This window comes from Dipteris shenzhenensis, chromosome 7 (genome assembly GCF_047967505.1).
Source record: "Dipteris shenzhenensis isolate YYH24624 ecotype China chromosome 7, Dip_SZ_1.0, whole genome shotgun sequence".
In the NCBI taxonomy this organism is placed as follows: domain Eukaryota; kingdom Viridiplantae; phylum Streptophyta; class Polypodiopsida; order Gleicheniales; family Dipteridaceae; genus Dipteris; species Dipteris shenzhenensis.
This window is the reverse complement of record NC_141602.1, coordinates 56,266,669-56,410,847: the sequence shown is the minus strand read 5'-3', so window position 1 is coordinate 56,410,847 and position 144,179 is coordinate 56,266,669. Positions and strand designations below refer to the sequence as shown.

General features: G+C 43.7%; 1 protein-coding gene across 3 annotated transcripts; it reads left to right on the top strand.

The window, feature by feature from the left end:
- The first annotated feature begins 28,888 nt into the window (after nucleotides 1-28,888).
- On the top strand, nucleotides 28,889-100,603 carry LOC147900542 (CLEC16A-like protein). Of its 3 annotated transcripts, none has more exons than XM_087376900.1 (24): nucleotides 28,889-29,053; nucleotides 29,175-29,303; nucleotides 54,193-54,354; nucleotides 54,469-54,520; nucleotides 54,615-54,691; nucleotides 54,870-55,003; nucleotides 55,124-55,220; nucleotides 55,354-55,411; nucleotides 55,545-55,653; nucleotides 56,193-56,316; nucleotides 56,565-56,754; nucleotides 56,970-57,166; nucleotides 57,263-57,351; nucleotides 57,547-57,617; nucleotides 84,932-85,042; nucleotides 89,756-89,863; nucleotides 90,774-90,842; nucleotides 90,945-91,085; nucleotides 92,205-92,310; nucleotides 92,416-92,490; nucleotides 92,607-92,656; nucleotides 92,842-93,001; nucleotides 99,578-99,750; nucleotides 99,850-100,603. In XM_087376900.1, exons 3-24 carry the CDS (start codon nucleotides 54,305-54,307, stop codon nucleotides 100,189-100,191), a joined length of 2,583 nt encoding a protein of 860 aa, XP_087233026.1. In that variant the 5' UTR covers nucleotides 28,889-29,053; nucleotides 29,175-29,303; nucleotides 54,193-54,304; the 3' UTR covers nucleotides 100,192-100,603. The 3 variants fall into 3 exon arrangements, with proteins under 3 accessions (XP_087233026.1, XP_087233025.1, XP_087233024.1); XM_087376899.1 differs by having other exon boundaries at nucleotides 28,890-29,053; nucleotides 54,197-54,354; nucleotides 56,961-57,166; XM_087376898.1 differs by having other exon boundaries at nucleotides 28,890-29,053; nucleotides 56,961-57,166.
- The last annotated feature ends 43,576 nt before the right edge of the window (nucleotides 100,604-144,179 follow it).

Sequence of the window (144,179 nt, the reverse complement as noted above, 5' to 3'; positions counted from 1 at the left end):
AAACCAGCCATTTATACTTTGAATCTTGCACAAGATATTATGTCCTTGCAGTACAACAGCCCATTATGAAGCTTAAATTCAGCATGCCCTTGGTTGGAAGGCTCTTGTAACTCCAGAAATATGGGAGCTGCCTTCAAATTCTGCATATGCTCTTCCTGAATCCCATGAATCTGGAAACGGCAGACAAACTGCAAGCCCAGATTCTAGACAAAGCATCGGCAACCACATTTCCTTTCCCTTTCCTATACTCAATGTCAAAATCATAGGACTGGACTGCAGCCAACCACCTCTTCTGCTTCATGGACAAATTGCACTGCGTAAGGAAGTACTTGAGTGTCCTATGATCCGTCTTAACCTTAATCCTCCTACCGTACAGGTAGTGGCACCATTCCTCGAAAGCATGTAGTATGGCCAGCATTTCATGATCATAAATATGAGAGTCCAATTCCTTGGCTGTAAATTTCTGTTCTCGAAAGCTATAGCTCTGTCTTGCTGTCTCAGAACAGCCCCCAAGCCTTTGCCACTTGTATCCACCTCTACAATGAAAGGGTGTGAAAAATCAGGGCACACTAATACAGGTGCATTACTCAAGGCACGTTGGAGGTCCTCAAAACTGAGTTGTGCTCCTCCTAACCATTTGAAAGCATCCTTTTTCAACAAGTCAGTGAGAGGGGCTGCCCTCTTGGCAAAATGTTTAATAAATCTCCTGTAGAAAGATGCAAGACCCAAAAAGCCTCTGAGTAGGGTGGGATTTTGCAGCTGTGTCCAGTCCCTTATGCATTTTACCTTGGCTGGATCCACCCGAATTCCATCCTTGCTCACAACGTGGCCAAGATATTATTCCTCTTCCGCCATGAAAGTGCATTTGCTGGCTTTAGCATAGAGCTGATGCAATCTCAAGATTTCCAGGACTTGTTTGACCTGTCTGATATGTTCCTGCCTGTCCTTGCTATAAATGAACGGAGGTTGGGGCTAAGCTGAGTAAGGAGGACATAACCCAGCTTTTCAGTACGTCTGCAGTTGGGGTGTTTTGTTAGTTCACTTCAAAGCCAAGGGAGAATCACTGAAAGACTAGTTTACCAGTGCTCACGTGTCTGAAAGGTACACATAATTATGGGATCACTTAGCACACAAGTAGTGAGCTTGGCAAGTTTTGTGGTTCAGATGGGACCAGAGTTTCAGAGACTTTGCCTTGTACTTCAGGGTATTGCTTTATGCTAGCATAAAGTCTCATTTCGTGGCTAAGTAAGAGTTGCAAGGGGAGTGGACAGGTACATGAGTCCTCAGATCCGGGCCATGTTGAATCACCTAAGGCTGCTAGACAGCAGCCAAATTTGGGCTAGCAAGAGAGGCCTTATAAAGGCCATGAGCAAGGGCTGAAGAGCACTACTCACCGCCTCTCTGGCTGTTTATCCACACCCGCCTGATCCCTCCGTGAGAGAGAGCTTTTTGTTTCCACTTAGGGCTGCGTCCGATTTGTGAACGCAGCCCCGTCAGCTGCAAAACTGACTTTTATGTATCTTGTTTTTTCGAAGTAATATAATCAGCACTGTTTTTTCGGGAAAAAAAAAAAAGGGCTGAAGAGCACTGACCTGGTCGGCAGGCTCCCCTTCTTACAGACCGAGGTTGGACCCTTCTAGGTCGGACATGTCCATTCAGGTTGACCCTGCCTAGGTCAGCCCTACATGCAGGCTGATCGCCCTGCTTTAGGCTCTCCCTGGCCTATATAAAGGCAGACATTTGCTCCTCACTCTTACCCCACAAAAGCCCTTTCTCAAGGCACTGCAGGAAGAGTGTTGAGCAGTCCTCTGGCTCTCATACAAGTTTTCATCCTTCATCTTTTGGCTGTTGTGTTCGCAACCTCTGCTGGATGTCTGTAGCGCAAAGTTCCCGCCCACTCTGGGGACGTATATTGTGAAAAGCGATCGCTTTCATATAAAGGATACGTTTCGTTGGCGATTCTACAATTTTTGTATCTGGTTTCGAGATTCTCCTAACAGGGACTCGGGCCAGATCCGCAGTACAGGTTCAGGTGTCTTCTGCCTCCACCTTATTCCCGTTCTAATATTTCCTGTTTTCGTTCCTAAGTGGTGTGAACAATTCACGGTTATGATTCTAAAGTAAATGAACGGTTAGCCTGACTTTTAATACCGGTCGGATGCAATGGAGCAAATAAGCAACCAAAACCCAAAAAGTTGAGTTAAAGGAAACCTCGCGTTCCATGCATTCGTTGAGAGCATCCCGCTGCTTAGAGCACAAATCTGCGTTGTAATTGTTACGAGGTAGGCAACTCAAGAACAGGTACATTTCTTGCATACATGTGGTTGTACGCCCCCACTTTTTTGGATTCACGCGGGTAAACACGTACTTCCTCTTACCCATCACTGTTCCTTCGAAGCGTACAGCTGCGGCAACACGCTCCTCCCCTCACTCCTTCGACCTCAACAAGATATGCAAAAATGCACAAGGGAGGGATCTTCCTACATGCATTGCCTAAGTCAAACTAACAGTTGACTTGACTTGAGTTGAAACTTGACCCACCCATGCATCACACAAGTCACGCTACAAGGTTGACTTTGACTCGAGGGGTGTGCACTGTGTCCGTGTCACTGCTGCAAACCATAACCATGCATCGTTTCTGACACGGCACGATCGAAAAGTCAAGACAGGGCTGCTAATGGCTACAGGGTCACCATCCTTAGAGATATTGCTACCGTCGCTATTGGTCTCTCAATAGATGAGCCCAACAACCTGAAGCCTAATACTGGCACCCTTCAAAACGAAAGAGTACATTTACAAAGATATAGTCAAGTTAGGTTAGACTATTACACACTCGTTAGAGAGTCTATTGTGAATTATCCTCTGTCTTAAGCTTCAACTCTCCCATCCTAGCATTAAAGAAGCTTAAAGTGTGAAGCTTAAAGTGTGTCGCTTAGTGCCCATTGCATTAATCATCATTAGTGTAATTAACTAATGTTGAAATAGCCTTCACAAAGCAATTCAATTTAGTGCAAACTTTTGATCTTTACCGTACAAGCAAGATTTCTACTTTTAGCTTTCCAATAAGCTTTCATATTGTATGGTTTTGAGTTAGCTAGAGAGAGGAGAGCTCACGGATAGGGATCTTAATATATTGGTGCTTTTGATAGTCCTTGTGTTAATGGTACATTTTTTTCTAGGATTTTCAACAACTTTCAATGGAGTAAAGGAGGTTAACATGCTCATATGATGCCATTTTTGGCCTGCCCTGCTGTGGGTAGGCCTTAGTGAAGGCTTCAAGGCGGAGATGGGAAAAAATAAGGATTTTTCGTTTTTCCTTTGAGAGAAAATGTTATTGTTCCATGTGTCTGTCATGCAACTTGTCGTTCTTTGGATTGGTCCACGTTTCATGCAACGTGGTCATCTTATGTTTAGAGATGGGTGCATGGCTGTTTGGCGTGGAGTCGTCAAGGTGGATACATTGCGCATGGGTCATTCTTGGTGTGGAATGTGCGTTTGCGAAGTTGGCGTCTGCAGACAGATCGAGCCAAGATGGATTTGTTGTGCATGGATCCGAGGCTCCTTGCGAGACTTCACGGACGAGCATATTGGGCTTTTTTGTGATCGGGATTTTTTGCTGTCATCGATCGTTTGTGTGCAGGGGAGTGCATTGCATGCTATCTATAAAGTCGACAGTGCCCTTTGTGAAGATGTGCTTGTTATATGTGTATGCTGTTCTGTAGTCTCATACATGGCAGATCGTGAGCTTGTTGATGAGTCCTGCCCCGATCGCGATACCACAAACAAAGCTCCAAAGAACGAGGCTCTCCTACATCGATGGACACTGAGAATACCTTCCATAGGGGTTCGAATAACGTTGTTTCTTAGTTTTGCTTTCTATTCTATTCATTATTCACTTCTTTATTCACATTCTGTGCATGAGTTCGATATGTTGCTTTAGACGATTCTATATTTGGATACATGATCTGACAACGCTTATTGGTGTATTTGATTGCAGAAATGGTAAAACGTGTTAGTGGAAAACTCCCGGTAGAAGCAGATGACGATGCGATGTCAGTGATGAAAGATTAGTGGAACTTGTTTTTTGGGTGAAATCTTTTCTTCGTTTCTTTCATATTTTTGACAAACGTTATGCTTGTGTAGAGACAGAAGAAAAGAAAAAATCCGAACCGCCACGGTCGCCCTCATTTGCTAATTCTCCTGTCATGGTGAAGTAAACCTCCGAAGCACTCAGAATTGTTGAAGAGTTCTGGGATTAAAAAAGACAGCAAGCGTTCTCTTCATCAAGCATTCGAGGCCGTCGCTCGCGAGGCTTATCCTGAAGGTAAGATCATCTTTACAATGATTTAAATTCACTTGCGTGGAAGAAATTGGCTCATCACATTTCTTTCCTGAACTACAGCGAAGTCTTTGCTGCGTTCTTAACAAGAACAAGCTCCACTTGTACCTCGTTTAAAATCTCGTAGGTGCTGTTGTGCAAAACATGACGAAAGAAATTATTGTCAATGTGCGTAGATAATCATCTAGATGACACTTAGACAGGACTTTAATTTTCTTCGACTCTCGAGAGCCAACGCCATCCCTTCTTACCTTCAACACTTGAGCGGCATCGCTTCTCATTTCCAGCTCACCTTTCATTTCAACATTTGGCCCATCCAGATCTCAACACGTTAATCTAAGAACCAGCATCTCTTTCGGTGTGAGAGGATTCAGGTTGAATCAACTGAGGTTTGGTGCTTCAGATTGTACTATGTTACAGACACGATTTGCTACGTGAGTTTCGTTGAGTTTTTTTTGGTAGGAATGTGGAACTGTTCAGTTTTCTCTTTTGTTTTTTTTCGTGATTTGCAAACGTTCTTTTTCTCACTTGTGTTGTCAAAACACTTGCAGGAATGTTGTGCGCTGTTGCAGTTGCAAGCAACTACAGAAATATTTTTATTTGTCTTCATAAACTTTTCTACAATTATCGGCTTCATGAACCCTTCTATAGTTCGTTATTTATATACTTTTTATGGTGGTTTAGTTGTGCTATGGGAACAAGTAGTTCTGCACAAACAACAAGCAATAAACACTAACAAAGACAAGTTTAAAATATCATTCCACAAAGCTGGCTCAACAATCAAACAATGCTAGGTACATCATCAAGCACCCCAGGTACTCAACAAACTACAATAATTTTGACCTACGTGTTGAAATTGATGGTCTCCGTAACACAAACCATCACAACAAGGCAACCAATTCCACATTTTTTCAGCATGCTCAAGACTACAACGACCTAGGGAGGCTAAACACCAAGCAATGTTTGCTTCTCAATGACATACTACTAAAAAAATGATTGCGAAACACATCACCTATTCATCTTTTTTTATCGGGCGACGCTGGCACAAGCAAAACATTCACGCTGTTACTCTTAGTACAAGCTTTGGTTCACAACCATTACTCGCATGAACAAGTGACTGCTATTGAGTTACCAAAAGTTTTGCTCTTAGCATACACTGGTAAAGCTGCATACAACATAGGCAAAACCACCATCCACTCTGCGCTCCACTTGCCACTGCTTGCATCCACTTACAAAAGTCTAGCTACAGAGAAACTAGAAACACTTTCACAATTATACAAAGACGTCCAACTAATTGTGATTGACGAGATTTCATTAGTCGGTCAAAACACTTTCATTGCAGCAAACATGCGCATGCGAGAAATTAAGCATAACCACCTTCAACCTTTTGGGAGAGTAGACCTAATACTATGTGGAGACCTGTGCCAAGCAAGTCTGACAAAGGACAATTGGATATTCTCATCCATCAATGCTAGCAATATGACCATCTATTTAGAAAGACAACATATTATACTACGAGCTCAACATGCCCATGCGTGAAAACAATACTCAATTTCTCGGCCAATTAAACCAAATAAGAACTGCTTCGCACAGCTTGGATGATATTAGCAATCTCAACTCTCTATACTATCGATGACCAGCTGACGCAACAAAGACGCCACTATTTTTTACACAAACGTTGCCAAAGATACAACCACGCCATCTTCGCACAACTACCAATGTCTCCTTTGTGCATCAAAGCGAAGGACATCAGACACAAAACATGTAGTAAAACAATAAAACTACCTCCAAATGAAAAATCAACCAGAGGCCTGCATAAAGAAGTACTCTTAAAGCTTGACATGATAGTCGAGATATGCGATGGAAACCTTGACATATCTGATGGATTGGTAAATGGCGATGATACCATCTTTAAGGGCGCAACCATAAATAAAACACCTTTAATCATGTGGATAGAATTTGCAAGCCCACAAGCAGGAGCACGAGCAAGAGCTTCTTATTCCCATTTGTACAAAGAAGAAATTCCAAAAACATGGATGCCAATCTTTCAAATATCGTGCGAATTTCAAATCAGCAAAAACCAACTCAACACTGTGTGCAAATACCAATTTCCAGCACATGATCGCACTAGCTTCTCATGCACCAAAGACAGGGAAAAATAGTTGACTATTGTAAACCAACAACAGACAACTTCAACCAACCTCGGCAGGCCATATGAATAATATTCATCTTGTTTGTATATTTTAAAAATTAAGCTCTCCATGAGGGCAACTTGTCTATTTAATAGGCAAGTAAAAATTTCGGCTAGTTATATGGCACTACTGCATCAACTTGGGTTGTGAAAACCCTAATTTTGGTCCAAATTTGTTAGACCTATTTTTTGCAAGTGTATTTTTCACATGCCCTTGTACCTATTGTCCCTCTTTGATCATGACACTTCAAGCCACATGGTCTTCCCCTCATTCTAGAGCTCAGAGTCTCAAAAAAAGGTCAAATTTAGCCTAACAAATCCATATCTTAAACTTGCCTCTTGCTCACTAATAGTTCACTACTACCATGAGCTACAAATTGATAAATTTGCAACATTTCGCATAAATGTCTAGAAAGGTTGGAGAAATGCAAATCATTCCTCATTAAGCTCTTCTAAATCAGGCTATATTTTCGCAATAGGACACTTGGCCTATCCCACAAGAACTTATAATATTACTTTTCTAAGCCATGTTTGTCCAAGGACTATGGTATCGCCCAAAAACTCATAGTATCACTTTTATAAGCCATGGTTGGCCAATGATTATGGGGATACGTTTTTAAAGGTATACAAAAAGCATAATACTGTGGGGTAACTTATATGTTACTCAATTGAATTGTAAGAGGTTTGGCAAACTCCAAGTTGATTTTTGGAGTATGAGAACTTGTCAAAAGCTCAATGGCTTTGTAAAGAGTGTTTGTAACTTGCTCATGTGAGGGGTAGTAAATCAAATCATGTTCTCCAAGGAATATATTCTTTGAAATGAAGTGATGATGCACCTTTAGATGTATCATGTGGATCCCTAGCTACCATAATTGTTGTCATCCAGTTTACCCTTGATATCTAAAAAGATGATGTCATTGTGAGTTTTTGCCAATGAGGCTAAAATGAACAAGTAAAGGTCAAAAACTATGGAATTCAACGAGGTCAAAATGATCAAATGAGGGCTTAAGAATGTCCAAAACTATGGATTTCAATCTACAAAGGATACTTGTGCAGATAGAACAAAATTTCATTAACTTTGTGTCAAAAGTATGGTTGAAATTTTGTAAAATAATGACCTAGATACTATTGTTAAAAAAATGCTAAAGCATCATTTATGTTTTTAGACAATTTTGAGTTTGTCATGTGTGAAGTCTAGGTTTAGAGTATGTGTAATCTAGGTATAAAATGGAGATTTGGGGAAGAGCATAGGCTTCAACTTATGTAGCATAATCGAACAACCACTTAACCATATTTGCCCATGTTTAGACCAGTGAATCCTTCCAAAGAAAAGTTGCCCTCTAGTTCAATAGTTGAGTGTAGTTGAGTAGTGTTCACTTCTTTAAATAATAAGACCCTTAAAATTCCATTCATGTTTGACATACTAGGCCTCAACTCAACAATTATAATGAATGCCATGAAGGCAATGAGCTCCTTGGATACACATCTTAGGTTAACCTCAAATTTTTCAATATAAAGAATGCCCATGGAGGATGGAATCCAAGCCTCCTCTCCAAAGGTAGTATTGGACTTCTCACTTATTGCATCAAAAGTACCTCATTTGTCCTTAGGCACATGAGTTTAATTGGTTGATCCAAAAACTCTAAGATGTGTACATTGGGATAGTGTCTAGTCCATGCTACCTTTGGTGTGATATCCCACATTAGTGGGAAAGATATCATTCTGCACTAATTCCAAAGACTTCTTTGCCCATGTGGCTTAGATATTTGGAAAGGGCTCCCTATGTTGATTCTCATAAAGGTGTTGCTCGCATAGCTTCCATTCCCTAAAAAGTAGGAGGCAAATAACCATGTTCTTCTTCTTCACCCAATGATTGTGTAGCTCTAAAATGAAGATGTATGAACCTTTGGTGTTATAAATTTGGATCACTATGCACCATCATGCATGAGTACTCTCTAATCCACTGTGCCGTTATAAGTTCTGTGAACATTGATCCCTTCAAGACCATCATCTTGTCATTATAGTGCACCCTATATCCTTTTTATTAACCAGATAGGGAAGGTAGGTGGACCTTCAAGAGGTTTAGTTATGAGACTTCTTGTGTTGTTGCATCGCCATAGTCATATTAGTTTTGCATGTGCCTTTATGACTTTTCTTAGTGATGGTAGTGATCGTTGGATTCTAGAGCAACATGAGCAACATAGTTAAGCTCCTTTACCTTTGCTTAAAATTGCATGGTGTATGTTGCTCTCCTTGTGTATAATAAAGATAATGAGTTACCACCGCATGAAGCTTTAAAATAACACGGATATTGTATACCCCTTGAACATATACACATATGGTAGCAGCCCACCAATACATAATTTGTAACAATAGTGCATGATATCTAATAAAAATCATGGAAATACTCATGTCCAACCATGCAAATGATATCTAACCGAGGAGGTAGAATGGGTAGGCGGAGGAGACAGGAGAAGGAGGTGGAGGAGGAGACTAAAGGAAGATGCAGAATGGTGTAGTAGAGGAGGTAGAGAGGAGGGGGGAGGAGGTAGAATGGGGAGGCGGAGAGGCAAGGTGAGGGGCAAAGGGGGAGGAGGCAATAGGACTAGGGGGGACAGCAAGGTAGGGGACGCAGAAGGTGGAGGGAGAGGAACCACAGCAGGGGGAGGCAGCAAGGCAAGAGCGGTAGGATGGCAAGGGGGGAGATACGGGATGATGGGGAGCCGAGTGACCCTCCCCATTCTACCTCACCCCCTTAGAACCTCTCCTCCCTCCCTTTTTGCCACATTTTGCCTCCTCCCCCTAGCCTTTCTCCTCTTTTAGCCCCTCAAAATCTCCTCTGCCAAAAGAGGGGGGGGGCAGCAAGAGAAAAAAAGGGGAAAATGGAAGGGGAGGAAAGAAGAGAAAGAGAAAAAAGAAGGAGAAAGTAGATCCACCACAAACTAAGGCAAAGAGAAAGAGCTCTTAAACTTAGGGACTGGTGAAGGCTAAGGAGTTCCACTGCATTGCCAAAAAGACTGCAACACCAATCGTAGGCACCTTCCACACCACCTAAAAATAGTTCCAAAATTCCAAGGATAGGTACCACATCACAAAGTAAGGCACAAGAGGTTGCTAAAAGCCACCAAAAGGCCACATGCTACTCTAGAAATATCGAAACAAAAGGTAGCTTTCAAGCCTACCTAAGAAAGGAAGCCCAAGAAAGACCTCGAGAAGTTTGGCACTCTCGGACTGAAACCAATCCCAAGAGCTACCTCCAAGGCCCTTGTAGGCAAGGGTAGAGAAGCCTTGAAAGGCTTGGGACATGACCTCAGGCGATAGAGCCACCTAGGCTGAAAGTTAAAACTTCTAAGGGGGGCTGTCGCATGACTGAAGGGCAGCCTTTTATTGCGTATTCAAGTGCACCTACTAGAGGCAAACCAACAGCTCCTTGAACAGTGCCCATGCAAGTGCAAGGTAGTACCTAAGCAAGGTGCAAAGGCAACACCTGCATCCCATAGGCCGCTCCACAATGGCAGGATCGAGAAATGGCTCCACACAAGATAATGGTGCATAATTCCAAGGGTCATGGCAAGGCAGAAGTAGTGTGGGAGCACACACTGCAAGTTGAGGATGGGGAGAATGGGGAGGAGCAAGGAGCTAGCTCGATCTTATTCTATCTATGGAGCTCCTTTTAGGCATGAAAACTATCAAATGAGCACCATTCAAGTATGCTCAAAGGGAGAATCAAACTAGCCTCAAGCAATTTAGCAAATCTCTTGGAAAAGACATTTATGAACATAATGCATACATCAATAAATTGGCCTTTACATAGAGGCTCAAATCGGATGTTCTTGGGACTCCCATCAATCTTGAGATTTATCTATTCAACATCAACATCTTGCACCTTTGGATCTTTGTCATCTGACATATTGAAAACCATATCTTGCATCTCGTCTTGGAAAATTAGTCCCATATCTTTGTCGTCTGATATATTGCATCTCATCTTGGAAAACTTAGTCCCACCAAGACCTAAGTTAGTGGAGGAGGCCTTAGCACCTTCATCTCCATCATTAGTTGAATTAGAATCAAATATCTCATCCCTTTTAGATTCCATCGTGTTAACTTAGGCATTTCGAATAATGGAATCCTTGCCTCTCCCTAAAATGAGATTTCTTATGCATACATTAAATCTTACAATGTACTTGACTAATCCATGTGGCATGGATTCTTGAGGAGAATTGAGTACTATTCTCATCCTCCTACATGCTTTGAATCGAGATTTCAAATCTCCTTCACCTTGATCAATAATTAAACATTCAAATAATGTGATCTTTGCCTCACCCTAGAATTAGATTTCTAGTGCTTGTGTTATCCAACAATCTACTTAACAATCCATGGAGCCTTGAGGAGATTTGAGTACTATGCTCATCAGATCTTACATGCTTTGAATTAACGGTTTGAATCCCCTTGATCCCAATGAGATCTCAATAGGTAGCCAATATAGCGTACCTTTGTGCACATAACACTAATTTTTTTCTTCTCATAGTTTAGAAGGCTTAATGAAATAGCTTTAGTCTATGCATCTCAAGGGTCTCAAGATTCATGACATTGATTAACAAACTAGCCATGTAGACTAGCATTTTAATAACTTGAACTTCATTCACGATGTCAATCTAAGGACATTTTGGTGTGGACTTGAGGTGAAATCAAAGGATTTATTGCCTTCTTACCCCTTTTAAACATTCTTTGAATATCAAAAGACATCATCATAGCCTAAAGCATCATTATAGACACTAGGATCTGAGCTAGATCTTCCACAACATCATGAGGTTAAAATGTGGCTACCTCAATTTTGAGTTAAAGGTCAATTTCCCTTGATTGCTTTGCCATTTGATTCAACTCTTAAGGAGCCACATTGAAGAGCTTATTGAGATTGAGGGGTCTACCACTAGTAGACTTTGCATCCAAGTGTACCTTGTGTAGATTGAGTATGGCCATAGACATCGTTGAAAGCAAACCAAAAGAGCCCAATTAGAGTCATTCCTCTCATAAAAGATCTGAGGCCTTCAAAGCCAGAGCCAAGCCACCAAGCTCTAGGCCATGAAGAAGGGGAAGGGAACAAAAGTACTCAAAGGTATAGCAATCCCCTTTCAAACTAGTCTAGACTAACCTTTCTTATCTACAATCACATAAAAAATGTTGAATGGACTCCTTAATACAAAGGTAACGAGGACAAGTAGGGGTTGATCCAAACTTGGACCTCCATAGGTTATCTGCTATCACTCCATGAGTAGAAAGCTAGAAGAAAATAATGAATTTTCTATTCATGAAGATTTAAGAACTTCTAGAGTCTTCTCCAAAAATATTTTTACAAGACTATAGAACCTTAAAGTTCTCCCAATGAGGAGCGTTGGTGGGCTTTCGGCCCCAAAGACTGAGCTGAAACCTCCTCATATTACTAACCTCCTTGCATAGCTGAAATAAGGGGAGGCTCTTTTCATGGATCCCTACATCAATCCACTCTGACTCCCTAGGGTCCCACTACAAATACTTTATGGGTACATTCATAAATCCAAATCATGCATGGACCCAATGGAATGTGATCTGAGTTTGGGTCCACCAATGTGAAATCAAGAAACATTACTCCACGTGACCCAAAACATTTATAAGCTCAAAAACCATGTCCACAAGGTTATCCTCATCCTTAGATCTAGATAACTTGCCCTTAGAGTGAGCATCAAAAACCAAGGCATCCCTGTTTGAACCCCATTAAAGCTCTATCACTTGGAGCTGGATAATCTTGTAAAATACCCAAGCCATGTAGAGTGATGATAAGGCCTACCATCTTTGAAAACCCAATCAAAGAGTAGGGATGCATCTATCTACACGATTCTTCTTTCACTTTCTCTGAGGTGACGCAACAATTGAAGTTTATGATCGTCTAAAAGGTTTGGAAATCTTTCCAAGAACCCACAAAGGAAGCAATTTTCTATCTCCCATCTGGACCACTAGATGTAACTAGAATTACCAATGGGTCTGGCATGATCATCAAGTTGTCATTCCATATGATAGTTTTGTTAGGACTAGCACAATAATAGAGCAACAATGTGAGAATCAGAATGCGTAAAAGACATAATATAGAAAGCACACGAAATGGAAGAGAAACAGAAGCACCGATATACGTGGTTCACCCAATGTGGGCTACATCCATGGAGAAATAGCATGTCCCCTATTTTTCTTATCTAGCAAGTGAGAAGATACAAGATATAAGTAATATATCCACCACTTCTCTCTTGCTATGTGAGCCACACCCTTATTTTACAATTTTTGACCACACGAATCATGCACCAATTTTCATGTACTTTTGGCTTCGGGGGTGCTAGGAAACAACAGTAGGGGGGGCATTTCCCCCCTACACCCTACCTTTCTAGAGTGGGTATAAACACTCCTATGTCCAAAGCATGACCAAAACAACCTTTGAAAAAGGATCAGGCTCCACATACAACTTAATCTCCCAATAGAAGAGGGAGAGATTCTCCAAAGATTAATCTTGAAGCTGTCACAAGCTTTCAGGCTAGTAGCCATAAGGGGATGAAGGGACCTTAACATGGGCTGAGGTAAAGATCCACCTGGTATTGTTTATCCAATCAATGCCCAAGGAGGGAGAGCACAACTATATGCAACGATTGAAGATATCTTTCCAAGGCCCCTATCTTAACAAAAGCCTCTTAACCATCGCTTTGCAAAAGAATGCCCTACACTTCAAATTTGGATCAATAACATTGAGGCCCCCTTTTTGTGTGGGGAGAATCAAGGTCTCCCAAGCCACTCTAGCTCTAGTATTATGGAACCATCAAGCCCACTCCCCAAGAAATTCCTTAACGACCTTTTGAGCTAAATGATGGATTCCCCAGAGTGGCACCAACACGAGAGACAAAGTAGGCCCTAGTCAACAACACCTGGTTACTAACTACTTGAGGTCAAGTCTATATGAACACCAAAACAAGAGTTTTCTCATGATCTCTCCAATGCAAAAACAAACTACTATGAATGAGAGATAGGTATGCTAACCTAGTCAGTGAAAATTTTGATAGAGACACCCTCTGAATCAAAGAGAAACCAAAATGAGCCCCCCAATTAGGGATGTCCACATCACTAATCCAAAAACCATTGGGTTTATTATAGTTGACATGTGCACCTACTGCATAACAAAATAAATCCAAGGCCATCCTAAAAGATATGAGAGTTTAGGGAGTGCCATCCACAAAAGTAGTAGATCCATAATGTAGCTCATTGTCCAAGAGCTCCTCATCCTACCTAAGGGAAGTCTAAGCCCTATAATGTCAGCTTGCGATCTCAAAAAGATGCACATGGGTTAAACCATGAATAAGTATAAGAAAGGGGCAAGAGAGCATCCTTGTTGGACTGATCTAGAAATTTGAAATATATCTCCTCTATCTCATCAATCAACACCTAGTAAAGCTAATCTATACAATGAAAAGATTCATCTGATCCAAGCATCTAAAAAGCCAAAGTGTAAAAGAAATCATGATCTACTCTATTATAGGCTTTCTCAAAATCCAAGAGTAGAATGGCTAAAACCTTGGCCACTCTACATGGTGACTCTAAAGCCTCCTGAGAGGAAAAAGATTATAAAAAATGGTATAGCCATGCACAAAGCCCATTTTTGTATCATGAATAAGATTTGGAAGCAAGATTACAGTCATTGCAAGCAGATAGCTTTTATCAAGTTCTTATAGAACCAAAAGTGATTGGCCTTCATTAAGAAACCAAATTTTTGCACCCCATCTTTGGGATAAGATGAATGAGGCCCTTTGTAAGTGTATCAAGCATAGCCCAAATGCCCCTTAGGATTCAGGTAGCATGGTCCCCAATCTTGTCCCAAAAAGACCAACAACAAAGGAGGATATCAACCCATCTGAGCTTGGACACTTGCCCTTGTGTAAGGGCAAAAGGTGTAGTCCTAGATTCCATATTGGTAAGGGCAAAAGGTGTAGTCCTAAATTCCATATTGGTAAAAGGTGCTTCAAGTAAACTCTCATTATCTAGTTTTGGGCAAAAAAAGTAATTTTATATTAACTTGAGTAAACTTTGTACATCATCAGAGCTCATCCAAAACAAGTAAGCTGACTTGACATAGGCTTACTATCTTACAAAAAGAGTGACAACAACAAAAAAATAATGAAGTCCCAAGTTCATTTGAATGGAACCAGAAGAGAAGATTGCTTTTGTAGTCTCAAAAGCATAGCATCATACATAAGATGCTCTAACAAAGTAGGCATGAGGGAATGTTTTCCAAAGGTTTGTCTCTTTTTCTAAGATTCCTCTTATGGTTTAGTTTCAAGACTCGAGCTATGGAGGTCATTTTTGGGGCCAAATGAAGATCAAACAATAGTCATGGAAATGTTGATATATGTGATATCTTCCAAAAAGTGGGTCTAGGGGAGAATCAACCTGACCCTTAACTCCTATTGTAAGTTCTACCTCTTCTCCCTTTTGAGAAGTGGGGAATTGACTTCATTGGCCCGATCTCCCCTCCCTCTTCACAAAGGGAGAAATATTATTATGGCTACTAATTATTTTACTAAGTGGTATGAGGGCATGCTTAGATGAGGAAAGATAACAAGCCTATTTGATCTAAATTCTCTTGCACAAAAGAAGGCAATAGATGAAGTATCATGACGAGGGGGCTATGAATTTTCAATTCAAAAATGAAATTTAGTCATCTTCTTCGATCATTAATATGAGCTTGCCTACATGGACTAATTGGACATGATGAAGCCAAATCCATCTAGACTTAGGCATCCTTAGGAGCGTAGATTATACTTGATTTGATCAACCCTATATATTGTTTGTGTCCAATGTCTTGTTTTTGAGCGTTTGATTTTGTAATCATTTTGTATTGTTGTGTATTGCAAATTGCAATATTTTAAAAATGCATGGTGTGATATGACTATATGGGAGGGTACAAATTTTAATAGGAAGTCCCATTTTCATATTAATGTAATGCCTTTGAGATAGTGCATGAGTCTATCCTATCATTTTATGGTCATGCTCTCAAAGAAGGAAACATCACAATTGGATCCCATCTAGATTGAGGCTATATAAAATAACATGGCTGAATCTAATAGGATTGTGCTTGGCATCCCATATTCAAGTGTTAAGCCTAAAAATATGTGGATACTCCATGCTGGTCTTCTAAAAAATCATAAATGAATTATCACCTTCAAGCTTCCAAGCTTGAATGTCAAGTCCTAAATCTAGTTAGGAGTTATTTTCATCTTCAAGCTTCTAAGCTCATCAATATATTTTGATATGTTGAAGTTGTGCATGTCAATCAAGATAGGAATTCCATGCCTAATCATTTGTCTTTGAAATCTTAGTTTGGCCTCATTATGCAAGACAATTATGCCCATAATATTGTATGATTTTAAGAGGCTTAGCCTTAGACCATGTTTTTTCTATTTTGAAGAGCAGTCATCTTCGGATTGAAGCACATATCTGATATTTTGATCCAACTAGTAAAGCCAAATGAGGAGATGCATTTAGGAGTTCAAAGCAAACTTAGAACAATTACATCTTTAAATACATCACTCAAATCACTCCTTTGCTCATCAACTACTTTTGGCTATATGAACAATCATCATCCACGACGAGCTTCAAGAAGAAAAACAATATCAAATTCTATACATTGAGAGATGCACCTACAAAGTCAAAATTTTTATTAGAGCTATAATTTTTCCCTTAATCACACTAGGATTCTCACTCATAGAGGGATTCAAACTAGGTTGCATATTACTTTATGAAAAACATTCATAGTATTCATTCATTGTGAATTGGTTGTAGGCTGCATGATCTTCTTTTATGTACTAATTTTGCTATATAGGTACTAAATATCAAAGCAAAGAGCGAGTCAACCTATGACAAACGATCAACCAACAATTTTAAGCTCAATTTTGAGATTGGCATAAGGTGCCATAACAAGGGCAACCACAAACTAGAGATTTGTGGCAATTCAATAACAAGGTATCTATTACACCACAAATTGAGAAAAGGCAAGATCAAAGGAAGTCTAGCAATGTGCCAACCCATGAAGGAAAGGGAGCTTTTAGGGACCTAGAATTGATGATCTAAAATTGGTTTCCAAATCTTGAGGTCTAGATTTAATGATCATTTGCAAGATCAAATTCGATGGTCATTGGCAAAGACCCATATTTGGCACTCATTTTCAAAAGCTTGGAGCCAATAGTCTCTCTTCAAAAGTGTGGATTTGGAATCGCTCCTCATATGATTGAACCGAAAATTATAATCGTCAATGCCGCAACTAGATTTTTATGTGGGTTAGCATTTTGCCATGGAATCCACAACCATAGGAATCCCACTGATGATAAGATGAGAGTGGCAAGAGGATTATCCAAGATGTGTGGCCCATAGAAGAGCTAAGCATGGTAAGAATCCCAAAATTCATCTCGCTTCATAAACACGGAGGAACATATCCATACCTCAAGGGGAGACATCCAGTGTTCTTGAGGAGTACAATATGATGCCAGGAGGGCCCAAGTGAAAACTCTATTAGAGAGAAGCATTGTGATGGGAAGTTAAAAGTGAAAAAGAAGCAATCGGTCAAGTCCATCTCTAGAATCAATGCTCCCTTGAGAAATCAAGTATATCATGACACTAGGATGACTCACATAAAGACTCCATTTGAAGCATAGAAAAATGTAGTGTAGCAAAACACAAAACGAAGTGGAAAGTGACACATGTCAAGTTATTCAATGCCATAACTCTAGTGACTAGCCATGACATCAAGATTGCTCAAGTAGAAATTGAATCAAAGGGAGCGATAGTAGCTTTGACCAATCTATCCATCAATGGTAATTGTTTTTTGTTTTTAATACCCACAGTAGCACCATGGTTCATTCTCTTGTTCGATAATCTAAGGTTGGTTTCACCATCCTCCAATAATAAAAGCTACATTGCTATTAATTTTAGTGCAAATCTCAATGCCTATAGCTCACCATTTTGTTGTACTTCATCTACCTATATATGTAATTCATATTGCATGAAACTTTATATATTTCATGTTTCCCAGTCACAATTATATAACAATCTTAAAAAAGAATTGGAAGGCAATGATCTCCTAGGATTCTTCAGTTGACTCTCGAATTGGATTATATGAAGCTCATGGATTCAAGATTTAGAATTTGTAAGGAGCAAGCATAATTTTAGCACAACATTGGAGGCCCATTACACCATACCAAATGTTCTCAATCAAGTGTGTCCTTTGGTTGAGGGGAAGCAAGAATTGTTTGGTTGTGCATGTGTATGTCGAATGTTATGAGCTCTTGGTTTTCATCATCTTTAAATGATATTATAATAGTAAATGATTTATAAAGAAAAACATCAAGAGGTACTAATTTGAGGGTAGCCATAATTATCATTCTATATGGTCTTATGGTGGGGCTCACTTCTTTGGACTAACTAACTGAGCATGCCTCTACCTATAGGAGAGGGTTGCCTAACCTCTCTCCCTAAGATCTAGGCTGATTGGCCCTCTTAACTACTTGACAAAGCTTGACTTGTGAATGCCTCTAGGATGACCTACCAATGCCCCTAGGATGACCCCACATAGAGTGCAATCCCAAACCCTTGATCTAGGTTAGGCCCCAATTGACTTGTACTTAGGGTGATCTAGCCTCTAATTAGCCTAATCTTTTGGAGAAAAATATGTCTTAAGTCAAAGGGCATTTCGAATGCCCTTATTCCCTCCATAAGGTCCTTTCAGGTTTTGACTCATGTCCCCTTGTTGGGCCACTTAGCCCATATAATCAAGCCTTGTTTGCTATGCATGTGGCAATAAATTATGTTGCCCACATGGTATAGTCCATATTTTATCAGCCTCCAATATCTACCCATGTTGTTGTAGGCACACTCTTCCCACCTAGCATGGTCCCTTTGCCCATGTGTCATTACACATATGCCCTACAATCAGCCACCAATGTGACAACTAATAACTTATCCTCTTGCATGCATCAATCAACCTAGCCCTCCTTTTATGGGTGCTCATAGTGGGTACAATGGATCCTCAAGACCATAACACATCATTGCAAGTGTTCTCATCTCTTGAGTTTGCCTTCCTTATTAACAAACATCATGTGAAGCGTCTCTCTATCTCCATCTCTTTCGAGCAATTATATCCTCTCTCTCTCTCTCTCTCTCTCTCTCTCTCTCTCTCTCACACACACACACACACACACACACACGCACGCACGCACACGCACACACACATGCACGAATGCACATACACACACATGCGTGTGCACATGCACACACACACACAAATGATAGCTAAGTATACAATCATATGTATAGCTCTCCAACTTCATTGAATTTATTATTACCATGACTGTATTAGCCTTTTCCATTTGCAAAATGTCTTGATTCAAAATCTTTTGTGTAATAGTCACTGTGTCATTGTCTTATTGGTGAAATTTACTAAAACCGTGAGTCTATTAGACTTTTTCAATTATAAAATATCATCATTTTATCTTTTCGCTAGTTGTCCCAATGTCATGTGTATAGCTTTCCAGCTTTAGCAAATTTGATGAATACCATAAGTGTATTGACCTTTGCCATTTTTAAAATGTCTTCATCCAAATATCTTTTGAACAATTGTCCCTATTCTTGTCTTGTTAGACCCATTTTTCTACAAAATACAATGGTATTTAAAACTCCTCTTTATGAATGAAGCACAAGTCCATGATTCAAGAAAACTTGATATCCTACATCCATAATAAACTCCCAAGGTTTCTATTACCCAAATTAACAAATTTTCCTTGGCCACATCTCCAAATGATTAAGGTTTATGAGAAAGCGTACCCATTTGGCAACCATAAAGGCTAGTTGACTCACAAAATTGACAAGGGAATATGCAGAGGTGAAAACTAAAAAGAAAAACAAAAATAATGGGATGATGGTGGAGCCATGAAGGGTTACCAAAAAAGTAAGGTTAATAGAGTTGCATCTGTATATATGTTTCACCTAGATAAAGAGCACATGTAGTATGCATACTAAATATATATATGAATATGAAAACACGCAAGCGCACATGTGCACATGTGTGCACAACACACACACGGATGCACACATGCATGCACACACGCGTGTGCACACACACACACATACACAAACTAGCATCCCCTCTTAAGCAAGTACTTCTAGGTCCTCTAAAGCTAAAGGATAGATCCATAAACAATGGCCTATCATTTGCAAGTCACCTATCATGCAATAGTGGCAAGTACGACCCTTCCTAATCTATTCTAGCCAAGGTTCGATCTCAGTTCGATAATGGAGAGGCCACCATGTACAACCAACCAAAAGAAGTAGGAGATCTTCCCATGGCTAGAGGCTAGTCCACAAAACCTAGTATATACCGTCCAATATCTTTGGCTCCAATCAGTATCTCTCCCATGAGGGGTCCATGGGAGGTAAGCTAATTTCAGACATTTACCAATGCAAGTGGTTGATGACAAAAAGGCATCTACACAGATCTTGTGGAATGCCCTACATGGGCATGCTTGAACCACTCTTGAGTCAGCCAACACTTCCCCACTTTTTCCCACCACTTTCATTCTTTAACCCTCCTCAGTTTATATCTCCTCACATCACCTCATGCCTCAATTATAGCCCTAAGCACCACATTCTCTTCCATAAGCCTTTGGATAGTCTTTGTTGCTGAGACGTGGATACCATAACTCTCCATAAAATTCAATTGGCTCAGCTCCACCATACTCATTGGTTGGCTAGTTCTTAGTTCCATTGCCTCTTCTCCAACAAAAGTGACATTACCAAATTCTCTCTTCTTCTTCTTTAAAATTCACTCAATCAGCCCTTTTATCTCTCCTATCTAGCTCAATAAACCCATTCTTAAACCAAAGTGCAATGTAGTTTCTTATTACACAATCATTTAATGTCTCAACTCACTATCCTTGGTGAATACAGCTTAGCCACAAAGTTCTCTCGTGTTTTTGAAAGATTTGGCAATGCCATTCTTTATTCGAGTAATTCTAAAAGTCAATACATATGTATACAATGAGGGCCATGTCCTATTTTAGGCTAAAGGAACAATCCCATATAGACAATACATGAGTTTGACTACAACATTGCAATAGCTCTTCATACTCATCATTCATATCGTAAACATGCCTTGATACTTTGCTACGGATTAGCCACCATTAACAACCACTCTAGTCACAAATGAAGTGTAGAATTGTCTTCTCGCAAAGACACTGAAACTCCACAAATGTGGAATGATGAAATCATAATTTTGACAAGCACATGCTCAAATTTACAACATAAAAGTAAGTTACTTACGCCTAGACCTATGCTTCCTCATCAACAACAACTTGAAGATCAGTTTTAGAACCAATTTTTAGCATCCCTTCTTACTTTTTAGATTCTTCACACAGAAGATACAACTTAGGTATACTTGCATGTGGAATGGGGACAATAAATAAATAAAAACATCCCATAACCTAACAAATGGGACTTGCATACATGTAAAACATTATCCACATGTGATGAGATTGTTTATATAGTTATAATTACAAAGCCTTAGATGAAATATTTAAAGATTCTGTAGGGATGAGTATGAGGTCGATGACTTTTTGCATGGTTGGGCATGAGTATTTCCTTTTTTTAATGATCATGCATGTGTTAAGAATTATGCACTGGTGGACTTCTACCATATGTCTATGTATCCGATAGGTATGATACTTTAGAAAGAATCTCCTTTGCTTGGTACAAGGCATCATGCATGTGTTAAAAACTATGCATTGGTGGGCTCCTATCGTATGTGTATGTGTATGTGTTTGATGGGTTTGATACATTATAGAGGACTTGAAATAGTAAGATCCATGTGACTGCAAAGTTTAATTTGGATCAGATGTCATTTGCATGAGTATTCCCTTGTTTTTACCATGCAACATGCATAAATGTTTAAAATTATACATCAATGGGCTTCCACCATGTGTGTATGTCTTCAATGGGTATAATACATTGCAAAGGCCGTAATGTGAATAAAAATATTCATGAAAATGCTCAAGAAGCCATAAATGTTGATATTTGTAACTCTTACAGCAACACTTTTTATCAATGCTATTATATTTTGTAGACATTCTTTTAATGCTTATATCAAATCTTTTCTAGAAACCTATGTTTTAAGGCATTTTAGGCTCAACTGTATATGTTCTTATAAATCCTACATAATCCATGGGTGTTTTTGGTACAAATTCTAGTAATTGTTTGATGATCGATTTGCCTATGTATCTTTTCCACAATCATGTATCTTATATTGAATCTGTTGATGCTTATATAGAATCTTTTCTAGAAACCTTTATTTTGATGTTTAAGGTATTTTAGGCTCAACTGTCTATGTTCTTTTAAATTCTAACATAATCCATGGGCGTTTTTGGTTACAAATTCTAGTAATTGCTTGATGATTGATTTGCCTATGTATCTTTTCTCACCACCATCTTTTGAGTTTGAGTTGCATGCATAAAGTCAATGTTGTATTTGAGTCACTAACTTTTTTTCATGTGTTTTTGTAGATGACCTCAAGTTCATCAGATTATGAAGAGTGATAATGCATGGGATTCCTATATCTTCATGAAAGGATATCTTGTGATTATGCATGATGCAAAGGTGAGAGAATTAAACTATGCACTATAAACATGACACATATTCAAGATTATGATTGCTTCCAACCTCCACATCTCATTTCTTTGAATGAAGAGGTATGAAAGGTTTTTCCATTCTTCTTTCACTTCAATAATTTTTGAAAAGTAGGTGATCCCTTTGCATGGATGCAATGAAGAGGAGCATGCATTGAGTGAAGAAGATATTGATGATGTGCTCATGCAAGATTTAATTCATGCTTACTTTGACTCACCTTTTGCAAAGACACGTCAAGAAGATCTACATGAGGATGAGCTAGAGTCCCTTCATACCATGAATTGCAACAATGAGATATTACAAACAAAGGAAACCACGATGCTTTTTTAAAGGGTAGATCGTCAAACACAAGCACAAAAACCCTTACAAGTATATGTTGATCAGATCCACTTTGCTTGTGCATTTGGTTTCCCTCTTCATTCAAATATTCTTATCAAATTTGCTTTACAAGCTACTTTAAGCATTACGTTAAACGGCAATACCATTGCATCATTGAGAAATGAGGCAAAAAAAATTTTAAGTGCACTGGAAGTGGAGTAAAACTCAACATGTCCTAATGAGTGCATTCTTTTTCAAGGCACACACATGAGCGCACTAGAGTTTGTCCAAACTATGGTGGATCAGGCTTCAGGCTGTAGGGAAGACATGCAATGTTTCAAGGTACCTAACAAGGTTTTATGAAACACAACTATCCTCACATGCATAAGACATATGTTTTGATGTGCATCATGCTCACCTTATGGATTGACATGCCCACAACTGTTCAATGGATGGAACATTGAGCATGCCAACTAATGAAAAGGCATGGAGATATGGAGAAGCAGTGTCTAGAATTCAAGGATGAACCTCATCATCTATGGATTGGATTGGCAATCGATGGTGTGAATCCATTTGGTCATAGATCCATATCTTGTTCTGCATGGCCAGTGGTAGTGGTAAACTACAATATTCCTCCATGGCTCACTAGAAAGAAGGGACATGTGATGTTAGCATTTATTGTCCTAGGGAAGCATACGATGAAGAACATGGATGTCTATCCCACTCCATTGGTGGAGGACTTGCAAACTTTGTGGAATGGCTTTTAACTCTATGATGTCTCAATGCCAATTAATCAATGAAATATTTAGTTAAGAGGAATCTAAAGTATGCACGACTCTCTTGGCTTGCATGATTGCTTAGGTACATATTAGAATGTAGGTTGGAAGATTTGGAGATGCCTCTACCTTCGAACACACCCCCCTAGCCCGCCGCTCGTGCTCTTGTGCTATCTACCCTACCTACTAGGAGACTAAGAGCACGCAAGATCTTCATGAGGGGTTGCATTGATCCTGCAACCCCCTCTTCACACATTTCCATTACCACAGCCCACCGTATAGGCTATGGCTGTCATACAATTTCTCGTTGTCATTAGTAGCAGCAAGGCTGCTGCTGCAACTCATGGTCACACCTGCAGCGTGAGCCCTTCATGTTCAGAACACACTAGCCCATGCCCTTCAGCTCTACATGGAGCTGCTCTTGAGCAAGAAAATAACCCTCAGCCCAATGTGGGTCATCCAGCCCCTTCTTTGGCACATTTTGATTTTAGGTTGCATCTTCATCGACCAAAAGAGGCTACAAGCAGCTCGTGTAGGCAGCTCACGCTTTAAGGACAGGCATTGTACGAGCAACCTTCAAGCTTTTCTTTCAAAAGTATGGGTAGCGCCCTAAAGAAGAAGAAGAGTTGAAGATAATCCCGAGTTTGTGGAGAGCTTCAAAGCTTTTTGGTTGGCTTACTCTTTCTCTTGGCAGCTTCACTTTGTGCATTTCACTATCCTCTCCAAGATTGAGGGCTTGCTTGTGGAAGGACTCCAAGGTTTTTTTACTACATGGCTAGGACAAGTTTCTTGGTGGTCTTTACTCTTGCGGGTGCCTTTTTTGCTTCTTTCTTCTTCTCCTTCTAATTTCCCACCTTTAGCGGGTGGTGTAGTTTATTGCTCATTGGCTAGTGATAGGGACTTTGGTGGCAACCTTAGGTCTAGCTAGAGGGGCTCTATGGCAACACCCTTGACTCCCCTAGCTGTTAAAGTTAACATTTCACCAATGAATAAGCAACATGTATAGCAAGCAATGAATCTCTTATAGGAAAGGGTAGTCGTAGGCAGGATAGTCAACCTCCTCTCTCAAGGAGACAGATTCAGGATTGGATTTAGGCCAGCTTGGCACTAGATGGTGACCACATTTAGGAGGTCACTATCGATGGATGCGGTGATTTCCTCCTCTAGCTTGGCTTCCTAGATACTGCTCTGGCTCTCCTGGAGAGAAGCCTCATTCTCCCAGGCCCTCATTCAATGTATCTTATGCCTTGGTATCATAGAATCATGGTGGAGAACATGGAATCGGCTCACCATGTTCCACGATTTCCAATGACACTCTACTTCTTGGGGATTCTGAGGGAATACCGGTTTATCCTCCCTTCCATATTGAGCGAGACTTTAGCACAGTTGTAGAGTACCCCTTAGAGTCGGAGGTGGCGGTGGTGACAGATGATGGGGTTCAAAGTATCAGGTTGGTGGTAGAGAGCCTGATACCCCTGGAGGTGATTCTCTTGGAGACCTTGGAGGGAGATACTCTTCACCAGTGTTTGGATGTTTTCGGCTTACTAGGTTAGTGTTTGAGGTGTAGGCGGAAGGGCCACCTAGCTAGAGATTGTGTGAGAGGCCTGTATAGGGTGCATCCCTCCTCACAAGAGATGGAAGGACAACATAGTGACATGAGAGAGGAGGGGACCCACGTAGACACAATAGCAGTTTCAGTGAGACAGCAGCAGCCAAAGTTGCAGACCCCCTAGGTTGAGCCTTCGAAGAGGGAAGGTGGACCAAGGTGGGAGGGTCTTTGCACAAGGTGAGCTCATTCTAGGCCATGTAGTTTGGATGGGCCTTCAGGAGGGAGAGGCCCGAATCAATATCTTGAATGTGTACGCACCCGCTTGTAGACAACACCGATCGGCGTTCTGACAGTGGCTCATGGATTGCCTCCCAGCTCATGGATTGTCAACAACCTAGAGTTCATGGAGGATAAGCAAGGAGAAGCCTCTTTCACATATATGCTATCTAGGGAGAGTACCTGGGAGCACTTCATTTTTGACGATCAACGGTAGGGATCCATGGCGTGAGCCTAAGTTTACCAGGCTTCCGAGAAGCCTGCGTTTCTCCTTTAATGAGTGGTGGCATGATGGGCTGCTGGAGCACCTGGTGGATAGATTTTATACCATTGATTGGGCTCTACTCTGTGGTGGCTCCATTGGCATTTTAGCAGGTACTACGATAGTGGACCACTTTCCAACGGTTCTTCACTTAGAGCAGGCCCGTCTCACGGACTTCCCCAAAGGGGGTCCATATATCAAATGATCTCTTCCAAGAGGGGGACATCCAATAGTTTGATAGTAGAGCTTTATAGATAGCCCAAGGTTAGACCGATGAGTGGGGGGTAGCATGGGTGGCTGAGAGGATTCAGGGGAGCAGTCAAAAACTCCAGTGCTAGGCCCTTAGATGCAAAGCTGCTCCTCAATAGCATGAGAGAGCCCTCCGTTGAGATCTTGCATCTATCGAGAGACTCAGGGAGTAGAATTCAGGGTCACAGTGGCTTAGGGACCGTTTGGAGTGTGCACGCCTAGAGCTACAGCATTTAGAGGTCCGTAGAGCAGAGTTCTCATACCACTCTTCCCAAGCCAGAGGGTCCAACAAGGTGATAGGATGACTAGGCAGTTCTTCTAGACCATAGGACCACAGTCTACAAGGATCGAGCTATATCGGCTCAAGGACTCATAGGGGCATGTGCACATAGGCCCTCAGGAGATCCTTGAGATGACTACGACCTTCTACCGCTAACTCTTTCAGTCAGAGGAGGCTGTGCCCACCACTCTTCTGGCTAGAGAAGTAGTTGGGAGCAGGTCCCCTCACTTGTTTCGCAAGTCCTTAGTAGATGTCTGGAGGCACCCTTCACTAGTGAGTTGTGGGAGGCCTTACAATTCCTTCCAGCCCAGAAGTGCCCAGGAGAGGATGGCCTAACATTGACCTTCTTTCGATGCTTCTAGGAGTATATCTCCACCTCACTCAGGTTAGCCTGCCAGGAGATCTTCAACTCTGGATCCCTTCCACATCCCTTGAGCAGGGGCTAGATATGCCTATCTCCGAAGTGGGGAGATAAATAAGATATTCGTCAATCGAGGCCGTCATCCTTCTAAACACATCTTACAAGATCTTGGCTAAGGTCTTGAGTCTACATCTGAGACCCCACCTTCCAGATATGTTTCATGAGACGCAAACCAATTTTATCTATGAGCATAGCATCCTGGATAACATCTTCACTTTTTGGGAGGCAGTGGACTGGGCCAAGAAGGAGGCCAGCCACTCGTCATTCTTCTTCTCAATTTCGAGAAGACATATGATAGACTGGAGTGGTCCTGCTTGGAGGGGACTATGCAGAGACTCGACTTCTTGGATAGATGGATCAGAGGAGTTTCAGTTCCTTATGCAGGCAGCTCCAACCAGATGATTATTGGGGCCACACAGGCGAGGCCTTCCCTCTTTCCCATTCAGTGAGGCAGGGCTTCCCGTTGGCCCCTTTTCTCTTTATGGCAGAGGCCTTGGGATATTTTCTGCATTCTTAAGGCACTTGGCCTTATAGGGATGCAGCTTCAATCAAACAAGAGGAGGAGCTCCTAGACTATGAATTTGCAGATGATACAATGCTCTATGTGGACGGCTCTGCATCTATTTTGAAGAGCGTCAAAGGGGCCCTATCCATTTATTTGCTAGGCTTTCAGAGCTCACATAAATTGGGCTAAATCTGTTGTTATTCACAAGCACAGAGGGCAAGATTAGCGAGCTAATTTTGGCTTTTGGTGGATCGCGACAAGGGAGATGGCAAGATATCTGGGCTGCCATGTAAGCATCAACATCTCGGTGGAGCAACAGTTCAACCTAGTCCTAGAGTGTGTTAGGCAAAAGCTCTTATACTAGAGCTCCACCAAACTCTGGCTTGCGGGTCGAGAACTAGTGGTTAACTAGGTACTCCTAGCCACAGTGTGGTACATTGCCTCGTGCTGGTGTTTCCACTGGGGCTGCATGGGGTAGCTACGGCACTTGGTGTGGCATTTCCTTTGGTTGGGGTCAAACGGCACATGCAACACCATAGCTAGGGTGGCTAGGGTGGATGGACTAGGCACTATTGATCCAAAGATGCAGAGCAGAGCCCATTTGGGCAAGTTGGTAGTGAGAGGCCTCACCCCAAGATCGGAACCCTAGAAGCTCGTACTCTAGCAGAGGCTTCCTGGGAACACTCCTTGCATAGGCAGTCAATGCCATCAGTCCTACGGGTGGATCTTCCTTGAGGCTCCTTTGACAAGGAAGGGTTCTCCATTGATGAGAAGCCTCTATCGAGTGTGGTTAAGATTGGCAGGAGGACTCATACGAGCTAGACTGTCTTGTAGAGAGGAGTTTGAGAGACATTCGCTCATTTGGCACCTAGAGATCAGAGATTTGGAGGGGCGCATGCTTGGGCAACGGACTCACATTGGATGGGCATAGTGGGACAGTGGACCAGCTAGATCCTTTGGGCCATGGAGGCAGCTTCCTCAAGAGACAGAGGCCCGTAGACAAGCCCTCTCTCACCTTCGAGGTACCAGAATGTTGGAGATCGAGGCATCGAGCCTGGATTCATGGTGGGAGGGATTACAGAGTCCTCGGACCCTCCACTGCTAGTCATGATAGTTCTTGTGAACCCTCGTACCGCTGGAGATACACATCTTTCGTGAGTCCCTTGGATTCCACTAGCCTTGTTTTTATAGGGTACGACTGGGAGGATCACTGCTGCTATAGGCAGAGTCTGAGTTGGAGGATGAGACAGCGGTGGACCTAGAGGATGAGACAAAGGTGCACCTGGAGGACCTAGAGTGGCAGAGAGTCAGGGCAATGGGCCGTTTGGGCAGGACTTGGTACATTGACCCCTTTATAGTCTTATAGACCCTGGAGGTAGCGCCTATGGATTTGGGAGGGCAGACCCTTATGCGACATTTAGTGGGATCCGGGCATTCGGACTATGTGGAGCAGCAGGCCTCCTTATTTTTTACACTACTTGCATTGGACACCATTTATAGCTCGAGGCAGTAGCATGGTCCCCCTCAAGGGAACGCCATTGGTTAGAGAAGGATGTCCCAAGAGAGGTCATAGCCCATTTCGTCTTTGGATGAGCTTGCGCCTATGCAAGATTTTCTACTTTTTCTGGCTGATGGCTCACAGGGGTCTGCACATCGGCCCTTGGCTGGACCAGATGCGGGTAGACGGCAGAGCTGCATTGGCCGTTCGGATGGAGTCCATCCCCACGCTTGAACGTCTCCATTAGTTGTGCTTGACGGAAAATGATTCTCAAGTCACTGTTGTTCGTGGAAGATGGCATTGGATTTCAGGACGCTGAGCTATCTATTGGAAGAAGCGCCTCCCATTACATTTGGTGTTAAGCTCCTTGGGGACCTCAACGTCCTGGAAATGCCTGAGGTTGACAATAAACTGTATTAGACATTAAATTTGCAATGTCCTCGAAATAGCAGCTCCTCCCTCTGTGTGCGCTTGGTCTAGCTTAACCCTGGCTTCACAAACCAATGGTGGGTATTCTGGGGTTGGAATGAATGCCCTCTTCCCTGCTGTCATAGCCAAGCCGTGAGCTTCGTCTTCGTCACCGGACCACTCACAGCGTTGGAACCAAAACCGGAACAAATTCTCGCAAGATCGTCCAAGAACCACAGCGTCCAGGTTCGTCGATCATCTCCTTAGCGTTTACGACATTTGTAAAGAATGCTTTTTCGCCATTGCTTAAGCTCCAAACCTCATCCCCACTCCGATGCCTCTGCTGATCTCTAATTTCCTTACGTAGTGGACACCTCTGTGCACTTTTTAAGCACCCATAACTTCTCCGAGTCTGGCGAGTTTGCATGATTCTTCAATCGAGTATCAATCGCTACAATCACCGCCTGCAACTTCAGCCGATGCTTCTTCTTTCGAGGTAATCTCTCAAAGATCCTCCTTGGTTTAAAGTTTGAAAACACGATCCCAGTGAGAGTAGTTCTCGTTTGAAATCGATTGCCTGGGACCTGTGAAAACCATTCAATCTCTTGACAACAACTTTCAGCCGCTCTCTGTATACGCCTTCGTAAACCATGGCCGAGGATCCTATACTCATATTTATATCTGTAATGTTTGAAATCGATTGCCTGGGACCTGTGAAAACCATTCAATCTCTTGACAACAACTTTCAGCCGCTCTCTGTATACGCCTTCGTAAACCATGGCCGAGGATCCTATACTCATATTTATATCTGTAATGTTTATCCACCACTTCTTCAGTGCCTCACTTAGAGGAACATCATCTCCAAAACTCTGCAGCTTCCAACCTTCTGCAGCCTCATCTGAGTTGTATTGTATACGGACATGCCCAACGCCAAGCACTGTCTGATTCTTCGAACGATATGAATAGCCAGTAATTCAACATCGGCTAACTCTAGAGCTTTGATTGCAACAAAATAGGACAAAATAGGATGGGTAAGCGAAGTGAAATTCCAAAAGGAGGTCACTTGGCAAAGTTTTGCTACAAGACGATCTACGATGCACAGTTTAAAGAAATGAAGGCATGCTTCATAGAAGAAGCACCGACAAGTAAAGATCTTGCAGGTTTAGGGGATGCAGACGATTCATGAATGATGTAGATTACCCTTCTTAAAATCTCAAATGATATAACCACAGTTTTCTGAGTCGGTCTTCCTTGTGTGGCTGCAAATCTACACACTGTAGGAAAGCATAAGCTGGTGCAACAGATGGAGCTTCGTCTGCAGAGAACTTGTGAGCAGATTTTTCAGGAGTACTCAACCTAGAGCAGCAAGTGAAGTCTGATAGGAAACACACGGTAATCTAGCAGGAGTCTACAACAGAGGGATCAACGAACAGAGGCTGGTGCAACGGATGGAGCTTCGTCTGCAGAGAACTTGTGAGCAGATTTTTCAGGAGTGCTCAACCTAGAGCAGCAACTGAAGTCTGATAGGGGACACGGTAATCTAGCAGGAGTCTACAACAGAGGGATCAGCAAACAGAGCCTGTTCTTGGTGGCTTACCTCAGCATATGTTTGCTGATGGTGATGTCACAGTTTTGGCAATATTTTGTACTTGGATATCACCTCTATTTATGAGATTTTTTGGGAATTTACCATATAGTTGCAGAGCCTAGAATGATGGAGATCGCGCTTCTTAAATTTTCAAATGATAACCACAGTTTTCTGAGCCGGTCTTCCTTGTGTGGCTGGTTGAGTCTTTCTTCCTGGTCTTGTGTAGCTCTTTAGATTTCAGGTTTTTAACCTTTGTCCCGTGTGGATAGCTTGAAATATTTCTTTTTTGTTATCTGGCCCTGTGTGGTGGTGTCTTTTCCACTGTTGGTGATGCTTCACTCTATGTGAGTAGCTCAGCAACAAAATGTTCCGTTCCCCTACTCAGCTTTGGGGGAGAATGTTTGGGAGTAACCCTCGTATGGGAACCTTAGCAGATAAGAGTTGGGCATGCAGCCAATACATGGCAACACATTTGTATGCAGGGATGTCGAACACCAATTAAATCTAGGAGGTTTCACATTTTTCGTGTGATGGTGGTGAGGCAGTGCTTTCGGCTCTGTGTATGTGTGTGTGTTTATGTTATATGTAGTGTTGTTTAATGCGTCTTTGGGATGCTCTCTATTTTGGATTAAATATTATAGTGTGTTTTTGCATTCTACTTGATCGAATCTATACTCTGTGGTTACTCGTGGTGCTGTTATAGTTTGAGAGAGGGAATGATTGGTCTGTGTGTTAGAATTTCAGTTACAATTATCTAACAAGAAGTCCCAGACATCTAAAGCAGGCCTTGGTGCCAACCGACATACTGTAGGAAAAGCATAAGCTGGTGCAGCGAATGGAGCTTCGTCTGCAGAGAACTTGTGAATAGATTTTTCAGGAGTACTCAACCTAGAGCAGCAATTGAAGTCTGATAGGAGACACATGGTAATCTTGCAGGAGTCTACAGCAGAGGGATCAGCAAAAACAGCCTGTTCTTGGTGGCTTACCTCAGCATATGTTTGCTGATGGTGATGTCACAGTTTTGGCAATATTTTGTACTTGGACATCACCTTTATTTATGAGATTTTTTGGGGGATTTACAAAATAGTTGCAGAGCCTAAAATGATGGAGATTGTGCTTCTTAAATTTTCAAATGATAACCACAGTTTTCTGAGTCGGTCTTCCCTATGTGGCTGGTTAAGTCTTTCTTCCTGGCCTTGTGTAGCTGGTTAGATTTCAGGTTTTAAGCTTTGTCCTGTGTGGATAGCTTGGTATCTTTTTCACTGTTGGTGATGCTTTACTGGATGTGAGTAGTTCAGCAACAAAATGTTCTGTTCCCCTACTCGGATTTGGGGGAGATTGTTCGGGAGTAACCCTTGTACGGGAACCTTAGCAGATAAGAGTTGGGCATGCAGCCAATACATGGCAACACATTTGTATGCAGGGATGTGGAACACCAATTAAATTTAGGAGGTTTCACATTTTTTGTGTGATGTTGGTGAGGCAGTGCTTTCGGCTCTGTGTATGTGTTTTGTGTGTGTGTGTTTGTGTTATATGTAGTGGTCTTTAGAGTCTTTGGGATGCTCTCTATTTTGGATTAAATATTATAGCGTGTTTTTGCATTCTACTTGATCGAATCTATACTCTGTGGTTACTCGTGGTGCTGATATAGTTTGAGAGAGGGAATGATTGGTCTGTGTGTTAGAATTTCAGCTACAATTATCCAACAAGAAGTCCCAGACATCTAAAGCACGCCTTGGTGCAAACCTACACACTGTAAGAAAAGCATAAGCTGGTGCAACAGATGGAGCTTCGTCTGCAGAGAACTTGTGAGCAGATTTTTCAGGAGTGCTCAACCTAGAGCAGCAATTGAAGTCTGATAGGAGACACACGGTAATCTTGCAGTAGTCTACAGCAGAGGGATCAGCAAAAAGACCCTGTTCTTGGTGGCTTACCTCAGCATATGTGCTGATGGTGATGCCACAGTTTTGGCAATATTTTGTACTTGAACATCACCTCTATTTATGAGATTGTTTTGGGAATTTACAAAATAGTTGCAGAGCCTAGAATGATGGAGTTTGCGCTTCTTAAAGTTTCAAATGATAACCACAGTTTTCTGAGTCGGTCTTCCCTATGTGGCTGGTTGAGTCTTTCTTCCTGGCCTTGTGTAGCTGGTTAGATTTCAGGTTTTTAACCTTTGTCCCGTGTGGATAGCTAAATATTTCTTTTTTGTTATCTGGCCTTGTATGGCAGTATCTTTTACACTGTTGGTGATGCTTTACTCTATGTGAGTATCTCAGCAACAAAATGTTCCGTTCTTCTACTCAGCTTTGGGGGAGATTGTTCGGGAGTAACTCTCGTATGGGAACCTTAGCAGATAAGAGCTGGGCATGCAGCCAATACATGGCAACACATCTGTATGCAGGGATGTGGAACACCAATTAAATCTAGGAGGTTTCACATTTTTTGTGTGATGTTGGTGAGGCAGTGCTTTCAGCTCTGTGTATGTGTGTGTTTGTGTTATATGCAGTGGTCTTTAATGATTCTTTGGAAATATTATAGCGTGTTTTTGCATTCTACTTGATCGAATCTATACTCTGTGGTTACTGGTGGTGCTGATACAGTTTGAGAGAGGGAATGATTGGTCTGTGTGTTAGAATTTCAGTTACAATTATCCAACAAGAAGTCCCAGACATCTAAAGCACACCTTGGTGCAAACCTACACACTGTAGGAAAAGCATAAGCTGGTGCAATGGATGGAGCTTTGTCTGCAGAGAACTTGTGAACATATTTTTCAAGAGTGCTCAACCTAGAGCAGCAACGGAAGTCTGATAGGAGACACGGTAATTTAGCAGGAGTCTACAGCAGAGGCATCAGCAAACAGAGCCTGTTCTTGGTGGCTTACCTCAGCATATGTTTGCTGATGGTGATGTCACAGTTTTGGCAATATTTTGTACTTGGGACATCACCTCTATTTATGAGATTTTATAGTTGCAGAGCCTAGAATGATGGAGATTGCGCTTCTTAAATTTTCAAATGATAACCACGGTTTTCTGAGTCGGTCTTCCCTGTGTGGCTGGTTGAGTCTTTCTTCCTGGCCTTGTGTAGCTGGTTAGATTTCAGGTTTTTAACCATTGTCCCGTGTGGATAGCTGGAAATATTTCTTTTTGGTTATCTGGCCCTGTGTGGCGGTATCTTTTCCACTGTTGGTGATGCTTTACTCTATGTGAATATCTTTGTATATTCTCTTCATATCTGAAGTTATCTGAAGTGTGCTCTCTATAAGCACATGGAGTGAGTTGGCATTCAAAGTCTTTTGTTGTGAGATTTCCAATGCTTAAGGGTTGGCTGTAGCAAGCGTGATCCTTCTTCAGACCCTCATGCTCGACGCTTATAACTACAAGCTGCTTGCAAAGCCTACAGTAATCCAGGGCCTTTATCATGTGTACGTGTAACCTCTGCAACAAAAATTGCTTGTGATATACACAAAGGTCCAAGCTGGCAACACAAATGTAGGCGGTAGATGCGGGACGGTTGCCAAAGATGGCCAATAATCACTGTGAAGGGACATACTAGCCTTTCTTTGTATCTGCTGCTCTTTGTCCCTCAATAGTTCCTTCTTCAAGAATGTGCCTTCATTGTCCATTCATGAATTATACATAGCATTAGAAGGGCTCCTGTCAATGGGCTGGATCTTGAAGGGGGATGTGTTGTGAGCTGTGGAGGATGTTTGGACTCTGAGTCGGTTGCTCACCAAAAAATTCATTCTTTTGGGAAATTTGCATTCGATTTTTTACTTTATTTTGTAACTGCTCGAAGACTTATAGGTAACGCATCTTCTTAATAGTTACTTCAATAGAGAGTAAATTGGAATTCGTAGTTGGTAACGGTCTTTCAGAGGAAACCTTTGGATCATCTTAATCATCAATAATGATTATGTCTGTTGGTTGCTGTCTGGTCTTGTATCTGACAGCCATGATGGGAGTGTTTGGCTTTTGCTGAAATGGAGTGCTTTAGATTTGAATTAGCTGACAATAGGCCATATCATTGACTGCCATCAGTCTCATTGTCCTGTTGCACAGCCCATGAATATCCCTTTCACCTTGGACTGTTACAAGGACTGGAATTGGAGACAGGATACCCACACTGAGAACAAATGCTTGAGCCAGTTACGAAATATGACTGCCCCTTCAGTTTATCATGTCGCCAGGTCAGGTATTTGGTACCAAAAGATGAAGATGAACTCATGTTCACCAATGAAGAAAGAAAGAAAGAAAGAAAGAAAGAAAGTTTATTAAAGTCTTTGGAAGACCGATGGGTCTATGAGACTGTGAAATCCTGATACAACAAGCTGTGGTAGTGGAGCTACTAAACGAGCATACATACCAATGCAAAATGCAAAAATGCAGAATGGCAGTACTAAGTCCTAAGTACAACATAGTCATGTCGAAGGTCTACTATATATCAATCTCAGCATCGTCGTCAATATCAACATCATCATCAGTAGCAGCAGCAAGATATCAGGATGGATGAGGCAGTGGAGGCATGAAGTCGGCAATAGAGTGCTGTCGGCCACTCAGAGGTGCGGTCCTGGCACACCTCTTGGTCGTAGCTCTGCGTCTGACCAGGGCTATTGTGACCCCCGTCGGTCAAGCTTCAACTCTAAACAAGGAGGGGATGTCTCCAAGTGTGATCTGTGTGTCGACCCTCTCCGAGCTGTCGGGTCACAGGCTCTACAGAGGTCACGGTCATGTCGAGGCCTCGTCTTGTGGGGGTCCATGTGATCTAGCTGAAAGAACTCCATGATAGAGCCCTGAGAGGGATTAGCCGAGGAACAAGTCTGCTCCTGTCTCCGTGCTCAGAGTATCCTCTCGCGGTGTCTAAGTGCCTCATGAATGAAACTTGCCAAACACCGCTGGTCTGGGTAGGAGAGGAAATGGGCCAAAATCCCATAACTATTCCTGAAGAGGCAGTGGAAACGCCCTCGGATCTCAGAGTACACAGGACACCTAAAGATGAAATGCTCCTCTGTCTCAACCTCCTGCATGTCACACAGTGTGCATATGCGCCTCTCCCTGGGTAGTCGCTCTGCTTTGCCGCTCTCGATGCAAAGTCTGTATGAAGAGACCCGAAACTGCCCAAGAGAGATCCTCAACGAGTGGGGTAGGTGAATCTGCGTGTATCCTGGTGGGTCAATGAAACCCTCCGCTGTGATATGTAAGAAGTGATCTCTGTAGAAGCTAAGCTTCATTGGGAGTTCACTCGGTCCGCTCAAACCATCTCTCTGTACGTGCATACCAGCACCTCTGGTCTCCTCTTGTTGCTTGCAAGTGCCATAGAAGAGGATAGAGCTATCCATGGTAGCCTGCTACGCCCCGAGGTATAATCCCCATATTCCCTAACTCGGTACAGATACGTGATGACTTGAAATGCAGCATCTAGCTGTAAAGGGGGTGAGCCAAACTCAGCCTGAATGATCTGGTGAGGAACGGATGACTTACCACGAATCATCCGTGATAACATGAGAACCTGTAGCCGCTCCACACGGACCGACTCTATATCCGGCATGCTGGCCCCCAATAAGGGCTGCTGTCCATCCCTGTCAAAAAGCAACCCCTTGGTGTGTGGATCCTGAAAGTGCGAGCGGAAGCACTGCCTCTCTAGTTTGGCCAATGAAGCATACCCTCTACTCAAGCATGCTTGCATCGCGGGTCTCATAGTGAAGCTGGGTCCGGAGAAGATAATCCTAAGATAAGTGTATGGTGAGTCTGCCCTTCACCTTTGGAGTGCCGACAGAAACTCAGTACGAAGACTTTGTATAAATGGATGCTCAAGTATGTGTGGGTGTGTGGATTTGTATGTGTGAGAGCATATTTTTATACTATGTAGTATGGTCTACACCCACTGTTGGGCGCTGATGATGTCAGTGGGGATGTCATAGTAGCTAGTCCCTGCTATGCATGATGGAGTTTATGGTTTTAAACCTTGTGACTATCATGAGATTGAAACTGCACTATGTTGTGTTTTTAGAGGATGAGTTTCGGAATGTTCCTGGATTCATCTAGGTATATAAACTATCTCAACAAATGACCCCTCAAATTCGAACTGCTGCTGACGCATGATGGCTCGAGATGTATTGAAGATCATGACCTTGGTTTTACCCAGGTTGACCTTAAAAAAATGAGACTGACAAAAGGACTGTAGTGTGTCTAGGTGTCTCTAAAGCCTCTCTGCTGAGGAAGACAAGAGAGCCACATCATCTGCGTAGAGTAATATTTGGATCAACGTGCCCGCAAGAGAGTAACCTACATCCCCCTGTGTCTGCATCACTGTCTCAAGCTCATCAATGTAGAGGCCAAACAAGGTAGGCGACAAAGGACACCCTTGTTTGACCCCGATGGTGCTCATGATCTCGTCTGTCCACCTGGATCCTGCCCGAACTCTGCCTGAAACTCTCGTAAAGTGCCATGACATCCCATATGATTTCCTGGTCATAACCCAAGTCCTGTAGGCGTCGTATGAGGCGGGCTTTCGAAACCGTGTCAAATGCCTTGCGGAAATCCACAAAGCAATAATAAACCCTCTGCTTCCGTGATCTTGCCTCCTCGATGATACATCTGAGCGTGAGAATATGGTCCATGGTTCCATGATCATGCTAGAATCCGGCCCGTCCTGCTGCTTTAAGTCCTCGACACTCTGCAAGTCTACTAACCTCGGAGGCAAGTACTGATGCATAAATCTTGGATATGACATGTCCAATCATAATGGTCTTGTAGTTCTCCGGGCTCATGGGATCCCTTGCCTTGTGGATGGGTGAGATAGTGTTAATGGTCCAAGTGTGTGGAAACCCCAAACAAACAGCTTCATCAAAAAGCTTTGCTAAGATCGGGCCTAGGCGGTTAATCTCATATGCAATGAACTCAGTGCATAGTCTCTCATGATCCTTTGTGACACATCCCAGCACTCTTGAAACCCCTGATCTGCAAAACAACCACACACCACGTGAGATCTGAGCAGGTTGCTCACCACCCAACCATGACATCTACGGGATGTGATCCCGAATCAAGAGATGTCCCCTCCGAGCCACGAGTTGAGCTACTGGCACGAACTCCCAATCAGATCCAAACCAGCCTAGTGTCCCATACCACCAGGTGGCGCAGTGAAGCCCTGGATGTGCCACTAGGCCTTGGGCTATGCTAAGATGCAGGCGCGCGTCCGCGACTCAATCCAGGATCAGACCTGGCACCTGGGAACGAAACTTGCTCCCAACTGCACACTGAGAACTGAACCCCCTGGGCCCCTTATATAGACTCGGGCCCCGAGCGCCAAAAATAGCGAAGACCTATAACTAGTTCGTACCCTTGCCACTCAACCCGAGAATCAAGCCTGCCTAGCTCTAAGCCTCCCCAGGCTAACCTGAGCTAGTTCTGTGTACCTAGTACACGTCAGATACCAATCTGTGCACATGACATACTCCCCCGCCTCTAAGAACTCACTCCTGAGTTCGCTAAAAAACCCGGAAATGTTCTTTGGAGGTTTTGTAATGTCTCCCATGTTGCATCCTCCTCAACACGATCCTTCCACTTGATCTTGTATTCCGTGATAGATCGATTACGAATCTGTCTGTCACGAAATTCAAGAATACACTCAGGTTCGTGGGGAATAAAAGTCAAATCTGTAACTTCTATTATCTCGTGAGGAGAAACAAGTTGATCATCGACACCCAAAACTTCTTTCAGTCTACTGACATGAAAGACTGGATGTACCTTAACATCAGGAGGCAATTCTAGTCGATATGCAACTGGTCCAATTCTTTTAATGACCTTGAACGGACCACAGTATTTGGGGGATAATTTCGGAACCAAACCAGTACTTAGGCTCTTGGATTCCTTAGGAATTCGCAAATATACCATCGTTCCTTCACAGAACTCTCTAGGTGAACGATGTCTATTAGCATAAAATCTGTCCCGATCTTGGGCACTTCTAATAGACTCCTTGGCAAACTGCAACATTTCTTGCATATCTAGCAAGAAGTTCTTAGCAGCATCATTTTGAATTCCTTTTAACCCAACCATAACTGGTGACTTAGGTTGAAACCCGTACATAAGCATAAAAGGACTGTAACCAGTACTAGAATGCTTTGCACTGTTGTAAGCAAATTCTATCATAAGTAGATAATCTTCCCATGAAGACTGTCGCTTAGATACATATGCCCGAAGCATGTCTTCAACCAACTGGTTGACCTTCTCTGTACTGCCATCGGATTGTGCATGATCCGAGGAACTCATACTTAGAGTAGTTTCCAACTTCTCAAATACAAGTGTCCAAAAGTTACTTGTAAACTTTGAGTCCCTGTCACTAACTATGTCAGATGGCAAATCATACAGCTTAAACAAGTGGTCCACAAACTCGTGAGCCAACTGAACAGCTGAAATAGTTGTTCTAGTAGGTAAGAACTTAGCCATTTTTGTCAAATGGTCAACTATGACCCAAATGGAGTCATGACCCTTGCGCGTACGAGGCAAACCAGTAATAAAATCCATGGAAATGCTTTCCCATTTATTGCCTGGAATCTGTAATGGCTGTAATAAGCCCGCGCTTCTAAGGCGTTCTGCCTTAGTAACCTGACAAACCCGGCAACCTACTACATAGTTCTCAATAAATGCACGCATCTTAGGCCAATAAAAGGTATGCTTCACAAGAGACAGAGTCCTATGTATACCTGGATGTCCAGCACTAGGAGCATCATGACACTCCCAGAGAATCTTGGATTTAAGGTCCAGAACATCCGGCACACAAATCTTTTCATTCCGGAACAACAAGCTGTTCCTAGTCATCCACTGACCTCCCGCCACCTATACCATAGGTGGCACAATCCCTGAGTCCTGGTCAACCATGGAGCTCCCATCCTGGACTCTCTGCCAATAAGAACTGAAATGACTATCAGTTGCGCATAGCCCTCTCAAGGATTGAAATAGGTCTGAGGATATTTCCGTAAATGACAGAGCATTTACAAACTTAACTCGACTTAAGGCATCCGCCACACTATTCAACGAACCCTTACGATAAGGTATTTCGAAATCAAAATCTTGCATTAATTCTGCCCATCTAGCTTTCCTTCCCCTCAATTCTGATCCATCACACACATACTTAATTGACTGATGATCAGTCAATACAAGGAACTTTGAACCATACAAGTAGTGTCTCCAAACCTTAAGAGCATACACGACAGTATAAAGTTCCTTCTTGAGTGTGGGCCAACGATATTGAGTGTCGTCTAGCTTCTTACTCTCGAAAGCTACAGGTCTGCCCTCTTGGAATAGAGCTGCCCCAATCGCATAATCACTCGCATCGGCCTCTAAAACATAAGGCCGGGTAGGATCGGGTAATGCAAGAACGGGTGCTTCCTTGATAGAAAACTTCAAGGTTTCAAAAGCCTGGTTCATTGCATCATTCCAAGGGATCGGCTGAGTAGACCTGCTTGCACGACCTTTCAATATGTTTGTCAAGGGTGCCGTGATATGTGAATAATCACGCACAGATTTCCGAAGAAATACCGTAAATCCTAGGAAAGAACGAAGTTGTTTCACAGTCTGAGGGATAGACCATTCTAAAACCTTCTGGATACGATCCAGATCAATGCTAATACCTTCAGAAGAAATCTTGTGTCCTCTAAGTAAATGATCTCCTTCATAAAGAAGTCACATTTACTCATCTTGGCATAGAGCTTATGCTGTCTTAGAACAACTAAGACAGCGCGGAGGTGTCCTATGTGATCCTCAAGCGTTCGACTATATACCAAGATGTCATCTAAGAACACTACAACAAATTTGCCCAGAAAATCTCTGAACAAATCGTTCATCATCTGCTGAAAAGTAGCAGGAGCATTGGTTAAACCAAAAGGTAATACGAGAAACTCGTAATGACCATACCTAGTTCGGAATGCGGTCCTATCTATGTGTTTAGCATAGATACGGATTTGATGATAACCCGTACGCAAATCTATCTTAGTGAAATACTTCGCTCCGGCCAAACGGTCTATCAAATCATCGGAACGAGGGAGAGGGTATCGATTCTTAATTGTCACTTTATTTAATCGTATATAATCTATACACATTCTCCAGGAAGAATCTTTCTTCTTTCTTAGGAGGACAGGTGCACCCCAAGGTGATTTACTTGGGCGGATATAGCCCATATTCAGGTAATCCTGAAGCTGTAAAGCTAACTCATCCTCCTCTACCTGGCTCATCCTATAAGGTGGTACACTGATAGGTTGGGCCCCTGGGATTAAGTCTATGCGATGATCTACTGCCCGTTCTGGAGGTAAACCTTCCGGCAGTTGAGCAGGGAATACATGCTTAAAACTATCTAGCAACATTCTCAATTCACGGTGTTCAAACACACTTAATTCATTCTTGTGAATTACAGAAACAACAAATGAAGAAAGCGGAATCAAAACACACTGATAGACATCATAATGAGAAATGTTTAATATATTTCGAAGCTGCATCGCAGATACAATAGGTCCCTGAGAAGAGGGAATTTTATCACACTGAATACAAAATTGGGTGTCCTTATCTACAAAAGAAAGCGTATGCTCCGTCCATCCGATCTGAATATTGTGGGTTTTAAACCACTCTATTCCGATCAACAAGTCTACATGCTCCAGATGCATAACATAACATGTAAGATTCCCTGTGTAGGCTTGAATCCGGATAGGAAGCGCTTCAACCTTGCGATCCCAAAACTGCTTCCCCACTGGAAGCTGCACCTCATAGGTGTGGTCGCTAGGTACTGTTGACAGCCCCATCTTCTGCACAAATTTGTAATTAACAAAATTGTGAGAGCTGCCCGGATCAAAGAGAATGTGAACCTGTTGGTCCATAACTTCTCCATAAACTCGGAAAAGATCATGGGAACCAAACAACGAAGTATTGAAAGTGCAATTACAAGAAAGTGGGCAGGTAATGACATTTACAGAAATACCTATCATCGAGACTTGGTTCGCTCCCTTGGCTGCGGTACGTGGATCCGCCTGGAGCTTCGGTCCAAGCACCAACTTTTGGTTCTTGCGCTTGGGACACTCATTCTTGGTGTGGCCCCGCTCCTCGCAATAGAAGCATCGTCCTTCTTTCTTGAGCCTCAAAGTACGAAGGAAATGGGCTTTACCATTCTTAGCTGGAGTCAAGTTTTTCTTGGAGGCGTTGTCCGTAGACTTCGTCTCCCTAGTACCAGTCGTATGCTGAAAGAACTTGCGTTTCTTCTTTTCACTCGTGTCGGAAACTGTAGTTGCTTTGGCACCGGCCATGGTATCATCGTATATGCGTGCATAATTCATGGCCTCCTGCAACGTTGTGCATTTGTTGTTCTTTATCTGCAACTTGTATGAATCTGGCAAACCATCCACGAAGAAACCTAACAAGGTCATTGGATCCATCTTAGTGGCCCTGGTTTGCAGATCCGAAATCTTTGAAGATAAACTTCAAAGGTCAAGTTTAACTTTGACATGTCGAGGGCTTTGAGCTTGCCAACGATATCGTAATCATCCTCCTTCTTCAGGAACTCCTTCCTGAAGACCCCTTCAAAATCTGTCCATGTATCGGGCTTAGGCTGGAGTTCCTTCCACCATAGCAACGCTTTACCTGACATGAAACCCGCTGCAAGCTGGATCTTCTTCTCATCTGGGTATGGGTGGAACTGAAAGTGTACCTGCCACTTGTGTAACCAAGTGTCAACTACCTCCTTCGTTCTAGACTTTTGATCTCCTGGAAAAGGGTCTGGAGTTATATTCGGGCCTAGCACTGAAGCCATGGCATCCACATGCATGAGTGCCTGCACAGTGCTAGCCAGAAGGGTGAGAGTTGCTTGAATCCCCTGGAGTTGCTGTGTCAACCCCGTTTGATTTGCATTAACCTGCTCGAATTTTCCATCTAGAGCAGTCGTAAATTCACTGAAGGCCTTTTTTGTTATCAGGTCTTCATAGAGACCCTGATTCTCCTCTCCCACAGGAGTGTAATCCAAATCCTGCTCTCCCATGGTGAACTCGGGATTTGCAGAATTAGACATAACTGAAATCTGATTTGAACAGAAACTGAGAGAAATAACTGACTGAACCGAACCGAAAAGGAGAATGGAGCAGAGGAAAACCGTCCCAAAAGATGCTGACGGAAGGAGATGTTGGGAAACTGGCGAACCGGGAGCACACGAATCCCGAAATCTCACTGAACCCGCTACCGGATGCAACGTATGAGATTTTGCAGCGTACTAACTGCTGACGTGGCTGTACGGCTGCTGACGCAGTCCGTACGGTCTGTTGACGTGGCTGTACGGCTGCTGACGCAGGCCGTACAGTTGCTGACGGAGGCCGTACAGCAGCTGACGTGGCTGTATGGCGACCGTACGGATTGCAGGTACAGTTGCGATGCAGGTACAGCTGACGCAGGCACCGTACGGAAGGCTGACGCAGCTGTACGGATGTACGGACAGATGGCGATGCAGGTACGGCTGACGCAGGCACCGTACGGAAGGCTGATGCAGCTGTACGGATGTACGGACAGATGGTGATGCAGGTACGGCTGATGCAGGCAGAGTACGGTGGCTGGCGCAGGTGCGAAACAGACTGATGCAGGGCTGGCACGCGACTCAATGGCGCAGCTAAGCTCTTTGCGAAGCTATGGGTGGGCTGGTACCCTGCCCCATCTATATAGGGAGCAGGGCAGCCTAATTAGGAAGCCCTGCTTCCAAAAAAGGCCGACCCTCCCAGCTTTGGAGGGGGTGCTTTTTTTTCGAAAAAAGCACCCTCCACGCAGGCTGGCCGCACCCTGCTCGCTGCTCCGTGCGCCTCTCCCTGCACAGGACGGATTCCGTACTGCCTTGGCGTCCCATCTCCGCCTCCCTCGCAGCCCTTGTCCAGTGCTTCGCCTCTCTGCTTTCTCCGTTCTACCTTTCCCTCTCTTTACTACATCTCTGCTCTCTCTCCTGCTTCCTACAGTCTTCTCTCTCAGGCCCCTTCAGGAATTTCGAAAACTCTCCCTCCTTTCTTCTACCTTTTCCCTACATCTTTCCACCCCTGTTAACCCAGGAACCCAGCAGAAAACGCAGCAACAAATTTCGAATTTTAGGGCATACCTGGAGGAAAAATTCGTCAAAAATTCCCGCATCAGAGGTTCCTACCTCAGGAGTTGGCTCTGATACCAACTGACACATCCCAGCACTCCTGAAACCCCTGATCTGCAAAACAACCACACACCACGTGAGATCTGAGCAGGCTGCTCACCACCCAACCATGAAATCTACGGGATGTGATCCCGAATCAAGAGATGTCCCCTCCGAGCCACAAGTTGAGCTAGTGGCACGAACTCCCAATCAGATCCAAACCAGCCTGGTGTCCCATACCACCAGGTGGCGCTGTGAAGCCCTGGATCTGCCACTAGGCCTTGGGCTACGCTAAGATGCAGGCGCGCGTCCGCGACTCAATCCAGACCTGGCACCTGGGAACGAAACTTGCTCCCAACTGCACACTGAGAACTGAACCCCCTGGGCCCCTTTTATAGACTCGGGCCCCGAGCGCCAAAAATAGCGAAGACCTATAAATAGTTCGTACCCTTGCCACTCAACCCGAGAATCAAGCCTGCCTAGCTCTAAGCCTCCCCAGGCTAACCTGAGCTAGTTCTGTGTACCTACTACACGTCAGATACCAATCCGTGCACATGACACTTTACGCGGCCATTATGAAGTTTCATTACGGCGTCCTTTACCCCTTCTCTAGTGAAGAGGGTGCAAGATGTGGGGCGAGGCATGTGTGAGAGATTAGGGACTGGCTGATTTGGGATGTCATAAAGTGTGCGTGCATAATCAAACTAGATCTAAGTGTCAGTGAGTGGTGGGGGGACCGTCCTTCTAGAAATCTCCGCCAGAAGTCCTTAAGAGTTGTTACTAAACAAAATGTTCAGTAGCTCCTTCTCGTTCCGATGAACGAAGTCTAGTTTCTTCCTTCGTACCAGTCTACGGTATTCGCGTAGCGTACCTGGTGCGATTGGAAGATTGTTTTTGGTTTCGAATCTGAGTTGACGGCGTAAAGCCTTACACTCATCATCGTACCAACTATTACAGGGTACGATTCCAGGGGCGGGTGGAGCGGGTGGTGTGGGGGAAAGCGTGAATGGCAGCCTCGTGTAGTGAGCGGGTGACAAGGGCAGCACGATCCTCTAAAAGGGGTATGAAGTTAATATAAGTGAGAAGTATGTACAGACGGTCATAGTAAGAAGGTGAGTGATCCCGATCAAAGCGTATATCGTGGTAGGTGGAGTAAACACTAAGTGGGGTGGAAGGTGCTATGCGAAGGGAGGTGGAGATGCTAAAGAAAAGGTATGTATGATCAGCCCCTGGGGGGAGAGAAGTCAGTAGTGCGAGATGTGAAGACAGGGGATCCCATGATGTAATGAACAACACTGGAGCCCCCCCCATGTGGAAAGCATGTGAAACCATCTGAAGCGGGCCATCTGTCAAGACCATTATAGATAATGAGGTATCTTGCCGAGGTCTAATAGGGCCTGCCCATAAGATGAGAATGGACCTCGCCTGTGAGTCGAAACCCGTAGCATACCTCCCTCCTCAAGGTCAATATTTGGCAGTAGAGTGGAATCATCTTTGAAGTCAAGAGTTCCGCAGTCGAATTGTGTCTGATTGCAATAAGGGGTTGCAGTTTTGAGTTGCATGCACCATAGGACGTGAGAAACTTGAGTAGCTTGTTGATTTCATTGCCAACAACCTGAACTTGCATGTGATCAAATCTAGGTGTAGGAACCATAGTTTTGTCCATCAGTTGCAAAACAGGTTTCCCAACACTGTTAAATATAGGCTAAAGAAAAGGTATGTATGATCAGCCCCTGGGGGGAGAGAAGTCAGTAGTGCGAGATGTGAAGACAGGGGATCCCATGATGTAATCAACAACACTGGAGCCCCCCCCATGTGGAAAGCATGTGAAACCATCTGAAGCGGGCCATGTATCAAGACCATTATAGATAATGAGATCATGTATCCTGCCGAGGTCTAATAGGGCCTGCAAAATAAGATGAGATCATGTATCCTGCCGAGGTCTAATAGGGCCTGCAAAATAAGATGAGAATGGACCTCGCCTGTCAGCCGAAACCCGTAGCATACCTCCCTCCTCAATATCTGACAGTAGAGTGGAATCATCTCTGAAGTCAAGAGTTCCGCAGTCGAATTGTGTTTGATTGCAATAACGGGTTGCAGTTTTGAGTTGCATGCACCATAGGACGTGAGAAACTTGAGTAGCTTGTTGATTTCATTGCCAAGTGGATGTCGTTGTTAATAACTTAGACTCATCTACACTGTGCCATAGCATTCCCATTGGTGCTAGGAAGATCTTTTATCGCTGCTTGCATCCACCCTGGTAATCTTGGAGGAAAAACTACAGGCTGCATTCAACATATATGGATCTTATATATAAGTCCTTGTAGGAAGGTAAGCTTTTAAGTACAGTAACATCAGCTAAAAGAATTACGCAGCTTCAAAAAAACAGTCGAGTACCACTAACAACCCCTAACCCTGATGATGTTGTGAATGAAAGACCTTTAATGCAGGAGAATCAGGCGAGCTTATATGGAGTCAATGAATGTCAAGAAGAAGAGGCTTTTAAGTTTTCAGGACCATTAACAGACTACAGTCGTGTGTTTGGGCATCAGCAAGGGGGGTTTGCTCTTTGTGGAAGACAGTGATCAATCAGTGTCCAGGGAAACCTCAGCAAAGGACCTTGCCAAATGCTGGTATGGGGAACTTAAGGCCTCTTATCCCAATTCACAAGCGCTCCAATGCATGCGATATAACAAGACAATTCCCAATTGTGGAGTTGAACCGCTCATTTCCTAATCCCATAGCAACTGGTGGTAGCAACCAGGGAAAAGCTCTCACAATTTGCAAAGGAGTTACAAGCCACAGCACAGACAGCACGTGCTAAGTTTGATGACATTGATGCAAGAATACATGATAAGCGTCTCTTTGCAATTTCTAATCCAGTTTCGCATCAGCTAGCTCAGCAGAGTCATCCAGTGTCCATGTCTGGTTCTAAAGAGCCTAATTCCTTAAAGATGCCAGTCCATGATATACGAGATTCAGGACAGGCTTTTGAGACAAATCTTGAATTGAGATAAAAGTCTGGAGCCCAAACAAGTGATGTCAATACTTAGAAAATATATTACAGAAGGCATTGCAATTCATACATTTGGCAAGGTCCTTTGCTAGAGATTTCCCTGGCCACTGATTGACCCGTCTTCCACAAAGAGAGAGGAAACCCCCCTTGCTGATGCCCAAACAAACCACTGTAGTCTGTTAATGATCCTGTAAACTTAAAAGCCTCTTCTTCTTGACTTGCATTGACTCTATATAAGTTGGCCTGATTCTCCTGTATTAAAGGTCTTTCATTCACAACAACATCAGGGTTAGGAGTTGTCAGTGATACTTGATTGGTTTATTGAACCTCTGGACTTCTTTTAGCTGATGTTATTGGATTCTCTCCCCTGATAGGTGAAACAACATGATTAAAGGACCTAGACTGCAAGCTACAGTCCAAAGAATGTAAAGGAGAATTTAGTAATGAATTCAAAGGCCATTGTGGCGAATTTGAATCAAAACTAACATTCCCAACTATATTTTTCCCTTTTTTATTAGGATCGTCCCTACAATTCAGGGAAACTGCATTTATTGGGATTAAGGTCCCTTCTTTCAGTCTGTTTCGATCTTTGATTGGAGATTTTACAGTTTCTCCAGAAACAGGCTCCACTGTGGAATCACAAGCTTGTTTGTCAGACTTCTACGATGATCTGCCATCCAAGTCTTTACCAACTTGATAGCTAATAATGAATTCTAAAGTAGTCTCCTTTGCATAGATCTTATCAACAATCTTATCTTTCTGGTTGACTCCATATGTAAAAGAGGGTTACTTTTTACTTAGGTTAAAAGTTAGTAGAAAGGTCTTTATTGGCTTGCAAGTTTTTTTTTTCTTTTTTTAGGGGATACCATAAGTTGCCACGTGGCATCCTAGGAGGTAATCCCATAAGCAATACTGCTTTGTACTGCCCTGGGCCATACCTATATAAGGGCTCTAGTTGTACTTGGCAATTCATTCATGACTTGGACTTCATTACTATAATAGAAATTACAGTAAGAGTTCAATACTCAGCTGAATTCTAAAAAGGATTGACTTCCTCCTGTCCTTGTGCAGCCCCTCACAAGTCTCTGTTGCAGGTCCAGCCCATGACCTTCCACTCCTACCTTTTTCCTAAAACATAAGGTACTTCACCACTCTAACTTTCTTGCACATTCTACCAAATTTAGGGGTGTTTACTGTCAGTTAGGAGCAGTCCTGTTGCATTGGTATCAGAGCACTTTTCATGGGATTTTGTGGGAAATTCTTTGTCCAATTACTTTGAAATTTGGAGCATCTACTCTTGAGCCCCCAAACAAGTGGGAAATTTCAAGTTTTCTCTTAGAATTTTGACCTGTGAAATTAGGGCAAAACTAGCATTTGGGGCTTTTGGTACTGGTTTTTGATCAGGGCTTAAGATAGTGCATTTACTCTAGATTCAAGTCATTAAAGATGCCTGTAAAGAGGTCTACTGGTCAAGCTAGTAAGCAGCCAATGAGTATCCTTGATTCCATCTCAGAGAAGGAAGCAATTGATAATCAGGCTGAGTTTTTGGGCCCAATGATCTTCCTGGTGGCAATATTAAAGGGGATTTGGCAGCAACTCCTCAAGTACAAACATCCCTTAACCAGGAGCACATTATAAGGAGTTGTATGGACCCAATGCTACAGGTATTCAAGGAGTTAACCAGTGAGATCAAGACGAATAATCAGAAGATTGACCAAAGGATGCAAAACATGTCTGTCAGTTTTAGTAAAAGGTTTGACCAGTTCAAGAGAAGCCAAATTTATGATGGGAAGAGACCTGTGGATCCCCAATTGATGGAGACTTAGGTTCATATGGATAAGGATTCAGCACATGGTAAGACTTCTAATAACAGCAGCTCAGCAGTTGAAGAGTTGTGTGAAAAATTCCATGAATATAAGTTGCTACCAGCAGACCTTAGGGCAGCAATGACATTCCAGCAATATATACAAACAGTTAAATCTATTGAACCAAAAGGACATGTTCATCAAGACAAAGATATGAAAGACAAGATTATACTTCCTAAGTTCAAAGGTGATTCTACCCTCTATATCCAAAGGGTGATCAAGGTAAAATCAGATTTGCTGTTCTTCATCTGGAAGATTATGCCCACTCTTGGTGGAGGCATCTACATCAAGAAGGGTGAACTTTTAATGCTTGGGATGAATTCAAGGCTGAAATGCTTAAAACTTTTATATCTCCTTTTACTAAGGATCAATATATTTGTAAGTGGTATGATCTTACTCAGCAAGGATTAGTGAAAATTTATATCAAACAGTTTTGGAAATTGGCTCTATTTGTTCATGGTATTGATGACAGAGTGAGAGTGCTCAAGTTCATCCATGGTCTGCACCCTAGCTCAAAAGCCCAATTCTCTTAAAGAGGCCATGCAGTTGGCAGTGCTTTATGAACCCAAATACAATGGGAAGGAGAAGACTTTGGGTATTGGTCACTTTGGAACTAAGCCTATGATCAAAGGGGTTTCCAATGATGAAAGAAAACTTCCTGCACCTGTTACAACTTCTATTTCTAGGTTCCCCACAGTGTATGGCAGTGGCATGGGACAACCTAAGGCTTACAAGGTTACAGATGTAAAGTCATTCTTTAAACCCACTCCAAAGGATAATCTGGGTGATAAAAGAAACAAGTTGGTTAAGCAATTATCTCAAGCAATTATTGATGACAGGAGAAAGAAGAATTTGTGCTACCTTTGTGGTGAGAAGTGGACCCTTGAACATAGGAATGTGTGTAAAGCAAAAACAGGAGCGAAGTTGAGCTTGATTCTAGAGATTGATGAGGATTTATCTCCTAATACTTCTGCAGCAGAATCTGAATTTCATGAATATGAGGACTGTGTGAATGAAGGCCTTGATGATGATGAGGATCATAGTTCCAAAAAGGGGACCACCTTTCCCTTTGATCTAGGTGGGTTATCCATGTTTGACACCATGCTTATGGATGATAGTTTGCCAAGGTGCTCAAATAGATCTAGACAATGAAACATTGAAGTTGTTGAAGGTTATGAGGATGAGATCAGAAATTCTGATGGAAATGATGCTATTGATGATAATGAAGTGTATTGGGATACACAATCAGTTGTGTACAGCATATCTCCTGATGTTTTTATGGGCTGCAAGGGCTCTCAAACCCTTAGGTTAAAAGGAACAATCAATAACAGACCAGTCCACATTTTGGTTGATAGTGGGAACACTCATAACTTCATTAATGCAAAGACACTTCAAACAGTGAGGTTATGCCCATCCACTTTGGATCATGGGATCAAAGTTGAGGTGGCTAATGGTTAGCATTCCCACAGTAAGCAATATTGTCAGGTTGCTCAAGTGCAACTTTCTCAAGACTATACTTTTCATGGAGATCTATTTGTCTTGGAAATGGGACCTATTGACATTGTTTTTAGTTGTGAATGGTTGAGAACCTTGGGAGAATTCTCTATGGACCTTAACAGGCTGTATATGAAGTTTATGCATGAAGGTAAGCACATCACTTTGATGGGTTACCAATCTCCTAAATTGTCCTTAATTTCTGCAAGAAGAATGGCCAGAGACCTCAAAAGTGTTTGTGGAGTCTATGCTATTCAGTTGACCAAGTCTCAAGAGGGTAATGGGTTGTTGGTGGAGGATAAAGACATTTAGTCCCTATTATAGCAATACTCTGATGTATTTGCTGATCTTCCCAACCATCTCCCTCCCATGAGAGATGTGGATCATGCAATTGTGTTGGAGCCAGGATCTAAGCCAATCAACAAAGCTCCATACAGACTCTCTAGAGCTGAAAGGGAAGAGGTGGCAAGGCAAATAAAGGAACTTCTTGATAAGGAATTTATTACAGATAGTTAGTCACCCTTTGCCTCTCCTATGTTATTGGTTAAGAATAGGTTTCCTATCCCTAGAATTGATGATCTACTGGATGAGCTTAGAGGGGCAAAGTACTTCACAAAGATTGACTTAAGGATGAACAAAATGATAGTTAAGAATAGGTTTCCTATCCCTAGAATTGATGATCTACTGGATGAGCTTAGAGGGGCAAAGTACTTCACAAAGATTGACTTAAGGTCAGGCTATCATCAAATAAGGATGAAGGAGGGAGATACAACTGCCTTCAGGATAGAATGTGGGCTTTATCAATTCAAAGTGATGGCATTTGGTCTAACCAATGCACCTGCAACTTTCCAGGCGGTAATGAATAAGGCATTGCAGCCTTTCCTCTATAAATTTGTGTTGGTATTCTTTGATGATATATTGATCTACAGCAAAACAAAGATTGACTTAAGGATGAACAAAATGATAGTTAAGAATAGGTTTCCTATCCCTAGAATTGATGATCTACTGGATGAGCTTAGAGGGGCAAAGTACTTCACAAAGATTGACTTAAGGTCAGGCTATCATCAAATAAGGATGAAGGAGGGAGATACAACTGCCTTCAGGATAGAATGTGGGCTTTATCAATTCAAAGTGATGGCATTTGGTCTAACCAATGCACCTGCAACTTTCCAGGCGGTAATGAATAAGGCATTGCAGCCTTTCCTCTATAAATTTGTGTTGGTATTCTTTGATGATATATTGATCTACAGCAAAACGAAAGAAGAGCATTTATTGCATGTCCAGCAAGTATTGGAAGTATTGAGGACACACCAGTTGTATGCCAAATCAAGTAAATGCACTTTCATGGCTGAAGAAGTGGAATATTTGGGCCATATCATCAGCAGTAGTGGCATTAAGGTGGATCGCAGCAAGGTAAAGTGTGTAAAGGATTGGCCTATACCTCAGAATATCACCCAGCTGAGAGGGTTCCTTGGTCTGGCATCATTTTATAGAAGGTTTATAAGGCATTTTGCCAAATTGGCAGCTCCTCTCACTGATCTTCTAAAAAAGAATGCTTTCCAATGGTCTGACTGTCACATGCACCCCTGCACTTGGGTGCAAGGTGACACACTGGCTACATCAACAAGTGCATTATAGTTCCCAGATAGGAGATTTTGTCGTATGCTGTGACCCCTTTGTGAGCCCTTGTCCAGGGACAGTTAGGCACAAGCTACGTAGGTCAGTCTCTCAGCCTTAGGTCAAGTCAGTAGTCAGTTCTTGTTCACTAGTACCCACTGGAGAACAGTAGGTTAAGTGTTTCCATCTTATAGTTTAGGTCTTAGCCTAGGTTAGGAGTCCCTTTAGGGTCCCCAAAGGCTGGACAGGTAAGCAGGGAAGGCAGCCTGCAAAGGCTTCCCAAAAACTCCCCTGGCAAATGAGCCAGGGAGGGCTTTTTATAGGCTGTCTGTAGGCCAGCCAGTCTGTAAAACAGACTGAGTCGGTCTGTTTACAGACTGGGTTGGCTCAGTCCAGCCCTATAAAAGGGTCCCTTGGCTGCCAGGAGGCATTAACTTCAGCGCCTATCTTGGTATGTCCTGATTTCTCTCAACCTTTTATAATTGAGGCTGATGCTAGTGGAAGGGGCATTGGTGCTGTCCTAAAGCAGAGTCATGGAGTTATTGCCTTTGAAAGTTGGAAAAATTGGATGACAAGGAGTCAAGTTTCCACATTTATGACCAAGAGATGTTGGCAGTACTTCATGCAATCAAAAAGTGGCACCACTACATTTATGGCAGCCATTTCAAGGTCAAGACTGATCATAAGACTCAAATATTTTCTGTCTCAGTCTTCTCTATCACCCAAGCAAAGGAGATGGCTATCCATTGTGCAAATCTATGACTTTGACATAGATTACAAGATGGGCAAAGAAAATATTATGGTAGATTCTCTTTCCAGGATATGGGCTTGTACTTTATCATCTATTACTGAGGTTTATAAAGATTGGATCTATGGCATTCAAGAAGAGTATCTCAATGATCCTCAAGCCGCTGCTATCATGATAGCTCTGGTCTTACGTCGAGCCTCCTCCAAGAGACCAAGACGCACGGGACCCCTTGACAGATGCTAGCGTCCTATCTCCGGCTATGCACCACCTAGGGGGACATGACATACGGAGGATTCTGCTCCGCTCCAGTCTTTTGTCTTTTCATTGTCATACCCAGATGTATTTGATTATGTATGATCAGACTTAGGATTCAGCACAGGTGATGATGCTCATTTTAGTAGCTCCACCCTTAATGTGATTTGTATTAGATTTTCTTTCAGTCTTATAGACCGATCAGTCTTCTGAAGACTCTAATAAAATTTCTTTCTTTTCTCTCTCTCTCTCTCTCTTTCTCTCTCTCTCTCTCCCTCCTATCACAACAATCTCACGACGACCCTCCCCGTACATTTAGCAAGCTAGCCGCTGAAGATCTATTGCAAGAATTTCCATTGCCTCCGTTACTTTGATACTAGTGGGAAACCCGTGGCAAGCTCGTGGGGCGTATCTCGGGTCTAAACAATGACGGGAGGTCCCCTAGAGTGATTTGTGTGTCCCCTCTATGTCTCGTGTGTCATGTTGTGGTCATCGGGTGTGGTTCTCTGTCACGTCTGCGGCTAGACACTGGACGGTCAATGTCACTCGATGGGAAGAACTCTGTGATCCTTCTCTGAGAGGTGTCTGATGGTGTGGCCAAGCCCCGTCGCCTGAGTAAGTACTCTCTGTGTCGGACCCCCTTGTGAATGAATGCCGCGAGACATCTCTGATCTGGGTAGGCGAGGAATCTGGAGAGGAGCCCGGAGCCGTCTATGAAGAGACAGTGGTAGCGACCTCGGATCTCGTAGTACACTGGGCACTTGAAATTAAAATGCTCCTCCAACTCAACCTCCTGATAGTTGCACAATATGCATATGAGAGAGAGAGAGAGGGGGGGGGGATCCAAGCTTAGGACAGTCCGAATTCAATTCCCAGACATCGTGCTGCGATTGAGAGATTGTAGGGTAAGGAACCCTCCACATTGCTCCTTGAAAAAAAAGGAGATGAATGAGCTCATTTTACACATTGTACGTTAGGAACATCCTATGTGCAAGCAGTCACGGGTGATTTGGTCTCATCGAACAAGGAGGCAAATTGATAGGAACCTTGCACCGTCATGAAGCTCATTGATGTCTTAAGCGAGGGGCCATTAGTAAGGATAGCCTAATATTTATGTGAGCTTCCTTGTTCTCTCAGTGCTCTCTTCAGATCGGAACCTGTTTCATTTACTGTTATGCAGATTGGAAGCTCTTTCATCCAATTTTGAGCGTACTTCTGCTAATGGCCACTGATGCGTGCGATGAAGAGAATGATAATTGGCTAACCTTTCTCAATCTCTTAGCTGTGTGGCAAGCTGCTGTCGTCAAATGGTGTGTGCATCTCCATCTTGATATAAATGTTAGTGAAGCCTCTACATTAAGATGAATACTTTATGATGGTGCGCTTGTACCCTCTAGTAGATCCTTACGGAGGAGAAAAACACCTCCGTGGTAATTTTCACATGCTTACCCCCGATGAATATGAATATAGGACTTTATACTATTTGGGTGAGAGTTGGTTGTAACATGCACATATAAAAATAAAAATTACATTCTGTTTTATACTTGAGGCAAAAAGTCTATTTCTTACATTGTCTGTGTAGAAATGCATGCATACATAGACTTTTTTTTTGACTGCTATGTCTTTGATACTTTTTATCAAGAAAGAACTTGTTTGATAACTTGCCATCAGGAAGACTAGACATGCTGGCAGACCATTTGGGGCTTCATGCGTTCCAGAGAGCGCTTTTCCTTGGACAAGTAATTGGTTTTTCTACTCTACTTGTTAGAGACTCTGGCAGGCCATGTGGAGCTTCTGGCGCTCCAGAGAGCGGTTCTCCTTAGATGAACTTAAGTATGTTTTTTTGCGTAATTCTTTTGTAAATGCGGGTTATTGTAATCATAACTTCAGATCCCACCATTCAGTCTGGTTCCAATCTGCCTGATTTGCTTTCTTCATTTAATGTAGATACCTCAATGAACAGCTGCAAAGAGCCACTGTAATAAACGATTCCAATAAGGTAGAAAGTTGTCCTTTGTCTAGACAAGTAAATTGCCATTTCCGTCACTCACTATGATGTACTGGGTGGTCTAATTTATTTCAATCCATTCCAGGACTTTGTCATTGAAACTCTCAGGTCAATGGCAGAACTTCTGATTTGGGGAGACCAGCATGATCCTTCATTTTTTGAGTGAGTTCGTTTTGCTTATGACTTGGCAATTGTCTTGTGTTAGAACATCCAGCAAACCCACCCCTTTTTTGTAAAAAAGGAAAAAGGAAAAAGCATGGAATAAATTTAACCTCTCCCAGTGGTAACCTAAACAGTAGTTGAGCCAATGCTTCAGTATGATATATTGAATCTCCTGCAGGTATTTCATGGAGAAACAGGTGATGGCCCACTTTATTTCCATCTTAAAACAGAGCAGAACTGCAAGCATTGCTGTGCAATTGCTGCAAACGTTAAACATAATGCTGCAGACTATGCGCAGTGAGCAAGCAATATGTACGTGTGCAAATATAATCAAAGTTTACTTTTTAGGGGAAAATTGGTGGAGCTGTGCAATTTTTTCCATGTGGAAGTTTGTGGCTGCAAGAGAAGCTAATTGATGACTTTGTGCTGCAGACTACTTATTTAGCAATGAGTACATAAATAACCTGATCACGTATCCATTTGACTTTCAAAATGAAGAGCTAGTTGCATACTACATATCATTTTTAAGGTTGGCTAGCAGACAATATTTTACCTCCTTATAGGATTTTATTCCATTATCTTCTTGGGCATAACAAAGATCGAGGTCTGAGTAAGAATACTCCAGAGATTGATGATGTTATTTCTTGCCTGTTTGGTTGTAGAACAATAAGTACAAAGCTCGACAAGAACACGGTCTCATTTTTTGTGAAGACTGAAAATGTGATATACCCCTTCCCGCACATTGCAGTCTTTCATGCTTGAAGATTCTAGTAAGGTTCCTTGTAAGTTCATGTTGCATACGAAACTAATGAAGAAAGTTACTGAGTGTTTTTCCATTATGGGTCTTATGCAGGATGTAGTAGTGTCTTTTCCTCTATATACCGAGGCAATCAAATTTGCTCATCATGAAGAGAGCATGGTGCGAATAGCTGTTCGAACACTTACTCTAAACATATACAACAGTATGTAACCTCATTCAAGTTTGATTTGCTTATCTAATAAACAAGGGAAGCCAGGACGGTAGGGGATTAGTTGGCAAGCAGAGTCTTCTTTGATGAGTTGTGCCTGCTACCACCATCAGGCACATGTGGTGACTGAGGATGGGGCAGTGAGCTGTAGTGACACTGAGTCTTAATGAAATAAAATCATGTAACTTTACATTGTTAAGATTGCTGTGGAGGTAATTGAGACAAGGCAATCTAACACATAGCTAGCATGTGCAATCTGTTATGACATGGCTTGCCTTTGCCATCAATCCGCCTGTCACAAGTGTGCTTGCCATCACCCCTGTAAAATCATGTGCGTGCCATAACCACAAGTCAACCATGCTCAATGTGTTATGACACAAAGCTTGATTTTGCCATCAGTCCGCCTGTAATGACATGTTCTTGCCGTCACCACAACTTGTAACGCAGTCTCAAGAATGTTTTGAAGAACAGCTCTAAATATCTGGACACTGTTTTTTATATTTCTTAACTATTTGCATTTCATTGATCTGCAGTTGATGATACTGCAATCCGAGTGTTTATTGTTAGTCCTGCTGTAGTTGGATACTTTTTCGAACTGATGACCTCTCTGAGACAACAGACCTTTACTCTAGTTGATCTGGTCACAGAAGCAGCCAAGTGAGTATTTCCTTCACCTTTGAAAAAGGACCTTCTCTTGATTCAGGTATTTCATGCTATGGAGATGGGATGAAATTTGTAGTTTGATGACAAGATCTAAACTTCACGAAGCTTTATCATTTGTCTTCTTTTTTTCCTTTGTTTTTTTTTGGGTACAGGAATTCGAATCATTGCATATCAGGGGCAGGTTGGAAGAAGAGCTTAATCCCTTTTTTTTTGTTTTTTTGGGCTTGGTCCTTTTGGTACAGGAATCCTGACTCATTACAGATTAGGGGAAGGTTGGAAGAGGCCATTGCGGAAATAGGAGACCTTCTGTATTATTTCAATGACATCATAAGTTCAGGCATTCCTGAACTGAGCAGGTTGATGACACAACATATGATGGACTTGGTGGTGGTTCCAGTGCTGCTTCCATCACTTCGGCCTTTCCAGGGGACGGTAAATTTCATTTTGGTTTTTTGATTGATGCAAAGATCATGGTAGCTGAATTTCATCATATATTTCAAGGAAAAGTTATCATAGAGATTTCTGTTTTCATGTTGTGCCCTGATTCTCGGGAACCTACTTGACTTGGATATACACCGTCCTTGTGCTCTAAAACCTTTTGATGAGACCTTCAATTCCTGATAGGCCCTAACTTGCAGGAGATGCAGATCAACGAGTTATCTTCTCTGTACTTGCTGTCGTGCCTATTGCAAATAGTGAAGCATAGGGACTTGGTTAATGGTATTGGGCTTGAGCTGCTTAAGAAGAGCTCATGCAGAGAGGAAAGGGTAGCTCCTGAGCTACAAGCGGCTGAAAACAATTTGTTGCATAAGAAAAAGGATAGGAATTTCAACCAAAGCTCAAGGTGATGGTTTTCAAAAGAGTCTCTTTTTTTGTTAAGGGAAGGTATTTTAGTTGAACTCGAAAGAAAATGCTGATGCCTCATTTCAGAATTGTGCAGGGAGCTTCTACTCTCTTACCTTTTTTGTGAGAATGACAAGCTTGTATTGGCTTCATTGAATGTGCTTGTTGCTTTGCTACAAAACAAAGGTGAGATTTGCAATTGCCAATTACGTGCTTTCTCTTACTGGTTTTTCATGGCTGCTTTGAGTTTCTGTATGTTTGTTTTGTTGCCTCATCATATCAAGCAGTTTATTATTGAAGTGTCAAATACATTTATCAGCAAATTCCCCTGACATCGGTTTCAAAATCGTTTAACTTTGACTTAATTTAATGACTAAGCAGTCTTGAATGAAACACTGCTGGAAGCTCTAGGGATCCTTCCCCAGCGGAAGCGTTACAAGAAATTGCTACTGGTATGGAAGACATCATATTTGTAGGCATCTTGAGTTTTGCTATTGGCTGTAAAGAGTTTCAAATCAATTAAATTGAGATCTTATTGTATTCATTTGCGGCCAAACACAAATTTGCTTCTAAGATAATGGTCTGGAAGGGTCAAAGCGTCATTTATTAAGTCAAACCTGAATTTAGACAAGGATGTTTGTTTCAATGGAGCCTCCATCTTCATTCATGAATCGTAGCCTTCAAAATGGAAGGTTTGTGCTACTAGGTATTGCTTGGAACACTTTTGTATTTGAGAAGTTTTGTATCAGCCCATGTACATTTTCTTTCTTCATATCTAGTACAGGCAGGATGAAGCCAGACACACAGGAATTGTTGCATACATCATGCCATAATCTAAGGGGAGAACTTAGGGTTACAGATTTAGAGATGCAGAGTTGTTACTAGCTGACCTCTCGAAGGGGACGGTCAGTTTTAGAATCAGATTTTATTTTACAGATTTTTGTGTCCTTCTAATTCTGTTAGTCATCTCGCAGCTTACCAAGATGGTTCATGTTTTATTCAAACATTACCTTAGGTTCAGCTCGGGTGTAAAAGCCTTAGATTCAGTGGCTGCGTGAGTGGCAGGGCATTGGCTTCTCTTTTGGGGCAGGAGATAAACTCGCATGATTCTTGAATATCACTTATTGTTTTTTTTTTTTTTTCGCAAAAAGTAGTGCTAGTTATATTACTTGAAAGCGAGAGTACAAGAAGGCCTGAAGGCCAGCGGGCTGTAATCACAAAACGGATTCAGCCCGAGAAGTCAAAAAGCTAAAAACAAGCCTCCTAGGGCATAATCATCGGAGAGTGGACAAACAGCCACGGTGGAGGGGCGTAATGCCACTGAAGACTCTGAGTGGAGTGCTGGAAGAATAGCTCCCGGTGGTCCCAGTCGCGAAGGAAACGTCGTCTCTTTTCCTTCCCTGCCCGGGATTCTCCCTGAATCTGATCCCACTGACCCTTGAGCGTGTGAATGATCATGCTTCAGATATCTGCGAGGGTCTGGGTGGTAGAAGAAGTCTGAGCTCCTAGAGTCTGCGCGCATCTGGAAGTCCAGATATGCCAGCCTGTGATGCTCCCTATGATCTCCCAAACTGGGTGCCGAGGTGTTGCTCCTGCATCTGTCTCTGTCAAATGCACGGGAAGCTGTCCATGTATGCCCAAGTGGCCTGCGTGATGAAAAAGATGGGATCCTGTCTAGAGAACTCATAGGCCAAGTGATGTCCCGGCTTAGTGCTGCACCAACAAACGGCTCCCCAAGTGATCGGTCCTAGCTCGGGTGTAGCCCTAGCTAAGATCCCCATGATTCCCTTCCAAACCGTCTGCGCGTGTGAGCAGCTCCAAAGGCAATGCTTTAGGGACTCCTCCTCCTGAAGACACATCTGACAATGCCCCTCCTGCCCCATCTCTCTCAGCCAGCTACCAATTGGAAGCCCCTTGTGTGCGACCATCCAAAGGAAGTAGGAGATCTTCCTCGGACGCCAACTGGCCCAAAGAGTCTTCTAGAAGGTGCGAAGAAAGACCAAGGATATCCCCTGGGCATACCACCTATGTGCCTGTGTGGGTAGCCCACGCTGGAGAGCCCCAAGAGCACGCCGGCCCGTGCGTGTACTGTAAGAAAAGAAGGGGGTAGGGTTCTCTGAGGTCTCCGACGGTGGCCAAAGCCACTCCCCTGGGTCCCACTCCACCTCTGACCAGGAACGGCCCTCCCATATCCAGAGTCTCCAATCCTGGTCCTGCATAATCAGGGGGTCTATATGCCAAGTCTTCCCTTGCAGCCCTACAATGCGAAGGTGCTGCCAGGGAAGCTGGGGGTCGATCACGGCCTCTCTGCTCTGTAGGCGACTGTCATCAGTGATGGAGAAGAAATGTACCGAAGAATTCGAGAAGAGGCCTGCCACCACCAAAGGAATGCCTCGTGGAGTGAACTGTCCTAGCCACCTCTCATCTCCCGGGAAAAGCTGTCCGGTGCCTACGGGAATCCTCCAACATGCAGGGATGGCAGCATCAATCTCCGCTCGCCGAGCCTGGATCCCACGTGCCGTACCTACTGCTACTGCTAGCTCGCCTGGGCTCATCCTACTTAGACGTCCCTCCAAACCCTGAACGAGCGTGCGGGCCCATGCGCCCAGAGTGCCCAAGGGATATGGGATCTCTCTCCAAGCTGACGACCTGTATCATCTGTCACCTGGCTGCTCTAGATCAAGGGCTGTCCGTCTGTCTCCTCTCGGCAGTTAGGGGGAACCTGAGAGCCGCGAATTACTAGCTTGCCAAGAAGTGCCTGACTCTGCAGCTCTGGATCTATAATGCCAAGGCCGCCCTCTGCCTGGGGAAGAATGACCGTCTGCCAGGCGACCCTAGCTCTGGTGGTGGCGGAACCGTCTGAACCTGACCATTGGAAGTTCCGCACCAATCTCCTCAGCTGGGCTACACAAGACCTCGAAAAACACCAGCAAGAGGCCACATACCAAGCAGTGGCAAGAAGGACCTGGTTGACCACAAGGGCCCTGCCTGCCAAGGAAAGCCGAGCCGTGCTCCAGAAAGCAAGCTTCCGTCGTATGGAGGCTAGGACCGGCAAGAACTGCTGAGCCGGTGTGATGTTCAGGCCTACCTGGAATCCCAGGTAACGTGTCGTCTGTCCTCTAGGGATCCAGCGAAACCCCAAGAAAATACCCCACTGTGAGCTGGCTCCCGGATCTGTAAGAAAACCAACTGACTTATGCCAATTGATTTTCGCCCCAGCCGCAAGGCAAAAAATCTCTAGGGATAGTCTCACTCGCTCCAGTGACTCGACATCATCCTGCACATATAGAGCTGTGTCGTCTGCATACTCGGAGTCCAACAACTCGGCATCCTCTAACCCCGAAGACCAGTGGTACGAGCTCGAAGGAAGTGTGTCATGGCCTTCGCAAAAAATAGGAAAAGGTAAGGCGCTAATGGACAGCCCTGTCGCACCGAGCGCTCGAGTGTGAATCTCTCCCCCATCCTGCCGCTAATGATAACCCGACTGAAGGCCGATCTATAAAGGCTAGCAATACCTCTGATCCACTCGTCCAGGAAACCGAACCGAGCGAGTGTACCTTCCAAGAAGGACCAGTCTACCCTGTCGTACGCCTTCTCAAAGTCGAGAAGGAGTATGGCAAGGTGCTGGCCACTGTGCTAGGCCCATTCCGCCGCCTCTGAGAAAGTGAAGATGTTGTCGAAGATGTTGCAATCTTGGACAAAACCAGTCTGGGTGTCATGAATCAAGTCGTGTAGCAGGGGGCGGATGTGACTGCTGATCATCTTGGCGAGGATTTTGTAGGCGGTCGGAAGGAGGGTGATTGGGCGCCACTGTCGGATCTCCTGGCGGTCCCCCCCTTTGGGGATGAGGCAAATCAGGCCTGTCGCAAGGCTCTCTGGCATCTGCCCACTGGAGAAGATGTGCTGGAAGGCTGCGAGCAAGGGTCGGTGGATCTGCTCCCAAAAGGTGGTGAAGAAAGCTCTAGAGAGGCCATCCTCACCTGCATCCTGCAACTCCGCAACAGTGAAAGGAGCGAGAAGGGTGTTGCTCATGCTGGGCTGCACGAGTCTCGGTATAGACCTCCACACCTCCTCTCTGCAAATGCGGCCACGAGGGTCTGGGGGCTCCTGCTGGAATAATGATCTGTAAAAGTCTGTCGCCAAGTCCTGGACCTCACCTGGATCTGTCTTGACACTACCATCCTGCGTCCTAAGGGAACGGAGCTGCTCCCCTGCTGACCTCTGTCCATGAGTCCTAAAGAACTCGCTGCACATCCTGTCGCCTTTCCTAGCCCAGAAGGACTTGGAAGCATGAAATGAAAACTCTGATCGACGCTGGGTAATCTCCTCTAGCATGGCTCGGGCCCGAACCTCCTGCTGTCTGAGCTCCTCAGAGCCAGGAGAGGACTGCTGCATCCTCTGAATCGAGGCGAGATCACGTCTGAGACCCCTCTCCCGTGCCCAACACCGCTGTCTGACCTGAATCGCCTCCTGCTGGCAAATGCGGCTAGACTCAGCAAGCGCCTGAGCTACCTGTGCTGCCAAATCCCTGGTGGGGTCCCACTTCTGCTCCCAAAGGTCCACTATCCTGCTGTGAACCGCTGCTCTGGTGTAGATGGAATCTGGGATCCGGCATGAGCGTGGAGGTGAGGACTGAGAGGCCGAGTCCAGGACTAGGATGACTAGGGCATGGTCTGAAAGTGTCGTCCCTGGAACCACTCCTGACTCTCCTCCTCTGCCAAGTGCCCAATCACTAACATAAAAACGGTCCAGCCGCTCCAGGAGTCTGCCTCCCTCCCTCCTGTAGCCCCAAGAGTAGTCCAGACTCCCAGGCCATCTGCGAAAGGATGGCTCCCTCCAGCTGTCCCGACCTCCCACTGCAAAGAGGAAGGAGTCCCAATCTGCCTGCTCTGCGTGAGCTATACCGAGGAACTCTGGGCCCCTTCCTTGCTGATCCTCTAAGGTCTCAAGGTTGTTGAAGTCCCCTCCTACAATCCAAGAGTCCATCTCTGGCAACAGGTTTGTCAAGGATCTCCAAAAAACGGATCTACGTCGGAGATCAGTCGGTGCGTAGATATTGAGGATACCGATGCGGGATCCCTCAATATGCAGGCCTACCCAAAGCGCACGTCCTGAGATCAAAGTGCCAAAACCAAACACATGCTGAACTAGAGAAGCGTCGATGGAGGTGCAGACACCCCCGCTTCTCCCCTGCTCGCCAATCGATGGTTCCCAGTAAGTGTGGGAGTGTCCTGTGAGGACCTTCCCACAAATACTGGTCTGTGATGCCGAAAGCTTGTGTTCCTGTAGTAGGAGCACATCTACCTTTCCCACCAAGGCTGGCTGGAGTTCCTGTCTGAGCACCATCTTCCTGGGGCCACGGGTGCCTGATGGGTGGAACCCGTTAACGTTCCAAGAGATAATGCGTAAACTCATGAGGAGGGAAGGTGGGCCACAAACAGCTGTCTGCTTGCGGTCGAGGTCGAAGTGGTCGGGGGATGTCCTGTGTGGAGGCGGAGGCGCTTCTGTGAAGGTTTCAAAGGGGATGTCGGATCATCGGACCCATCCTCTAAAACCTTCAGCAGAGGGGAAAGGCCCTTCGTCCCGTGGTGGTAGGCTCTCTCTAACCAGCTCGACGCCTGTGCAAGGGAGATGCCGTAGAAGCCCGCAACCTCTGAAGTCCTCCAGGGACGAAGCCCATCCGCGTAGGCCCACTCCAGCGGTGGCCTAATAATGACCAGGAGTCGGAAACGTTTGGCGCTGTGGCGCCAACGCAGACGAATATCACCCTCCTGCCACTGCTGCTGAAGAAGCTCCGCTGCTCTGCTACCAATCCAGTCCTGCACCTGCTCTTGGGTCTGGTCTCGTATCGTCTCCCAAACATTTTCATTCGTCCATTGCTCACTCCCTTCACTGGAGATAGTGAAGGAATAGCTAGGACCATCGTGCGGAGCCAGAATGGACACCTTACCCTCCGCCCCCTTGCGGAGGAAGAAGATGCTAATGTCTAGGCATGCGGGAAAGGAGCCAATACTCGCTGCATCCAAGTAGTCCCAAGGACATGCTCGGTAGAACTCCAATGGAAGAGCTCTAGGAGCATCCCTTGGGCTTGGGGATGAAGATGAGGAGTTTGAACCGGAGGGAGGGGAGTTGGCCACCTGTGGGGAAGAGCCTCTCCCCGTCGTCGGGCTCGGAGGGATGGACGAGGATGAGGTCTGTGCTGGCTTCGAGGCTGCAGGTGGTGCAGGTGGAGGAGGGGGGGGGGATTCCTTCTGTATCATGCTCGAGGAAGAGAGAGGTGCGGAAGCCACTGGTGCGGGAGGGGAACCTGGAGGGGGTGGGGGTCGGAGAATCGAGGAGGAGGGGGGAGGGCGGGATGAGGGCTGAGGGGGAGGCTGGCTGACCTTCTCCTTACCCTTCTCCTTCCCCTTACCGGGTTGCTGATGGGTAGGGATCATTTGAGGGGGCTCTTACTGTGGCTGGGAAGGTTTTTTGGAGCCTGCTTTGTTGCCCTTCCGTTTTCGTTTGACTTCCGTCCAGCCTTCCCCTTCGGGAGGGGATGTCGCTGACTGGAGTGGAGTATCCTGAACTGCCTGATTGGGGGTCTTCTGAGGTTCTGTACCCGTGAAGCGAGGACATGAGCGAGCCTGGTGCCCGAAGCCGTGGCATCTCAGACACTGGTTTGGGCGACCAGTGATCAGAATGCGTTGCGTCACCACACCTGTGTCTGTCTCTATCTCGAACTCCGAGGGGATGCTCTGCGGATCAAGGACTGCCACTTTGACACGTGGCACCCCTTGGGCTGCCACCGCATCAATGTAGGTGTCCTGCATAGGCCAACCAAAGTGCGCCCCCAGGTCCTTGATGATCGGGCGAAGCTCGGTTGCGAGACTTGGGAAGACAAGGGTAACTGGGTGTCGAGGAATACGAAAGCGGGCGTCGAAGTCCGCTACACTGAAGCCCCTGTACCAAGAGACCATGAGAATGATCTTCCCACCCACAGAGGTAGGGGATTGTCTGACCATGTTGCTCGCAGCTTGTGCTGAGGAGAGCTTAAGCCAGAAAATGCCACGTCCCATGAGTGCAACCTCCTCAATGTGACTGTCCTCGAGGTAGAGGGTGGACTGCAACCAGTCCCTGATGTCTGCTCGTGAAGGGGAGTAGCCAATGATCCTCCCATAAACTGATGTCTGGGAGAAGTCCGTGGCGGCGTGCTTCACCAAGGAGACCTGGTGCTCTGTCAAAGTGATGCGATAGGCTGATGGAGGGGGGAGGTCCGTCTGGGCCACCGGTTCCGGGCACGTAGCCGCCATATCGCTTGACTAACTGTGAACTCCCAAGGTGGGGAAGGAAAGGAAGATGAAGGGGGAGGAATGGGAAGCGAAGCGCGAGCGGAGAGGGTAGGTGAAGTGAGGTGAGGTGAGGTGAGGTGAGGTGAGGTGAGGTGAGGCGAGGGTAGGGTGAGGTGAGTGGAAAGGGAGGTGAGGTGAAGTGAGGTGAGGTGAGTGAAAAAAAAAAAAAGGGTGAGGTGAGGCGAGGGTAGGGTGAGGTGAGTGGAAAGGACGTCGGGTGAGGTGAGTGGAGAGGGAGTGAGTTGGGCTGAGCGGCGAGGGTGGGGGCGAGGAGCGGGCGGGTGAGGCGGGTGGGTGGGGAAGCGAGGAGCGGAAGGGGGTGGGGAGCGTGGAGCAAGCGGGTGAGGCGGGTGGGTGGGGAGAGTGGAGCGGAAAGGGGGTGGGTAGTGTGGAGCAGAGCGGGTGAGCGGGAGGGTGGGGGCGTGGAGCGGAGAGGGTGGGGAGCGACGAGCGGAGGGGGGGTTGTGAGGAGCGGGGGAGGGGAGCGTGGCAGAGAGAAGGAGGAGTGTGGAGGGGAGGGGGTGGCTGGCTGCGCGGCAGCAGCTAGCGGAAGGAGGGGGAGGGGCCGCTCAGACGGCGAGGGGGAGGTAGACGGGGAGCGACGGGGAGGGAGGGAGCTCGCAATATCACTTATTGTGCGGCTGTTTGTGTAATGAAGGGGAAAAAGAGGCCAAGTTAGAGGCCCTTTAGGTGGGAAATGTAGAGAGGGGGGGAGGGCAGATTTGGAGATGGGGAGAGAATAGCAGAAGGAAGGGAGGAGAAGAGAGGAGAAAGGGAAGGAGAGAGGAAGAGAGAGAAGGATGAGGGGATAGAGAGAGAGAGAGGGAGGAGAGAGAGAGTGTGAGCGTAGGCAGCAGGAACCAAGGAGGAGGGAGACTAGATACGATTAGATGTCACAAAAAAAAGGTACATAGTGGGGGGTGGATGGAGACTTATATAGTCCCTCCACATTTCCCACCTAAAGGGCCTCTAACTTGGCCTCTTTTTCCCCTTCATTACAGCCATTCCTTCCCATGGAATTTTGCCCTCAAAATTTCATATGCGGGCTGTTAAATAGGTGCAGCTAACAGCAAATAATAATCATCCCGGTAGGAGATAGGGGTTGTCCTGGACAATGCTCTCTGGCTGCCATGAACTTGCGTACCATGTCTGGTGTGTTCGGGAGGTGACATTTGGTTTCAAATCGGAGTTGTTGGCGACAAGCATTGTACTCCGCATCGTACCAATTGTTGCAGGGTACAGAACCAAGAGGTGGTGGTCTAGTGGACCGTGTGGTGTGGGGAAAGATTTGGAGGGCAGCCTCGTGGAGTGTGCGACTAATCAGGGCAGCACGGTCCTCTATGAGTGGTATGTGATCGATGTAGGTTAGGAGTCTGTTTAGGCGTCTAGAGTAGGCCGGTGAGAGGCTGTGATCAAAGTGTATGTCGTGGTAGGTGTCGTGCTTCCTATGTGGTGTGTGTGGTGTGGCTAAGCGTGGGGTGGCGATAGTGAAGAATATGTAGGCCATCCTTTGGTGGTTCTAGTGATGCCCTATAGGCCATGGTATGTGCCTTGTAGGCATAAGTGTAGGCACTTATTGTGTTAGTGCCTTCTATGCCACATAGGACACTTAGTCCTATGTGACACCTAGGACACTTAGTCCTAGGACACTTAGTCCTAGGCCTAGATACAAGTACTTTGTACTTGTGTTTAGTAACCTTATCCATCTATCTAAGTTTACGTGACTATCATCTTCGACTCATCCTGTACTGCATACACACACACACTCTCTCTCTCAAACGCTACTACAGTGGTATCAGAGCGCTCCTGGACCTGTTCTCTTGCCTCCGGATCTGCATCACGCACAGATTTCAAGAGTTTGCGCTCCATCCGTACAATCCGTACGATTGTACGGACTTTCGTACAGATTCCTTTTTTCCCGTCGCACCTGTTCCGTACAATTGTACCTTCAGTGCCCATCGCACGTGTTCTGTACAACCGTACCTTTAGTGTACCTGCGTCTTTGCGTCGTCACTTGTACTTGTACCGTACGTTGAATATAGTCACGTGCATCCGTACACCGTACCTGCAATCATACCTTCAGTGGTGCTGCGTGTCTTGTACTTCCTACACCGTATATCCGTACAGGTCGTACATTGGATGCCGTACAGCCATACATTGTCTGCCGTACAATCGTACATTGGGTGTTGTACAGCCGTACATTGGCTGTCGTACAACCGTACATTGGGTGCCACCTTCTTATGTGTGAGATCTACAGAGATTGCAGAACATTGAGTCATTCTTGCAGGATATTGAGTCAGATTTGCAGGACATTGGGTCAGATTATCATCCATTGGGTCACATTTGCAAAATTTCAGCAAAATTTGGGGCTTTTCTACATTTGCCCTCTTTTTGGCCTATTTGCCCTCAATAAATTTGGGGCTTTTGCCAAATATGCTGTTTTTGCAGTGAACATTGCCTGTCACAGTCACATTTGGGTCAGATCTGCATTTGCCCTTTGATTTGGGTCAGAAATTTGCAGATATTTGCTGTCATTTTTGGGACAACCAGCTTATTGCAGTGATAGCCTTGAGGCTTTTGGGTTTTCAGGTCTTTTACAAGTTATCACATTTGCTATGGCTTGGAACAATCAAGATTTATTTGGAGTCCTTCGTGAAGATGATAAGTTGGATGGCACCAACTATCCGATGTGGTCTTATCTCATGAAACATATTCTTGTTGCAAAGCATTTGTGGAATATTGTTTCTGGGGCTGATCTGAGGCCAGCCAATCCTTGAGTTATTGTTTCTACTGTTGCACCTTCTGCAGGTGGTACTTCTCCTGATGCCTCTTCCTCTAGCACTCCTGCTGTTGCTCTTCCAACTCAAGAACAGTCTAGATGGGATGCAAGAGATGCAAACGCACATTCATGCATTGCTTTATCATGCAAGAGAATCATTATTCCACACATCCGTTCTTGCAGGACAGCAAAGGATGCTTGGGATAAATTGGCTTCTCTATATCAGATTCGCAATGAAGCTCGTGTTGCATATTTGAGAAGGCAATTACAGGAAGTGAATATGAATGAAGGTGAGTCAATGGATGCATATTTGACAAAGGTCAAGGACCTCATGGAACAGCTTGCCAACATTGATGAAGTGGTGCCAAATTCATAGCTTGTCAGTACTACATTGAATGGACTACCAGATACATATCAAGGGTTTGCTACAACCCTTTGATTAGTGGCCATGGGTAATCCAGACCACTATTCTTTTGATCAGCTTGTTACTTTGCTTTTGCTTGAAGAGCAAAGTAGAGCTAACAGACAAGCAATTATTCCTGATCATGCATTTGCTTCACAGCAAAACAGCAAACAGGAAGAGGCAAGGCTCCCAAGCCTATGGGCAAGCCAAAATCTGCACACAGCAGCTGCAATTCCTCTATGCATAGCAGCTGCAATTCCTCTCATGCATCTAAAAATACAGCAAATAAGGGAAAGAAGAAAAGATGCAACTATTGTCGCAAGCCTGGACATGACATTTCAGAATGCAGGAAGCGCATTGCTTCGGAGAAAAAGAAAGCAAGATTGACAGCTAATGCCTCACATGCCATTGAATCCCATGAGCCAGCAGATGCTTCACATGCACATGCTCTTCAGGATGATTGGGCATGGGCTGTCCATTGCTCATTTGATCCCTCCAAAGCTGATGCACTTTTTACTTCTAATGATGCTCAGTCCTGGTACTTTGATAGTGGTGCTTCCAAGCATGTCACATCTTGCAGACAGTTGTTTCATTCTTTAGCTGATGCACCTCGAGGGGGGACTGTTACATGTGCCAACAATGCTTCATAGGCTGTAAAAGGAGTTGGAGATGTGCAGCTCACATCCATTTCCAGCCATCCTGTCACTTTGACAAATGTTCTTTTTGTGCCTGGAATTGAAGTCAACTTGATTTCAATTTCAGCAATTGCTACTTCAGGTTTCAGAGTAATTTTTGATGGCTACAGATGCCTAGTATATGATCTTCGTAATGACAATGCCATAGTTCTCACTGGCACTTTGCGAAAAGGACTTTATCACCTTGATCATCATGCAGCTGCACTTTATACTGAAGCATTGGCTATTTCAGATTCACAGCTTGCTGAAACTCATCTGTGGCATGAGAGAATGGGCCATCTCAATTATAGAGCTCTTGCAAAGCTGCATTCACACCAGATGGCTAATGATGTACCTCAGACTCACACAGTTTCTAAACATGTGTGTGAGGGTTGTCTTTTGGGTAAGATGCATCGATTTCCTTTTCAAAAGAATTGTCCAAAACTCTCGCAAAGGAAATTGCAGCTAGTACACAGTGATGTCTGTGGCCCAATGAGGACAAATGCCATTGGAGGATACAAGTATTTCATGACTCTCATTGATGATTTCACAAGGTATTGCTGGGTATATCCTTCAAAGGCCAAATCTGAAGTTTTCTTATACTTTCAGAGATGGCTGAATATGGTTGAGAATGAATCAGGATTCAGGCTGCAAGCTTGTCACCCTCAACACAGATAGGGGGGGTGAGTATATGTCAAAGGAGTTTGATGCATTTCTTTCCTCACGGGGCATTATTCACTCATGCACTACTCCTTACACTCCTCAGCAGAATCCTGTTTCTGAAAGGAAAAACAGGTCCACAATGGAGATGGCCAGATGCATGCTCAAGGCCAAGTCTTTGCCCAATAAATTTTGGCTTGATGCAGTAATGTGTGCCAACTATGTGCTGAATAGATCACCTACACGGGCATTATAGACTATGACACCTTATGAAGCATGGAAAGGCAGGAAGCCTTCACTTTCACACATGAAAGTTTTTGGGTCTCTTGCGTATGTTCATGTACCATCTCAGCTGAGACATAAGCTTGATGACAAGGCAATCAAATGCATATTCATTGGTTACAGCCAGGAGAGCAGAGGGTATCGGTTATATCAACCAAATACTGGGAAGATTATTGTCAGTAGAGATGTGATCTTTGCTGAACATTCAGCTTCTCCTCTTGTGGACTGCAAAGCAAAGCCAGATATTGACATGTTTGATGCCTTTGAGTCTTGGTTACCTCTACCATCATCAGAAGAGGATTTTGAGCAGCAACATGCGCCTCCTGCAGGCCCTCCACAAAGCAATAATCAGCCTCAACCTCATGCTGATTTGCAGGCTTCTCTTCCGGCACAAAATGATCCCATTACTCATGATGCAGTCATTGAAGAAAGAGCTGTTAATAGACAGCAAAGGCAAGTTCCCAGATGGCTTCTTGATACATTGAGGGACAGCAAACAAGATCAGCCTTTTGCTGCCCGGACAAGATCAGGGAATAGACAGCATGGTCACTTTCTTGAGTTTGCACTCCTTGCTACAGCTTGCAATGAAGAGCCTTTGTGCCATAAAGATGCTTTTGACAGCAAAGAGTGGATGGATGCAATGAAAGCTGAGTTACAATCTATTGCCAAAAATGACATTTGGGAATTAGTAGATCTTCCACCTGGCAAGCATGCCATTGGAATGCGTTGGGTCTACAAATTAAAAAGAAAATCTGATGGCAGCATAGATCGATACAAAGCCCGTCTTGTTGCAAAAGGGTATGCCCAACAACAAGGCATTGACTTTGAGGAGACATTTGCTCCCACATCCAGGATTACTACCATTCGATGTGTCATTGCCATTGCAGCCCATCATCATTGGCAAGTGCACCAACTTGACATCAAGACTGCCTTTCTTCATGGGGATCTGCAGGAAGAAGTCTATGTCACTCAACCTCCTGGTTTTGAGGTTGTTAATTCTGAAAATAAGGTTTGAAGCAGGCACCCAGGGCATGGTATGTCAAAATTCATGCACACTTACTATCCCTTAGTTTTCAGAATAGTCCCACAGAACCCACTCTTTATTTCCGTGGGAGTGGATCTGATTTTTTAGTGCTGATTTTATATGTGGATGATATGCTTATCACGGGCCCAGATACTCAGCAAATTGCAGCTTTCAAGGCTGATTTGCAGCAGATTTTTGACATGTCAGACATGGGACAGCTCCATTATTATTTGGGCATTCAGTTTGCTCATGTTGAGGGGGGTATCATGATGTCTCAGTCCAAGTATATCGGACAGCTCCTTGATCGTTTTCAGTTTGAGGATTGCAAGCCAATCTCTACTCCAGTGGACCCTGGCTTCAAATTCTCAGCTCATGATGGGAGCCCACCATGTGATATCACTCTTTATCAGCAGGCTGTTGGATGCCTTATTTATTTATGTCACACCAGACCTGACTTGCAGTATGCAGTATCTCAGCTCAGCAGATTCATGCACATGCCCAGTTCACAGCATTGGCAGGCAGTGAAGAGAGTCTTCAGATATCTCAGAGGCACTCAGGATTTAGCCCTCTTCTATGGTGATCAGGGTTCACTTACCATGCATGCTTACACGGATAGTGACTGGGCAGGATGTTCCGACACCAGAGTGTCACATACTGGCAATTGTTTTTTGCTTGGCAATTCATGTATTTCTTGGCTCAGCAAGAAGCAACCGACAGTTGCCACGTCTAGTTGTGAGGCTGAGTACAGGGCAGCCTTCACCGCTACAGTAGAGTGTGTTTGGCTTCGACAGTTACTTACAGATCTTGGTATTTGCCAGACATCCTCCACTATTGTCTACACTGACAGCCAGAGTGCTTTGGCCATTGCGCCTAACCCAGTGTTTAATGCGCGTACCAAGCATATTGAAGTTCACTATCATTATGTTCGGGAGCGGTTGTCAGCAGGCGATATAGAGTTGTCCTATCTTCCCACAGAGGACAACATCGCAGATATGTTTACAAAGGCACTTCCTCGTCCCAAGTTCGAAGTCTTCCGACAGGCTTTACACTTGGTTCCCTTTGTTACATGATCTGACATTCCTTGTACATTCATAGGTGGCTATATCCTTTTGGATGAACATGTGCCACCATGACCAGAAACTACCAGGTATTCTGAGACGTTTCCAGAATACTTCAGCCCATCCCATGGAGGGGGGTTTGTAGGCCATCCTTTGGTGGTTCTAGTGATGCCCTATAGGCCATGGTATGTGCCTTGTAGGCATAAGTGTAGGCACTTATTGTGTTAGTGCCTTCTATGCCACATAGGACACTTAGTCCTATGTGACACCTAGGACACTTAGTCCTAGGCCTAGATACAAGTACTTTGTACTTGTGTTTAGTAACCTTATCCATCTATCTAAGTTTATGTGACTATCATCTTCGACTCATCCTGTACTGCATACACACACACACTCTCTCTCTCTCTCTCAAACGCTACTACAGAATAGGTATGTGTGATCAGCTCCTGGAGGGAGTGGTGCTACAGTGAAGTCGGTGATACATGAAGTGAAGGTAGGGGATCCCATGATGTAATCTACTACACTAGTGCCCCCCCCGTGGTGTGTGTGGTGTGGCTAAGCGTGGGGTGGCGATAGTGAACAATAGGTATGTGTGATTAGCTCCTGGAGGGAGTGGTGCTACGGTGAAGTCGGTGATACATGAAGTGAAGGTAGGGGATCCCATGATGTAATCTACTACACTAGTGCCCCCCCCCCCCTGTGTGGGAAGCAAGTAAAACCACCTGAGGAGGGCCATTCGTCGAGCCCGTTGTAGATGATCAGATCATGCATCCTGCCCAGATCAAGGAGCGCATGTCCATATGGTGTAATAGGCCCATGTCGGTCCGATGAGGTCTTGGTCATACGTGCTCCATCTAGGTCCATGTCTGGTAGCATGATAGAGTCGTCTGGGAAGTTTAGGAGTGGTGTCTGGCGCGTGCTTGTCCTGGCGTTGAAGTCCTCAACGAGGAGAACTTCCCCACGGGCTGAAAGGTCTGGGATATCCTGATGTAAGGGTGCATATGGCGATGTCTCACCCTCCTCTCGTGCCACTCTGGCGAAGTGGGATGTGTTTGGCAGGAAGTAGCATATTGCTATGAAAAGGTCACGGGTGTCTATGCGTCGGATCCGGATCCAGATGAATCGGGAGTGTGCGTCCTTCCTCTCAATGGAGATGGCTCCAACGAGGGAAGACCTGTACAATACTGCGACTCCGCCCGATCCTCGGACTCCTCCTGTATCCCTCGTCTCATCCCTGAAGGCTGACTTCCATGTGTAGCCACTGAGTATCAGTAGTGGACGCTCTGGGCTCTGGTGTGTCTCCGTGTAAAAGACTATGTCTCGTCTTGTATAAGACTCCGAGAAGTTCCCTGGGTCTGACCATAAGGTACCATTACAGTTCCAAATGGTGCAATCTAGGGTCTCGGAAACCTGAGTCTCATAGGCGTCGTCTCCCTAGGAGGTATGGGTGGGAGCGCGACGGGTGGCGATCAACAACCTACCATCTCGGACCACGGTCCATTTTTCCTCCTTGCGGGCAACATCCCGCTGCTACAGAAGAACTCGTCGCTCCTCAATGTGTAGTGGTGTCAAATCCTCGTCCATGGACAGGGTGGGATGCTCTCGTATTGTGATAATTCTTTCTATCTTAAATGGTGCGTTGTCCTATCAGCTAGATTTAGATTTAGATGCTCGTTGGAGAGACTAAAATGAAAACGTTTAGACTTCACAAGCAGTTGTAGCTTGATTGAAGAGATTTTGAACTATCTTTTGATTAGCCTTCTCCTTTAGTGCTAGCCTTCGTCATGGCTGAGTCTGCCCTTCACCTCCGGAGTGCTGGCAGAAATTCAGTATGAAGACTTTGTATAAATGGATGCTCAAGTATGTGTGGGTGTGTGGATTTGTATGTGTGAGAGCATATTTTTATACTATGGTCTACACCCACTGTTGGGCGCTGATGACATCAGTGGGGATGTCATAGTAGCTAGTCCCTGCTATGCGTGATGGAGTTTATGGTTTTCAACCTTGTGAGGGACTATCATGAGATTGAAACTGCACTATGTTGTGTTTTTAAAGGATGAGTTTGGGAATGTTCATGGATTCATCTAGGTATATGCTCTCGTAGAGAGGCTCGGCGTCGGAGTGTCGCTAGTTGAGCATGTGAATCTTTGAAGCGAATGACTAGGGGCTGCTGCCCTCGGTTGGGATCTCTCCCAACACACCATGCTCCCTCTATGCCATGGTAGAGGACTCCCATGGTGGTGGTCACCAAGGTGATCGCCTCCTCCATGGGCGTCGTAGTGGTGTTGGTACTGTCTCGCGTAATCCCTCGTACCCAGATGTTGAGGGCTTCGAAGCCCTCTGCTGCTGCTCCTGTATGGCGGCTGAAACGGTTGCCTTTGCGGGCTCCCGTTTTGCCACGTCCACCCATCTAGTTGTCTCTGCTATAGCCGACTGTATCGTGGCTATCTGTGCCTCCGTCTCTGTGACTGGGGTCCCTCCAGGCGCTGTTCTGAGGGTCTCGAGCGCCATATGAGGAGGTAGATGGTAGAAATTTAGGGGATGGGTAGGCTAGGCAGGAATGGTTATCAATAGAAATAGGCCACGGACTTAGGTAGGTGCAAACAGATCAGGGTTGCTATTTGCAATTCGACTTGACATGCTGGTTGGGTCAACCGTCACACGTTGACTATGTTGGCGGGAGTTGCAATTGACCCGGTCAGCGTGATATGGTCGGCTGAATCTAGTCGGCCATTTTTATGGCTGGACTGCCCTATATGAAGGAGGTTCATTGTATACATCCAGTAGGAGCCCCCTTGATGTGGATCCATTATTGGGTCCATGATTTCATGTCACTAGAAAGGCAACATTGCAATTCAATTTCACCCCTTGGATTGTGTAACTAAGGTGGATGCTTTGTAAGATCTATGGTCATAGGGTCTTAGACTTAGTCATTAACTATGTTGTGGAATGGTTGGACCATTAGTGGGTCATTGGGACCATAATAACTAGTCCACTAGATGGCTTGGTTAAGGTTCTTCCATGGACCACCTTGTAATGGAGGCCTTGCCACAAATTTCCTACTGTGAAAGATGAAGATTTGGGGCCACCTTGTGGTAAGGATGATGTGGGAGATCACGACATTAATAGAGTTGAGGCCCTAGGACATATGTTGCCGGCAGGTGGTGACACCAGTAGATCTTGCAATAGTTAGAGATTGGGTATTGCGTGATGTAGAGGCCCTAACCAGAATCATTAGAACGATTGTAGATATAGCCCCACCGATATTGAGCTTGTAGATGCAGTGTTTCAAGCATGGACCGTTTTGAAGGACATGTACAAGGTTAGCAATATAATAAGGATCCTCAACGTCGAGACGGCACTACACAACATGAGGATGGATGAGGGTGCAAAATCACATCACAAAGACTAAAGATAGTCAGGGACAATTCTCGGCAAGTGGTCAACAAATAGATTTGTCCTGAATTGCCAGGCTTGTGCTTAGCATGCTCCAGATGAGCTATAGCATATGAGCTATAGAGTTTTTGTAACCACAGTGATGGCAGGGTATTGGTTGGCACCAATGACATTCGAAGAGCTAGTGCCCCTAGTCTTGTAGGAAGAAGAAGAAGAAGTTTGGTTGGCACCAATGACATTCGAAGAGCTAGTGCCCCTAGTCTTGTAGGTTCATGGATCTAGTGATAAGGCCTTTCTTGCAAGGGGGAAAGGCAAGGCTAAGCGTGCTTAGGGTAAGAACAGTGATGGCAGGGTATTGGTTGGCACCAATGACATTCGAAGAGCTAGTGCCCCTAGTCTTGTAGGAAGAAGAAGAAGAAGTTTGGTTGGCACCAATGACATTCGAAGAGCTAGTGCCCCTAGTCTTGTAGGTTCATGGATCTAGTGATAAGGCCTTTCTTGCAAGGGGGAAAGGCAAGGCTAAGCGTGCTTAGGGTAAGAACCCGAACTATACAACTTGAAGATGGATGAGGGGGATTCAGTGCAAAATCACATTACAAAGATTGACGATAGGCAGGGACAGCTCTTGGCAACTGGTTTTGTAACCAATTGCCAAGAACTGTAGAGGTTTTGTAACCACAGTGATGGCAGGGCATTGGTTGGCACCAATGACATTCGAAGAGCTAGTGCCCCTAGTCTTGTAGGAAGAAGCTCGAGAGAAGAAGTTTCATGGATCTAGTGATAGGGCCTTTCTTGCAAGGGGGAAAGGTAAGGCGAAGCGTGCTTAGGGTAAGAAACCGAACTATACAACTTGAAGATGGATGAGGGGGATTCGGTGCAAAATCACATTACAAAGACTGACAATAGTCAGGGATAGTTCTTGGCAACTGGTCAACAAATGATTTTGTCTTGAATTGCCAGGCTTGTGCTTGGCATGCTCCCCATGAGCTATGGAGGTTTTGTAACTACAATGATTGTAGGCCATTGGTTGGCGCCAGTCACATTCGAAGAGCTAGAGCCCCTAGTCCTGTAGGAAGAAGCTCGGGAGAAGAAGTTTAGCGGATCTAGTGATAAGGCCTTTCTTGGAAGGGGGAAAGGCAAGGCTGCTTGATGGTGACTCCAATGACAACAAGTCAGCATATTCTAAGAAGAAAAAGAATTGTGTCTACTGCAAGAAAGTATGACACTGCGCAAAGGATCGCCAAAAAAGAAGGCAGACCAGAAAAAGGAGGATTGTAAGAAGTCAAAAGGAGAGTCCAATTAGAAGCCACCTACTTGGTTATGATCACAAAGAGGTATTCATCACTTGCAGTGAGAGATGGAGAAAGTGATTGGTATGCCGACAATGGAGCCTTAAGCACACATCAAATATAAAACTATGGTTCAAGAATCTTGCTAGTGCTAGTGCTGGATCAATCCATTATAGTTGGTGACAATTGAAGCTAACCAAGGGTATTGGCAGTGTTCCATTCACATCAAGTATGGGTGAGAATAAGGCATTGGCAAATGTCTTGTATGTACTTGATCTATGTAAAAATTTTCTTGATGTTTGTCAATTGGCTAAAAGCAAGATGTCGTCAATTGGCAGACGCAAGATTTCATGATTGTGGATGAGAGGTTCAGGCACATTGGATACTCAGCTGTGGAAGGCAAGCATAGAGGGCCTTCCACAATTTTTTAAGCAAGTAGGAAGTTTGAAGAGCTTGCAGCAAGCGGCAATGGCCATCATTCCTGACGGAGGCCACGAATTGGGCTTCTGAGCCATTTGAGTTGGTTCCTGTTGATATCATGGACTCATGTCTACAAGATCACTTTTCGGATCAGGATACTTTTATTGATGATTTCTGTGGAAGACTTGGGTTGACTGTTTGTTTAAGACGTCTCAAGCTCTTGAAAAATTTAAAGAATGAAGAGCTAAAGCAGAAAAGGAGAGAGGAAAGAAAGTTAATACTTTTAGAATAGACTGAGGGGGAGAATTCACATCAATGAGTCTGGACATTCCAGGGATAATCATATGCAGTGGGTGTAAAATATTCCTTGTTTTTCAAGTTGTCAAAGAACACTTTGCTGGGATTATCCTGGTCACCCTCCCACCTGTGAGCATCCATATGAGGAGGACATGGGGGAGGTATGAGAGAAAGGGAGGGCTGCCACATGAGCAGCATGCAGGCTGCCATGTGGCGGGAAGAACTGGCTGCTGCTAGAGGGCAAGATAAAAAACAGCAGGTCCATAGCCAGCAGAAAAGGCTGCATAAGGGCGGCCTTAAAGTCCCTGCAGATAGGTCTGCAGCAGAGCAGACAGCTGAGTGCAGTAGACTATCGCGGCAGTAGAGCAGGTCGGGACATAACCAGAACAGGCTGGGGCAGTAAGCGACTGCCACATGGCAGTCAGACAGCACCAAACTGGGTCAGCAGACTGGTTGGGCCAGTCTGCATATCTGGTCGGTTATTTTAGGGGGGCTCCAGCTGTTGGGGTAAAGGCACATTGCCAAGCCTTCATTAAAAGATAGGACACCTATGACTGTCTTAAGACAGTCATAGGGTAAACCTAATCCTAATAAAACATAAGTGAGTTTGTGGTGTGGCTCATCATTCTTCACACCCGCACTAGAGTGTCACTCTCTCTCACTCTCTTCCACTACTCTCTCCCCCTTTCAACTGGTATGAGAGCCTCCTTTCCCTTGCCTCCTCTCCCTAGCCTCCTCTCCCTAGCTTCCTCTCCCTAGCCTATCCTTTCCGTACGGACGTACGGACAGAGCCGTACGGCCGTACGTCGTCCGTACGGTTGTACGGACGGACCTGGCGCGGCCATACCTGCGCAGGACGACCAACAGTACGGGCGCGACAGCGGATCAGGGCCACGGTGAAGGCGAGGGCTGCGCGGCGTGAAGGCGAGGGCTGCGCGGCGTTTTTTGCGCAGGCTGTAGGGCAGCGGCGCATTGCGCAGCCAGAGCGCGGGCTGTGTCGTGGGCACGGGAGCCGTTCGGGCGTGGGCACGGGTGGCGCAGCTGCTTCGAGGCAGCCGTACAGACTGTCCGTACAGTCGTACGGACTGTCGTACAACTGTACGGACGCCTCACCTGCAGGTACAGTAAAGTACAGCAGGACTTGTTTGTTTTTGCTGCAAAGACTCGACTTTTTTGGGGGGAAGCGTGCCTGCTACAGGGACAGAGAGTACACAGGTACTCTGCAGGGACAGAAGTACAGCAGGTACTGAAAAGTACAGCACACACACATTTTTTTGTTGGAATAGGAATAGTGCTGAAGCACTCTGTTTTGTACATGTACGCGCAGTACATGAAGCATTCCTGATGCATTCCTGAAGCATTTCAGCTGTATACTGTGCATTTGTTGAGGTACAGCAGGTATCTCATGTCACTCACGCTTGAGGTGACTTGTGCCACAGTGGTGGTGTTTGCGCAGTTACTGGTCTTTCAGGAAGGTCAGATGCTTGTTTTGCAGAAGCTTCTATGCATTTACTGAGTGCAATTCTCAGTTTTGGGTGACCATTTCAAAGGGCTTTTGCCTGGATGTGTTTGCAGTATATGCCTTGAGGCAGTGTGTAGCCAGGGAGCACACATTTGCTTTGTTTCCGCAGTGCATTTGGTGACATTTGTTGCAGGTCACGTTCTTTGTACGCACTTTGAAAATCTCAGTTGAGCCACGCTTGGTCAGGGCGCATCGAGTTTACTCGGTCCCTAACTGCCCATCGTTGACAGTGCTCAAAAGATTTTCTTCTTGGTGTTTGTACTTTGTGATTTGTGTATTGTCAGGTACAAGTGTCAGAGAGATTTTCATATTGCATGCTATCTCAGTGTTGAGGTGTTCTCCACTTGATTCAGGTGTCAGATCAAGGGGCTTTTGCCCAGACTTTGTCTAATAGCACTTGGGTTACTGACAGAGATCTTCAGATGCATTTTCTCCCCTTGGTATAAGGGTGATTGCTTGGGATTTATCCCATTTACTGTTGCAGGTTTTGTGACAGGCTGAAGGGTCATTTACTGTTTTTTGGGTGTTTGTCAAGTGGTTTCTGAAATTTAACTCAGTGCAAGACCTCATCTGAGGTGGGAGAAGTGATCAGTACAGTCAGTACAGCAGTGTTTACAGCAGTGTTGGTGGTTTTGTCAGATGATTGTGCACTGTTAAGCACTTGTTGAGCAGCTGCAGCAGTCTGAAATTACTGTTTTTATGCCTCTTTGAGCACAGTACAGTGTGTCAGAAGGTACAGTACTTGCAGGGTCATTTACTGTTTTGCTGCAGATTTTACTGACAGTAAAAAACAGCACCATTGAGAGTGCTTCTGGCTCTTGAATAGAGCAGGTTTTTTCTGAGAAATCAGAATTTTTTTATTCAGTCTTTTTACTTCCAGGGAGTCAGGTACTTTCCTCATCTGATATGGCATCAGGGGGAGGTGATTCTTCAATTCTGAACATAAAGAAACTGGAAGGAGCACACAACTATGCATTATGGGCAGAACAATGCTTGAATGTACTTCTGTTAAAGAAGATTGCTAAGCCCATAAGGGTGAAGGGTGTCAAGCCATCTGACATGGCAGTTGATGACTGGGAAGAGCTTGATTTGTCCGCGAGGGCAGCTATCATGCTCACTATTTCAGACACTCTTGTGTTCAATGTACAGGCTGGAAAGACCTCTTATGGTCTATGGCAAAGACTAGAAGAATTGTATGCCCAAAAGAGCTCAGCCAGTAAGGTTTATTGGCTGAAGAAGCTGGTCGATCTTCGCATGAAGGAAGGTACAGCTATGACCTCACACTTGAGTGAGTTCAATGCTATCTTTACACAGCTGATTGCACAGGGGTTGAACCTTGATGAGGAGTTCAAGGCTACTTTCTTGCTGTGTACCCTCCCTGAGAGTTGGGACACTTTCAAGACCACCCTGTCAAACTCGGAATGCCACTCTTATTTATGCTGATGTAGAGAGCTCTCTCCTTATGGAGGAGATGAGCAGGAAGAATAATGCGGGCAGCAAGTCTTCAAATGCTTTGCAGGTACAGGACAGAGGCAGGACTCAGCAGAAGGGGAGATCTGCTAGTAAGTCCAAATCCCGCAGTCAGTCCCGTGGCAAAAAGGACATTGAATGCTTTTATTGTGGCAAGAAGGGACATGTGAAGTCGAAGTGCTTCAAGTTCATACGGGATCAGAAAGCCAAGAAGGCTGAAACAAAGGATGCAGGAAATGCAAGCAAAGGCAAAGGCAAGGCCAAGGCAGATGACTTGGATGCAGTGAATGTTGCAGCAGAGGACAGTGACAGTGACATACATGATGTTTTATGCTCTTCTGCTGTAATACCACATGCTTTGGTTATTGATGGCCATGACATGCACACCTGGCTCTTGGATTCAGGTGCCTCTTTTCATGTTACTCCTCATAGGGAGTGGTTTACTTCCTACACAGGTACTCATGGAGTTGTTCATCTTGGGAACAACTATGCATGTCAGATTGCAGGGATTGGCAGTATACAGATAGTATTTCCTGATGGATAGTCATTTATGCTTGATGGTGTTCGCCATGTGCCGCAAATCAAGAAAAATCTGATTAGCACTGGCTCATTGGATGACAGTGGTTACCACACCACATTTGGGGATTCCAAATGGGTGATTACTGATGGCCAGACTGTAGTGGCTGAGGGTTTTAAGAGTGATACCTTCTATCCTCTTTATGTTTCCAGTGTGGGTAATCATGTTGTTGCCATAACCGAGCTGCCAAAGGTTTCATTGTGGCATAGCCGGTTGGGACACGTCTGTTAAAGGAATGCAAGAACTGTCACGTTTGGGTTATCTGCCGCCTCTCTCTTTTTCAGATTTGCCTACTTGTGATCATTGTATTTTTGGCAAGCACTCTGTCACTCCTCATAAGAGGAGAACTCCTCAGAATAGAGCACCACTTGATCTAGTGCACACTGATTTGTGTGAGATGCCACAGCTATCACTAGGGGGTGCAAAATATTTTATTACTTTCATTGATGATGCCACACGTAAGGTGTGGGTCTATTTCTTGAAGCATAAGGGAGATGCCTTAGATGCTTTCAAGAAGTTTGTCGCTCAGGTTGAGAATCGGACAGGTCGTAGGCTGAAATACCTCAGATCCGATAATGGGGGTGAGTATGTGTCACATGCTTTTGTGCAGTTTTGCCAAGCTAAGGGCATCAAACAGGAACTCACAGCCCCTCATAATGCATCTCAAAATGGTGCAAGTGAGCGGATGAATCGAACTATTCAGGAGAAGGTTCGATGTATGTTGTCTTATGCTGCATTACCCCATGGCTTTTGGGCAGAAGCCGTGCAAACAGCAGTTCACATTATTAACAGGTCACCAAATAAGGCTTTGGAGTTGAAAGTGCCAGAGGAGGTGTGGTCTGGCAAGCCACCCTCATATAAGCACTTACGTGTATTTGGCCGCGAGTGCTTTGCTCATGTACGCAAAGATCTACGCACCAAACTGGATCCAAAGTCTATCAGATGCATCTTTATGGGTTATGGTGACGAAGGTGAAATGGGGTACAGGTTATGGGATCCCGTTAAACGGAAGATTATACGCAGCAATGATGTCATCTTTAAAGAAGATAGTGTACACAAGGAACCCGTGCAACCTGTGGAATACAGGAGGGTTATTTATGATGATGTTGGACAGCAAAGAATGCCCATTTATATGCAGCAGCAGGCTGCTGCAGATTACCCTGTTCAAGAGGGTATACAGGCTGAAAATCAGCCAGATAATTTAGCCAATGATGCACCACTGGATGTGCCAACAGATGGGGCTGTAGAACAGCCAGATATGGTGGTACAGCCACCCGTCATGCATGAAGAACAGGCTGGACAGCAGCCTAATCCGGAACATTTTGTTAGGAGGAGCACCCGTGCACAACGGCCTCCTGCCAGGTTTGTTCCAGGAGCCAATAATGTGGCTGATTTTATCATGCTGACAGATTGTGGTGAGCCTTCCAGCTTCAAGGAAGCTATGGGAAGAACAGAGAAAAAGAAGTGGGAGAAAGCCATGCAGTTAGAAATGGACTCCCTACTTCAGAATGATACATGGGACTTGGTGCAGTTACCTGCAGGCAGAAAGGTTTTGCCATGCAAGTGGGTTTACAAAGTCAAAGTGGATTCAAATGCTTTACCTCGGTATAAGGCCAGATTGGTTGCCAAGGGATTTAAGCAGGAAAAGGGCATTGATTTTGATGAGATTTTTTCCCCTGTAGTCAAGATGACTACTTTGAGAGCAGTGTTAGCTCTTGTTGCTCATGACGACATGGATTTATGTCAGATGGATGTGAAGACAGCTTTTCTTCACGGAGATCTTCATGATGAGATCTATATGAGTCAGCCAGAGGGATATGCTGTTAAAGGGAAAGAACAGCTTGTGTGTAAGCTCAAGAGGAGCTTGTATGGACTCAAGCAGGCGCCAAGGGAGTGGTACAAGAAGTTTGATGCCTTCATGCAGTCCCAAGGGTATCATCGGTGTGAGACCGATCATTGCTTGTACACCAAACGGGCAAAGGATGGCAGTTTGATGCTACTCATTCTATATGTGGATGACATGCTTATTGCCAGTAAATCTCAGCATGAGATTAGTGCTTTAAAGAAACAACTGCATAAGTCTTTTGACATGAAAGACTTGGGTGATGCAAATCATATTCTTGGCATGCGTATTACTCGTGACAGGTCCAAGGGACTTTTGTTTCTGTCACAGAAAGAGTATATTGACAAAGTACTGCAGAAATTTAAAATGGAGGGGGGGAAGTCTATTAGTACCCCTTTAAAACTCAGCAGTAAGGACAGCCCCAGATCAGATGATGATAAGGCTGAAATGGCCAAGGTTCCGTATGCATCTGCAGTTGGATCTTTGATGTATGCCATGGTTGCCACTCGTCCGGATATTGCTTTTGCGGTGGGAGTCATCAGCAGGTATATGGCAAATCCAGGCAAGCGGCATTGGGAAGCAGTGAAAGGTGTCTTGAGGTATCTTAAAGGTACCAAAGACTTGTGCATATGCTATGGTAGGCAGGATGCATTGGTGCATGGTTTTACAGATTCAGACTATGCAGGGAATGCAGATAACCGGAAGTCTACTACCGGTTATATTTTCACATTTGCAGGAGGTGCTATATCATGGGTGTCTCGGTTGCAGAAATGCGTTGCACTGTCAACCACAGAAGCTGAATATGTTGCAGCCACTGAGGCTTGCAAGGAAGCAATATGGCTTACTCGGCTGGTGGGAGATTTGGGCATTATAGGAGATATGCCAGTTTTGCATTGTGATAGTCAGAGTGCTATCATGTTGGCAAAGAATCCGGTCTTTCATCAGAAGACCAAGCACATAGAAGTGAAATATCATTTCATCAGGGAGGTACTGGAAGACAAGCGACTTGAGCTTGTGAAAGTACATACTGATGATAATCCTGCAGATTTGCTCACTAAGAGCTTGCCTACAGAGCGGTTTGCACATTGCCGCCACATCATGGGATTAGGATGAGACCATTCTTACTTTATGGTCTTGTATACAGTAACTGTATATTGCTGTAATTTTTATTCTTTTCTCCCCTTTAGGCACATTGGCCTTTAGGTGGGAGGTTGTTGGGGTAAAGGCACATTGCCAACCCTTCATTAAAAGATAGGACACCTATGACTGTCTTAAGACAGTCATAGGGTAAACCTAATCCTAATAAAACATAACTGAGTTTGTGGTGTGGCTCATCATTCTTCACACCCGCACTAGAGTGTCACTCTCTCTCACTCTCTTCCACTACTCTCTCCCCCTTTCACCAGCCCTATATAAAGGGCCCAAGCCGTGGTTCCCATTATTCATCCATTGTGCTTCAGCATAAGCTGCCTTGGAGAGCAGCAGGGAGGCCAGCAGTCCCTCTGAGTGAGCCTCACATTGGCGGCAGATTGGAGCAGCGGAGAAGGCCACAAACAGGCAGTCCAGTCTGCACGTCGCCTACAGGGTGAAGAGCAGGACACTGCAGGGTTAGATCTTTGGTGCCTCAGGTTTGGGCTGCAGTACAAACAGCAGGGAGGTCGAAAGATTCAGGATTCAAGGTGCCTCGTGCCTCATTGATTGGCTGCAGATGGAAGCAGCAAGGAGGTCAAGGAATGGAAGCAAATAATGCCTCACCATTGGCTGTCCACCAGAACAGCAAGGTCGTCTGCTTGTAAGGCATCTACTCAGCCCACTGAAGCTCTAGGAGAGCAAGCAGGCTGGCAGTGTTTTGAAGGTGCCAGGAGGAGGTAGGAGAATGGTTTTGTAGTGCCAGGACTCCACATCTAGGCAGCAGCTTAATTGCTAGATGGTGGCACACTGTGCACACCTTTGTTTTGTCCATTTTTGGCGCAATATATATTTACTGTTTCTACTCTCATGAGCATAGTTCAATAATGTCTGCATCCATCTATGTGTACACACTAAGGAAGGGAGTCCTAGCAAATTCTTGTTCAATGCATTTTGCAAGAACGGGATCAAATGCAAGCTGATGACAGTATGGACATTCTAGCAAAAGGGTGTTTGAACTGAAGAATCTGACAATTGTGGAGATGGGCTTGAGCATGCTGAGAGGTAAAAGTGTTCAAAGGTACTTCTTGGCCAGGAGCAGGAAAGGATTAGGGCAAGAAGAGTGCACAGCGTTTGTGGTGATCTTGAGAGGAGAAGCATTTGGAGGGTATTTCTAATTCTATTCTAACATTCCTAAGTAACTTGTTTAAAAGGTACATTGTTTCTATCATTTTACGCCTTTATAAATGAGCTTGTACGATCACAAGTGCTGTAAAATATATATAGTCTACTTATGCAATTGGGAAGGTTGGTCCCTTGTCTCACTCAAGATGCTGGTTTTCCTTCATCTGGACATCTGCAGTCCTTAAGTCTACTCAGATTTTGGAACCATACTTTTTGAGTAAAGTATACTTATTTATTCCATGATTTCTGTCTGTGTAATCAAAATCTCAATTTCTGATTCATTTCTGTTAAGTTACTAAATTCACTCCATGCATGATTTTGCTGTGTATGTAAACACCTTTTACTGGTCTCAGGTGACCGTCTGATAATATTATGTTTTTGTCTTGTTTTGTTTTTCTTTTGGTGGTGGGGGGGATGATTACTTGCAGCAAGCTTTGGTGGGCAGCACTTCAAACGAGGAATTGCTTTTTTCTTCTCCTCCAAATGGTGAAGCTGATGATACTGTGGGTCTGAATGATATAACAACCTTCAATATCACGGTGAGGAGAACTAGTACTGCTGGACCTGGTTATAGATTTTATTGTGGGGGAGTTTGGGTCATCTCCTTTTGTGAGTAATTTTTAGTTGATATTTTTGTCAGAGGATGCTTGATTGAATTACCCCTCTCTGCTCATTGGAAGTAGAGGCTCTTCACCATGAAAGCTATGCTGTGGCCCTCTTTCTAATATAAACGTTTTTTGTAGCCTCTGTGATTTTGTCTGTGTGTTCTCAAATTTAGGTTTGCTTTGCAACATCTTATTGTGTGCTGAAGCCTCAAGTTTCTACTTATGCTCTGGGAAGTACTTGACACACTTCATCTTGTCTTTTGTAAAACTGGATATATAAGTTTATCAATGTTTCCTGTCGACAGCTGTGTGATACCTTCCACATGAGCCAGAATGCCTGTAAGCATGTTAAGTGCTTGCTGCAGCACCTGTATGCAGTGGAAAATGTATGCAGACTCCTTCCAAAACGCACCCAACAGTACGCTCTAAATGAACACACAATAACACAGATATGCAGGACATTAAACAGCAGAAAGAACTCCACAAAATACTCAGTCTATTCATCAACTGATGTGGGAAAACGCAGCTCAAGGAAGGGCACAAAACCTCCAGCAGGTGGATAGCAAACCTCATCTTTGTTTGGGGAAGAGGTGAGACTTGGGTCAGCCTTGTTCCACATGAGAGCCATGCATGGAACTGGTAGTTGTCACCTGGTGGAGCTTTCATCACTGCTCATTTCTTTCATTTTCTTGGCTCAATCAGCTTGATTGGCTGCTCCTGATGCTGGCTATGATTCCTGTGTCAGTTGTGGATCTGGTGGACAGCTGCGACTCTCATATGATCTATTCTACTTCTATTTAGCAATGTGCGTTGTCTCGGAATTGTAGTGGTGTCACAAAGCATGAGCAAGCAACTAGCGACGTTGTTTACCGATCAGGAGCATTCGGAGGCTTTGCAGGCACTCTGTCTGCATAAATGCCCGGGAGAGGATGGCTTGATACCGCTGACCTTCTTCAGTGCTTCTGGGAGCACATTTGTACTCCCCTCCGGCGGGCCTTTCAAAAGATCTTCGACACCGGCCTTCTTCCTCAGCCTTGAGCAGGGGATGGATTTGTTTGATCCCTGCTAGATACAACCTACAAGATCCTAGCTAAGGTCTTGAGTATGCGTATGTGGCCACATCTGGTGGACATCATTCACGGCACTCAGATAGGGTTCGTCCAAGAACGCAGCATCTTGGACAACATCTTCACTTTTTGGGAGGCGCTTGATTGGGCCTAGGAGTCGTCCTAGCCTCTCGCTATCCTACTCTTGGATTTCGAGAAGGTGTATGACAGGGTGGAGTTTTTGGAGGGCACTATGCAGCGGCTGGGCTTTTCCAACAAAGTGGATTAGAGGAGTCTTGGCCCTTTATGCACGCAATCATAGTCAAGTGCTCATTGGTGGGCACACATGTGACGCCTTCCCTCTCTCTTGTTCAGTTCGGCAGGGCTGCCCCCTCGCCTCTTTCTTGTTTCTTTTTGTTACGGAGGTCTTGGGCTACTTTTTGCGCTCTCAGGCCGGGGGCCTCACAAGAATGAGACTTCCACGCTGGCAGGAGGAGGAGCTGGTAGACTCGGAGTTTGCAAATGACACTTCACTTTATGTGAAGGGCTTTGCAAAGAGCGTGGAGGCGATTAGGAGGGCATTGGCCATGTACTGTACGGCTTCGAGTGCAGGGATCAACTGGGCCAAATCAGTCGGCTCCCTTACAGCCACTGAAGAAGTTCAAGAGATTCGAGATTGAGGGTGGTGGTCCTTGGCTTCTATTGGATCCCGCAGGGCAAACAATATGTTATCTTGGGTGCTAGGTGGACTTGGAGATCTCCGCAGAGCAACAGATAGCCCCGGTGTTGGAGAGTGTGCGGTGCAAGCTATCTTCTACTGAAGCTCAGCCAAACTCTCTTTAGCAAGCAGAGCCCTACTAGTGAACCAGGTACTCCTTGCCACAGCTTGGTACATTGCATCTTGCTGGTGTTTTCACAGAGGCATGGGTTAGCTAAGGCGTTTGGTACGCAATTTCCTTTGGGTAGGTTCAGGCGGCACCTCGAAACACCCGAGCTAGAGTAGCATGGTAGATAGTGATGTGCATCAGGATGCTATATGTGTCCAATGGTGACAAAGCTTTGCAAATAAATTCAAATGAGTAATATCCTTATCATAACTAGGATTCATAATTATTGTATATCATTTCTTTGGTGGGACATCCACAATTACTCATTTTCAACCATGCATTGTAGACAATTGTCAAGGAGTTGGGAATCGGCATGCTTATGCCATACATGTATGTTAAGGTCATGAAACTTTGAAATATCTTCCAATAAGTAATAAAATTTTACTCAAAAGTTTAACAAGGATTGTACATCATTTGTATGGTAGAAGATGCACTTTTTCTCATTTTCAACCATGGATGGTGCATTATTGTCAAAAGATTGTGCATCAGTATGCTCATACCATACATTTATGTGTCCAATGGTCACCAAACTTTAAAAGGTCCTCCACTAGCCTAGGGGGGCCTCGGCATCATTGATCCGGTGATGCAGAGTCTTCCTAGGCAAGTTGATAGTGTGAGGTCTCACTCCAGGCTCGGAGCCTTGGAAACTCCCAATGCAATGTGGATAACCCATGAACACCTCCCATACAGGGATTTTCTCGTTTGCACCTCTCATAGGAAAGGGCTCCCTTCTGATGAGAAGCTTTTTTAGAGTTGGAAGCGCTTGTCGCTTGGTGCAGGGAGGAGTTCGATAGGCAACCATTGCTATGGCACGTATGGCACCTAGAGGTTCGAGATCCAGAGGGGCGCATGCTTGGTCAACGGACGCATATCAATTGGGCACAGTGGGATAGTGACTTGGCGCACTACTTTGGGACTTGGAGGCAGCTTCCTATAGAGGAGGAGGACATAGACCAGGCACTGTCACACATCAGAGGAGATGGGGCCAAGGCGGATGAGATAGATGCATTGATACTAGACTCTTGGTGGGAGGGACTGAGCACCACCTGGACTCTACACTGTTGGTCTGGGCGGTTTTCACAGACAGGAGTGTCTCTTAGGGTACAGTTCCTCAAGCAGTCTCTTTGCCGCTTCCAGCATAGGTTCTACAGAGTAGCAAAGGGAGGCCTTTTGCTTGCAGAGCTGGAGTGGGACGAGGATGGGCTTACTTGGCAGAGGATCAAGATTGTGGGACGGCTGCTCAAGAATTGGACCATTGTCCTAGATACGTTCCTCTCGGACAGGGAGGGAGCACACTGGCGCCTATGGTTATGGGAGGGGCGTCCTCTTAGAGACGTTTAGTGGGATCCAGGGGAGCGGTTCTGGCCTGCTCGAGTAGGGTACTCTCTCATGGTGGAGGAGGTGGCTTGCTTCTCGAACACAACCCGTATAGGTTTTCGTTTGCAATTGGAGGCGGTAGCATGGACTCCCTTGAGGGAGCAACATTGGGTCGAGCAGGAGGTCCCCAGAGAGATCATTCCCCGGGTTCCGGTCGCGCCTCTGGTCCAGCTTGCTACCACGAAAGATTTCCAGTTTCTTCTAGATGGCAGCACATGGGGGCTTACCCATTGGCCCCTGGTTGGAGCATACGAGGATGGATGACAGATGCCTGTGCTGTACTACAGATTCCTTATTGCCTTTGGGGATGCCCGGCAGCATAGAGGGTTTGGTCAGCAGCTCTAAGGATAGTGGCGAGTACCTAGTGCATGTCACTTGGGGGATGGTGCGGAGGCACCGCGCCATCTTTTCGGATTCATGGATAGACAGTGACCAGGATCGAGGCACATGAGGCAGTTCCTCCCAGACAGAGGATAGCTTGTGGGAGACAGTGGCTTGCATCACTGCTTGGGTCGCTCGCTACAGTTGGGTGATGAGAGGCCAGCAAACTACCCCAGCGGCCACTTTAGTTGTCATTCGGTAGGACATCATCTACACTGCACATATTATTTGGGAGCATGAGACTCTGGAGAATGATTGGCGGAAGGCATGCGCGCTTTTGCAAGGCATGGCTTGCAGGCTTCTTCTATATTCTCATAGAGAGAGGCATCTGTTGGTCGTATAGTCGGCCATTGTGGTTGTTAGCCCCTGTTCCAAAGGCTTTAGGCAGTTTGCTGGAAGCTCAAGAAACATGTTGGCCCCTCTAGGCGGCTTTTGTTTTTTTTAACCTTGATCCGTACGTTTGGTTTTGCTGATATTTAAGGTGGTTTCTATCAAGCATTAATAGAAGTTCCTTTTTTCTGTTTAACAAAAAAGAAGATTTCTTCTGTGTGACCATATAGGCATGAGGTTTTCACGTAGCAATTTTTTTTTTGGTTTAGTTGTCCTATGGCAATGTTCAATGCTTCCTCCATTGGTCTGTTTTTGTGTGCAATAATTTTTACAAGTTTGAGATTAGTTCTAGGGCAATTTAGAAGTAGAACAAAGATGCAAACAAGAGTGACATGCTCCAGAGTTGTGTGAATATACTTGGAATCTCTTTAAAGATCTTTGCACGTAATGATGCTTTTGAAGAGAGACTGCAAAGCCTTGCCAGTAAACTGGATGACATGTTTAAATTATCTTCTTAGCTAACACAACTATCATTTTGGAAATGGATATCCTTTTCTCCTTTGGGGTTTAATGCTGTTTGCTGCTCTTGTTCACTGAAAAGAATGACAACCTTGTTTATTGTTCAGGCAGAGGAACAAGAAGCAGATGTTCGTGCTACATGTGAAGAAGCAAGCTGCAGTGGTGATGAGTCCAACCAAAAAATTTTGTGTTCAAATGTGGCAGAAGACGACAATGTATGTTTTATATGTGCTCACAGTATTGATTTGTGGTATTTTTTGTGCTTGCTTCTAGAACTGTTAATTGAGTTAGAAAGAAAGAAAGAAAGAAAGAAAGAAAGAAAGAAATTTTATTAGAGTCTTCGAAAGACCGATGGGTCTATGAGACTGAAAGAAAACCTGATACAAATCAGAGTAAGGGTGGAGCTACTGAAATGAGCATCATCATCATACATAATCAAATACATCTGGATGTAACAATGAAAAGAAAAGGATTGGAGCGGAGCAGAATCCTCCGTATGTCATGTCGCCTTGGCTGGTGCATAGCCGGTGATGGGACGTTGGCGCCCGTCTAGGGTGCCGTGCATCTCGGTCTCCTAGATGAGGCTCGAAGCAAGATCAGAGCCACCGTGACTCCTGTGGGGCGTATCCCGGGTCTAAACAATGAAAAGAGGTTCCCTAGAGTGATCTGTGTGTCCCCTCGATGTCTTGTGTGTCGTGCTGCGGTCGTCGGGTTGGGGTCTCTGTCACGTCTGCGGCTAGAGACTGGACGATCAATGTCACTTGATGGGAAGAACTCTGTGATCCTACTCTGAGAGGTGTCTGAAAAGCATGAACAAATCAATAAAAATCTCTTTCACTTTTATATCCATTGTTGCTGCAAGAATACACGTTTCTTCTGCAGTTTTCTTTGCTAGAGCTGTCAATTGAGAAGATTGAGGTAACAACAGCCCAAAAATGTGTTTGTGAAAGATCTGTGTCAGACCCATAATTATCATAGTTACAGCTTAGTATTTGTGAAAGATCTGTGTCACATCCAGAATTATCATTGTTACAGCTTAGTATTATAATGATAGGGTAGGCTGCTTGGGAGTGAAGGCATCAAGGTTGCTTGATAACATTTGTTGGAATTTGGGAAATGTCTCAGAATAACATTCATGAGCCTGTTTTTGGGAGTGAAGCTGGAAAGCTTAGTTCACGAAGGAACAGGTATCAGGCATGTAATCATGACTCTCTCACTGAGGAGTTTTTGGCCCAGGTTTGGCCCAGGTTTGTAGCTTTAATGGTTTGTAAGCTAATGACATGAATTTATTGTCAGGTGTTGGATGCTTTGATGAGACTTCTTTGTCGTAGGCCTCCTCCATGTGCAGAAGCACTGTGGCATACAGGGTGGTTACTGCGGCAGCTTTTGCCTTACCATGAACAAAAATTGCGAGATCATCACCTTTACATGCTGAATGTAAGTTTTTGCAAAGTATATGATTCGTTTTCTGAGCATCCATACTTAATGTAGGAATGCTTGAGTATTATACCTTAAAAGGCCATGCCTTGGCTGAATCTGGCCTTTCAAAAATTTGATTGTTTCGGCACCTTTTTGTTGTGATCTGGAGCTCAGGGATCTGTTCAACTGATGACATTTTCTTTATATTTTAAAGTTTATGTTGCCAATGTAATTGTTGGTTTAGGATGCAGATCATATCTTTCAAGTTTATGCTGCCAATGTAATTGTTGGTTTAAGATGCAGATCTGCCACTGTAAAGGTACCTTTTGGTTGTTAAAAAAAGAATGCTCTGGATTCCTTGACTTTAACGGGAAACCATATAACTTGTTTAAATCATGACCTGTAGTTGCTAATTAGAACTGATAGTAATATGGTGGGAATTGAAGTTGGTCAGGTATAAACTCTGGTGTTGTACTTGAAAGCGTTAAAAAAGGTATGAGTGATATGTTAGCAAGGGGTTGTATTGAAAACTATGTGCGTATCTATATGTACAAACAGTCTAAAGATTGGTGGTGGGTTATCTTGGCAAACGAGTCTATAGCTCACATTTCTAGAAGAAACTTAGCCGTTTGAAGAATTGAGCTTTCTTGTTATAGGACAGTGTTGAACAAACCAAAATTCAGCTTGATCTCGATTCTGAGCTTTCTTGTTATAGGACAGTGTTGAACACACCAAAATTCAGCTTGATCTTGGCCCTTTTCATTCAAAAAGTGCTCATGGTGCAATTTAATGTGATCTTGTGACCTATGGGGAATTTGAAAACTACATTACAGACAGCATTTAGTTTATTGCTTTTTTTAATTTTTTTTATAAAAGCATTTAGTTTATTGTTAATTGTTAAGTTGTTACTAGACTTTGAATATGTTTTATTTTGTTGCATCAGGCTTCTATACTATATGATTATAGTTAGAGGCGTAAATGCAAGTGTTAACCTGAAACAAAGAAAGAAAGAAAGTTTTATTGAAGTCTTCTAAAGGAAACCCGGCGCAAAAGGGGTGTGTTAGGCACTTCAACTATTCTCCTCATTGCTTTAATAGACTTTTGTATTAACAAATGAAGTCCATGATTGTGTGACAGCAAGCCTATGCAGCAGCTCAGGATGATCTTATTGCAGAAATCAGAGATTGCTGGTGTGACTTAATTCCCACACTGCTGGTTGAGGAGTGGAAAGTGTGCAAAAAGGGTATGATCATTGTCTTCATGGTTAGTAGGAAAAGTATGTAGCTAGATTTTGATGATTATGAGATCGATTTGACATTCTTTTTATAATGATGTGTCTGATTCACAGCATTAGAGACACCAGCTCTAAAAAAGGATAGCTCATTTGTCCTTTGGCCAAATCCCACACACACCATCGCAAATGGTGACACTATTCTTTACATTCATCACTCGTTTTTAATGTCTTGCAGATGGCAAATGTATTTGTTGCAATCCTGCAGTTGGCCTCCTTGAGACTCATTGTGCTAATTCTTTTGTTAGGTGATGCATCGTCTTCCTTTGTCGGAGAAAGAGTGCAAGCAAATGTGAAGGTGTTCAATGAGATAAATTCTTCCCCCTCATCTTCTTATTTTTTGATGGTTTAGCGTAGGTTTTCTGTTCCAGCCATCTTTTTCCCAGATATAAGGGATGGTGGAGGAATCCTTCTGGTAGGCATGCTGCCTTTTTAGTTTTGGGAGTAGAGCTTGAATGCTAATACATGTTTTCTCAAAGTCAGGTCTTTGTCATTCTTTGTCAACTCCGAAATTTGGCGGTGGAAAGTACTATACCAGATAGTCCACAATTAAGCCCGCCCAAGGACCAGGCTGAGAGGGTGAGGACGGGAAGGTCTGGTATGCAGCTAACAGCTGTCAAAAGAGATATCGAGATAGATTTGAGTAAGCAGTCTTATTTCATTGGATCAATCTGTGTTTAAAATTTCCTCTTATATGTGATGTAGCTTTCAATATTGAGCTAGCCTAGTCCTCTTGTCCTGCTTCATATCCATTTACTTCTCTGCCGAGATTTTTATTGCGAACTTGGTCTCCACTATTTTGCTTGCTGTGAACCAATGCTCCTAGCTTTGAACGATGTCACATGTTGCTTTTAATGTCCAACAGCTAGTAGCCAACCAAAGTGTGACAGCTCAGCTAGGGGATTCCACTACATTCATGTTTTCAAGTGCTATTGGAAAAATGAAGCCAATAATAGAAGGAGCCCAACACACTCACGGGTGGCAATGCACCAAGGAGGACAGAAATGCTGTGTTTGAGAAAAACTTCCGATACAATAAGTTTGTCAGCGCAGGATGAGTCTACAATCTAAAGGCCTTGCAAAATTCTTAAAGTAAAGGCAAGGCATCTTTGTGTAGGTAAGGTCGACAGTGAAGGTGATAATTTCTTCATCAGGTTCTTGTTCAGGTCCCAAAGCAGGCGCCCTCACTGAGAGCTTTCTATTGGTACCTAACATGCCGTGGTTTGGGGACTTGCAATGTCAGAGTGCCATGCCAGCATGCCTTGTCATCATGCCACATCAGCATGTGACATGTGGAAGTCCATGTCATCAGTCCAAAGTCTTGTCGTGAGGTCATTAGTGATGTTGCAAGCAGTCATCCCTACTTTGAGGTGAAAGTTCAATTGTCCATTGGCCAAGAATCATGTACATGTGGCTTCCTCTGATGAAGTTGGTGCCACTCATGGATTCATAGGATTGGTCCACTCATGGATTCTCATGGATTGGACCTCTTATGTCAAGAGGAGGTGGAGGCTCTCTGCAAGAGGCCCCACTCTCCATCACTTTGACCCTGAGGTCCCAGGTCGATCTTTGTCTACAGTAGTCAAGTAAGTGTTGCTTGTCAAGTTAAGAGTCAAATAATACATGAGATCTGATCTAAGCACTCCTTCCTTTATTTCTTTTTGGGGAAAAAGTGAACTCCTATTGAGTATGACCAAATACAGAGAATCAGGACAAGATCCTGTGAAAACCTCATAAAACATCATACAGGAAAAACATGAGGCTATTGTGACTGATCCGGAGAAATTAAGAAAGGAACAAAGTTTATTAAAGGGTCTATGACACTGAAGAAAACCAAATACAATAAAAGCCAAGTCTGTCTCCAGCATGGAAGGTCTCGTAATTCTTCTGGCAAGTGTTGGACAATGGACTTACTATTGGTCCCCTGGTTGAAACAGATGAGCAGAGATGGCAGACTTCTATTGGGCCCCTGGTTGAACAGATGAGGAGGGATAGTTCAGGAGACGAACTGCCTTTGCTTGTGGAGTTGTCCTTCAGCACAGGGGATCTGATAGTGCTTGCTCATCATCATCTCGTAAGTGAGACCTGCTGCCGCTCTTTTGTTGGACATCGTATAGAGGCCTCCAGGAATACAACAATGGATCAGCACTCTTGGAAGGTTTGGCCTGTAGGCATCTCCTACATTCTCACAGATTGAGGAATTCTCCGGTTGTACAGTCCATCACACTGGTTGCTGGCACCTTATTTTGGGTCACGATAGGTATTGAGACATGATCCCATGAAGGCTGGAAGACAGCTGGCTTTCCCTTTGATTTTGTATTGTTTTCCAAGCATTAAATAGAGTATGCTGTGTGGAAAAAAATTAAAGATTTGTGGCTTGTTTATATCATGTCCCAATGCTTATGGTCTTTATCTTGGCGCACATACAAGAATTCTGGCAGAACTCACTCCAAGTGTCTTTTGAAGTGACGCCAATAGAACCACATCATTCACCTAAAGCACTGAAAGGAGCATGTAGCCTGCAATCTGAAACTCTATCCCACAGTGTGTTCCGAGTAATTCATCCAGTCTGTTGATAATGAACAAACCAAATAGAGTTGTCGAGAAGGGCATCCTTGTTTGTCACGGATATCACTGCATATAGCAACCTTCTCATTTGAATTTGAGACATATACTAGTTGCGTTGCTAGTTAAGCTAATATTACTCACATATAACCCAGGTAGCTTTTCTCAAATCTTGGGAGATTCCCAGCCTTATTATTCACATCCATAATAGGGGACTGTGTTCTGTGCTTTCTTGAAGCCTGCGACACAACAGTAGTGCTTTGTTCTTGCCCTTTTCTCCTCTTTCTATGGTTTGTGTCAATTGTGGATGCTTAGGCCTGAAACTTGCCTATGATGGCTATATGTGTTGGATTGTGCGATAGAAAGGGAGAGAGGGAGGAGCATACAATGCAAGCTACAATGTGCAACTCTATAAAAATGACTGAAAACACATGGGGTTAGGGAAATTAGAGATTAGGGTTAGGGTTGGTTCCCATGTGCCCAAGATTTTCCCTAATCTATACTGTAGTCTATACCACTCTAGCCTCACCACACAGCATTTACACATACTTGCATAGGATAGCTACATGATGTTGAGATTGTCTCATGAACCATCTGACACCATTTAAAAAAAGGAAAAAACAGTTTTGACACCATTGCTTTCTACCCTTTACTCTAGATTTGTACCATAATGTTTGCATTCAGGCTGTCTACCGTGGTGGTTCTGTAAATCTTTACATTTTTATGGCTAAAAGCTTTACATTTTAACATGGAGACTATTTTGCTAGTTTGCCACTCTTTAGGAAAAGCCTTGTTAATTATTTTTTGTGTGCGCGCATGCGCCATAGCTACATATCCCATGCTGCAGTACATGGGTCATTTTCTAAACATAGGTGCCTTGCATGGTCTGGAGATACATGATAGCTGACCATTAATTGCACAAGCATATGCTGATGATACCTTTTTCTTACCTCGGAATTCTGAAAGGGACCTTTACTGTGTCATGCATGCTTTATCATGGTCTTGCTGCTGGTATACATGTTAATTTTCAGAAATCCAAACTTTTGCCTCTTCATGAGAGAGTTTGGCATCATATACTATGGCCTAGGGATATTGTTTTACCCACGCAGCTGGTACGGCATCTTGGTTACCCTTTGGGGTGGATGGTTACACGTCGCCAGCAAATGGACTTGGTGCATGACATGCTTAAGAAGAATACTGGAAGTTGGCAACATGGCCTTTGCATGTTCGCAACGAATAGTTCAATCAATTCTGGTTGCCTATATTCAGTTTTATCTGCCTTTGCAATGTTTGCAAAGCAAGATATCTCCTGCTTTCCGTCAACTATCATAGAGCTTTTCTTGAGATCACACTTTTGTCGGAAAGCCCTTAGGCTGCTATCAGTGAGTGGATCACCTCTGCTCGTCTAAATTTCATGGGGGATTGAATATCCTTAATATTCACATGCATGTTCTTGCTCACAAAGGAAAAATGCTGTTGCAATTCATGCAGGGTGATCAGCCATAGATTTTCATGATGCGACATTTGCTTTTGCACTTGTCTTTTCCAGCTTTTGGTAACTAGCACCCCACTCATTGGGATTTCCTTTTGGGTCACATTGAAGGTAGGGTTAAGGGATGCCCCCATTTGTATCTCGTTTGATTGCTGATTGGGAGCACCTACTCTCCCATTTTAAATGGAATGGCAGGGACACTCTTGCAGGCAACTCTCTGCGTACTAAGAGTCTTCATCGGTCAAAGGTCTTTACACCTCCTTTGGCCTTAGACGAACCTCGCCTGCTCATATTTTCTTTTGTCTAAAAGTATTTGCCATGTGGAAGATGTGCTAGATACAACTGGTATGGTTGTCTTTTCGGGCAGCTGTCTGACAGTATGCTTTGGGACAGCATTATAGGCCTTTATGGCATTTATTATCACAAATGCTTTGTGATTTCCAGCCAGTACCTCGTCTTCAGATTCATGATCGCCTCAAAGACTGAGTTCTCAATCAGACGATCGTGCTTGCCGTGCACTACCATTAGCTGACATCAAAGTGGCATCTTTGTATCGGATTTTGCTACCTTCCCCTTGGGTTTCTTCTCGTGCTAATCTCATTTAGTCTATGACGCGCTCCTCTCAGTGGTGGCGGACAAGATTGTGGCACATTTGGGATCCTCTTCGACAGATGTTCTTTTTATGGCGGGTTATACTTGCAGTTCTTCCTTTTGGAAAGCTCTTGGCTTATTGTCATATTGCTCCTGCCACTTGTCGACGATGTCTGTCTATACGGGAGTCCCTTAGGCTGCTATCAGTGAGTGGATCACCTCTGCTAATGTCATTTAGTCTATGACGCGCTCCTCTCAGTGGTGGCGGACAAGATTGCGGCACATTTGGGATCCTCTTCGACAAATGTTCTTTTTATGGCGGGTTATACTTGCAGTTCTTCCTTTTGGAAAGCTCTTGGCTCATTGTCATATTGCTCCTGCCACTTGTCGACGATGTCTGTCTATACGGGAGTCCCTTAGGCTGCTATCAGTGAGTGGATCACCTCTGCTTGTCTAAAATGCATGGGGGATTGAATATCCTTAATATTCACATGCATGTTCTTGCTCACAAAGGAAAAATGCTGTTGCAATTCATGCAGGGTGATCAGCCATAGATTTTCATGATGCGACATTTGCTTTTGCACTTGTTTTTGGTAACTAGCACCCCACTCATTGGGATTTCCTTTTGGGTCACATTGAAGGTAGGGTTAAGGGATGCCCCCATTTGTATCTCATTTGATTGCTGATTGGGAGCACCTACTCTCCCATTTTAAATGGAATGGCAGGGACACTCTTGCAGGCAACTCTCTGCGTACTAAGAGTCTTCATCGGTCAAAGGTCTTTACACCTCCTTTGGCCTTAGAAGAACCTCGCCTGCTCATATTTTCTTTTGTCTAAAAGTATTTGCCATGTGGAAGATGTGCTAGATATAACTGGTATGGTTGTCTTTTCGGGCAGCTGTCTGACAGTATGCTTTGGGACAGCATTATAGGCCTTTATGGCATTTATTATCACAAATGCTTTGTGATTTTCAGCCAGTATCTCGTCTTCAGATTCATGATCGCCTCAAAGACTGGGTTCTCAATCAGACGATCGTGCTTGCCGTGCACTACCATTAGCTGACATCAGAGTGGCATCTTTGTATCGGATTTTGCTACCTTCCCCTTGGGTTTCTTCTCGTGCTAATCTCATCTAGTCTATGACGCGCTCCTCTCAGTGGTGGCGGACAAGATTGCGGCACATTTGGGATCCTCTTCGACAGATGTTCTTTTTATGGCGGGTTATACTTGCAGTTCTTCCTTTTGGAAAGCTCTTGGCTCATTGTCATATTGCTCCTGCCTCTTGTCGACGATGTCTGTCTATACGGGAGTCCATGCCTCATCTATTTTGGCACTCCCAGAGTCCCGTGCGGCTACAAGCTCGTTTCCCCAGTGCATCTTTTGGCAGGAATTTTTGGTTGTTTGGCTTTCATCCTATGCGGCAGGGATCTGATCTTCTGTTTTACTGGGTTCATTATTGGGCACTATGGACTCTATGGAATGACTGCAATGATCGAGTCTTTGGTGATCCTTCTCTTGCCAAATATCAGTTCTTTCGAGCATCTCTGAGACAATCGTCTTATGATAGCTTACATGCTCGGGGGATCTTGATTATACTGCCTTCTTGTCATATAATGACATCTTCGATGCTTGTAGCTGATAGTCCCTTTCTTCGGGACTGTTTCTTGTAAAATAGTGACAACTAGATTTCACCAAAAAAAATGTGTGTGTTTGTGTGGAGGGAATGCTTGCTTCATCTCTTCTATCATTGCCATATCACTTGTGACTTTCTGTTTCTACTACAGCAACGTCCCTGAGCCAGATTTCCTACTGCTTTCTTTGGCAAACTCTTTTGGCTATTCAGGATTCCACTTTCTCCAAGTTTCACTTTTTCTGGATGTCACTCAGGGAATCCTTTTATGATTAACTCTTGTGTTCGTCAGATAGATTCGTCTGTCTACTTGGCTTATATTGATTTCTTCTGAGGTATGTAATTAATTGCATGTTCCCTCTTTGGGGAGTGCTTCTTGTAATATAGAAATACATGGATTTCACAAACAAAAAAAAGAGTGTGTGTGTGTGAGCTATTTGGAATCCATCCACAGGGGCAGGGATTTGACCTTTTTTTCACATGGGTTTGTTATTGGGGGCTCTGGACTCTATGTAAAGATCGCAATCATAGAGTCTTTGGGGATCCCACTTTCTCCTAGTTTCTTTCGGTATGTCACTGAGGCAATCATTTTTTGATGGCCTACATGCTCGTCAGATAGATTATCCTACCTACTTTCATACAATGAGATTTTCTTACATTGTAATTGCATGTTCCATATCTAGGGACCGCTGCTTGTAATATACAGCTGAATTGATGTCTTCTGATGTTTTGTACCTGGTTGTCCCTTTCTTTGGGACATTTTTAATAATATAATGACAACTGGATTTCACCCAAAAAAAAATGTGTGTGTGTTTGTGTGTGTGTATGTGTGTGTGTGTGTGTGAGAGAGAGAGAGAGAGAGAGAGAGAGGAATGACTTGTGCTTTTGGAGTATCAAATTCTGTGGTGTCCAAAGTCTTGACAAGTGTTTGTATGTATCGCAGCTCCAGGTGATGCAATTCCTTGCAGAATAGCCTTTGAGAGGGGGAAAGAGCGATCAGTGTATTTGTTGGTCTTTTCAAAAGGCACTGCTGGGTGGTTGCTGCTAGCAGAGGATGTTCCCTTAAAACCTCGTAGGGGGGTTATCCGTGTCATTGCGGCCTTGGCAGGATCAAACGTATGTTCAGTTGTTTTTGTATCTTCTTTGCAAATGGTAGCCAAAGGCTTATTATATTCATCTTCTTAGCATACTTCTGTTGCCACCTATTTTTTCCAGCCCAAAGTAGACGATGATCATCCGAAATGGCTTCACCTGAGAATTCGTTCGCCTCATTATCCAAGTTCAGATGTTGGGAAGATGGGGACTGGAAGCTCCCGTGTGAGACGCCTTGTGGATGGGAGATGGACACTTGCCTTTTCAGATGAGAAGACATGTAAGCATGCCCAGGCAACTGTGATAGAGGAAATGGACATACAAAGACAAGCAGTGGAGCAGGTTTTAGAACCATTGCTTAACGTGCCTGCTGGTGGTATGAGGAATAAGAATTTTGTTGGTGCCAGACTCGCGATCAATGCCTTAAATAATTCTCTGAGACATCTCACAACTTCGGACCAATGAATCATCCCAATGAAGATGCCATTGTTCCTGTATGTCCTCATCTAGTCTTGTTGTGCACGGATTTGTTGTAGCTGTTTTCCGTGCCTCGTTTCCTACATTCATTCAGGAATATCTTTTAGGAGTATTGAAGTAAGTTAGTGTTTCTTGATATTCACACAAGTGAATTGGTATGCTGGAAGTTGTGCCTGAAGTGCACATATTGTAGTGCCACAAAGCTAAGTGGCCGAAGGTCTGTACATTAGATCATTCATTTGAATTGCCTTTCAGAAAAGGCCTCAACACATATTTCTTCCAGAGCTCTCTGGTAATGTAAGATTTGAAGTATGCGGGCTACTAAATTTAGAGTTACACAGATAGTTTCATTTGATAAATATTCCTATTGTGAGTAGAAGCAAGAATCGGTAAGTCAGAGAAATTTACCTCTGTGGAAAAATTATGTTAAGTATGAAATACATAGTCCAACTTTCCTCTGATACAACATGAAAGTGCAGAGCATTCACTCAATTTGGGCTTTAGAAATCCATGAGCTAAACATTTCAAATGTTTGGAAACTTGTCCATCAGAGATCATGGTGTGGTTTGTAATCTACTGTTGTCTGTTATGTTATGAACCAACTAATGGGGAGTTTGGCTGCTAGGAGGTGCCTGGTGCCAGCAAAGTGTGGCGCAGGCAATGGTCTTCCACCCCATAAGCAAAAAGGAGTACGAATAAGGATTCTTCATCTCCTACCCGTGAACTCTTATGGTATTCCAAAAATGGACTTGACAATCACAAATCGTGTTAAATATAACACAAAATCAAGAGATTGGGATAAGAAAAAAGTCATCATGGAACCATTGTGGTATTCAAAAATGGACTTCTGAGTCACAAATCGTGTAAAATATAGTGAGCCTTTAAATTGACGAGTAGAATGCATTCCTTGCCTAAAGCCTAGCTCGAGTGCAAAATTAAAATTCTAGTTTATATCTTCATCGTGCCGTGCCCACCTTCGACCAAGTCAAGCAAGGTATCCAATCCAAGAATTTTGGTCGTGAGCAATTGTTTGTGTGCCGGCATGTGATGATGCTTGGTCAGCCATGTGCTCGATATCAAAAGGTTTGGAGATTGGGAATGAATTGTCCTTGGCCATATCCATATTCCCACACATCTTTCAAACACATTGAATTGCCCCCATGGGTTGGGAGTTTGTAGTACTGCGCATTGCAAATGTCACCTCCATTTACAATTGAAATTCCACCGACTCTACTCAATTGTCAACTATGACAAAGTTTACCAAAGTATCACAACTTTTGGACCACCACTCCACCAATTGGCTTACCATGATAGGTATCCCATCATGGCACACAATATGAATTCTTTTGATTACCTTGAAGACTTCATTGTTAGTGGTTTCATATGATTTTATTAAAACCATTTTGTTAGAACTGCCTTCCAGGCATCGCTCTAGTAACTTTTTGTTTAAAAGTGTTCCACACACTTTGTTGCCAAGTGGGCCCCCTTCTATTTTGGTTGTCCCTTTCTCTCACACTCACTTACACACACTTCTTTTTTTAAGAATCTCTCTCTCTCTCTCTCTCTCTCTCACACACACACACACACACACACACACACACACACACACACACACACACACACACACACACACACACACACACAAAGTTTTCAAATCATTCGAACTTTCCTATACACAGGCTTCCATCACATGTGTTGCGAATTAATCATTCATTCATCTGGACAATTGTTTTCCTTTGATAGAACCAATTTGAAGGCAATGCTCACGAGTACTCGTACTCACTTGTTTTAAAATGAGTTTTTAAAAAAGGAGTCTCTTTTTCGGTTAGCAAATAGTTATTGATTGTGATTTGATTAGAAGAACCATACATCTTGTGCCTTTTATATACATCTTGTGCCTTCTATATGTTGCTTGTGTTTCGCTTAGTGAAATGGCGTAGCTAGGTGTGAGAAGTGTAGCGATGTGGAGCAACAACTGAGAAAAAACAACACACACTCACGAGAAAGAAAACAAGAAAAAGTTCATTAGAAAGAAAAAAAGAAAGTTTATTAAAGTCTTCAGAAGATTGATGGGTCTATGAGACTGTGAAAAACTTGATACAATGAGCTGTAGTAGTGGAGCTACTAAACGAGCATCCACACCAATGCAGAATGCAAAAAAATGCAAAAGGCAATACTAAGTCCTAAGTACAATACTCATATCTCGACTAGATAAGCATCATCGTCGGCATCATTGCCAGGAGCAGGACATCAGGATGAATGGGGTTGTGGAAGTGGAGGCATGAGGTCAGTAATAGAACGCTGTCGCCCCCTCAAGGGTGCTGTCTTGGTACGTCTCTTGGTCGTAGCTCTGCGTCTAACCAAGGCCACTGTGACCCCCGTCGGTTGGGCTTCGACCCTAAACAAGGAGGGGATGTCCCCAAGTATGATTTGTGAGTCAATCCTTTGTTTGAGCTGTCGGGTCACAAGCTCCGGGTCACGGTCATGTCGAGGTCTCGCCTCGTGGGCGTCTATAATCTGGCTGAAAGAACTCCGTGATAGAGCTCTGAGAGGTATCAGTCGAGGGAGAAGTTTGCTCCTGTCTCCATGCTCGGAGTATCCTATCGCGGTGTCTGAGCATCTCATGAATGAAACCAGCCAAACATCGTTGGTCTGGGTAGGAGAGGAAACGGGCCAACATCCCATAACTATCTTTGAAGAGGCAATAGAACGTCCTCGGATCTCATAGTAAATAGGGCACCTGAAGATGAAATGCTCCTTTGTCTCAACCTTCTACATGTCACAGTGTGCATATGTGCCTCTCCCTGGGTAACCGCTTTGCTCTGCCACTCTCGATACGAAGTCTGTGTGAAGAGACTCGGAACTGTCCAAGGGAGATCCTCGGCGAGTGGGGTAGTTGAATCTGCGTCTATCCTGGCGGATCAATGAAACCCTCCGCTGTGATATGTAAGAAGTAATCTTTGTAGAAGCCCAGCTTCACTAGGAGATCACTGGAGCCCAACCAAGTCCGGAATGTGTGTAGCTGTAGTAGATCCTCACGGATGACCTAGTTGACCTTGTGTGATAGGAGGGGAGAGAAAGGAGCATCCAAGTTGTACTGGAAAGGAGGTAGTTTATCCATGTGGAGCCCTAGTCCTGCAAACCATCTCTCTGTACGTGCATACCAGCACCTATGATCTCCCCCTACTGCAAGTGCCAAAGTAGGAGAACAAGAGACTTGCACAGGATCTCAGGAAAAACCTACTCTACAGCTGGAGAAAAACCCTCCATTGGTGACTGCTCTAAGTGTGAGCTGAGATGAGAAACAATGAGGGGAGGGGGGCCTATATATAGGGTCACCCCCTACCCAAAAGAGCCACCCAGAGGAGAGGAACAGTCTACCAAGGGGCTGACCTTGAGGCTGACAAGCAGGTTGGGTCTCATGGCCCTGGTTGGGGCTTGTGTACCCCGCCAAGAGGGGCACCAGCTAGGTACCATGTGTGTAGCCTAGTGGTAGCCTAGAAACAGGGCCAATGTGGGTGCATGTGCTCCTCGCAGTAGGCCTGTGTGGTCTTGTATTATCTTGCAGCAGTCGTGGACTGGTGGTGAGCGGGTATAGGCTCCATATGCATGTGCTCCTGCTCCATGTGAAAGGACAACCATCAAAGTGATCCCCCTCTGCCTCTCTTGGGCAAGCAAACCCACAAGCAAGGCCCTCACTCTCCCTCACATGGGTGGGCAGACACTCTCCCTCACTCTCCCTCACAAGCAAGGCCCTCACTCTCCCTCACTCTCCCTCCTGGGCAAGCAAACCCACAAGCAAGGCCCTCACTCTCCCTCACAACCAAGGTCCTCACTCAAGGAGACATGAGATGAAGCCTTAACATCCCTGAGTCTTGGACCATGAATCATCCGGAGGGAGCTGGAATGATCGTCAGAGTGGACCATTGGGATCGTACTTGGTCAATTTGGTATTGGGGTCCATCGGTGAGGAAATGGCACGACAGTATGAAAAGCCTCTACAAGCTCTTGAGTATAACGTTTCTGGGACACAAATTAACCCTTCGGTCCCTGTGAAATCTCCAGACCCAGGTCTCGGCAATATGGGCAGCATGACTTCCTGTAATGAATAGATCATCGACATACATGATAATGAGGGAAAGAAGTCTTCCTTGATGGTAAATGTACAGGTTGGGACCAACTCGAGATCTACGGAAGTGCTTGCAAACAAAGAAACTCATTAATCTTTTGATTCCATGCTCAAGGGGCCTGCTTAAGGCCATAGAATGCTTTCAGAACCCTGTAAACCATTCTTTCGGACTTGGAAAACCCAGGTGGTTGCTCCACATAGATCTCTTCCTTCAAATCACGATTGAGAAATGCATATTTAACATCCATCTGATAGATGGGCCATTGCTCATGAGCTGCAACCGCTAGTACTGTCCGAAGAGTGACCATCCTGGCGGTAGGAGAAAACGTGTCATCGTAATCAAACCCAGGGTACTGAGAGTATCCTTTGGCCACAAGTCGAGCTTTGTGCTTATCTAGAGTGCCATCAGAGGAGTAGCTGGTCTTGTAAACCGATTTGACACCAATGATGGAATGCTGCTGCGGACAGGATACTAACTCCAAGGTGCCATTCTACTCAATGGAATACAACTCCAGTTCCATGGCCTGCTTCCTGTGAGTCTGAGAGAGGGCTTCCCGAACATTCCAAGGCACTTTGTCTTTGAGGATATGGGACATCAAGGAATAGCTAACTTGAAGTGGAAGTGCCTCGAGAACCTTTTCCTTATTGCGATGGGATCGCTGGGGTCCATCCTCCTCCTGAAGCCATGAGGAAGGAATATCAGTGACACCTGAGTTAGTAAGAGTCTCAATCAACCAATGAGGTACCTTTTGAGAACCTGACCCGGAACTATCCCCGGCAGCCTAGAGAGCTAGGGAATCATGTGAATCACTATCAGGGTCACTCTCAGGAGAAGACTCAGGAATGAGGCGGGGGTACTAAGGGCACAAATTCATCACTATTGTCACCATCCATGGGCATTGGAAGTGTGGGGGTTAAAGGTCACTGTGCCTTAACCCCGGTTATGTACAATACTCAAACACATATATAAATGAATGAAAAAGAAGATTAGGGTGGTTCTGCACCCACCAAAACTTGTGTGGCTCTCTGTCTCTCTCTCTCCTTCTTCCATTCTTGCTTCCGTTGAGCACTCTCAACTGGTATCAGAGCCCGGGTGATCTAGCTGAGCGTGCGTGAATGCTTGGAAGCTCAGCAGCTCTGTGGGAGGAAGGAGAAGCTCTGTGGGAAGCTTTGTGGGTGACTTTACTTGCATCCGAGTGTGCAGAGACATTGGAGGAACATTTGGAAAAGTCACTTTGGCTTTGCGAAGTGGTTTTGAGAGCCTGTTAAGAGCTTTAAAAAAAAAAAGTCGTTTTTTGAGCTTTTCCTTGTTCCGTTCGATGATAGAGACTCCGTATTGACTTGTAGAGGCAACTATTGCTTGCTTTTGGTGTCCACATTACTTCAGGAGCTTGGAAACACCTTCATTCTTGAATCTGGGATCATTTCATTGGATTTCTGACTCACTGTGTCAGTTTCTGCGTTTTTTGCCCGGGTGTTGGAACTCAAGTTTGGAGCAACCATTTGCAGATCTATCAGTTCCAGTGGACTCAGGAGGTCCTAAAACTTCTATGTTGCTCATCATTCGCACTCCGGTGGAGTTTACAAACAGCTCTGTTTCCAAAAAGGTTTTTCAGTCCGTGTGTTGGACCCAGTGATTGAGACCACGGTTTCTAAAACCGCCTGTCCCATTGCGTTCCGGACGCCCAAAAACCCCTACCTCTATCAGTTCTTGCACGATTCGGTGGAGGATTTTCAGAGTTATAGATCTCTGTGTATTCGATTTCGTCTCTCTGTTATGCATTTTTCATTCTAAGGTTTTGAAAACTTAGATTTATGCCACATGGCAATGGATAAGTATTGATTCCCATTTCTCACTCATCGGTTGGGATTTTGGAGTTCTGGCAGAAGAGAGATATTTGCAGATTTTCTTGCTGAGTCCAATTATGCGATGGCGCCCATGTTTTGAGGCATCTCAGGTTCTATTTTCAGTAGCGCTCATTACCGTGGGACTATGATTTCTTGAGCATACCTTATGCAGATCACTCTGGTTGCAGTTTAAGCATTATGCCCTCATTCGTGGTATGCATTGGGTTGCAGTGGATGATTTATAGGCCATTTGGATGCATTGTGGTCCTTGTTGGATGCACTGATAGGCCCAAATTGCCTTGTGGGATGCTATTTTTTATGGACGCTTTGCACATGGATGCTATTTTATACTGAGGGACAGCTTTGACACATTGCTGGTGATGCACTGATAGTGCTATGCTCTCTTGGATGAGATATTATTGATGCATATGCCAGTGGACAGTGTTTATGCTTGAGTCATTTGGCACTTATTGGCATTTTCTTTTGGGCCAGATTTGCTCATATGGATGAATAGTATATGCACATGAGTCAGATGCTTTGAGCTTTGAGTTTTGGTGATATTTCACTCTATTGTGGCATACACATTTGGGTGCACCTGGTATTTGGTGTGATTCTCTCTTGCAGGGACTAGCATTTGGGATTTTGTTTCATTTGCATCATGGCATCCTCTTCCATGTCTGAAAAGGAGTTTTTCAACATTAAAAAGTTTGATGGGACAAACTTTTCTTTGTGGAAAGAACAAATAAGGGATGTGCTTATTTAAAAGAAGCAGATTAAACCCTTGGCAGGGATTGAAGCTAAGCCTGCAAATATGTCTGAGGATGATTGGAATGAGTTGGATGCATTAGCAAAGTCTACTATTAGACTTCATCTTGCAGAGTCAGTTTATTTCACAGTAGTAAATGAGCAGACTACGGAAGATTTGTGGAAGAAACTGTGTGCCACTTATAAGAAGGAAATTGCCTCTAATAAAGTTTACCTCATGAAGAGGTTGTTTGAGTTGCAGATGAAGGAAGGGGTCTCCATTGCTTCTCACTTGAATGAATTCAATATTATTTTCAGCCAGCTTCAGGCTCAGAAGATGAATTTTGATGCGGAGACTAAGGCAATATTTCTCTTATGTTCATTGCCATCCTCATGGAATACCTTCCGTACAGCTGTCAGTAACTCTGCACCTGGTGGAGTACTGAAATTTGATGATGTTGTGGGTAGCTTGTTGGCCGAGGAGATTAGACGGAAGTCTATGGATGGCAACAAGCAGGATGCAGCCTTAAATGTGCAAAGGGGCAGATCACAGTTCAGGGGGAAGTCCCAAGAAAGAGGGAAGTCTCGTAGCAAATCCAGGGCACGGAACATTGAGTGTTACCATTGTGGCAAGAAGGGCCATATGAAAAAGGATTGCTACAAGCTGAAAAGAGAGCAAAAGGATAAGAAAAAGAATGCAAATTGGGGTGCAAATCAAAAGGAAGAGAGTCCAAGGGAGGACAAAGGAAAAGTGAAGATCGAGGAGATCAATGCAGTCACACGTGATAGTGACAATGATGTTCTCTTCATGTCTAGTTTATCTGCAGAGTTCCTTACCACTTCAGATGATGCATATTCCCAGGATTGGATTTTGAATTCTGGTGCTTCATTCCATGTTACTCCCCATAGGGAATGGTTCTCCACTTATGACAGTGGAAAGACAGGTCGTGTGCATCTTGGAAATGACTATGCATGTGACATAGTGGGAGCAGGTGACATAAAGTTTTCTTTTGCAAATGGGTCTGCATTTGTTTTGAAACATGTGAGACATGTGCCTAAGCTGACCAAGAGTCTTATTTCAGTGGGTCAGCTAGATGATGCTGGTTTTCACACCACTTTTGGCTTTCAAAGTTGGAAAATTCAAAAGGGCTCTATGCTTTTGGCCAGGGGTGCCAAGTGTGGGACTTTGTATCCCTTACATGTATCAGGGGTATTTGATCATGTTGTTGCAATAACCGAGCAGCCAAGCACTTCTTTGTGGCATTGCAGGTTGGAGTACATGAGCCAGAATGGAATGAAACTTTTATGCCGTTTGGGTTATGTACCGCATTTGAGTTTCTCTGATTTTGAATTTTGTGAGCATTGTCTCTATGGGAAGCATACTAAATCAGCCCATAAAAGAAGGGGAAAGAAAGAGTTTGAAATGCTTGATTTGGTGCATTCAGACGTATGTGGTCCCATGCCTACACGGTCATTAGGCGGGGCTGAATACTATGTGACATTCATTGATGATGCAACTAGGAAAGTGTGGGCTTATGCTATAGCTCAGAAGAGTTATGTGTTCCAGGTATTTCAGAAATGGCTAGCCTTGGTTGAGAATCAGTCAGGTAGAACGCTTAAATGCCTACGGACTGACAATGGTGGAGAGTATCTCTCTCATGACTTTCAGCATTTCTGTGATACTCGTGGGATTAAGAGGGAGCTTACATCCCCTCGTACTCCAGAGCAAAATCCAGTTGCAAAAAAGATGAACCGTACCATTCAAGAAAGGTTGCAATGCATGCTTTCCAATGCAAGTCTTTCTGGTGGTTTTTGGGCTGAGGCAATGAAGACTGCAGTGCATGTGATCAATAGATCACCTAGTAAGAGTTTGGATGGTGGTATTCCTGAAGAGGCATGGAGTGGCAAGAAGCCCTCTTACTCTCATTTGCGTATATTTGGGTGTGAGGCATATGCACATGTGCCAAAAGAGCTTCAAAAGAAGCTAGATCCTAAGTCTAGGAAATGCATCTTTCTGGGTTATGGTGAAAGTGGAGAGATGGGCTATCGTCTCTAGGATCCAGAAGCAAAGAAGATCATACGCAGCCATGATGTGGTCTTTAATGAGAAGAAGATGCATAAGGCACCCATGAGGGATGTGGAAATGAGGAGAATCACTTTCCAGGATGTGAATCCACCTGCCTATGTTGATAGACAGCAAGCTGTCCATGCACCAAATGTGCAAGAAATGGTACAACCAAGTACTCCCACAGGTATACAATCAAGGGTAGATGATGGATCATCTATTGGTGGAAATGATGAGCCAAATGTGGCTGATATGCAAGTGGGACAGCAAGCTGAAATGCCATTGAGAAGATCATCTAGAGTGTCTAGACCGCCTGATAGGTTTGTTCCAGGGGTAGACTATGTGATGCTTACTGATTGCGGGGAGCCTTCTTGCTATAGAGAGGCTATGATGCGTGAGGATCAACGCAAGTGGGAGTATGCTATGCAATCAGAGATGAGTTCACTTATGAAGAATAAGACTTGGGAGTTGGTTTCTTTGCCACATGGAAAGAAAGCATTGCCATGTAAATGGGTCTACAAAATGAAGGTCACAGGTGATGATGTGCCTAGGTACAAGGCCCGTTTAGTTGCTAAAGGGTTCAAGCAAGAGAAGGGTGTGGACTTTGATGAGATATTCTCTCCGGTTGTGAAGATGACCACACTTAGATGCATGCTTGGACTAGTGGCAGTAGAGGATATGGAGCTTATGCAAATGGATGTCAAGACAGCTTTCTTGCATGGGGATTTGCATGAGGAAATTTACATGGTCCAACCGGAAGGCTTTGAAGAAAAGGGCAAAGAGCATTTAGTTTGCAAGCTGAAGAAGAGTCTCTATGGTCTGAAGCAAGCACCTAGAGAATGGTCTCAGAAGTTTGATGCTTTCATTCGGTCCCAGGGTTTTAGAAGGAGTGAAATTGATCACTGTCTCTACACTAAAAGGGCTAAGGATAATAGCCTGATAATCTTGGCACTATATGTGGATGATATGCTATTGGCTAGCAAGAATACTTATGAGCTAGATGCTTTAAAGGCCAAGTTGCATGAGGCCTTTGATATGAAGGATTTGGGACTTGCAGGTCATATTCTTGGTATGCGCATCACGCGTGATCGGAGTAGGAAACACCTTTGGCTTTCACAAAAAGTGTATGTTACAAAAGTATTACAGCGTTTCAATATGGAGGGGGTGAAGGCAGTGAGTACTCCATTGCCTCCATATGTGAAACTGAGTCATACAGATAGTCCCAAATCAGATGAGGAGAGGACCATGATGGCCAAGGTTCCTTATGCATCAGTAGTTGGGAGTCTTATGTATGCTATGATAGCTACTAGACTAGACATTGCATTTGCAGTGGGAGTTGTTAGCCGGTATATGGCTAATCCAGGAAAGAGGCATTGGGAGGCAGTTAAGTGCATCATGAGGTACATGAAGGGTACCAAGGAGATGTGCATCTGCTTTGGTAAAGGAGACATGTGTGTACTTGGGTACACAGATTCAGACTATGCAGGGCATGTGGATAGTAGGAGATCCACTTCTGGTTATGTGTTCACCTTTGCAGGTGGTGCAATGTCGTGGATGTCTCGCGCATAGAAGTGTGTTGCTTTGTCTACCATAGAGGCTGAGTATGTTGCAGCCACAGAGGCTTGCAAGGAGGCTATATGGCTTGATCGGCTAGTGGGAGATTTGGGGATTCATACAGGTGTACCGACATTGCATAGTGATTCCATGAGTGCTATTCAGCTAGCACGGAATCCGGTCTTTCATGCAAAGACCAAACACATTGAGGTCAGGTACCATTTCATCAGGGAGGTACTTGAGGACAAGCGCATAGAGCTTGTCAAGGTTCATACAAATGATAACCCTGCAGATATGCTAACGAAGAGTCTACCTAGTCAGCGGTTTGAGTATTGTCGTGTATTGATGGGCATTGGATAGTATGCTCACTAGTTATTCTCCCTTAAAGGCACATTGTCCTTTAAGTGGGAGGTTGTGGGGGTTAAAGGTCACTGTGCCTTAACCCCGGTTATGTACAATACTCAAACACATATATAAATGAATGAAAAAGAAGATTAGGGTGGTTCTGCACCCACCAAAACTTGTGTGGCTCTCTGTCTCTCTCTCTCTCTCCTTCTTCCATTCTTGCTTCCGTTGAGAGCACTCTCAGGAAGAAGGGGTGGGGTATCATCAATGATGGAAGGTGAAAGCTGCTCATCAAAAATAACATCCGTGCTGAGGATAATATCCTGCCTGGCATATAGTCGATAACCTGTAGACTAGGAATTATACCCGACAAAGATAGTTTGAGTAGACTTCACATCTACCCCCTCTACTTCTTGGGAATGTGGACAGAGGCATCACATCCAAATATGCAAAAATAAGAAACATCAGGCTTCTTGTCAAAATAGGCTTCAAAAGGAGTGGCCTTGGGGACAACAGACGTCGAGAGAGTGATTAAGGATATGAACTACCGTGGCAATGCCTTCAGCCCAAAGGAACCGAGGAGCTTCTCGGTGAGTGAGCATGGACTGAGACATCTCTATCACAATACGATTCTTAGAATTCACCACCTTTGTCACGCCGAAGAGCTTTGACATGAAAGTCGGATTCATTCTCAACTAAGGCACACCATTCCCGAAAGTGAGAATACATTAGAGATTTTTGAGCCAAGTATATCCACATAAACCTGCTGAAGTCATCTACCAGTAGCATGAAGTAGAGAGCCCTGCCAAGACTAGCAACAAACATGGGTTCATAGAGATCAACATGGACCAATTCTAATGGGAAGGAAGCTCGCCGTGAAGCCTACTTTGGGAATGCATCTCGGTGTTGCTTGTCTAGAATACATGACCGGCACTATCTGTGCTTGTTGATCACATTCGGTAGTTTAAGGATCATTTGTTCTCAAGCAGCACGCCGGAGAGTATCAACATTCAAGTGACTAAACCAAAAATGCCAGAGATCTCCTTGAAGAGACGACGTGATCGTGAAAGTGCTGACAAGGTGTAAATGCCATGACTAGCTGTACTAGTTTGTACCACCTAACGGGTAGCCTTATCTCAAACTTCCACAAAGTTTTCATCAAACAATACTGTGGCTCCAAGTCGGCAAGTCTCATAGATAGACAATAGATTAAATCCGATAGAGGGAACGAATAGAACTCGAGAGGAGTGCATCCCTCCTTTTCCACTGGGAATGATGTCGAGGTTGCTTTCACCATGGACTTTGATGGTTGAGCTCACCAATGCAGACATCACCATCGAAGATCACAAAATCCTTCAACCTAGTTGAAGGACTCATATTTCGGGATGCACCGCTATCAATGATCCATGTTTGGATGCCTGGAGAGACAGAACCCCCTCTCCCCAATATACATGAAAGCCGGAGTGATAGTAGAAGAGGAAGAACCTGGGCCTTTGGAAGATTTGGGGCCTTTGTTGTTAGCTCGATATGGGCACTTCCACCAGTAATAGGCACCAATTCCTCCCAGGTGCGAGTACTCATCCGACCACTAGTGACCATGGAAGAATAAAAAGAAGAATACTGGGGAGTGAGATGAGACAACAAAGTAATGGCCATATCTTCAGATGAGATCTCCTTTCCTGCTTAAAGTATCTCCTATGGAATTCCTGAAGCTTATTGATATGTTCCCTCATGGAAGATGATTTAATAGGATCTAATATCCACATCCGAACCTCGAGCGAGATCTTCTTGCGAGATCTTCTTCATCGGAGTGGTCCGATTATAGAGGGAAGCCAAATGCTCCTAGATACTCTTGGCTTGACATGTGCTTTACATGGTTAATGATCTGAGGAGTATAGTTCAAGAAAATGAACGATTGGACCCTTGCATTGACACGATCCCAAATTTGGGCCAGATTCTTGGTTGTCCTCCTATCCACAATGCCCAAATTTTCATCAAGGGGATTTGGACTTGTGATACCTACCGGGATGAAGTCTACCAAGTCATAAGATTGCAACAGTGACTCCATCATAACACGCCACACGCCATACCCATCCAATTGTCAGTTAACAGGGAACGTGGATAAAATGGGAATCTTCAGCTTGTTGTCTGCCAACTGTTGTAGAGAAGCCATGGGATAGAAGTGAAAGAGATGGAGAAGATTAGTTAGAGGAAGAGCAATGAAGGAAGAAAGAAGGAAGGAGGGAGAGAAGGCTAAATAGGTTTGAAGTGGATACTTCTTTCAACCTTCGAGTGACTGGCCTTCACACAAATGACCCCGTCGATCTGAAAACACCCTTCAAACTAGCTATCCTTCTCAATTCCCATCACGAATAGCTTGTTGAATCTCTTCACAACTTAGGTCCTTTTTACTAGCCCTAGGCTCTGATACCATGTGAGAAGTAAAGCGATGCGAAGCATTAATGGAGAGAAAACAACAAACACTCACGAGAGAAAGCAGGAGGACAAGAGAGACTTGCACAGGATCTCATGAAAAACCTCCTTTACTACTGGAGAAAAACCCTCCACTGAAGACTGCTACAAGTGTGATCTGAGATGAGAAACAATGAGAGGAGGCGCCCCTACATATAGGGTCACTCCATGCCCAAAAGGACTGACTAGAGGGGGAGAAATAGCTGACCAAGGGGCTGAGTCAGGCTGACCAGTAGGTTGGGTCTCATGCCCCTGTGTATCCCAACAAGAGGGGCACCACCTAGGCACCATGTGTGTAGCCTGGTGGCAGCCTGAAAACAGGCCCAATGTGGGCGCATGTGTCCCTTGCAGTAGGCTCGTGTGGCCTCATACTATTTTGTAGTAGCCTTGGACTGGTGACGAGCGGGTACAAGCTCTGTATGCCTATGCTCCTGCTTTGTACAGCCCATGTGCAAGGAAAGCCATTGAAGTGATCCCTCTCTTCCTCTCTTGGGTGGGCAAACCCACAAGCAAGTCCCTCACATGGCGGGCAGATCCACAACCAAGGCCCTCACTTAAGGAGACAAGAGATTAACACTAAGACAGAGAATCATAATGTGAGATAAAAGATCATTAGAAGTCTTTGAGATAAAGGTACAAACAATGGACTTGGTAACATATAGACACAAGGATGGGAGCCTCTTCAAATCACTCACACACACACACACACTCCCCTACCCACGCATGCACATATGCACATAAATCTTTTCTAGATGTTAATAAGATCTCTCTCTCTCTCTCTCTCTCTCTCTCTCTCTCTCTCTCTCTCTCTCTCTCTCTCAAGTGCTATTGTTGACACAAAGAAACAATAGATTTTCCATCAAGTGCTGTCATTGACACAAAGAAACAACAGATTTGCCCCATAGGTCACCGCCAACACTAGGTCCAAATCCAAGCTAGTCATAAGTTGAATGTTGAAATATGCAATATTTGTCAAAACGGCACACAAGCACAAGTCTACTTCAGAGGGAGGGCAACAAGAATTAAGATCCTCAACAAACACATAAGATGAAGGATACAAAGATTTGGATACCACTCAAATCCAACTCAAACAAAGAAATAGTGAAGTCCCCAAAGTGATGGAAGCACGCAAGGTAGGGAAATGGGCAATTTATCGAGATAGGCAAGCATTGATTAGTTACTTTAAATAAAAACGCAAAGAGACTCAATTTTAAATTGATGTTATAATGGCCACCTTAGGATAGTTTTAGAATAGCTATTGCTTAGAATAACTCAAGAGGAACTGAGCTTTGTGCACTTCTCTGACTCTCTGGTTATCCAAATGTTGTAAGACACTTTTTGGTGTTTGTAATTTGTCTCATAGACCTATGAGGACTTCCACAGGCATTAATAGATCTGTCTCCCCCCCCCCCTCCCTCTCTCTCTCTCTCTCTCTCTCTCTCTCTCTCTCTCTCTCTAATAGATCATTCAGGTTGAGTTTGGGTCATCCCCATTACAACTAGATGCTGCATTTTCAGTCATCACGTATCTAAGTTAGGGAGTATGGGGATTACACTTCTAGGCACAATAGACTACCTTGGCTAGCATTGTCCTCCTCTATGGGACTTTCGGCAAGAGCCAATCGGAGATGTTGGTATGCACGCACAGAGAGTGACTAGGGCTCCACATCGATAGAATCCCTCCCTTCCAGTACAGTATCGATGCTCCATTTTCTCCCCTCCTATCACACAAGGTCAACCAGGTAATACGTGATGATCTCTTATAACTACACACATTTCGGACTTGGTTGGGACTGAGCAAACTCCCAGCAATGAAGCTGAGCTTGTATAGAGATCACTGCTTACATATCATAGAGGAGGGTTTCATTGACCCACCAGGATACACATAGGCCCACTTACCCCACTCACTGAGTCTCTTCACATAGACTTCATATCGAGAGTGGTGGCAGAGCAGAGGGCCTACCTAAGGAGAGGCACATATGCACATTATGTGACATGCAAGAGGTTGAGATGGAGGAACACTTCATCTTCAGGTGCCCTATTTACTACGACATTTGAGGGCATTTCTATTGCCTCTTCAAAGATAGCTTTGGGGTTTTTTCTTGATTCCTCTCCTATCCATACCAAAAATGTTTGGTAGCTTTTGACTACCTTCATGGTTATACAAAAGAGCTAGTGTACTTCGAAGATGCAGTAGACAAGCTTGAATGGCAAACTACTATGAATTGAAGAAATGGATGCTTTGTATAAGAATAATACTTGGGAATTATGCGACCTTCCACCAAGAAAGAAGGCCATAGCAAACAAATGGGTATACAAAGTGAAGTACAATCCAGATGGAAGTATTCAAAGATACAAAGCTAGACTAGTTGCAAAAGGATTGCACAGTAATATGGTCAGAATTATGATGAAACCTATGCTCCAATAGCAAAGATGTATTCCATATGGTTCTTGATATCACTAGCGACACTCAGCAGATGGAATGTTGATCAGCTCAATGTCAAGAATCCATTTCTCAATGGTTATATAGACGAGGAAGTCTACATGCAACAACTAGCAGGTTATGTTGAACCAGGAAAAGAGAATAAGGTTTGCCATCTCAAGAAAAGCCTCTATGGCTTAAAGCAAGCACCCAGAAGTTGGTACAGCAGAATCAACAAGTATTTTGCTGATCTAGGATATATGAAGTCCAATCAATCATACACTCTACAAAGTTCAAGGGGAAGACATTACTATTGCACTTTTGTACGTAGATGATCTGATTGTGACCGGAAGCAAGGATAGCTTCATCAAAAAACTAAAACAAGACTTATCTATAGAGTTCGACATGAAAGATCTTGGACTTATGCACTCTTGTCTTGGAATTGAGTTCTGGAGAATTTAGATAGCACATTCATGAGTCAGCTTAAGTATGGTGATAGTCTCTTGAAGAAGTTTCATATGGCAAATTGCAAGATTGTAGCCACTCCCATGGAGCAGAGTATAAAATTTACTAAAGATCCAAAAAAGCCTACAATCAATGACAGGTACTACAGGTAGCTCATCAGGTCTCGTATATATCTAACTATCACTCCGCCAGATATTTGTTATGCAGTAAGCTCACTAGCACAGTTTATTGCAAATCCAAAACAATCTCATTGGAATGCAACCAAAAGAGTATTGAGATACATCAGAGGTACAAGATAGTTTGGAATAGAATACAGAGGAAATCATCCATGGTTGCATGCATACTGTGATAGTGAGACTATGCCAGAGATCATGAGACTAGGAGATCGACACAGGGGTATGCATTTTTCCTTGGTCAAGGTGCTATATCATGGTTGTCAAACAAACAACCAACTATTTTTTTTGTCTTCGACTGAAGCAGAATATAGAGCACTCACTACAAGTGTATGTGAGGCTATATGGCTCAGAAGACTATTGTCAGAAATAGATTACTTTGATGAGTCAGAACCAACTACAATATACTTTGATAATCAATCGGCTCAAGCATTGGCCAAGAATCGAATATATCACTGTAGGACAAAGCACATTGATGTTAGAGAGCACTTCATTAGAGAAAGAGTGTTACTTGGTGACATCACACTGTAGCATTGTGATAGCAAAGAGAATGTTGTAGACATCTTTACCAAATCACTCGATAAAGAGCTATTCGACTAGCTCTTGGTTTGATGCAGAGTAAGGACATTCCCAGGGATGTGATGGAATGTAATGCTCAGTCCTTCTTTGATTCCCCAGAATCGTTATCTTGAGGGAAGGCTTACTTCATGATGTTGATCTTGAGGGAAGGTGTTGAGAGTTCACGCTCAACATCATGTGATCATGTGTGCATAGCACCATCATGTGATCATATGTGCATAGCACTAACCCAATAGAGTGCTATAAAGGAAAGGGTTAGATCCCCTAACCCTAACCCTAAATGGGTTTGTATATATTCTACATTTTCAACTAAATCTAGTGTACAGTTAGTCATTTGTGGTGTGCTATCTAGCTGTGCCCTCTTTCCTCATCTCCACTCTTCTCCTCTCCCCTCTTCATATTTTGTCAATGGCAAATACTAACAAAAAAGAAGAGCAAGGGAACACTGTTGAATTGGACCAAGCATCTTCCACAACATTCAGTGGACCTAGTAGCCAAGCAAGCACCTCAAAGTGCCATGAAGGCCTAAGGGAAGTTACTTCAAAAACTACATCATGGGAGAAGCAACAATAGCAATTCCTAGGCCAGTCAGGGAATAAGAGCTCATAGAAATAGAGAATATTGAGGATACCCCAGTTTATGAAGGACCACCCAAGACAAAGAAAATAAATCTTGCCTTAGATGGAGAAGAAGAAAAGCCTTTATACATCGGCGAACAACTCACTCTAGAAGAAGAAAAAGAATTAAAAGCATTGTTGATGGGACTATAGAGATTGCATGGCTTGGTCCTACAAAGAAATGAAAGGGATTTCCCTTGATGTTGCAGTACATACCATACCAATAAGGGAAGGATCCAAACCGAAGGTATGTGGACCCTATAGGACAAATCCCAAGTATGGCACCCGTGTCTATGAAGAACTAGAAAATTTATTTGACACTGGTTTCATTTATGAGATTGAGCACACCGATTGGGTGTCACCAATTGTGATTGTTCCTAAGAAAAACAAGAAGATCAGAATATGTGTGAATCTCAAGAATGTCAATGCAACAACAATCAAAGATCACTATCCCCTACCATTGACTGAAACAATTTTAGAAAGGGTAGAGAGTTCTGAAGTGTATAGCTTCTTGGATGGGTTCAGTGGGTACAACCAAGTACAAATTGCACCTCAACGTTAGGCAAAGATATTGTTTGCCACAAAATGGTGCATTTTTGCATACAGAGTCATGCCATTTGGCTTATGCAATGCCCCATCTACTTTTCAAAGTGTCATGTACACCACCTTCACAACAAGTTCCTACAACTCTTCCTCCATGACTTATGCATACACTCTAGAAAAAAGGATCACTTGAAATGCCTTGAAGAAGTATTAAAAAAATGCAGGGAGTATGGAATCTTTTTGAATCCTCTAAAATGCCAATTTTTGGTCACACATAAAGTAGACTTGGGACACATAGTCTCTCAACATGGAATTGCAACTAACATGGACAGAATAAAGACCATCATGGAACTTCCCCTCCCACTAAATGCCAAGGGAGTCAAGTCCTAATGGGCCATGCCAGATACTATAGATGGTTCATACTAAGGTATGCCATGATTGCAAGGCCCCTATATAAGCTCCTAGTCAACTTCATCTGGACAGACAAATGTGAACAAGCATTCGAAACCCTCAAGTGGAGATTGATCATAGCCCTTGTTCTAATGGCACCAAATTGGGACATAGAATTTCATGTACATGCTGACGGTTCCAATTATGTAGTAGCGAGTGTGTTATGTCAGCCTAGCAAACACAAGAAAAACTACCCAATATACTATGCAAGCGGACATCTAAATGATGCGGAGGTGAATTACACCACAATAGAAAGAGAATCCTTGGCAATGATCTACAACGTGAAGAAATTTTGACACTATCTATTGGCTTCTAACTTTAACTTCTACACAGATCATCAAGCCTTATTATATCGTGTGAATTGGCGATGTATCATAGGCCAAATCACTCGATGGCTTCTTCTGCTACAAGAATTCAATTTCAAAATCGTGGTAAGAAAAGGAGCTCAACATTTCATTGCCAATCACATGCGATGATTAAGGATAGAAGAAGAGTCGAAAGGAATAGAAGATGGCCTACTAGATGCCGCATTATTTTAAATAGATTGGGTACTTAATGAAAAGAAGACCACCTCCTGAAATGAAAGCAGTGGATGCCAAAAAACTAATTCTAAAAGTTGCACCCTATCAACTCATTGCAAGGAAATTATACAAGATGGGAAAGGACCAGGTTTTAAGAAGATGTGTAATGCCACATGAGATCATGCCAATCCTTGTGAATCCCATGAAGGCATTGCGAGTGGAAATTTCCAAGGAGAAGCAACCACAAGAAATGTCCTTCTCGCAAGATACTGTTGGCCAACACTTTGGGCGAATGCCTATGAGACTTCAATCCCCTAACAACAGTCATCATACAAAAACTATTTGAAAAATGGGGGATTGATTTTGTGGGTCCCATCCATCAGTAGCAACAAAGGGAACACAAGCATGCTACATCATTGTGGCCACTAATTACTTTACCAAATGGGCTGAAGCTAAAGTAGTTAGAAAGGTAGATGCCAAAAGCGCAGCAAGGTTCTTGTACGAGAATGTGATCACTCAATTTGGATGTCCCATTGAAATTGTGTCAGATAGAGGCACACATTTTTTCAATGAGGCCATCCAAGAACTCTTGTCTGGCTTTATGGTAATCCATAGAAAGAGCACATCTTACTACCCCCAAGGAAATGGACAAGCCGAATCCACTGATAAAATATTATGCATTGTCCTCACCAAGGTAGTAGAACCAAAGCATTTTGATTGGGTAGAGAAACTAAATGGAGCCTTATGGGCATATCGAATCACACTCAAGGTCAGTACAAAAAATACACCTTTTCAATTGGTGTATGGCCTTGAAGTTGTGGTTCCACTGGAATTTGTAATGCCTAGCCTATGCATAGCAGTAAAAGAACGTGTGGGAGATCATGCATCCTTGAAAGAAAGACTCTACCAATTAGAGAAGCATACAAAGATCAAATTAGGTGCCTACCATGCCACGACAACAACAAAAAAACAAAGAAGGATGGCATGGTTTGGCATAAACTTCAAAGACAAAGACATCAAGGAAGGTGACCTAGTTTTACTGTACAATACCAAAGTACACAAGGGAAAACTCAAATTTCTAGGTCAAGGACCTTATAGAGTCAAAAAACTTAGCCCCATCAGAGTTGTGCTACTAGAAACACTGGATGGAGTCCAGCTCACAACAACAATAAAAGGGTCCCGACTGAAGCGCTACTACATCAACATGCAAGCATCCCCGATAATAATGAAGATTTGGGGGCCCCAAGTCTTCCATAGTTAGTACTAGATTGTATCATGAGCACTCACTAGCATATGTACATGCATAGCGCACCCACACATTTCAAGTACCACAAATAAATTGCACGAATAAAAGCCCCAAGAGATACTTGCTTTGATCCACACACCCAACACCCTCATCACACAAAGAGTAAAATGCATTAGCTACTCACAAAAGAAACATGCACTCTTAGTAGGCCTAGAGTGCCACGTGTTGTGCTCTACACTATGTTCAAAACAATTACACCACCAAGTTCTAATAGGTTGTGTCAAAGGTTCTAGGAAGCATTTTTCAGAAGCTAAAATCCTTCTTACCAACACCTGCTATGACAGAATACATTTGTCAATTCATAACATCGTATAAAAGTAGAGAGTTGGAGAAAGATAAGTACGGCACAGTAACATATAAAGAAAAGCCCTTACAGATCTACCTCCATAGATCCACTATGCAGGAAGCTTTCTCATTTCTAGAATCATAAGAAGAATATCCAAAGAAACATTTGGATGCAAGATTCTTTGAGATTCAAGATTTATTCCAACCTAACATAAAGTCATAAAGCGGGGGGATACACCATGATATGATTCTAGATCCCATATGCAAAGAGCCAACTAAGTTTTTGGTTGACATTTTCAATCATACAGGAGTGAGAAAAAATTACATGTTAGTAAAAACTCTTACACTCCTTTGTAGAGCAAAACTACAAGAGTGGGCTCAACACATATCCTTGTTACTAACCAATTATATATCCACTACACATTATGGCAAAAGCTACATTGGAATTGCAATAGAGTAAGAGGAAGACTCTACACCTCTCTCACACAAGATATAGAGGCCTTTGAGGCATTGATATTATCCCCAGAATGGGAATTAGAGCCTCCACCTACTCTCAATATTCCAAAAGATGACATTGTGGAACTCTGCCAAAGAATCCTACAACTCAGTTCAGTATTGCGGCCGCAACAGAAGGACTCGAATGTGGAAATTGAAGAGGAGACCATGCCACATAATGAATTTGCAAGTGAGCCAAATAGCATGCCTCTTCAAGAACCACAAGTCACCAATGTTCATAACTCCATGACTCTAGAGTCACAAGCCCCAAATGTCTCTAGTGGCACCATACAACAGACTGTTGTTCTAGAAATCGATCAAAATTCCACATGGGCACATGGGAGTCAATTGTATATCCAATACAAGCAAGGCCATAGCACATTCTAGATCATACAACATCACAGTCAATAGTTATAACAATGGTCACAACTATTTGCTACCATGGCATCAGATGACTAGGAAAGGAAAATGGAAAGGCAAATGCTCCCATCACTTCAAACCAAGTTGCAAACTGCCGAGACTGAAATTCATAAGCTCAATGAAAGCATAGCAGAGCAAATGCAGCAATAGCTCCTTGCCCAAAATGCTACAGTAGAAAGTAGAAAGGATGCCCTACAAGCCATGGTTTCTCTCCAAGAAAAACACCTACAGCTACCTGATGCCTTGAATAGAAAGGAAGAGGTCGAGTTATCCCTCTTCCAAATGCAAGTCACTTGTGATGATCTCAACAAGGAAATGCTACACTTAAATGAAAGAATACTATGTAAAGAGGATCAACTCCATGCCATAATAGACACAAACAATGAGTTGCAGAACAGCCTCAAAGAAGGTAAACATCAAATTCAAGCATTCGAGAAAGAATGCATGGCATCAAGCTAGACATTTGTGAACACCAAAGTAGAACTGGATGCTCAAGAGCAAGAGATACTCCAACTCCACGTGCTTAATGATCAATTGCTAGGGCATCTAAAACTCAACAATTCAATAGTCTAAAGCTTGCATACACCTCAACACTGGGTAAGTATGAAGAAAACTGCATAGAGTGGCAAGATCAAAAGGCAATAATTTTCAAATTGGAACTTCAACCACTAGGTCAAGCTTAGAGGGGTCAACACAAGATCTTTTGCTACAAGGCATCACTACATTATACCAAGATCTTGTTGGAGTCCTCCAGATCACCTTGAAGCAAGAATATGCATACCATGGAAACACTTGCAAATGAAGATGTTACATGCAGTATATGGTCTTGATTGGACTAGGCCAGTAAGCACAAAGACTCTCCAAGATCTATGCCAACAGATGGATGAAGATGAGAAGAATGTGTTATGTCTCTCAGTGCATGCAAGTCTCATATGGTTAAAGGCTGATGCAATACTACTATATGAATTCTTGATGGGAAGCCCCCCTCTTTGGGTAGTAGCTAGCCTCCTACCCTTACTGCAATGATCACCAACAACTTCCCTGGGGTATAACTCCCACAAAAATCCTACATTAAAGCTGACAATGCCTACCAGAAGTGACAAAGATTTGCTAGAGGAATATGTGGTCTACCTTCAATCTAATCTCCTCTATCTTGCCACTCTCTATTCTGATCTTCGCACATCCCTCCCTAACTCTAGTACTATCCTCCATATCTTTTCAGAAATCCATGCTAACCCATATTCCTTGCCATGCCTCTTTGCCCATGCCTCTCAACACTACTGCCTAATCCAAGAATCTAACTCCTATCATCCCGTTACACCTAACTTTTTTCCAACACTTGACAATCCATACCTTGAGGACTATCAAGTTGCTAAATCCATTTGCGCTGCTCTCCCTCCACTTTCCACCAACATCCCTACTTCTACCTTCTCAAATTCACTACTTGCTTTGATCTTAAGCTTTTCTTCTATAACCTCTTCCTCTCCCCCAAGACCACATTCCTTAGATCTCCCTTGAGTTTTCAATGGAAGACACCATTAATGATTGCATCAATGAGCATCAAAAATTGGCTAATCCAAATCACACACCCACACGGGAATTGCAACATGATACAGATAGGATTCCCATGCCTGGTAAACCCATTGATGATTTTTGGAGGCAATACCTGGACATGCAGTCAAGAGGAGGATGGGACCTCTCCAAAATTTCAATGAGTATCCGCCAAGCATAAATCACTCTAGAAATCAACAACAAATTGGAGCCACATCTTGCTTGGTGTAGACCAAATTTGCTCAACAAAAAGTAACTCCTTGAGTACTTACAAGCTCCATCTTTCTTTTGAACGCATCCCACATTTGATGTGGTACCCCATCGCTACCAGTGGGATGCCAATCATCATGATCCTAATAGTATAGATCCTCCTTGCAATTGGCCGTTAATCAATAGAAACTCCAAGATCAAATGGACAAGACAAGAAACACTCATCAGAGCCTTGGACAAACATGAATCAATTATGCAAGGCATTTATGAAAACACATTCAAGGAAAGTGCAAAATACATTGAAGCCTTAGTAGTAATCCTAAAGGTGTCCCTCACCATTGATGACCATTTACCCAACATCAACTTCAATCCAGATCAACATATGGATGCTCAAACAACAAGTTGCCTCTTTCAAAGAGCCATATCTCTTCAAGGGGATTATGTGTGTTTGTTCGAAGCAATGGTTGTTGACAATGGCTTCTTAAAAACTGAGCAAGCAATCTACGGTGTTCGTGGATTACAAGTAAAAGATTGACAACATCAACTTCAATCCAAATCAACAGATAGATGCTCAAACAACAAGTCGCCTCTTTCAAAGAGCCATATGTCTTCAAGGGCATTATGTGTGTTTGTTCAAAGCGATGGTTGTTGACAATGGCTTCTTAAAAATTGAGCAAGCAATCTAAGGTGTTCATGGATTACAAGGAAAAGATCGACAACAATCTCGCTCCATCTATCACACCAATGCCATCTTTACCATACTCATTGGGTAAAGACAACCGGAGCACAACATTATCTATAGACTCAACCATAACCCAAGGATGGGTAATCAAATTGGCCCAGGGGAGTTGTTAACCTTGTGACAACAAGGAGAGAATTGTGTGTGTAGAGTAGCGGCAAAGCTCCATTTGTAATATCTTGAACCTAAAAGATGGTATGATGAATCTTAAAGGATGAGGATAGCCAAAATTCTCTCTATAAAAGATCCCATCATACTTGCAAAATCAGGATCTAGAGAAAGAAATACTAACTCTAGAGAGAGAAAGACTAAAAAGCCTACACTTTTTGAGGCCCCCCACTTTGTGTAGAGACCCAAAAGGTCCCCAAAAAAGTGGAGGGACTCTTGTCCAAAAGGTCTCCTACAAAAGAGGTTCCACCATGGAGGTACCTACGGATTGTGTAGAGACCAACATGTATAAATCTCTCTCAATGGAACGAAGCTCCCACTCTTTGGGGATCAATGTTCAAGCTCACTGTTGTGTTCATGTGATTGATCTCCATTGTGTCCACACTCTTACACTATCATGTTCTAGCATGCCCCTACCGTTGCACTCTCTACCCTTTTACTCCCTCCTCCTCCTTCCTCCTCCTTCCTCCTTCGTCCCTCCTATCTCCTCATCCTCCTCTGTCTTCCTGCTTCCTCCCTCATCCTCCCTCCTCCTCCTCCTCCTCCCTCCCTCCTCCTTCCTCCTCCTCCTCCTCCTCCTCCCTCCTCCATTGTCCCTCCTCCTCAACCCTTACCCCTCGAATCTGTGAAGGAGACTAGCTCTCCATTCCTCCACCTCAGATTCCTCCTAAACCCTGGAGCCCTCTCTGTACCCTAGAACTCCTAGATAGCTCTCTCAACCCTGTCCCCTTTTTGAACCCTGTAAATCCCCTTCTAAACCCTTGAACTCTTGTGGAGGCGAGAGCCTTCATCAATCGTTATGATCAAACCCTCTTTCTCACCCATGCATGCATGAAATTTGCATTCCATGCTTTAGCCTACACCTCTCATTGGAATATGACCTGAGGACCTATGCTACACTTGTGAACACCTATGCTACAATAAGCAACAACATGGCTGTAGGTGACGAACATCCTCAGAACCTACACTTGGGAGAAACAGTGACAATAGATCCTTATTGAAAGAGTTTTCAGATTTGTGCTCATTTTTGCATAAAGTTATTTGGAAGAGTCTCTAGAAACCCCTTAGGAGTAGAAAAATTACTCTCTTCTTTTGTCTTTTTATTCACATGGGTATTGTTGTGAAGTTATGGAGGTCCTAGTTTGGGGTTGACTCTACTTGTCCTCGATGCCTATTCATTGTGGAATCTATTTAGCATTGCCTGTGGTTGTAGATAGGCGAGAATCGTCTGGAGGAAAATTGCTAGGCTTTTGAGAATCTTTGTTCCTTCCCCATCTTTATGACTTGGGGCTTAGTGGCTTGGCTTTCTCTTTCAAGACCTCAGGTCTTAATTATAGAGGAAGAGGGTGGATAGGGGTGACAAGTAGTAGTACTATAGGGATGCATAGGGGACTACTTTTTTGAGAGACACGACTCTTCTTGCACTCTTTTAATTCATCAACTTTTCATGGAGTCTTGCTCTCTAGATGTTGTTCCCTTTTCTCCCTTCAGGCCCTTATACCTCTGTGGATTCTTCTTGGGAGATATTTGCAAATATTTTAGCATGGCACATACAGAGAGCTAGATGCATAGAGGCCCTGGATAGATATGAAGTCCACAGTCCACCCTTCTCATACTATGTCTAGTATTTGATCAAATACAATACATGCACTCTTGGCATGGGTGAGCATGTAGGGGTCCTCTCAAGTAGCTTCTACCAAGAGGTCTACTTTCCTTTTGGGAATGGAGTAGCTCCGCCTTTTTTTAAAAGATCATAGCAAGTTGAGATGGCACTTTTAGCCTCAACTGTAAACTTTTTATAGATTGCTCTAAGGAGCTTTTATTAGCCCATTTAGGGTGTCCTATTCTAATGATGTATTGCTGCCTTGAGCTAGCTCTCAAGTTTCACTCATACTTAATAGAGGTCTTTTTCAAGAAAAAAAATTAAGCAATAAAGAATTCAAAGGTAAATTTTCCATAGATTGTTGGCAATATGAATTATCTATTATTCATACTGACTTCAATGTATACTCACAAATATAAACTTGCCAAGAAAGTAGCTTGAGAAAAATTAGTTTCAAAATTCCTCTTTGGACCAAACTTGTGAGTCTTGAAAAATAGTGGGACTTGGGATGGTATATTCCCACTTTTCTAAATATGGCCTTTTTAATATTTTTCATATGCCACTCAATGCTAAGAACAAGTTATAGATGCATTTGTAGACATGCAAATAGATGCCTCTCAAGTAGACAGACGCATATATAGATGCATTTATAGACATGCTACATAATATTTTTGAAATTTTGTGTGCTTGAACAGAATGCTATGTATGTTGTGTATGCTATGTAGTTACAGGAATCCCATTTCCACATTGTGTAAGGTGTCATAATTTGAAAAAAGTGGCTTCGTTGTCTTCTGGGGCTTGAAAACCTTATTAATCTTTGTGTGTAGACTCAAGGAAGGCCAACTTTGAGGCCTACTTGATGTCACTTGAGCCTGAATTTTGCAAAGGAATGGAATACAAGTATAAGAACACCTATTTGATAAAAAGAGGGCTGATTGGAAGCACATGTCCTCCCCGAGAGGGGGTTGAGGTGTGGCACTTGTGCATTAGGTGCTAGTGCTAGTTGCCTATAAACAGGGATTGGTGGCTATTGGTATTGTTGGGGCTGGGATTGTGCTACCCTCATATTATAGAAATAGGTTGCAAATGGGACACCATAACTATGGGGGTTAATACATTGGCTGTATGGTTGGCCATATAGTGTGGGCACCAAACATTTTCTCTCAGTGGATACTATGGTAGCTGAGAGATGTGCAACTTTTACTCGATGGCTTGCATCATTTCATCTTTTACTATGAGGTCCATGGCTTCCACTCTATCCTTGGTGGTGCGATCCTTGTTGGAAGTGCTTCCCTTCTTTGAAGATTTCTTGTCGTGATGACTTGATTTATAGCCATCACTATCCTATCAGAACCGGTCATGCCATCCTCAATGTCAATTGCAGCTTCATGAGTGTTGTTGAAATGTGCATAGTTGTTGACTTTTTTCATGTCCTTGCGAATGGATTTTTTTAGTCCAGATATAGACCATGCTATGAGGTACTTGTCGTTCAGACAAGGAACAGACTTTGCTATTAATCTTTTCATTCTTCCTAAGTATGTTATGACCTTTTCTTTCTTGCGCTTTGCTATATTTCCTAGTTGTAATGCGGGGTCATCTTGCAACCTTTCTATTCCAAACCTTCTTCTAAACTGCTCGGATAGCAGAGCCCATGTGGCTCTTTCATCTATGAGAAGATTAAGGTACCATTCTGAAGCCTCATCAGTTAGGGCCATCGAAAACTTAGTGGCTTTGGCTTCATTTGATTAATTGCCCCCACCATAGCATGCTGCGTCGGAGAGAGTTGAAGGAATCTGATAAGATCCCCTCATCCATTGTACTTTGGCATTTCCAATTTGCCAAAGTGTCTTTTGCCATAGTTGTTGTTGTTGTGGTTGCATTGTTAACCAAAGTAATTTGTAGGATGCAGATCTTCGTTATCTATTTCTTCTTCACAACTCTGAGGTCCTCCATGCTGCTTGTCAATGGTGAGAGGTTGAATTCTTAGAGAACATTGAGGGTAGAAGAAAGTTCGCGGAAGTAGGCAGGTGCTAGTATTCATCCAGATCGGAGGTGCGTACATGATGCTTAGTTGTATCTTTCAAGTGAGTGCAGTTGACTTTGAAATCCACAATTCATTTCGACCTTCGTAGCTCAAAAATGATACAAAAATATGTAATCAATGGGTCAAAATCAGTGACTATGTAATGGCGACTATCGAGACTAAAAATGATGGTAAAAAGACTTGAAAATTATCATTTGAACTTGGACTTTGGGTGCATGAATATTGGCTTCAAACTAGGTGTGATTTGGCCTTTAAACGACCAAGATACGAGCGAGGAGGGACAAGGGAGAATGGAGGAGGAGGGAGAGAGGAGGAGGAGGAAGAGGAGGAGGAGGGAGAAGAAGGGAGGAAGGTGGAAGAGGGAGAAGGAGGAGGAGGAGGAGGAGGAAGAAGAGGGAGGAGAGAGAAGGAGGGAGGAAGGAGGAGGGGGAGGAGGGAGTACAAGGGTAGAGAGTGCAAAGGTAAGGGCATGCTAGAATAAGATAGTGTAAGAGAGATTGGGCACAATGGAGATCAATCACATGAACACAATAGTGACCTTGAACACTGAAAACCCAAAGAGTGGGAGCTTCATTCCATTGAGAGATATTTATACAAGTTGGTCTCTACACAATCCGTAAGTACCTCCATGGTGGGACCTCTTTTGTAGGAGACCTTTTGGACAAGAGTCCCTCCACTTTTCAAGGGACCTTTTGGGTCTCTAGCCAAAGTAGGGGGACCTTTGAGTCTCTAAACAAAGTAGAGGAACCTTTTGGGTCTCTACACAAAGTGGGGGGACCTCAAAAAAGTGTAGGCTTTTAGTATTTCTCTCTCTAGAGTTAGTTTTTCTCTCTCTAGATCTTGATTTTGCAAGTACGATTGAGTCTTTTATAGAGAGGATTTGGCTATCCTCATCTTTTAAGATTCACCATACCATCTTTCAGGATCAATATATTACAAGCGGAGCTTTGCTACTACTCTACACACACAATGCTCTCATTGTTGTTGTCCTAGACTCCACTTCTAGCCCTTGTTGTCACAGGGTTAACAGGAACTCTGGAGGGCCTCCTCTACAGCTAAGCTAAAATGTCCTAGGAAAGAAGGGAGGGATTTTCCTTGCATCAATGCACTCCCACGCAAAAAAATTATGAGGAATCCTCTGTAGAGAGTGGAATAACTTTCTCTATGATATCCCCCATCCAAGTAGAGTAAGAAATAAGCATGTCTTCTATATCAACCCAATCTATGGGAATAGTTGTATCAATGTGTTGAAACTCCATAAAATTCCTCTAAGGTGACTTACTAATTGTAATTTACAAACCTTTGGAAATTTTCTTAAAGTTTTCTAGGATCCCACAAATGAAATAATGCCTCTCTCCCATCTAGACTACTGATATGATAAGAAAAGCTAAGCGGTTTGCCATGCTCATCAAGTATGCTATCATTCCACATGACATATATCTATCAATCCCTTCCTGGAAAGAAGGGGGAATTATTTGCAGAGTACTCTTGAAGATGGCCCAAGATTTCAAGATAACAGCCATAAGAGGGGATGAGGGAGACCTAACGTGGGTTGAAGTAAATATCCACCTAGTACTACCCATGCAATCTCCACTTGATGGAGTACAAGGTTATATGCAATGTATAAAAAATTTGCCATGGCCCTTGCCCAGGCATAAGTCCCCTAACCACACAAACTTTGAAAGCAAAGCCCTACACTACAAGTTTAGATCAATGATAGTAAGACCTTCTTCCCACATGGGGGAATCAAAGGCCCCCAAGCCACCCTTCTATAGCGTTTGCTATACACTCCAAAGGAAATTCCTTATAGGTCTCTTGAGATGAGTAATTCAATCCCTAGAATGGCACCAACAAGAGCAAACAAACCATGGCCGTGGCTAACTACCACCACTAGAAGCAAGGTCCAATTTGGTTGAGCTACAAAAAAGGATTTTCCTCTTGATGTTGTCCATCACAGGAGCAAATTGCTGTGGAGAGATACCCATACCGACTAGGCATCCTAAGTATTTGATAGAGACACCCCTCTCAATCCAGGTAAAACCAATATCAACTCCCCAATCCAAAGTGTCCCTGTCATTAATCCAAAAGCCATTGGATTTATGCACCTATTTCACTACAAAATAAATCCAAGGTTGCCCTAAGAGAGGTGAGATTCTAGGTAGTGGCATCCAAGAAACAATAGTGTCATCTGCCAATTCACTATTTAAAAGCTCTTCTTAGGGGAATTATCAGCCCACAAATATCAGCTTGAGCTCTAAGAAAAATACTCATAGCTTGTACCACAAACAAAAATAGGAAAGCATGCTTAACTAACTGGTTTGGAAGACTGAAACCTCTCTCCTTTGAATCCCTCTAATAAGCACCTGGATATGGGGCTAATATGTACAAAGAGGAAACCCAAAACAATGAAGGGTGCCTCCAAAAAATCGCAATCTACTATGGCATATGCTCTCTCAAAGCCTAAGAGTAGAATAGATAGCCTTTGGCTACCCTACATATCCCAATTCAAAGATTCCCAAAATGAGAAGATATTATTAAATATGCTTCTACCATGAAAAAATCCCGTTTGCATGTTGTGAATAAGATCTAAAAGAATAGGCTGCAAACAAAAACTAATAGCTTTAGCAAATTTAATAAAGGGTGTCCAAGAGTCTTCATTGTGACATTGAATTTCTACAATCCCACTTCAAAATAGGATGAATGAGGCCCTCTATAAATAAACCAAGCATAATTCTAGAGTACCAAATGCCCTAGAGGGCTGAGGTAACCTAGTCCCTAATTGCATCCTAGAAAGCAATAGACAAGGAGAGTGTAAGCCCATCTAAGCTTGAGTGCTTGCCTTTATGAAGAAACACAAACTAATAGCTTTAGCAAATTTAATAAAGGGTGCCCAAGAGTCTTCATTGTGACATTAAATTTCTACAATCCCACTTCAAAATAGGATGAATGAGGCCCTCTGTAAATAAACCAAGCATAATTCTAGAGTACCAAATGCCCTAGAGGGCTGAGGTAACCTAGTCCCTAATTGCATCCTAGAAAGCAATAGACAAGGAGAGTGTAAGCCCATCTAAGCTCGAGTGCTTGCCTTTATGAAGGGAAAAGACTATAGTCTTGAATTCCATATTGGTGAAAGGTGTATCAAGTGAAAGATAGATCAAGTGAGACTCCCATATCTAGTTTTACCAATATAGGAATACACTACCATATAACATATTTAGCACCATCTCTAGCATCCGTGTCCAGATTTGTTGAGAGGAGGGAAGCATAAAACTCAGTAGCTATATGCAAGATGGCATCATGGTTTGGCTATAATGTGAGACACTCTCTCTACTATGTCTCAAGACTAGAGTAGAGAAGAATTGTTTATTGACTCTAACTCCCACCTGAGCCCAAAATGACTAGCATGCATGAAAGGAATACTTCTCTCTGATCGAATAATATCTTATGATTGAGTTTGTTTGCAGGTTGAAGAAAGCCTTGTGTAGCTTGAAGTAAGCACCCAGGGCATGGTCTGATAAGATAGGACATTATCTTGTCACTATTGGCTTTCAGATTTCCAAGGCAAATTTCTCACTTTATGTGAGAAAAATAGAGAAAGATATTATGCTGCTTGTCATTTACGTTAATGATTTGATCATCACAGGTGATAGTGATGAAGATATCCTTCATGTGAAAATGCTATTGAAGCAGAAGTTTGAAATGAAGGATTTGGGAGAGCTGTGTTACTTCTTGCGCATTGAGGTGATTAGATCCACAAGTGGGATATGGCTCTTGCAGAGGCAGTATGGATTGGACATGTTGTCCAAATATGGGATGACAGGCTGTAAGCCTATTTCAGTTCCTTTGGAGCAGAATGTGAAGTTGAGCGCAGATGCAGGTGAGCTTCTGGATGACCCTACTATGTATAGATGCATAGTAGGAAGTTTGATTTATATGACTATTACCAGGCCAGATTTGAGCTATACTATTGGGTTGGTAAGTCAGTTTATGTAGGCTCCAAGGAAACCGCATTTAGATGCGACTAGATGCATACTGAGGTATGTGAAGTCCACATTCTAGTATGGACTATTTTATGAGACCGGGGTTCAGATACAGTTGCATGGATGCACTAATGCTGATTAGGCTGGTAGTATTTCTAATAGACGATCTGCCAGTGGATATGTGATTAGGTTGGTAGTATTTCTAATCTCTTTCTAATAGACGATCTGCCAGTGGATATGTGTTCTCTTTTGGGAGTGCTGCAGTCACTTGGAGCAACAAGAAATAGCCTACAGTTGCCTTATTGAGCACAGAGACTGAGTATAGGGCTGCATCAATGGCTGCATGTGAGGCAGCTTGGTTGCATATGCTACTTTATGATATGCATTAGTCTACAGATGGGCCACTTGTCATTTATTGTGACAACATGATCAAATGCACTTAGCAGACAGGCAGGAATTGGGATTGAGCTCGAGGGGGAGTGTTGAGATATCAAGCTCCACTCATGATATGCAGGGTGACCATTGTGCATTTATGTCACCGACTTATTAGCTACAGATGCGGTTGGTATACCGCCCATGAATAATAGCTAGATGACATCTATCTTTATGTACTCTAGTTAGTGGCTCAGTTAGTATTCCACCTTAGTTAGCTGAGTTTGGTTTGAGACCCACATATAGAGTTCTTTTGGCTTTCACAACTAAGAAGAGGAAAACTATTTTTAGCCTCCACCTTTGTGTATATTCCCCCATTGTGTATGTGAGAAAGCTGCAAGTGAGACTCCTTCCTTCTCTCCCACTCTCTTCACAAGCACTAGGAGTCAGAATATTCTTAGACAAGAAGTTGGTCTTCAAGCAACAACTGACAACAATCCTACAAAGGGAATAGTAAAATAAGCCTACACATACTTGGATTCAAGGGCACCTTCCTCTAGCAAAGGCTCAAAGATGAATAGCATGAACATAACCTCGTGGCTGCTCCATATAGAACTCTTCTTACAAATCACCATGCAAGAAGGCATTATTACATCCATCTGATGTAAAGACCATCCCTTTGATGTAGCCATAGCAATGACTACCCTTATGATTGCCATCCTTGCAACCGGGCTGAATGTTTTCTTCATAATCAATGCTATATGCTTGTGCATACCCCTTAACAACTAATCTTGCCTTGTATCTATTCACAGAACCATCTGCATTGTGCTTCACCTTATAAACCCACTTGTAGCCAATTGCATTATTGTCTTTAGGCAAAGGCACCAATTCCCATGTAGCATTTTCTTCCAAGGCATCCATTTCTTCCTCCATGGCTTTCTCTCATTGTCCTTTTCCCATGGCTTGCTCAAAAGAAGTAGGTTCTGGTTCATGTATCACTTTGACCATATAGGCATAGTGAATGGCTGTAAATCCATCATATTTCAGCCTATCCATAGGATACCTAGCTCTGGTAGACCTACACAAAATAGGCTCACTAATAGGTGTTCTCAAAACATCCCTTGTCTTCCTTACTCCAGGCGTAACAATAGAAGGAATACCCAACTCATCATCAATGCTCTATTCTGAGCTAGTGGATTTACCATCAACATAAGAGTGACCTGCATTCACATCAACCATGGGCTGATCTACTTTCTCTTTTCCTTTTTGTGATACTTGCATACCACTATCTACATTGCTTTGAGGAGATCCTCCTGATCTCAATCTGCCTATCCATGGTGAAGTATGTGAACCACTGCTAGAGGACACTATAGGTCCACTAATATTTTGTGATTGTTGTTGTGAATTCTGTGCATCATTACCATTTTGTGCATCTACATCATCAATCACATTTACTGGTTTATACCAACTACTCATCTCATAAAAAACAACATCTCTGCTCACTATAAACTTATGAGTAGAAGGGTTATAGCATCTATACCCTTTCTGCTGTAGAGAATAACCAATAAAGATGCACTTCTCAGCTTTTGGATCTAACTTGGATCTCAACTCATCCAGCACATGAACATAGGCAATGCAACCAAAAACTTTCAAATGAGAAATATCTGGTTTCCTACCAGTATACCTCTCCTCTAGCATCATGCCATGTATTGCTGCAGTGGGAGTCCTGTTCATTATGTAGACTACTATAGCAATTGCTTCAGCCCAATAATAATTTGGCAGGTCTTTTTCATTGAGCATGGCACGAGATACCTCTCCAATATGCCTATTTTTCCTTTCTACAAGTCCATTTTATTGTGGGGTATGGCCATGAATATTGCTGCTTTATGCCATGCTCTTGTAGGAAACTTGCAAACTCATTTGAGAGGTACTCTCCCCTTCCATCTGACCTTAGGCATATTATTTGCAGGCATGTTTCTTTTTTAACCATAGCTTTAAAAGCTTTGAAATGCCAAAAAACATGTCTAGCGAATGGTTTCCTTGCCTGTTTTCCAAATTGATAGGCTTCACATACTTTATGCATTTCTGCAACCTTGAACTTGGGCAATCTTACAACAATATTTTGGGCCTACATTAATTTAAGTCGTTGTACATTAACATGACCAATGTGTTTATGCCAGATATCAATATCTACAACTACACTAGTCCCATGTGCAAACATTGTTGCACTCAATTCAAGCATGTCCGCATCCAACATAAACATCCTGCCCTTCTTCTTCCCTTTTGCTATCAAGCGACCTTTCTTTTTCATATCCTCAACAAAGCATCCATGAGGATTAAATCTGACCTGCAAGCCCTGCTTAACCATTTGACCAATAGAAACCAGGTTCTTGGTGATATTCGGGACATGAAATACATCAGACAGGTATTTCTTTTTCCCATCCTGCATAGACAAAGGAATTTTACCAATTTGCACAATAGGATGTGCAGTATCATCACCAGTCTCCACAAATCCTGGTCTTTCCATTTTCCTTGCATCCTGCATCCATTCCGTATGACCTGTCATGTGGTTTGATGCACCTGAGTCAACATACCACACATCATTGCTTTCTTTTACACTTGTTATAGAATTGGTTGTGTGCTGCACCATAAATAGATGCTCATTTCTGTCATCACCTTGTCTACTAGAAGATGCATAATTGCCTTGCTGCAATTTTCCAGTCATGATGTCATTCTGCTTTTTATAGTAGTCTTTAACCATATGACCCACTTTACCATAGTAATAGCATTCAACATTGCTGTTTGCATTTTGGCCTCTCTGCGATCCACCACGACCTCTTTGGCTCCCCCTGCCTCTAAAGTTACCACGTCCTCCTCCATAGGACTGGTTTTCTTGAATTTGCTGCATATTTTGATTTCTACCATGGCCTCCAAATCGGCCTGCTCTACCTCTGCCTCTACCTCTTCCAGCATTTGAGTAAAAGACACCTTCTTTTGAAGTTCCTCTTGAAGAAGATGCACCACCATTTCTCTACTCTTTAGAAATTAGAAGAGCAACCAACTCCTCAAAATCAGGAAAATTCTCATGGACCGCAATGGATGTCCAGAATTGTGCATAATCCTTTCTTAGACCATTCAAGGTCACAGAAACTAAATCATCATTTTCCACTGGCGACCCAATAGAAGCAAGTGCATTTGCAATCTTCTTCACCTTCATGTGGTAGTCATTGATGCTCATATTTTCTCTCTGTACATTATGCAACTCCTACTTGAGCTACATTTGTAAGAAAATAATACAACGTTTGTGTTCAACAGATAACAGGATCTCGTACGCAAGAGAGAAAACAAGATAGTATGGAGATTCAAAAATTTGATTACTGTAGAACTAATACAATAGATGGCACTGCCTCCCAACTGTGCGCTCCTGTGAAAGAAGCTTCGATGGCATGCTGGAAACAGTAGAGGACGGAGGCTGGATGCTAAGGAATCAGGATTGCTGTAGCCAGTGATGAAATGGGCTTCATGGGCTTGCTCTTATATAGCCACCAGTCGTAGTCGGTTAGGCTCAATTGGGTGACCGACCCAGTCCGCCCAAAACAGTTGACTGGGGGTCGGTCCCAAAATAGGCCACTGACCATACGATAGAACCGATGTGCAAAACAGAGCAACTAACCTACGGTCGCTATTCAGCCCAGAGCCATCCGAGATCATCTGAGGCTCCAAATGGGCCCCGCAACCCGAGAGTGGGCTACCTTGAAAAATGCTCCATCTACCCTCAGTGTGGTCAGTCAAGGGATGCCTTCCTGCACTTGCATGTAACCTAGTGGCAGTGTGCCAACTCTATCTGAAGCCGTCTAGCCACCAGGCCACACATGGCTCCCATTTGGTGTCCAAACTAGGACCTATCGGATAACCGAGCTACTCAAATGCCTTCTCCTCATATGGGGGGCTTACAAGTAGAGTTAGCTAGTTTCCACGTAGTTACACGAGAGTGGAGCATTGATTTCTAACACCCCCTCTCAATGTCCACCCACAAGTGAACTTACTTTTTCGGTCCAATGCCAAGTCGATGAAGATGCCTCTCCAGCAAGTCTCTTCCAAGAGCCTTCCTGAAGATGTCTGCATCATTCTCTGTAGTCAGACAGTACACCAAGTCGACCTCTCCATCCATGATGAGCTCGCATACAAAGTGATATTGAATCTCAATGTGTTTTGTGCGAGCGTGGAACACTAGGTTCTTTGCAATCGCCATGCAACTCTGATTGTCACATGATAACTGGGTAGGCTTGTTCTGCACTACACCCATGTCCCCCAAAATCCTCCTCAACCACACTGCCTCACAAGAAGCAAAGCATGCAGATTTCTACTCGGCCTCGGTAGAAGAAAGAGCAACTGTGGGTTGCTTCTTGCTGACCCATGACACAACTTTAGATCCAAGTGAGAAACAGTACCCTATCATTGATCTCCTACTATCTACGTCTCCTGCCCAAACCGAGTCATAGAATCCGGTCAAGATGTTGCCCTTGGTATAGGTGATGCCATAGCCAAGTATGCCTTTGATGTATTTCAGCACCCGCATCCCTGCCCTCCAATGGTTCTCCCAGGGCTTATTGGAAAACCTGCTTAGTACAACAGTTGCAAAACTGATGTCCGGCCGTGTGTTGCACAGGTAAATCAAGCTACCCACAAGCCTTCTGTACTTCACTTCATCCACCAGTGGTGATGAATCCTCGTTTGAGAGCTTCACGTCAACCTCCATAGGGATACCAACTGTCTTGCACTCAGCCATGCCAAATGCCTTCAGTATCTCTCCAGCATAGTTCAGCTGTGAAATGAAGATCTGTTTCGGCTCCTGCCAAACTTCAATCCCCAAACAAAAATGCATCAGTCCGAGGTCTGTCATTTCAAACTCTCTTCCTAGCAAATGCTTCATTTGCAAGACCTTCTCTTCATGGTTCCCTGTTATGACAAGGTCGTCCACATAAAGGACCATGACCATACACTTGCCTTCTTCTCTGAAGATATACAAATTTGCATCAGATGGGCTCCTCCTGAACCCGTTTTGTAGAAAGTAGGCATCAATTCGCTGGTACCATGCTCGTGGGGCCTGTTTCAGCTCGTAAAGTGCCTTCTTTAGTTTGCAGACTTTACCTTCTAAACTGGGGATCTTAAAACTTGGTGGTTGTTCCACGTATACCTCCTCCTTGAGATCTCCATTCAAAAAGGCAGATTTCACATCCATCTAAAACATGGGCCAACTTCCCTGGGTAGCTAAAGCCAAAACACTGCAAATTGTGGTTAGTCAAAATGTGGGAGCAAAAGTATCTTGATAATCAAAACCATGTACCTGTGCAAATCCTTTTGCCACGAGCTGAGCCTTGTATTTATCCAACGTGCCGTCAGACTTGTACTTGGTCTTGTACACCCACTTGGTTCCGATTATCTTGCCCATTTGGTCCTGGTAGCATCAGGGACATGCACAAAACAGTCACATCCAAAAACTCTGAAATGTGCAGCTGAAGGTTTCTTACTAGAAAAGGCTTACAGTGGAGTCATCCCATTCACAGCCTTCGTGTAGCTACGATTCAGGATGTAAATTGCAGTGTTACATGCTTCAGCCCAGAAAGTCTTTGGCAAATCTTTCCCTTTCATCATACTTCTGCCCATTTCATAGATGATGCGCATCTTGCATTCTACTACTCCATTTTGCTGTGATGTATGTGGCAGGGGTTTCTGCCTCTTGATTCAGTGACTTTTGCAGTAACTTTCAAATTCAGTTGATGTGAACTCTCCACCTCTATCTGATCTCAACTTTTTCACCTTCCTGCCCGTTTCTTTCTCGACCATTACATGCCATTCCTTGAACCTACTAAAAGCCTCATCTCTAGTCTTTAGGAAGTATATCCATATCCTTCTATTGTAGTCATCGATCAGCATCATGAAGTAGTAGGAACCACCCAAAGCTTCTGTCTCCATCTTTTCGCACACGTCCATGTGAACGAGCTCTAGAGGAGCCTTTGCCCTGCTGGCCTCTTTAGGAAAGGGATGCTGATGCTGCTTGCCCATCATCCAAGCTTCACATACATCGGGTAGATCTAAAATTTCTAGTAGGTCTGCAATCATTCCACTTTTATGCCTCTCCTTCAAAGAACTAAGGTTCAGATGACCAAACCTCTCATGCCACAGCTTAGTGTTCTTCACATCCGCTCGAGCACTGAAAGCTAAGAGTTTGTAAATGTTGTTATGCCGTGTACCTTTAACAATAACCTTTCCTTGAAGATCCAGAATATATGCACCATTCTTATCGAATTGAACTTTGAGATCTTGAACCGTGATCGCGGAAACGGACAAGTTCCTCTTGATATCTGGCACATAAAGAACATCGGACAACTGTTTTACAACTCCATCTGACTTGAGAGCAATCGTACCTTTTCCTTTTGTTGGACATTTTGCATCATTGTCGACTGCTACGAGGATGTCATTCCCTACTGGCTGTAGAGACGTATACCAATCCTTCCGACTGGTCATGTGGCGCGATGCACCAATGTCAATGATTCACGGTTCATCCGCAAGTACATGAACTGCCTCCATGCAAATCTCCTCAATTGCAATGAACAGCTCTACTGGTACTGCCTGCGCACTGTTGCTGGACTCTTTCTTTACTCCGTTCTTCTCATCTACAATCTTCTTTTGGCACTCATTCTGCTTGTGCCCTGCCTTATTGCAATAGAAGCACTTGATCTTCTTCTTTCTCTTTTTATCATCAGAAGAAGATGGGTTACTAGAGTCCTTACCCTTACCTTTCTTTGATTCGGTCCAAAAAGCCGAATCTTCTCTAGTCCTTGTCTTTTGATGCATCTCCTCCTCCAGAAGCATCGTGCTAAAATCCTCAAAGTTGAGGAGCAGATTTCTATTTTGTGTATTCAGCGCTGTAACAAGACCGTCGTACTTTGGTGGGAGAATCCATATGCACCTTCGAGCTAGATTCTTGCTGGTGATGGTGATGCCAATCGCAGTCATCTAATCGCATAGATTCTTCACCCTGGTTATGAACTTCTTTGCTGCTTCGGACTCAGACAACTTCTCGTTCACGAGTTGAGTCTCCAGATTTTGAATCCGCGTCTGATTCATGGCCTCGTATTGATTTTTCAAGACCATCCATGCCTCCTCCGCTGTGGTGACATGTTGAAGTAATGCCATGACGGAATCACTAACACTGCAGACAATAGAGCACAACGCATCTACATTTCTTCTTGTCCACGTGAGAATCTCATCTGTAGTCAGTACCATCTGTTGTCCTGCATTGGCTAGATCTGATCTCGCAGCCGGCCTCATGTCCACCCCAGTAGTAGTGTCCCAAAGCTCATATGCACTTAGGATGGTCTTCATCTTGAACTTTCAGAGTGGATAGTTAGAGTCGTCCAACTTTTCGCTTTTGCCGAACGGTGGGATTCGCAGTCTTGCGGGCTGGGCCATCTCTCACAATCTACTTGCAAATAGAAAACACACTACCAAATCTTCTTGCTAGAGTCCAGGCTCTGATACCATGTAAGAAAATAATACAACGTCTGTGCTCAATAGATAATAGGATCTTGTACGCAAGAGAGAAAACAAGATAGTATGGAGAATAAAAAATTTGATTACTATAGAACTGATACAATAGATGGTGCTGCCTCCCAACCGTGCGCTCCTGTGAAAGAAGCTTCGATGGCATGCTGGAAATAGTAGAAGACGGAGGCTGGATGCTAAGGAATTAGGGTTGTTGTAGCCAGTGATGAAATGGGCTTCACGAGCTTGCTCTTATATAGCTACCAGTCGTAGTTGGTTAGGCTCAATTGCGTGACCGACCTAGTCTGCCCAAAACGGTCGACTGGGAGTCGGTCTTGAAATAGGCCACCGACCATACGATAGAACCAGTGCGCAAAACAGAGCCATCCGGGATCATCTAAGGCTCCAAACGGGCCTCGCAACCTGAGTGGGCTGCCCTGGGAAATGCTCCATCTACCTTCAGTGCGGTCAGTCAAGGGATGCCTTCCCGCACTTGCATGTAGCCCAGTTGGCGGTGTGCCAACTCTATATGAAGACGTCCAGCCATCAGTCTACACATGGCCCCCATCTGGTGTCCAAACCAGGACCTACCGGATAACCAAGCTACTCAAATGCCTTTTCCTCATATGGGGGGCTTATAAGTAGAGTTAGCTAGTTCCCGCGTAGTTATACGAGAGTGGAGCATTGATATCTAACAGCATTTTCCTGGCTTGCGTATTTGTGCTATACATTTTTGTCAAAGTTTCCCATGCCTCCTTCGGCATGCTTGCATCCTGAATATGCACAATCATAGAATCTGAAATACTGATAGGCAGCCAATACATAACCTTTCTAGCTCTCTCATGCCAACCTTTAAATGCCTGCAACTCTTGTTGATTGGGAACATTAGGAATAACTGGTTTTTGTTCAGCTCCAGTAATGAACTCCCAATAGCCTTTTCCCTTAAGGAAATTCGTCATTCTAAACTTCCATGCTTGGAAGTTGTTCTTGTCAAGCTTTTCAATGACAATCTATGAAAGAGCATCGGACACCATTATAGAACACTGCAAAATATTCTGTCACTACCAAAAAACACAACTTCTGCCTCACAAGGGCAAATCTGCAAAACTGACGAGAGTGGTATTTGACCACACAGTCACTTCCTAGTGACGATTATGCATCAACAGGCAATAAGAATGATTCTGTCACTCCTAATATCTCTGCGCACAAGCATATGATGTAATTTTTGCGATAACTTTTCACTGACCCATAGAACAGTGGTCGCACAACAAAAACATGGCACTTTCCTGAGTGCCTGCGAAAAACTTCCGCCACTAAAATGGGCCTCGAATTAAAAAAACCTGCATATACTACCCTCTCGCCACACCGCAAAGGGCATCCCAATCTGAGACAGTGCACTCTTGCACTTTTTGGCTGTGCTACCTACAGAGATTTGCTCCCAAACTCAAAAAAAAGGAAAGCAACACTGATCCTCTTACTAGGACACCGTGAACTTGGTTTGCTTTCTTGAGCTCCTTACCACGAACCAAGCTCTGATACCATGTGAAGAGAGTGGGAGAGAAGGAAGGAGTCTCACTTGTAGCTTTCTCACATACACAATGGGGGAATATACACAAAGGTGGAGGCTGAAAACAGTTTTCCTCTTCTTAGTTGTGAAAGCCAAAAGAATTCTATATGTGGGTCTCAAACCAAACTCAGCTAACTAAGGTGGCATACTAGTTGAGCCACTAACTAGAGTACAAAAAGGTAGCTGTCATCGAGCTATTATTCATGGGCAGTGTACCAACCACATCTGCAGCTAACAAGTCGGTGACATAAATGCACAACGGTCACCCTGGCATATCAGGAGTGGAGCTCAATATCTCAACAGTGCTAGCAATTAAATGATAAAAATCCCTAAGTTTAGAAAGGGCTATGTGAAGGAGATGGCAGTCCACTTTGCATATGAGAAACCTACATCTGTGAAACTACCTTTGTGATGTCCTCTTCTAAGTAGAGCATCCTCCAGAATGAGGCTCAAGGACCATCAAACCAGAATGTCATATGAGGTGGAAAGCCCTGGTGAAATGCATACCAATCCACCTCTATCTAAAGCCCAATCATTAACATAGAATCTATTAGTATGTGCATGGATGGGCATCTAAGGTCTCCTATTCAACCATGAGGAATAGGAATGACTGTGGTTGAGTGTGAAAGGCATAATCAAACCAAGCATTTGTGCCACTAAACCAAAAGAAAAAGGCCTCTCTTGAGTAAATGAATGCCTCCTTCTCTACCCCCTACTTGTTTGAGGGCAACTCCACCATGGTGAAGTCACCCACAATGGTCCATGAGTTTGCTTTAGGGGCCTAGGAGAGAAGTAGCTTCCAAAAAAGGACACAATATCCTCTATTTTTGGGGGCATATAGGTTGAGAAGACTAACCTTTTCCCCTCCAATTGATAATAAGATCCACTTTCACCTAGACAAGGAACAGACATTTTGATTTTAGATTCATTGCTTAAAATTTTCAATTTGGTTATACTAGAATTCACTTGTATTTACTTGTTTGTATTGCATTGTAAATATTGCATTGATGCTTTCAATGTTGTCTTATAAGGACTTCTATTTCCAAGACCTCATTTTGCAAATCCATTTTGTTGTTTCCATAACTCCAAAAAATTTGATTTCAAATCCTTTACCATTCCCCACATGTCCAATTTGATTATACGAGAATTCACTTGTATTTGCTTATTTGTAAACATTTCATTGAATGTTCTCTCTTTCTATGTGCTCATATACAAAATTATGAAAGTTCATAGATCATGTTTGTATTGACAATGATCTCAATCTACACAAAGATAGAGTCCTTTTCTCAGTTATTTATTTAGTAAGTTCATCTAGAAAACTCTAGAATAACAAGTTATCAAGAAATTGATGTGATATAAAAGCAAAAATAAATAAGCTCCATTATATACTAGTATAGACATAGCATGAAAACTCTTAGAAATAATATTCAATGAATAGCTTATCTCCTCCCAAAGCATTGATATAATAGTATGAAAGGAGCATGAACCTTTGTAGAAATAATATTCAATAAAAAATTCCTCCCCTAGAACTAATTTTGTGTTGTAGACATCCAATGTTGCACCTATATCATCTGCTTTGATGGTGGAAAACCTGGAATGTATTGAAATTTGCCAACATATATTTGTAATTCCTGTACAAATTTTGGACCTCATAATGTAACCAGCCACATTAGAATTTTCAACATCTCCTATAATCATTACACTCTCAGTCTCTAGTTGTTGTATGTGGTGATCCTCACAAAGTGTGTACTTTTTCATTTGTGGATTGCATTGCACCAAATATTTCCAAGCATAGAAATCAAATCATGGTCCATAGCATGGAAAAAAATCCACCCTATTGCACTTTTGAATGGATAAATGATCATTTTCTTAAACTTGATTGTGGACTCTTGTACTAAGTATACATGTCCATTGAGTTTGAATTGCACTCCAATTGTATTGAAAGATTTGATGGCCAAGTTTGTGACTTTCTTGGATCCAAATGCATTAAAGATATCCTTGGCATTGTCCTAGTCTTTCGTGTTGTTGACTCTTTCATGCAAGAATTTCACTCATTTCTTTGAGTATATACTTTTAATGACACCAAAAATATGAATGCTTTATCAATTTTTGGAAGCTTATAAACATTGTGTTATTTTCATTGCCATGCTAATAGAGAAGCAAACCCATCCCAAGGGACTTGGATGACGATGAGGCTGCTATGGTTGTCTAGCAAGAGATTCAAAATCTCATTGAAGTAGGACACATTTAAAATCGAACATACAGAGTGGGTGTCACCGATAGTCATTGTAATTAAAGGAATGGCAAGATCTGAGTGTGTGTGGACCTTAAAAAGGTTAATGCCGCTACCCACCGAGATCATTTCTCACATGCATTCATTGAGCATGATGTGCTTGACAGATTAGCTGGCAAGAAGGGTTATAGTTTCCTTGATTGATTTTTTGGCTACAACCAAGTGTTCATTGCGGTCAAAGACCAACATAAAATGGCATTTGCCACAAAATGGGGAATATTCATGTTCAAAGTGATGCCTATTGGACTCACTAATGCCCCATCCATATTCTAGAGGTTGATTGACATGGCCCTTAAAGAATACTTAAGGGACTTCTTAGAAGTGTTCCTGTACGATCTATGTGTACATTCAACATGGGATGACCACCTTCAATATCTAAGGCTAGTTTTGGTAAGGTGTCGACTGTATCGAATTTCCTTTAACCCCCTCAAATGTTAAAATTGGGTAAAACTTGGGGTGATCTTAGGAC

Bases quoted from the DNA above. Each gene is read 5' to 3' on its own strand.
- LOC147900542 (XM_087376899.1), top strand. From the start codon at position 54,305: ATGTGGAGCTTCTGGCGCTCCAGAGAGCGGTTCTCCTTAGATGAACTT. The intron at 54,692-54,869 runs GTGAGTTCGTTT...AATCTCCTGCAG, and splicing joins CATGATCCTTCATTTTTTGA to GTATTTCATGGAGAAACAGG. The intron at 92,491-92,606 runs GTGACACTATTC...TTCTTTTGTTAG, and splicing joins CACACACACCATCGCAAATG to GTGATGCATCGTCTTCCTTT.